The following is a 139,137-nucleotide window of genomic DNA, read 5'->3' on the forward strand; positions in this document are numbered from 1 at the left end:
GAGCGCGCTCGTGCGCGCGGCGGCGGGGGACGACTGGAGGCGGCGGAGGATTTCGTGCAGCAGCTCGTCGGGGAGGCCACTGACGCGGTCCTCTTCCAGGCGCTCACTCCGGCCGCGGTCGCGGGGCTCCATGCGTTTTTGTGACTTCGGTTGTTGATTTGTTAAGATGGATTTCTTTTGGGAGGGGACGATGGATTTTATTCAGGTTAATTTTTTTTAGAGGGGTTAAATTTGTTTTTTTAGGGGAAAAGGCCAACTTTATTCAACTCTCGCGTGCCAAGTAATACAGGCAATATTCAGGATATCTAAAAGCCAAATGCGACGGCCAAACGAGAGCGGAAAAGCCGCTGTAGCTAAATTATGAGCATCAAAATTAAAGGATCTAATTTCACGAACAAACGCCACCTCCTGAAAACGTTCCTTTCTTGTCCCAATGTCCTTGATAATCGCAGCGTAGTAGCACAGGTCCTCTGTCCGAAGGCTCTTGATAACCCGACGCGACACACACCTTAGTTAGGTTCAGGTCCGCAGCCAAAGATACAGCCTCATCATACGCCATTGCTTCGAGCACCGTTGGGTCCGTCAAGCCTGGAACAGTAACCGCCGAAGCCCCAAGAAAAAGCCCCGCTTCATCTCGGCAGACTGCCACGATGGCACCTCCTGCACCCGATCGAGAGATACCAGCATCTACATTAATCTTGATGAGTCCTGGAGGAGGAGGAATCCAGCGATGGATCCCACGCGCTCGCCCTGCTAACCTCTTCTGTTCCAGCTGCTTAGGATCAACATCGAGAACATCATGAGTCAAGGACAAGTCCTCCAGGAAACGCTGAATAAAAGCAAAAGTAGACAAGGGGCTTTGGAATTTTCTCTTCATGGATGGCCTTTCTTCGGGCCCACCAAACTGCCCAGAGAGTGGTCAAGATAATTGCAAATTCTGCCGCGGGCATCGACTCCATAAGCAGGAACAGCCATGGCTTCGCATCAGTGAAGGAGTTTTGAATAACATGCTCTGTCAGCTCCTCATCCAACAATGCCCAAACACATTTTGCCATCGTGCAATCTATCAAAGCATGCCGCCAATTGTCCTCCGCTGCATGACAGATCGGGCACAGAGCAGAGTCTGCCATATTTCTTCGATGTCGAACTACTTCAGTAGGAATCGAATTCTTAGCAAGGCGCCATGCAAATACCTTCGACTTTGCCGGAACAGGCATCTTCCAGAGAGAGGAAATTTGTTTTAGATGCTTGGTTTGGATGCTGGACATTAATGATGTTTGTCACGTAAGAGCCCAGTAAGCTATATAGATTGGGCTACTAGTTTTGCGCCGAAGACTTTTAACTCCTCTTTTTCTTTAACCTTCTGAAATTCTATTTTTCCTTTTTTTGTTCTTTGAGAAAAAAAACCAAAAGTATCTCTTATTTCATAATTATCAAGGAGGACAGAACGACCAATAACAAATAAAAATCACTCCCTCCATCCAACAAAAGATGTCTCAAGTTTGTTAAAATTTGGATGTATCAAGACATGGCTTATTGTATAGATGCATTCAAATTTGGTCAAACTTGAGACATCATTTGTTGGACGGAGAGAATACATGAAAATACATACGGGCCCTTTTCTTCCTTTCCTTGCTCTCTGTCTTCAGGAGATTAAAAAAGTGCACAAAACATGCAGCAAGGGATAGGGACATTTACAAACACTCTCGCCATACAAGTGTTTAAACGCCGCAATAGCTCCATCAGTCACTGAACGAACATTGGTAAGGGCATCACCCCACGCAGCACAGGCTTCCTCAATCTCACAACATCTGTCAGCTCACTCTCTCGGAGGTGCTCATAGAGGTAGGATGTGCGTGTGTGCGTTCACATTTCATACGTGTGAGTGTGCACGTGTATTTGTGAACTTCTATGTTCATACTATGTTTCTAAAGAAAAAGTATCAAGCACATACTTATTAGAGAGATTCTTCGTTACTAAAAACATAATTTGTGTGTCTTGCCCGCTCACATGAATTTCTAGCTTTTTTATCTTAGTAACAACTCTTAGCAATGGTCAACTGCTTTTAGTTTTCAAATTTTGGACTTCTAAATTTTAGCTCTCTAAAAGATACTCCTATAAGAGTAAGTTCAGGCTACCGAAAGTGGTGAAAACCATAAATCCTTTATATGGGATCCCCTATCCCATTTGCCTCTCCCAAATATAAAATCTCTTCGACAGGTTCCCCAAATCCCATCCCCTATAATTCACTTGTTTATATTATATTCATATCTTCCAGCCGATTTTCTAAACTTGCATATTTTAAAATTCTGCCTTTTTTGGAGGTGTCCGATTTTTTTTGTTTATATGTGATTGTTAAACTGTTCTGAAATGAAAACGCTACTTCAATTTCATGTTAAATTTGCTAGGTTACTGTTAGCGTCAAAGTCCCAACTTCACACACTCGTGTCGTGTTCAGCCATTTGATGCATCCGGCCAGCCCATAAGCGGATAATCCTCTCCGTTCAAAAAACCCGGACCGACGTGAAGATGGTTACTCTTCCATGGACTGATGTGAAAATGGCCATTTTCCCTTACAAGCTGTCCATAGCCTCCTTTCAAGTCGAACTAAAGTCGCTGCCTTTTACACCCCCATCTCATCTGAAAGATCAAGTATGAGCACCATCTTTTTTCATGACTAAAAACACCTCCTCAAACAACTTCTTTCTTGCCACAATATCCGAAAGTGACAAAACATTTGGAGAGGTTGAGGTCCAGCGCGAGAGAAAGAGGCTCATTGTACCCATTTCCTACTGGACCTGTTGTACCGTGGGCAGGATGGGTCCATGTTTTAGTAATACAAAGACCTCCTTGTGTGTAAGTGTTATAGTTAATTCATCTCAGCGTCCTTTGCAACATAATCGTGTGGAAATTCAAAGCAACTGCTTGTCTTTAAAAAAAAAAGATACTAATAGTTAAAAAAACAGCTACTGAGCACTTTTTCGGGCAAGTCAACTCCTTTCGTTTGAATAGGACCCCTGTCTCAACATAGTTTTCAGTGAGTCACCGGTAGTTTCAGGCTTTCAGCATGTTCCTTCACCAACGTAAGCTAATGAACTAAGATCATACTAATCTTCAATGTGTCTCTCAGTTCAACGGTCTTATGACTTTGGTTACTTGAAGGTGGGCCATCCAGCTGTGGGCCTTACATGCCAGTGGCTCAAAGTCACAAGGCACCAAGTCAGAGGGTCTGCATCGTAAGATTCTAGGCCCTCGGACCGTACATTTGAGGATCCAGAACCGCGCAGCGACAGTTCACAGATAGAATCGAGCTGGAATGTTTCATGTAACAATGCCACTCTGAACATTTCCTGCAATCCTGTTATTAGTTGAAGGGGTCAACTAAAATTGAATCCACAGTATTGTCGTGGAATTCCAACAATTTCTTCAGCTAAAATTGAATCCACAGTATTGTCGTGGAATTCCAACAATTTCTTCAGCTAAAATTGAATCCACAGTATTGTCGTGGAATTCCAACAATTTCTTCAGCTACTTTCCCTGAATGTACAGACACATGCAACATACTTGCCTAAGATTGAGATGTGGATACACGATCTACTGTGGGATACTTGGACGAGAAAAATAGATCCACGTGCAGTGCACGAAACGTGTAAGCTGAAAATGTGTGCTAGCCAACAAGAGAAGAATCTTTGCACGTGAATACTGCAAAATGATTAGATAAACGAATCCTTTTCGCTGCTCAGATGCTAGTACTCTTTGCATGTGAATGGAAAGTCGGAAACTACCAAACAAAAAAAAATCCATAGATTAATCTTATCGCATCCTCAGAAAGGATATATATTAAAAAAAACAGAAAAATCTTCTTCAACAAGAAAGGATGAAGAAAAATGTAGAAAAGGACTATAGTTGTTACTTGTTAGATAAAGAAAAATGTAAAGAATCATCTCAAGCTAATAATATTCGCCGTTTGTCATTGCAAGAATAATCTTTGATAAATTTTGGTTCAAATGAACCGTAAAGGAAAGGAACCACCCATCTTCAGCTAAAAGAGAACCCCCATTAGACCATTACCACAGAAGAGATAAACTTGGCAAATAAGAACGAATATAGAACCAATAAAGCCTCCAGGCTTAGCATTCGACAATGCTCTGTTCCAAGGCTGAGCGCCCTCTCCTGTATTTCCTAAATTATACTCAATAAATAGGTTCCCGAGTAAACAAAAAATCACATCCAAATGACAAAATTAATATGAGAAACTCCAGTTATATTATTCTCAAGTATCTGCTCCAAAGCAGAGTACCTTCTGTTCTGCATTTCCCCAAATCACATCCAAATGTCTAGCTCTATGAACAAGTGAACAAGAACTACTAAAAACAGGTTGTAAATTCAACCATGTATCAGCATAGTCAAAACAAACTTGGAAATGAGGACGAAATGGAAACGAAAACCTCAATGTCCCCAAATCATTCTCCAAGTGCTCTCAATCAGAGTACCCTCTACTGCATTTCCCCAATTGTATCTGAATTTCTAGCTACTATGAACAGGTTGCAAATTGAAGAAAAACAAACCAGCAATGGCTACATCCATCCATGGCGAAAAGCACTAGCAGTATCAATTCTGAAGAACTTTGGCCAAACTAATGGAAGAGCAAGTCAGTTGGGACACTTTGGCAGCTTGATCTTGCGAATCTCGTCGTCTGAATCCTTCCGGTCGTCGAGGAACGAACAAGGTGTGCAGCAGCATCGAATTCGAAGAAACTCCAATAAGGTTAAAGAAAGGGCAGGGCGAGTTGATCGGGGTTACTCGAGCAACTTGTCCTTGCCATCGTCTTCTTCCTGGCGGCAGTCGTCGCCGTTGCAGCCGTCATCTTCCTCGGGCGGCGTATCGTCCCAGTTGTCGAAGAAGGTGGCGATAAAGGAGCCGCACTCCTCGGCCCAGCTGCGGCGGTTGGCGGCGGCGCGCCACTGCTGGTCGGTGATCATCTCCGGCGAGAGGCCCCATCGCTCGAGCTCCTCCTTGGTGTGGTGCATGAGGAGGCTGTACTCGCCGCCGGGGCCGAGCTGCATGACCCTGAACTCGCAGTTCTCGAAGTTGTTGAGGCGCTCGAACTGCTCCACCGTCCACTTGAACCACTTCATCATGAAGACCCGCGAGGTGAGCCCGTGCGAGACGATCACCAGGTTGATCTCGCACCCCGTGCTCTGGTCCAGCCTCCCGTTGTCGATGTCCCTCCACAGCGACTCCATGAAACCTGCATTCCCCACCCAATTCGCCGATTCATCAGTCAGAGACACCACCATGGATTGGATGCGCGGCGAAGAAGACGATCCAATCGAATCGAAATCGAAGGGGAATGTGGAGGGCGGATTAAATTAATTACTTACTGGCGACGCGGTCGAAGACGTCGGCGGCGGACTCGCCCTCGGGGAAGCGGAAGAAGAAGCGGCCGAAGCGCTCGCGGGTCTCCTTGACGGCTCGCATCCGCTCCTCGACCTGGAAGTTGCCGAAATCCTGCTCCCGGACGCGGCACTCCTCGCGGGCGCCGATGACGCGGTCCTTGGGGAAGGCGGCGCCGATCTCGCGCAGCGTGGCGCGGGTGCGCTCGTAGGGGGAGACGTAGAAGTAGACCTTCCAGTTGGGGTCCGGGCTCGCCTCGGCGGCGGAAGTCGAGACCACGTCGAGGATGCCCTTCCCGGCGGCGCGCGCCTGCTCGACGCCGCGCGGGGTGAGCGGGATGCGGTAGTCGGGCGTGGTGGAGTAGGCCGACATGTCGAGGTTCCCCTGGCTCTCGCCGTGCCGCACCAGGATGATCCGCTTCGGCAGCCGCCGCGCGCACCCCGCCGCGTGCTGCTTCGTCATCTCGCAGAACCCGCAGTAGCTCTCCTTCGCTTCGCCTCCGCCGCCGCCGGCGGCTCCTTGGCTCCCCTCCGCTCGTGGGGACGATGGTGATGACATCGCTGGCGCCAGGGCGTGTGTTGGGTTTTATAGAGAAACAGAGGGAGACAGGGGAAGTGGGGGCTAGTGGAAGGGAGAGAGACAGAGGTGGTTGGGTGGTGGAGACTGGACAGGAGCAACAAAACAAACTCTGTAAATTCTTGGCGCCGCGCGGCTTACGCTGCAAGGAATTGTTAACGAGACGATCCAAATCTGGATGCTTCCTTTGTCAATCTCACTACAACACTGCTCCTTGATCTCCTACAAGATTTAATATTGTACCATTTCAGTATGGTTAGCCGAATTTCCAAGTCGAAATCAACAATGTAGATATACTAGTACTCTGTTACTACTGCGAGTTTACAAGGTGAATTAATAATCAACGAAGGTTAAATACATATTTCTCCGCTTAGCACCGAAGCTGACGCTGACGCTGCTTTTCGTCTCCGTGAAGCATGTGCGCGCCACGAGAACCCACACATGGCATGGGGGAATCGAGAAGACATAAGAAGCAGCCAAGTAATTTGGAACCGGGGGGCGGTGCCTTAAAAATGTGGAGGAGGATCGATGCGTGTAGGGATGCCCCCGACACGGCATTGACACAAGAAATTAGTCTAACTCGGCTCAGACGACGCTGCAATCATGCAGATGCCCTGTGTTTTGTACTTTTATGTGTATGTCGACGAACCGTACTACGGACAACCGTGTCTACCTCAGGTGATCAGGCCCCATGTATGTACGTGTAGCTTTGTTGTGGAGTACGTCATATGGAAGCTGCTTGGATTGATCATGCTCATGCACGTGTAAACTGCACACACGGCGGACAACAATGATGCGCCTGATGAAAAAGACCCTTGTTTCCTTCTCTCTTTTCTCCATTTAGGACGCAAATAGATACCCAAGTACTCATATAATTTATTTATTTTGCGGTTAATACATGGTACAATTCTACTCAAATCCGTGCCAACCTTTATGGCACGGAGTGAGTAGCATTAACAATTAAAACTTTTTTTTATAGACTTATGTATGTTTTGGTTACTTCAAATCAACCCGATAAGCACGCATCCAAGGGCACAAAATCCACTCTCATTCTTTTATTTTGGCAGCAATCTAGCAGTCTTCTTATACAGGAGTATAATCTTGTGTTCCAATTGAGCGGGCAACTTTTCTTTTTCGGTTGGTGTGAGGCTATGAGCATTTGGTTGGAATGCATGAGCAATTGGTTGGTTGTAAGACTTTAACCATTTTGTGCTAATTAAACACAACACAGTAAAGTTTTCTTTGCAGAAAGATTGTACAGTAATACTCATGAAGTAAAGCAACATACGGGATGACGTATATAGGGTAAAGTACCACATAAATAGGATGCAAACAAAACGCTGACGGATATCGTGGCGAAGTCCAGCTCAAAACAGGTAGGAGTTGCTTTCAAGCTTTGTTCTCAGGAGACCGGCTTGGTATCAGTCAGTAAGCAACCTAAAGCGTGCCAAATGCGAGCCTTAAGCTCTTAATCCGAGCAAGCATGTACGGCACTACAAAGATCACGTAAAGCAAGCCTTGAAATCCCCGCCAGAATCACCACTAGCAGCAAAAACCTTAAACCGATTTAGACCAACACTAACATTATCCAAGTCCAAATGTACGGTGGGTTTACTTTCGTCCCATGAACCTGAACCGGCGTTCTTGATCTACCCATTTTTAATCAACCAAGAAAGGAAAACCCAACGATGCCTTCTAATCTCAGCGGCACATGCCACCGAAAAAAGGGGCTGACGCGTTAGCTTGTGGGAGCAAGTCCTCTCCCCTAAGGAATAACAACATCGCATCTCATCTCGTCTCATGTTCTCCTCCAATGCACGGAACCGGGTACGATATATCATGGATCCAGCTCGGATTTTCAGAGCGGTTCCACTTCACCTTTCCTTTGGTCACATGCTTCAGGCTCCACCGGATAAGAGGAGGCTGGGTTGTGTGTGCAGTTTCGACCGGCAACAAAAATGTATCAAGCTTTTCTCTTTCCGTGTGTGTGTAGCATAGTCTGAAGTCTGAACCGACTTTGACAGGAGAGGGGGAAGAAAGGATCTGAAGTCTGAACAGACTGGACCGGAGTACAGGGAGAAGGGACCGCGAATCTGGAACCGGCTTGCCCCTCTGCTGTGTCAGCACACCGAGAATGTGATACCGTTGGTTCAGATAACGAACTGATCTTGGAACGAGACTGTCAAAAAGGAGAAAAGAACAGACAAGAAGCAGCCCACGATGTGTATCCTGACAACGAACAGCTTACCTAACCATCCAGAGATTCACCGGTTTTTCTGAGGCACGGCTGACTGATGCACTGGATGAGTTCTGTATCCAGCAGAAGTACTGAAAATGTGTGGATAGCTTAAAAGATCGAAGAGGAATGTGTCGAACTGCCAAGTGCTCGCTCAGGAACATCAGTTTTTCCAGCTGCCGTGTTGGCGTGTTGCCTAACATTCCCTGGAACGATGATACTTTCCCGTTCAACAAACAGAGCATATGAATGAACTTAACAAGGAACTTTCATAGCTCATGCTTCAGGAACGCAGCATGTTGATCCTCTTTTGCCAGTGGGACAATCTTAAGGTTTGATGGTACAGGTTAAGCAGTACTGTATCCTTCTTTAGTCCAACTCTACTAGTAACGGATGATGTGGATAATGCAGTTCAGCATAACCGTTTTAATGGACTGCTAATAGATGACTGTGAGTGCATGGACAAGTGGATGTCACAGGTTGTCCCTTGGCCCCGTCCCATAAACAGATAGAATCATAAAACCCAAAATTTGAGATCAAGTGAGTGCTTTGTCTGACTGGTAAGCACTAAAAAAATGAACTGCCTGCGAACTGAGCCTAACTCAGGTGGTTGGTTCCTTGGGTGGAACCAGCCCACCCAGGTTCAAGTCTCCGACTTGACGTGGGTGCTCGCATTTCCTTAGATTTATTTCAGAAACTAACCGGCGTTGTGCTTTCAGTGGGACTGACGTAGCTGTCAACTACGAGACGCGTGTGGTGACTTAATCAATCTCAAGATGATGTGCCGGACCAGTCTCTCGGAGGTGCTCGTCTGCGTCTGTACTGTGTTTCCTCAAAAAAAGAATGAACTGCCTAACGGCAAGAAAGAAAAGGCATAGTGATTGGGAAAAGGATCAAAAGAAAAGGGCAACACTTCTTCCTCTTGGCGATGAGTAATATCAAGTCAACTACAGAAATGAAGGTACCACATGGCACAGTTCAGAATCAGAACCAAATGAGATCTCAGGGTGAGACATAAGCTCAAAGGGTTATCGCCGCCTAGGCTCGGTTGGCCTGATATTGCACTTTTCTCATATTGCAGTTGCACTATCAATATCTAACTCATTTGCATTTGGTGTCTCCTTTAACATAATGATCTAGTTGTTAACAAGTGTAACTACTAGGAATGTATCTATAAATTTAAAGATAGCTATACTCCACCATTAAGAAAACAAATGATAAATGCTCATTTAACAGCACAAGAAAATGCAGCTATTAGGCCAACCAAAACCAAAATCGACTTCAATTACCATGTCTCCAAGTGTTCCCTTCAATATTACTATTTAACAACAACAAAAATCTTAAGAGCAACTTTAAAATGCCACTCAATTCAGAACTACGCAGTACTCAATTTACATGTCCGACTATCTTTAAAATATCACTCGAGCTACAATTTCTCAAAGCCCAACCTACAAAAGATAAAGGAAAAATAGAAATAGGAACTATCCTTATTCTGGTGGCATGGATTTTCAGACATTCCCCACTTGGAGAAAATCGCATACGATGATGCTAAGAAGGTAAGCAACCATGCAAACATTCAAATGTACTGTTCATGTTTCAAAGGGCTACTTCATTCATATTGCCTGCAATGTTTTAAGTCTATTTTGGGACTGCAGATTGTTTGAAGTTGCCAAGTGGCAAACATCACAAATATGGGTCCTGACAACAGCCAGCACCTCTAGACAACAAAATGCACGAAACAACTGGAGAGGCAGTCGGTCATACTTGAACAAAAAGTGACAGTACAAAAACCAAGATTTAGCACTTACCAAGAGGTCGCCTTTCTTTATTTCCAACTCAATTAGTTATATCCGAATCTGAGAGACGGTTGAAACAAGAACAGGCTGCACACCTCTATAAATCCTTAGCCCAAATGATGAGAATATCTACATCAAGAAAAGAAGTAATGAATCCTCACAGTACCATGAGTAAATGCAAATAGTAGTACAAGTGTACAACACCAATCTTCTCATTTCCACCAGCATCATAACACTAAATGACGACTTATTTTCATTGTTTGAAACTGAAAATATAGAATTAGAATGGCAATAATTTATCCATAAATTTCTGTGGAGTATATACTACGGAGTATATGATACGGGAGGGCTGCTGAGAAATAAGGAAATGTGTTGTGCCTTTCTTGTAGAACTTTTCGAATTTGTTTTTGTTAGGTAAACTTTTCATATTTGTTATGTATACAACCTGTACAGTATGTTCCATTATGCGGACTCATATGAATACAACCAACAGAAGTATTAAAAAACCCGGAAAGTTAAAAAGATGACTTATAAGTACATCTCCCTCCGTTCCATAATTCTTGTCTCAAATTTGCCCAAAATGGATGTATCTATTCTTAAAAAGCGTCTAGATACATGTAATATTTCGACAAGAATTATGGGACGGAGGGAGTACTATTTTTTTCTTTTTTCTCGAACCCGCACCTAAGTGCGTGTCATTTTCATTAGAAGAAGCGCCGAGACGGCGAAAGTTTCAAAGGCCACTAAGTACTATCTAGAAGTTGTATTCGAGATATTTCTTTTTCTTTCTGCGATTAACAGGAGTCAATTAAACATGTTTACCATGAAAGTTTGTGGGGCGTATGTACTATCAGTGGGATTTAGCAAAGAAAAGTTTATTTCTAGAGGGACATATACATGGTGGGTATAACTACTGGGAGATGTCATCATTCATGGCGACAGAGACAAATTTTTCTGCGAGATAAAAATAAATATAAAATCTCAGTGTATTTTCTTTTGCGTGATAAGGACAATGTTTTTAACATGTCCTTTTCAAACATGCACATCATGTCGATCCCAACTACCCTAGCGACACAAAGAGAACTGTTAGGTGACACGGGGGAAACCAACCTGACATCAATAATTCCCCTTAAAAAGGCAATACAGCCTTTCATGCTCCCATCTCCACTGTACCTTCCCCAATTCAGCAACAAGTAATATCATATTGCAATCTCACTAACCTTTTGCTTTTGAAAACAAATAAACGTAGTTACACGGATGGTGCCCCCGTCAATCAATTAATGTCAATGCATTACCACACTTCAATTAAGTGATCAACACCTCCAACAATCTGACTACCTGACCCTGAAGCGCAACTTAGCCAATCAGCAACGAACATCATGTAACAAGCAACGCAGCGCAGGCATTCCAAATCCCAATTCGGCACCCTCGACCAATTACACCGCCAGATCCACTCAGGGAGCACACCAACCATCGGCGGCTTCGCAATTCGGCATAATCCGATCCCCACAACGAGCCCCATTTCCCACCTCCCGTCCCGGCCAAATCAAATTCCGCCCCAGCACCCCCAGCTCGCGGCGAATAACAACTAAGAAAACCGAATTCCGCCGCAAATCGGCCATCGCGACCTCGAACGAACCAATTGGAGCCCACGGATCAAGCAAGAGCAAGCAAATTGAAGAACATGTATAGGAACGGACAGTTCCAGCTCGGAATTGCGAAGTCGCGCACGTAAATCGAAACAGGTAACTCCGTAACTAGAAACTCGATGTGGGTTTGGGATCGTACCTCGTCGGCGTGGAGCGGTTCTTCCGTGGCGAGGAGGACGAGGAAGGAGGAGGAAAGGCGCCTCTGCTCTGCTTGGGCTCGTGAGGAGGTCCACAAAGGCAGGAAGAGAGAGAGATAGAGATTTGAACTGAATTGGTTTCTCTCTCTCTTTCTCTCTCTGTGCGTTTCCGATTTATCTGGCTGTCGCGTGGGGTCGCGGATCTGACAGGTGTCCGCTGGCCGCGCGGGTAGGAGAAGACTTTTTCTACGGTGATGTGAGAAACGGGGCGCCGCGATACGAAGTCACGCTCTCGCTGTCGTGTGGGCCCAGCCCCATGTCGACAACGGACGGTGGCGTCCTCACGGTCTGGATCGCACTGGCGGGACGGCGTGGGCCGTGGGCCGTGGGGGCTTTCAAGGATATAAGCATGGGTGAGCTGGGCTGGCAGATATTGCCAAGAATGCTGATTATCTAGCCCAAGTAAGAGCCCTAAAAAAATGTAGCCCAAGTAAGCGTCATGGCCTCCAATACGAAGCGGCTCATTCTCTCTCTCAAAAAAAACGAAGCGGCTAATTGATAGAGATTCCCCTAAAAAAGGGCTAATTTATAGAGAACCATAGACAATTAAAAATCACTTAGAAATAACTTAAGCACTTGACTCCAAGTTTAGCATCAATGTTAGCTTTTGGGTTGGAGGAAATAAATCTTGTACAACCCGAACGACTGGGATTTTCACCCTAGCGTCTAATTTTTATTCGTCTCACTTGAAATGCAATGCTATTCCAAAGGAATGGAGAGAGTACTGCGTATTCCTTAAAGGACTGTAAAGATATGGATAGTATTAGTTGGACTCATTCATTCAATAATATATCTTCAAAGATATTTCTCCTTAAAGGATTGTAAATATATGGATGGTATTGATTGCATTCGTTCATTTTATTCTTTATATATGCATGCCAAAAATGACCTTAGAGATGGTGACCCGTATTGTACACCGAAGGGGCTACAATGGCAGTTCAACCCATGTCAGCTAACGTGACTGACCGATCCGTGAATACTAAAATTGACAGGGTTATTTTGGGTAATGATATATTGGTTAATGACGCATCATGTTAACTTGGCATTGCAAATCAAACCTGGTCGGGTGGTGTGATGCGGTGGCTAGTGTGTACCCATAGAGTTAAATTATAGCGATCTTTGTAGTACAAAATAGGTACATGACATGTTCCATCCATGAGCAATATGAAACACGACATGGTTTTTTTTTTGTTCACGACATGTTCCATCATGAGCAATATGAAACATGACATGCCTTTTCTTTTTGTTCAGTTAGTGCCTAAAAGAAACCATCCTTTTATATCTAGTAAAACGTGAGTTCTATTTTCCTGCCAAGCCATGCATCGGTTGCTCATAAACACCTGAAGAACTTACCTATATGGGACGTCGTCTAGTGTTGCCACTACTCATAGCACCTGAGAAACCTACCTACTGTAGATCAACAAATCCCACCCCTTGTTGAACCATGCAATATTAATTGTTAACCCTAGACGCCTCAACAAATCCATAAAAGAAACCTTCCCATATCAAACTCCATTCTCTAGACAATCGAACCACCTATGAGTGGCACACTAGTTTGCGCTTCGACCATGGAACATCTTGAGGCCATCGAGTCTCACTCTCCCCGCAAACCATGCAACCACCATAGCTAACCCTAGACGGCATTGCCAACGACTCACCATGCTCACACCAACCAACCCTAACTTCCTCCCAAAGACTCGGACCGCCATCGACCGATTCGCCTCATCAGCCATCGCCATCGTTGATCCCCCCCAGTCGACCTAGGCGTTCGGGCCGAGCTTTTGAGCTCAAGCTCGGCTCGGTCGGGTTCGGGCTTGGCCCTCCATATTGCACAGCCTGGGCCGAGCTGCTTAAATGGGCTCGTTTTTTTTTTCCGAGTCGAGCCTAGCTCAGCTCGGATTGCCAAAGAAAGCTCGAAAAATTTACAGCCTGAGAAACCCCACAAAATTTCGGCCCAGTGTAATGACGGCCCGATTCGATTAGGTAAACCCTAAACGCGACACGATCCCCTCTCTATCTCTTATATATTCCTCCTCTCGCCTCGGTCCTCCTCTGCCCTAGCTGCCGCCGCCGCTTGTCAAGCTCCACGCACATCCAGATCCAGCGGACCAGCACCATCACGCGCCCACGCTCCCGTTCTCGTGATGGAGAACGACGAGGATTCGGGTGACGGCCGTGAGGCAGCAATGGAGAGGGAGAGGTCCTTGTCCTCGATTTTCAAGCAGAAGGGGAAGGCCACGAAGCCGCCGGCACGGTTGAAGGCGAACCCCTCCATTGTCCTTTTCGACACGCGACCTAGGGAGCTGCTGTCGGGGCAGCGCCGTCGCCGGTGCGTCTGCATCAATAGGGCTGCATCTCGAAGACACGGTGGTCCCAAATTTCCTCACATACGTAAGCAAACAGCTATAGTTGGAAGCTTGGCATCTAGTCTAGTAGTAAGAAAATTGAAGAGGAAAAATTCGTTCGACGTCTGGTTGGAAATCTGGCATGTAGCAAATGAAAAGTAGAAACGGAAAGAGGAAAAAATTGCTGGTACCCAGGAAGGAAGAAGGTGAAGAGGAGGCGTTCTACGGTTCTACCCGGGCCACAGGTTGAGCAGACGCCTTCCTCGCCCTGTTCTCTAATCTCCTTCTCCTTCCCCTCTTCTCTTCTCCCCTCTTCCTCTATATACACCATACATACGCCCGCCGTAGTCTCCCTTCTCCACTCCTCTGATCACCAGCCGCCCCCGCCGCTTCGATCCCGGTCGATCCAACCTGGTACGTGCCTCGATCCGTCCGCCCAGTCCCGCCTCCGCCCGCGCCCGATCAGATCAAGGAAGCTCGCCCCGCCCCATCTGATCCTGGAACTAGGCGCTTGTGTGGGAGTATTTTTTTCCGGTTCATGATTCGTTGCGAGCTTTCCTGATTCACTCAGTGTTTTTCTCCCATTAACCCAGGGTTCTTCCGTCGATTCGGCGCCCAGGAACAAGGTCAGTCCCACCCCGTTCCCTCTCTGGAGGATTTCTGTTTGTTTTTTTAGGCTGTTGAGATTTTCTGGTGTGGTTTCTGTTGGTGAATTAGTCGATTTTTGAACAGAAGGAGCGGCTTTCCTCATGTCTAGTGTCGCGACCCAGGAGGCGGCGTCAGGGTCAGCTTCGGCATCGCAGGAGAAGGCGGCCAGCCGGAACAAGCGCAAGTATCGAGCCGAGCCGCCGTCCGGTGAGTTGGGGCCCTTCGGACTGGAGTACCCACTGACGACGGACTGCGTGGGGTTCGAGTTCATGTCGCCTGAGAAGGCCGCCATGGCGGCTTACGCCACAGCCTCTGAGGGTGCCAATCTAGACTTCACCCCGAGCGCTTGTGACGGCTGCAAAGCCGTCCATGCTACGGCAGAGGAGCTGTTGGAGTGCCAGCGGCATGTGAATTGGAGTGACCCGAATGAGGCCCAGCTGGAGGAGATCCTTCTGAAGTGCCTGGACACCACCTTCGACAATGCCGTCAGTGTGATCATCTCAATGGGCTACTCAGAGGCTGGAGCTCGGGCTGCTGTTGTGCGTGCAGCCGCTCAGTACACCTGGAGGGAGAGCCTTGCGGGGTTCAGTGAGGCCGCGGTTGAGGTGCTCAAGAGCGAGGGGGATATGCTACCGATGGATGGGTCCTCCCTCGAGGACATGAGGAAGATTGAGAAGGCTGTGCTTGGTAGCTTGGTTGCTGTGGTCAATGAGGCCCAGCCGTTTTACACCACAGGCGACGCTATGTTCTGCCTGCTCATGTCAGATATGAATGTAGCCCATGCCTGTGCCATGGACTATAGCTCTGCTTCTCTGCCTCCGGTGGGTGCTCAAGTTGTTGCACAACCAGTTGTGGGGAACCATGAACCTGGCCCAAGTTCTGATGTATCGGTTAAAATTACCAACCCACAGACAGGTGTTACATTCCGTGGGAAACTTACACCAGTTCCACCGGCAAGCCTGAATATGCCAAGTGGCAAGCCATCTATCTCCGGCAAGATGCATCCTTTGTCACCAAATCTTAAGCATAAAGAACACCCGGTTGCTATGCCTGATCATTCAGAGGATCAACCATTTGTTGCTGCTGCGACACAATCTGTGAAGGATGATAAGCCATTCTCTAGCAAGAGGGGGAGCTCTAAGAGGGATTCCTTGCACCGGCAGAAATTGATGAGCTTTGATAAGAATTCCCGAGCATTGGGCTCTAAAGGGTCTCTTAGGTCCGGCAAGCATAGCTCTTCTGGGATTGCAGCACTAGAGAGGAAGTGCAGGCCATTTGCAGATGCTACTACTAGTAGCTTGAAGGGCCCAGTAAAAGTTGGCAAAGGGTTTGCTACTGGCATGACAGGGTCAGAATATTCGGGTGACCTTTCTTTTACTGCCACCGGTACCATTGCTCCCCTTCCATCATTTGATACCAAGACAACCAGTAGCACTGACTCAGCATCAACTGCTAGCACAGAATTGTCATTGTCGCTGCCGTTGCCTTTACCATCCTCAAGCGATGTTTCTGCTCCATCTTTGAATCAGGATTCTAAGACTGAAGCTGTAGACCCTAGCAGCAAAATTAACTTCACATATGATGAGAATCAGAAGGTCTGGATTCCACAAGAAAAGAAGGATGAAATGGTTTTGGTTCTTGTCCAGAGGCAGAAAGAGTTGCAAGCACATATGCGGGACTGGACAGAATGGGCTATGGAGAAGGTGATGCTGGTCACACGACGACTTGCCAAGGAGAAGGAGGAGCTCCAGTCACTTCGGAAAGAGAAGGAAGAGGCTGACCGCCTCCAAGAAGAAAGGCACTGTCTGGAAGAGAGCACTAGGAAGAAGCTTCTAGAGATGGAGTCTGCAATCTCTAGAGCAAACACACAGCTGGATAAAGCAGATGCTGCTGGTCGTAGGCGCATCACTGAGAATACACAACTTAGGATGCAGATGGAAGCTGCAAAGCGGCATGCGGCTGAGTCTGCAGCAAATTTTGTTGAGCTTTCAAAGAAGGATGAGAGCAGTCTTAAAAGGTCCCAGCATTGGGAATCTGAGAGAACCCTGTTGCAAGAGGAGCTTGCAGCTGGAAAGAGCAAACTATCTCGGGTTCAGCAACAACTTCAGTCTTCTAAAGAGAAGAAAGAGCAACTGAAGGTACTTACTGCTTTACCTCTTCATAATCTTCTAAATGAAAGTGAATAATATCTTATGAAACATATGCAAGCCACTGCATGTGACTTGAGACCAGTCTTTCATGTGGTTCCTGTTAGAAGTGGCATATAATCCACAATTTTCATTCAGAAATTTCTATCTATGCCTAGAGTTGTTGACTGCGAATAAATTGTTAGGTTGATTCTTAAAAAGGAAAAGTAATCTATAGTGTCATTGGGACTTTTGGATATTATTATAGGAGGGACGATTTACTATTTTCAGTGTAGTGTCTTTCCATTTTATATTCAACTCTCCATTGATTATTTTGGCAAGCTTGACAACTAAAGGTCATGGTTGTAGTAGTCAATTATGTTTTGCCTCATGGTCTTTTATTTACTTTATGTTCTCTTTTCGCGGACACCATTGGGGATGTTCAGATATTTGACATGATATATGGTAGCCAAATTGGTTGCCATACTATGAATGCTCTAAGCATATCTAGTATTTCATACTGTATATAGCATGCAAGTTCTTTTACATGCATGATTTTCAGGAAAGAAGCTACTTGAGCTTTACACGGTATCTCATCTGTATTTGTCACTTAAATTCTAGCCATCAATCACTCGTTAATTGACTTAAATGAAGTTCTGAAATTTTTATTGATTTTTTTGACTGATCATGTTATTAAAGTTTTCCTCCTATCATCCCATGTTTATTGTCTTCCATATGCTGGGAAGTAGAAATGGGATACCACTTGCGAATGAAAACAGGAAATGGCTTCTATTTTTCTAAAACAGAGTAGTCAGTTAAGCCCACGATGGGTACCATGGTTTTCAAAGCGTCGCCTAGTCGACGCTTAGGCGTCGAAGCGCCCGGCGACGTCAAGGCGTCGTTCTCGCCTTAGATTTCTGACTAAGGCGTCCTGAGGCGTCGCGTAGGCGTCCTGGGGCGTCGCCTAGGCGCTGAAATCGCCGCTTCGATCCATTCTGGATGCTCTCGAGCGGGAAACAGAGATCGGGCGGGAGAAACCAAAATTGGCAGGCATAGGCGGGAGAGGAAGTGAAATTGGAGTAGGGGGAGAGAGGGGAACACCAGGAGCTCCTGCCCATCCACCTCCGCCGCCAGAAAGCTGCCCGCAGCCCGCCAGATCCCCCGCCGGCCTCTCCGTCAGCGGGAAACAGAGCCAGAAGGCCCAGAACTCAGAAATCGGTGGGAGAAACTGAAATCGGTGGGAGAGGAAGAGAAATTGGAGGGAAAACGAGTTGGGAGAGAGAGAGAGGGGAACACACCAGTGGTATAATTCGTGGGAAAAGAGAGAGAAGAGCTCCCGCCGACCAGATCCCATCCTCCTCCGCCAGTCCGTCGCCAGGCTGCTGCCTGCCAGATCCCCTCCTCCCCCGCCAGTGGTATAAATCGTGGGAATTCAAGATATGAATCAGGTTTTTTGTCTACTCATGTCTGCCATATTAGTTCCCCTAGCGCTTTGCAAAAATTGACTAAGGCGTCGCCGCGCTTTGAGCGCCTAGGCGTTGAGGCCCCTCCCCCCAACGCCTTAAAGCGCCTGGACGCTTTGTAAACCATGATGGGTACTAGGAAAGGTGCCTTTGGTTAGAATGCAACTGAATCAGCTTGACTTGCACTCTCATTGTTTCTTTATAAGGTCCATTGACTTGTTGGCCAGTATGACTATATGGCCAGTTTATTCTGGATGATTAAAAAATGGAACATACATGCTGGCAACTAATTTCTGTTAGCTTCCCTTGGTTTTCATGATCATCAGATTTGTGTTAAGTTGATTGTGCATACCATGTTTTCCAGTGTAGTCGTTAAGTGATCATCAGGATATATGCTGTTTGTACTTCAAAGCTGTTGACGTATTTTAAGGTTGCTTTGTATCATCGATGCATCACATTCCTGTCTCTCTGTTTCATTTTTTTTGTTCGCTTGCCCCCACCTCACCCCTTACTGTTTTATTCTGCGCAGTCATTCATCCCTCTACTTTACCGCCTTATCTGAACCAATGTTTATCTTTAATCTGTCTCTGATTTGAATGCTTGCAGGTAAGGTGGAGGCAAGAAGAGGCTGCGAAGGCTGAGGCAATTGCCCGTGTGACCTCAGAGAGGAAAGAGAGGGATCAGATTGAAACATCACTGAGGTCGGAAGAGAATTTCCTGCACCTTAAAGCTGAGAACGACATGCAAAGATTCAAGAGTGAGATCCGTGCACTGGAGCATCAGATAACACAGCTGGAGCTATCTATGGACGCTTTAGACGAGGCTGGTGTTCCCAGCGACAAGATCCGCTCTTTGAGTCTCTCTGAGGGTAGAAAGATCGGCAACACCCAAATTTTGGCCAAGGTGGCAGCGGCGGCATCCCAAGACCTCGATCTCGACGACATACAGCGCGACCGGGAGTGCGTCATGTGCCTGAGCGAGGAGATGTCGGTTGTCTTCCTCCCCTGCGCCCACCAGGTGGTCTGCGCAAAGTGCAACGACCTCCATGAGAAGCAAGGGATGAAGGAGTGCCCGTCGTGCCGGACCCACATCCAGCGCAGGGTGTGCGCCCGACCTGCCGGCTGCTGAGGATACTTTTTTTGCCTGCACCTTATACCTTTTTTGATTGCCCAGCTTGAATTTTATGGAGATTGATAGAATAATTGAGTGAGCGGTTGAACAATAATACCTGGGTGAACATCATACCCCCCCAGGCCTCAGATGGTGGATGGATAATGGATGGTTAATTGGTTGTTTGGACATGTTTGCCTTGCCCTCTGCCGTGTTGGATGGGTACTCCTTAGCTCCCTTTTCTTTCTGCAGGTATACTGTTCTTGTGAGGCGAGAAAATAGCCTAGATCCTTTTAGGGATGTTTGTCTAGTAGTACTAGTAGATTGGACTGGGCAACATGACATTTTTTATTCCTGGCTGAGGTCGGTAGGGAATGGGAATCAGAGCTGTGGCCTTGTCAGCTGTCTGACAACAAGTGCTGCTGGCCCAGAACCTGAATCTTTAAAGCTTGTCTCTGAATATTTGCAGGCTACTCTATTCTTGGTTGGAGCAGCATCAGCGGGAGCAAGGAATGGTCGCAAAGTTTGTATGCTACACACGGAGACCATGGGTCCCGCGTGGCCTTATTCGACGAGGCCCTGGTGACCAGTGTGCGCCTGGCTGCGGCGGAGCAGAGCAGGCTGGAATGTGGGGGTAGTCTGAAGGGCGACGGGGATGGAGCGCGGCTCGGCCGGATGGATGGCAGATCAGCCCTGGCAGTCGGTGCCGGAGCAGAGAGCGGCGATCGCTATGGCGTTGAGTGGAGTGTGGGAGACTGGCTGGCTGGGAAGGCGTGGAGCGGGCCTGCACTGGTAGGCGTCGAGGTTGAGTTAGCAGCAGCTCCCGACTGCGAGGTCAGGTGGCGGTGGTGGCGAGTTTGGAGCGACACGGCGGCGAGGGTGCGATCAGATGCGTGCAACGGGAAAGAGGCACTTGAGCGTCAGGATGGCAACGGGTACAAAACCCGCCGGGTAGTGCCCGCCCAAACCCATCCCCGTGACCCTGATCGCAGCCCCGTTCCCAAACCCGTCCCCGCTAATGGGTTTCATTTTTTTCCGTTTCCGTCCCCATCAGGTTTTTCAGCCCCGTCGGGGAACCCAAACCCGTGAGAATACACAACAAATCCAGGAAAAACAGCAGCATAATGACACAAAACATCCCGTTTTAACAGTACAAAATAGTATAATGACAACGCGGCACAGAGAGTGTGGGCGTGGCGCACCATGGAGGAAGCGACTGAGCGAGAGCGAGTAAGCGCGGAGGGAGTGGGCGACTCGGAATGTTGGTAGAATGGTGGTTAGGGATTTGGAGAGCGAATTAGTGTTAGAAACATGTTATATACCTAAGGTTTTCTTTACGATAAGATGAATTGGGCCATGTATATGAGCTATATCATATTTTTCGTGAAACTCATCCGTTATCGGGTTCAGAGAGTGCGGGACCGGGTTTGAACCCATGAAACCTGCCGGGTTTCACTTTTGACCCATGAACAAACCCACGGGTATTAGATTTGTTCCAAACCCGTCCCCTAATGGGGTAAAAACCCATGGGAATATGGGTTTCGGGGCCCCGTTGCCATCTGACTTGAGCGTGGTTTGGTGACATGAAGGGGGCATACCTAACCTGACGCGGTCAATTCCGACTAGTGTGAACACAACGGGTTTCCTGTCGGTCGACACTTGTCTAACCGCCGCGCTACAACGCCCCAGCCGCCACCACCATCGGTTCGCCGCCCGGGCCAATAGTCTAAGCATGGGAACCGGTCATCTCCTTCGATGGCGGACGGCAGTTAACCCTCCAACCCTAAATTTGGGTGTTAGAATTTATCTTGCCTCCATCATCACCTCCTCACCTTCGTTGTTGTCGTCGTTGAGGCTCGATCTTCGCCTTGCCCTCTAACGTCATCCGTCGAGTCAACGTGGGTTGCTACTATGTCGAGAGAGAAAGAGACGGTAGAGCACGCACGAGACAGCGAGAGAGATCGGTGAAGAGATAAGGCAAGGAGGAGAGAAAGAGATATGGAAGGTGGGGACTACACGTGCGGCGATAGAGGGGATTTCGGAAATAAAGTGCACCAAGCTTAGTTTTGAAGTTGACGACTAGTTTAAAAACAAGAGACATATTTAGATTTTGCTGAATTCAATTTGGCCAAACTACATTGATGCCTATTCATATAGACCTATTAGATACTTTTGATCCAGGTATTCACTTCTGTTTTATGCCTTGCACAGTTAACTCGGTTGTTCATGAAATTGCTAGGTTTGTTGTTAATATGTTGAGTGGTGGTATCTTATTTGGCTCGCCTTCCTGCGTAACGAGCCAAGTCGACTCCGCTTGTGATCTGTATGCTCGTAATTTACACCCCCGTTCAGAAAAGAAAAATAGACCTCTTGGAAGCCAGTTTTGTCCAGAAAGAAAAAGAGAAAACAACGACATTCTCTACGGGAGCAGACTGCGATTTGGAGTGTAAGTTCTGTGAGCGCGGACCCACGGAACAGTGACTGTGTCATCTACGGTCGGTCCTACGGAAGCACTGGTATTACCATCGCTGAGTCGCTGACTCGTCCGAATCGTGGGGCCCTCATGTCGGCGAAACGTTGCCCGTCGCCTTTTGCGTCGCTCGCGACACCCTAGCTCCATTCCTCCCGTCTCCTCTCCTCTCTCTTTGTAGCGACAATTAGCACGAGGTGACGGCGGCCATGGCGGCGGCGACGGCGGCGGTGGAGAGCGTGGTGGTGGTGCACAACGTGGCGAAGCGGCACAACGTGGGCACGCTGGCGCGGAGCGCGACGGCGTTCGGCGTCGCGGAGGTGGTGGTGGTCGGCCGCCGCGACGTCAGCGCCTTCGGCAGCCACGGGTCCACATCCCACCTCCGCTTCCGCCACTTCGTGTCCCTCGCCACCGCCCGTGCATACCTCAAGGCACCGCCCCCTCTCTCTTTTCGCTCCGAATCCCCAACCCCCACCTTAAACCCTAAACCCTAGCGGCCCCCTCTTTCTCCGTCTCCCCCTCTCTCTTCCCTTCCCGTCGGTTGACATGTATGTGTCCTCTTGCTTGCAGGACGAGAGGGGGTGTGACATTTGCGGCGTCGAGATCACCGACGACGCGCTGCCAGTGACGGCCCGCCCCTTCCGCAGGAGCACCGCGTTCCTCTTTGGCAATGAGGTTGGTCACAAGTCACATTCTCACGAGTTAAGCAGCGGTTACCAAGTGCTGATGTGAAATTAACTTCGCTGGTAATGCAATTTTTAAGAGAGAGAGAGAGGTGGGGGGGGGGGGGGGGGGGGGGCAGCATGGGAGGGAGTTATTCAACTCATATAGGCAGCATATGCAATTCTGGATGTGGGAGGACTTACTTATTGTTATGGCTGTGCATTCGAACGCTTTGTGTTTTGTAAACTCTGCAAGCACCACGCCTGTTATCTGTTGATGACATCATGGTGCTGTAATAATTATTTTCACCCAAGTGCAATTTTGAAGAAAAACTCCCTTACAATAGGATAATTCATTGGACATTACTTCAATAAAATAGTACACTGGACAGCATGAAGATGTTAATCACTGATGCTATTTGAATTATTTATGTGCAACGCAACAGAAATGCTACTATGGGCTATTACATACTCCCTCAGTCCCATATTAAGTGTCTAAAATTTGCCCAAATAGGAATGTATCTATAACTACAAAACATCTAGATACATGTAATATTTCGACACTTAATATGGGACGGAGGGATTATTTATATGATGTCTTCATTAACCCCTCACCAAATTTTGGATTTTCATATCTGTTTGCTGTTGCGGCCTGAATGGATATTATACAGACCAAGTCTATGTCTGATGTAATCATAGTGTTCCCCAGTTATTTCTTTAACTGCGGAGCCACCTATGACATGAAGAAAGGATATTAAGCCCATGCCTCAGGACAGAAACTAATGGCATGATTTGCAAGGACCTTGGAGCTTAAGATCTTTGGATCTGATTAGTTGCCATGAGAATATTATGTCAAGACCTTATGTAATGTTAAACATACATGATCTCACTATGCTCCCATGGTTCTAAATTAGCATGTTTTACTGTCCAATTGGATTTCCCCCTGTTATTTGAAACTTTCTTGTTACATTTAATCTTTTCTAAGTTATTTTGGACATGCTAAAAAAAACTTAATTGCATGCTTTTGTTAAGAAACACAAAATCTGCTTGTCCATTATTCTAATTAAATCCTGCTAATGTATTTTTGTTGCATCTAGTAGGGTACAGGACTCTCACAAAAAGAGTGTGAGATCTGCGACTATTTTGTCTATATCGCTCAGTATGGTGGTGGAACTGCATCACTCAATGTTACGGTTGCAGCATCAATTGTTCTCCACCACTTTGGGGGTAAGTTCCTTTCCTTCTCTGCTTTCAAACAACATAAGATTTTAACAATGTAGGTCATGTTATTAGAACAAGAGCTAGGAGTACGCAAAGCTGAAAATAGTCACATTGAAATTCCTTTGCTGCATGTTTAACTTCATTGTTTTCTAAAGCTGCAAAGTACCAGACTTTCATATCTGTGCTACGCAAGCCAGTTTGTTGTTATTGGGCTCTCATGTGTAATGATGTGGAATGTAATTTAATTCCTTGCCAATTCCAGTAAAGATCTTGTTGTTGCATCTGACGAATATGCTTTCAAATAACTGCTGCATCCAAAAGTGGAAACAAAGAAATGATATTGAAAAGCCATAATGTTAAAGAGAGACTAAATAATAGTAGTATGTTCTCTTGGGCTAGATTACTCTAGGTATAAGTTGAGGCATGGAACAAAGAAGTTTAGTAACATCCTTAAAAAAGGCATGTTAACTGTTTAATTCAACTTATTTAGGAGTTTGTCGCGTTGACTTGATGCCAAAACTAAAATGATTTACATGTTTGCGACCTATTTGTGCCCATATTCCCTTGCTTTATTCACCAGAGCTTTCTATTGATACTTCAATCATGGGATTCACAGGAATAGTCGAATAATGTCACAAAAATGCAGAACTTGAACACTTTTAGGATATTTATTTGTATGTTGGTTCCTTGGACCAAAATATTCTGAGTAATACTTTAACTCTACATCAATAATCTGGACTGTTGTGTTATTACTCCAAATTATCCAATGTGTAGTTTTGCCTGTATCATGCGTGAATCTTGATGCAATTGTTTTGACTTTATAATAGATAATTCAAATCTAGAGGTGAGTTCTATGCATTTGGCAGGCTTGGCTGCTCAATATTTGTACAGCTTCATAATGATGATACTATAAAGGCTCTATTTGGAATTTTTTGTGCTAGTTTGTTTTGATTAATGTGCTGAATGTCAAGGAACCACTGAATTTTTACCTGGGTTTTTGTATTCAGATAGGCGTAGGGAGAGGGCAAGAGGGATACTTTTTCTAACGTTTTATCTTTTAAGATGATTCTATGATAGCTACTAAATGTGGTAATTTAAAATCGTAGTATATGTAGACCTTGTTAGTTTATACTGTCTGGATATTGTATAGGCGATCTTAGTATTTTAAATCATACTGGGACCATTTTTTGGGAGATGCTATTATTGATTTTCAGCTATTCATAGTAATTATTTGGCAGTTGAGGCTTTTGTCCTAATCACCTAGTTGGTCACTATTTGTGGAAAAGGTAGAAAACAGATGGGTTAGTGTTAAAGTTGGACACGGCACCAAGTTATGTGTTTGTACCTTCTTTTAGTTCTGAAGGTAAGACAATGGAATGGTTTGTTTTTATGAAAGATGAGAGATCAACTGTTTTAGAATAACTTAATCAACTGTAAACCCAAGCATGCAATCTAACTTGTTCAAATCAACAGAAACTCAGCTTTTGTATCTGTATATGAGACCTCACCAAAAACTTCGGTATCGATAATTGTTGGTAGGTTCCCAGCAGCATTTCCCTTTATTTGCTCTGTACAGAAGCCTTAATTGTTGTTAGAGATGCTTCTTACCTTTGAGCACAAACACATATTTGCATCCTAAGGAAGCTTCAGAATTGATCTTTAAAAGATATGTACAGCATTCTGAACATAAAATTGGCAATGCTATGTGATTTATATTTGAGAAGCAATATGGTATTATAGTTTGATGGCTCAGTTTGTGGTTGCTGGGCTGAACTGCATTGAACTGTGGAATTTAGTTAATTAGGGTAAGTTTTCTAGGTTCCAGTAAGGGTTCTTAATACGAAGTTACGGTAATGATTCCTAAGAAAGGTGCATCCAGCTAACTGCCATGTCTGTAAATATAAAAGAATAAATGATTTTAAAAAGCCACTTTCTGAATTCTGCGAGCGAAAGCGAAGAGGAAGAATGAGACTGATCGGTATTTGGTGCTTGGGACCCATCGGGATGTGCTGCGGCTAGGGCAGGAAGCCCTTTGGTGCAAGAGAGAAGTGGTGGTGGAAGAGAAGTACAAGTTTTAAACCACAAACTGGATACTACTGATTCCAAAATCAATTGGAGCACTACCGAAGCTAGCAATCTTACCATACTAGTAATTCCACCATAAATAAGAGCACTACTCAAACCAAGACTCAGAATCTGGAGAACTCTTTTAGAATGTTGCAACCAGCTTCTGGACTTGGCTGCGGTGGTGGCAGCGACGGCCCCATATAACATAGAGGCCATACACCTTTTATCATGGCTTTGTGTAGTGTTTGGTCCTATTTGCCTCTTGGAAGCCACCAAACCCCTCAAAGCGTAAAACAAGTTAAAGTGTAGTGCTCAGATTATGACAACAACAGATGACATTATTGACTCTTTCTTCTACTTGAGAATTTTACCGCTTCAAACTTTGACTGAACACTTTATTAGTGTTTTGTGTGCTGAAGTTCTTGTGTCCAGTTGTTCTGCACTAATGTTGTAATCACCTGACTATATTTCTGCATGGCTTTCTGCAGTCTGGGCTGGCTTTCCTGAACGAGGCCGAGAAGGCAACAAATTTGTTGTAGCTGAGAAACCGCAGGGGCAGTCGAGGGGGCTCTACTGCTCGGACTCAATTGAAGACGTGATTGAAGAGCGCAAGGCACGGAAAGAAAATGCCTGCGATATATTCGAAGAAAATGGAAGCAGCCATCCCCAGGAATCCAATGGCCTAGACACGATGTTTACAGACTAGAGTATTACTACATCTCATCTGTGTCTAGACAAGCCCCTGGATGACAAGGGGTTGATAAGATAAATTCGCAACACCACAAGACATGATCTGGCGCTGGTTTTCTCCTTCACCAGGGAAAAGTGCTTCGTATCCCTTCGAATTGGCTCTTCTGAATGTTGGGGATGGTGGTTAAAGGAATGAGTGCCTTCAAACTAGGCTTAAAGGCTATAGCTCCATGTCTTGCTATATGAATTTTTGTATGATATGGCAATCCGTTTTTTGGTTGAGGACAACCTGTGTAATGTGTTACTCCCTCCGTCCTAAATTAATTGACGTGGATTTGCATGGACTTATACAATGTCACGTCGGTTAATTCGGTACTTGCTATCTGAAATTCCTTATTCCTTGTACCCGTAACTTCATTGGATGCCGATTCTCCCAGCATCGGACTCTCTGTAATCAGATAGGAGGTTCTTTTGACTTTTGAGAGCATGTCCTGCAATATCTCGACCCAACCAAGATGACATGCACATCGTCCAATTACTGCGTACCTCATGAACGATCATTGTCAAACCGAGCATTCTAAGGACCGTTTTTTTTGACTTCTGCTTCAGTTTTTGATGTTTTTAGCAATTTCAAAAGCATTTCTCCCGTTTAAACATGAAGCTGAGAAACATCTCCGGACGTGCTTTTGATGTTCTCGCTTCATGTGTAAACGGAAGAAGTGTTTTTCAGATTGTTAGAAGCACCAAAAACTGACGCAGAAGTCCAAAAAAAAAGACCTAAGACGTCCTGGACCCTGTCAGCTACACTACAAATTGCAAATATGTCCAGATGTTGAAGTTTCCTCTGATCAGCAACGCTACAAGCACGGAATGTGTATCAGACACGGTCAATATTGGAGTACGTGCTAATCCTGTGCTTCCGATGTAAATCTGACAAACGCAGCATAATTCACGAGCCAGGAATTTCCCAGCCAAGCATCTTTTCATCTCGTACGCAACTGACATTTCCGGCTCGTCCCAAACGCCAAATGTTTACATATGTCGCGGATTCTTTCGAGGCTGAACCGGCGGTACCTTTCACGTGGAGTAGACTACGTATAAATAAACCCCCGTAGCCGTAGTACTTCTACTTCTGCCACGCCAGTAGTAGACGATCGACGCCACTCCAGTTAAACTTCTAGCTATGGGGTCGTTGGATGTGGCCAAGGAGAGCTTGCACAGTACGGCACCGAAGCAGCAGCTAACCTTCGCGGTGCGCCGGCGCGTGGCGGAGCTGGTGTGCCCGGCGGTGGCGACGCCCCGGGAGACGAAGCGGCTGTCGGACATCGACGACCAGGACACGCTCCGCGGCCACGTGCGCTTCGCCCTCTTCTACCGCGGCGGCAGCCAGAAGCAGGATGATGACCCGGTGGGTGTGATCCGGCGTGCTCTGGCGGAGGCGCTGGTGCCCTACTACCCGCTGGCCGGGCGGCTCCGGGAGGTGGTGGCCCGGAAGTTGGTGGTCGACTGCGCCGGCCAGGGGGTCCTGTTCGTCGAGGCCGACGCCGACGTCCGGCTCGCCGAGATCCAGGCCGCCGGGCCGCTCACGCCGCCGTTCCCCTGCATGGACCAGCTGCTCTTCGACGCCCAAGGGTCCGACGGCATCCTCAACGCCCCCTTGCTCCTCATCCAGGTGACGCGGCTGCTTTGCGGCGGGTTCGTCTTCGCGCTGCGGCTCAACCACACCGTCTGCGACGCCATCGGCATCGTCCAGTTCATGGGCGCCGTGGCGGAGCTCGCCCGGGGCCTCCCGTCCCCGACCGTGAACCCCGCGTGGTCACGCGAGCTCCTCGAGGCGCGCTCCCCGCCGTCGCCGTCGTTCCCGCACCGCGAGTACGACCTCCTCCCTCCGCCGCCGCCGCCTCCTCCATCCGACATGGTCCTTCGCACCTTCTCCTTCAGCTCCGGCAACATCGCCACAATCAAGAAGCGACTCGGCGACGACAAATCCACGACCTTCGAGGCGCTCGCGGCGGCGCTGTGGCTTGCCCGGACAGCGGCGCTGGAGATCCCGGCGGGAGAACTCGCGCGGCTGGTGGTGATCGCCAACTTCCGGCCCATCGCGGCTGGGCCAGATCCGGGCCTGGGCCTCCCCGCGGGGTACTACGGCAACGCGTGCGTGCCCCCCACGGCGCTTGCCGACGCCGGGGAACTGACGACGAGCTCCTCCGCGATGTCGCTGCGCGAGGCGGCGGCGCTGGTGCGGGGCGCGAAGGCGGCCGTGACGGCGGACTACGTGCGGTCGACGGCGGACGTGCTGGCGGAGCGCGGGCGGCCGTGCCTAGCGCTCGACAACCTGCTCGTCGTCTCCGACCTCCGCCACGCCGGGTTCCGCGGAGTGGACTTCGGGTGGGCCGGGCCGGTCTATGGCGGGCCGGCGGACACCGTGTTCGGGGTCTGCTTCTTCGTGGCGGTGAAGGGGGAGGACGGGGAAGAGGCCGTGGCCGTGCCCGTCGTGCTGCCCAGGATCGCCATGGACCGGCTTGCCAAGGAGGTGGAGAGGCTGTGCCAAGCTTGATTCGCGTACGTACTGTGCTTTTCCCGTACGTACGTATAGGGTACCGATACTGTAGCCGTATACTACATGCAGCGTGGCGTGCGATCTTTTGGCCCGAAATTGTGCAAGTTTCTTTTTTTTGAGCGAACCGAAATTGTGCAAGTTTTTTTTTTGAGAGCCGAAATTGTGCAAGTAGCATCTCATGTTTGTTATGGGCCGTGGAGCTGTTATACAACAGAAATGCAAATTGGGCAATTGTTTGGGAGGTCTGCCGGCCGAAGGATTTACAATGGGCTTACACTGTTGTGGCCCAATTAGCACATACTCCATGAGTAGGCCCATCAGCGCACGCAATAGCAAGGAGAGTTTGTGAGTGAGCCCGATCTATAAGCAAGCGGCGGCGAACGCGGAGCACACCGGAAGGGGTGGGGGGGGGGGGGGGGCGCAGATCGGGCGACGGCGGCTGCTGGCCAGCAGAGGTTCAAGTGCGGCGGCGGCCGTCAGCGCTCAGGGAGGCCACGGAGGGGTGGCAAAAGTGGTCGGGGTGTGGTGGGCGGTGGCGGGTTGAGTCGGCCGGCGGCTAGAGGGAAGGCGGCGGCATCGTCAGGTCGTCGGATTTTGTGTCAGCGGTGGCACATCGGAGAAGAAAAGGTGGGGTGAAACTTCAGGTCTGTGGCAGTTGGGGCTCCCGCCGGCGTTTGGGTCTTTCTACCCATATTTTAGATCTCAACCAGCAGAATGTCCGTGCGCTGCCACGGCCCAGGCAACCCACTTTTAGGTTTTTTTTTCTCTTCTTTTCTTTTTTTTCCTCTTGAGCCACACCCGTTCTCTCTCTTGGGTCAGCTTTCCCAAGAGCGATCAGCCCATGCCCGGACGAGGGCCCGTGCCCTTCTTCCTCCTCGTGCCAAAAGCAGCACACACACGCGCCGGCCGCCGCAATCTCCGCCCTCGACGATGCCTCCTCGGCCCGTGACCCGTCCAGGTGCTCTGAACCGTCTCCCACGGCCCTTCCCTTCCTTTTTTCCTCCTCAATCATCCCACATAATCACGGCTGAACCGCCTTACCACGTATTGTCGTAGCGACTCCCTAGTGATCGCCGACGTGGCGAAGACACGAAGTGTGACACTGAGGAGTTTACCCAGGTTCGGGCCACCCGGAGGTGTAATACCCTACGTCCTGCTTTTGTGCTTGGATTCCATTGATTTAAGAGTGTTTACAGGTTACTGGGGGTGGCTCCCCGGCTAACTACTTGAACTCCTAAGAGCCTCTCAGCTCTGCCTATCTTAGTGTTACTATGTGAGAGGGTCTAACCTAGTTAGAGAAGAGCTCAGTCCGAAAGGAACCAGTGGGATGCGAACTGAGTCAGAGTGGCTCAGATCAACATGGCGGGGATGAGGGCTGAGAGAACGAGATTGTTCCCCTGTTTTCTCTGGAATTAAACGGTGTATGACAAGATGGAGCCTGCATGCCAGAGCCACCGGCTCTCGGATGGAAGGAGGCACCGCATGCTGGACCATATGCTGCATCACAGGGTCAATCTGCCGTTGCACCTACTGCATCGCATGATCAATCTGCCGTTGCACCTACAGATAACGAGCATCACCAAAGCAGGAGAGTAAGGTCGAATGTATGAAGAGATATCTTTGGACTTTTAATTGTGCTTTCTCTGTTGCGTCAGGGAAAGTATTTTTGTTGGATTAGGAAGGATCTCCTATTGGGCTGTGCCAGGAGAGGGGAGCTCGACCGTCTGGAGCGGACGAAGGAGTGGTTTGCGTGCGGACGGACGAGGTGGGTCTCGGGGGCTTGACGAAAAAAAGGGAGGAAAAAAGGTGGAACGTCCGTATTTTTTACATTGTTATAGATATAGATAGATTCGGTGCAGGTAATGGTCCAGCCGGCTTAGTACGCCTAATATACGTGCAATTCTGGGGTCCACAAATTTTATGGGATAAATTTGGTGCAGGTAATGAGCCAGCTGGCGAAATAGGCCTAATATACATGCAATTCTGAGGGCCCATAAATTTTATGGGAAGTTTGATAGACGACGGTGGAGGAAACGGTCCGTATTTTTTAGATTGGTAAGTATAGATGCCCATATTTGGAGGCTAAAATACCCATATTCGCAGTTTTTGGTATTCTGAGCAACTATGTGTATGCTGTTGGAGATGTTCTAATACAGCACGGCCGACATCGACTCGAAGCATCATATGCAGGTTCGTTGACGATGGATTCACGACTGGATGGCGGTGGCGCACCCACGGCATGTAGGGAGAGAGAAAAGAGACAGCGTGTGCACACAAAGAGACGGCGGCACAGCCACTGGCACAGCCCAACCAACTTCCGCAAGGACGGTTAGATCAGGATACATGAACGGCTACGATACGGCGTGTAACCGCGCCCTGTTGTAGAAAATCCCCTCTCAAAAGGTAAAGGAAAGGAAGAAGAAACACCTTCGTGTCCAACGCCGGCATGAAATTACCGTCGACTTCTAATCTCTCCTTCGGCTGGTGGTGGAAGACAAATCCTTGGATACTTCATCCGCCGAACACGGTGTCACAAATCGTGGGCCTGTTGAGCCCATGAGTAGGCCCATGACTGTGAGCGGTGAGCCCGATCTAAGCGGCGGCGGTAGGGCTGTAGGAGCCTAGAAAGAGAGTGTTCGTGAGCCAGATCCAAGCGGCGGCCAGGAGATCTCACTCCTCCTCTCGTCTCCTCCATGGAGCACCGCGATGGAGGGGACATCGCCGCAAGCCGATCCAAGCTTCCCAACGGCGGCAGCGAGGACCGCCTCAGCGCGCTGCACGACGACCTCCTGATCTACATACTACTCAAGCTCACCACCCCCGCCGCCGTCCAGACCAGCGTGCTCTGCCGCCGCTGGAGCCGCCTCTGGAACCTCCTCCCGGAGCTCCGGTTCCCCCCCGCCCCCGCCATTGAGCCCCACACCATACGCGCCGCCCTCGCAGCTCGTGAGGAAGCGTCCACCCTCCGAGAATTCGTCGTCGGCCTGCGGGACGCCTCTCCCGAGTCCATCGCAGCCTGGATTCCCGTCGCCGCGCGTCGCCTCTCCGGCCGTCTAGTCCTGTCCAACATACTGTCGCAGCACGAATCGGAGGAAGGAGGAGCCTGTGAGTTCCCTGCTTCGAGAGCTCCACCTCAATCAGCCTCGACCTAGGGCATCTTCGCCTCGCCGTGCCGCCTGACGGTGTATTCGCTCGACTCACCGATCTCTGTCTTACTTGCGTCCACCTACATGGTCCGTGCATGCTCGGTGAAGTTGTGTCCTCTCCGCGGTGCCCGGCTCTGCGCAAACTCACTGTCCGTGATGCCTATGGTCTTGCTAACTTGACAATCCAATCCGATTCTCTCATAGAAATGGAACTGGAAAATCTGTGGAGATACGGTGACATTGGTCTGGGCAACTTCAGGATTCATTCCGAGTCTCTTTCGCGATTGAGCTTGATTAATTTGCAGGGCTTGCAGGAGCTGTCTGTCATGGCGCCGGCACTCGAAAGGTTAAAAGTGTGCTCCTGCTTTCGTGAAGGTTTCAGTCACAATTCACCGGTTGCAAACATATATCTCTGCCCCGCAACTGTTGTTCCTCATCTGGACGGATGCTTATGATCCGAGCTCTATCCAGTTTGGCAACATGAAAAATCTAGTGGCGCTGTGCACCAACTATTTTTCTTGTGTACGGAGTAGATCAGCGTGGAGACAAGTTATTCAATAACTATTGCTTGGAACTTATGCAGCACTTTGGGCTCATCCGGAATCTTAAATTAACGCTTGCCTACCTACAGGTGAGTTCATTCTTATGTGATTTACTGAGATAGTTCAAATTAAGGAATTTGCCATAGGCATACCACCCAATTGTTTGTCCTTCCTAGTAGCTTCATGTCATCTGAGATTACAATTTTGTGCTTTTAAGTATATCATTGAAGTTATAGGCTAGCAGTACTGCACTAGTTAGTTAGGGGGGCATCCCCCTTCTCTGCCCTATAGAAACGATAGAAGACCCCACAGTAGTTGTCTTTGTTGGCATAAATGAACCATTTTGTGTGTTGACTTTGTACACGAGATGTGTGTTTCCTTTTTCGACTGTTGTAAATTAATCTTTTTTGTCACTTTATATGAATGTACAACAGAATATTACTCACTATCAGTACTTGATGGAAGACATTACGAGGCTCCCGAAGATTGCATCCTTGGCCCTAACTATAATTACAAATGGACATTCCTTTGGAGCCAGTTTGTTCCATGTTCTCAGGATGTGTACTGGTGTGAGAAAGCTGCAACTTACATTTGTGGCCAGAACTAGCCGCCCGGAGGTAACACCATCCTTTCTTTATTTATCTAATCTCCCTCTCTTCCGGTTTATTAGGCCTATCTCCGAAAAAACGTTTTCCCCAATTGTTAGGCCCATCCAAAATACCCATTGAATATCGTATGGCTACTCCCTCCAAATTATTGTTGGTGTTGTCCTATGCTAGTTGTTGGTTTCATGCTGAATGCTTTGCTCCAAATTATTTGGCACATATATAATTTGTAGCAAAGGATCCGGTATCAAACCAACAACTAGTGTTGGCAGACTAGCTCAAGGCTAGGGTCGCCAAGATGTATAGTGCATGCTCATGTACTCCTCTCTTCCGGTTTATTGGCCCATCTAAAAAATCCCTACAAAGTATAAGCAAGGCAAAAGTGGCATGTGATTACGAAAAAATGGTTTGAAATCTGACCATTTGTTTCGCTGTTGTTCCCCCTAAAATTTCGTTGATATCCGTGATGATATCTAGCCAGGTGTGCCAGCCATTCTCTTTAATCGTGTCTTTAAAGCGATAAACGCTCCAGTTTCAACATTGCAATAAATGCCCACCAAAATTAAAGCCATGTTAGCCCTCTCGCTCCCCGTTTCGCCGTGCACGAGGCATGCAACCCAATAAATACGTGACGAAGGAGGCATGCAAACCGCCATCGCATTCAGCCATTCTGCCATTGTATTAATCGCATGTGGAAATGGCCTTGTCCCCTTTTAAGTGCACTTCACTTTCTGGGATTAAACTTGGATCACGGGAAAGAAGAGACAATTAGGACTTAATATTTCAAGTCCGGAAAATGAACGAGGAATATATTTCCAGTTCGGAAAAGGAAGAAGGCCAACGATAGAGTTGGTGATCTCCGGGAGTGCCCGGTATATTGTTGGGCTGCCAGCTAGTAGTGGATAAGCTTTTGGAGCCGGAGCCGTGGTAGCGACTTGACACGATTGTGGGGCATATGGCCCGATCGCACTTTGGATTTGAATCGCGGGCAGGGGGTCGTTCACGATAGATTGTACGTTTGATGTGTTTAGCCGTCTTTTAAGCACCGCATTTATTTTTAATCTGTGTGTATGTGTGTCGTGCACACACGCATCGGGTGTGCGGGCTATAACCGCACGCATACGTACATGCATACCCGAACAATTCCACGATTGGGCAATTGTTTGGGAGGTCTGCAGAAACAGTCGTAGATATCTATCTATACGAGCTCCTGTGTACGGGTGCGCCAAGGACGGAGTAGCAATGCTGTGTTAATGGGTATTTTGAGATGGGCCTAATAATGGGGCAAACAAGTTATTGGAGATGGGCCTGATAAACTGGAAGGGAGGGAGTGTATGGCTTTTGTGTCGCGCAAAATGGCTGTGGTCTAGTAGCAGTTGCTTGGGTTGGTAACTTGGCAATACATTTCTTCTTTGAAAGATTGTTAGTATGTAAGAAATGAGAAACCTATTGGGCAAAGATTCAGGAATCTGTTTCCTACAAAGAAAGATGACGATGTTGCAAGGTGGCAAGGTCGGAGACAGCTAACAAATGAGGGAGGCGGGGGCAGTGGTCCAGGAGGGGTGAAGAGAAAGAGGCTGCTAGAGAGGAGCTGCCAGAGTTGAATCCTGGGGGTCAGTCGGTCAGTGGAGGACCCCAACAGGTTCCTGCTGTGTGGCAGTTCTCTTCGGAATATATGGCAATGATGTGAATTTGACTGAGTCATTGAATAGGAGGCTCGATATTGATGACATAGATAGGATTTTGGAGAAAATATTTGTATGTAGCATGCCTGTGGCATGTCTTTCTTAACGGTTGAATCAATAACAATGGCCTAAAGTCAATTTAAGATCTTCTATTTGCAATATTAGGACAACGTTTTTTGTTTGACTTTCTATTTGCATAGAACAATAATTTCTCCGCCGTAGGTTGGCTTCAAACTAATTCCAGGTGTTAATTTTGTTAAGCTGATATGCCCCTTGTTTCACAAACCGGATGCCGATCAGGTTGCATTTGTGAGCAGCAGCCAGCAAACTGGAAAACTGAGGAACTCGCACTGAATTGCCTCCAACAAGTACACCTCCGTGATCTGAGCGGAACGGAAAATGAAGCTGCTTTTGCGAAACGTTTATTCGATTGGGCAATGGTGCTAGAAACGATGAGGGTGACTTTTGATTCCTCAGTCGCTGAAACCAAGGCCAGCGAGTTCTACAAGACGCTGCAAAGCTTCTCTAGGCCAGAAATATGCATGACGCTTGGGCAGACTTCCCACGGGCCAGTCTAAGCAAAGTAGCCCACAAGGCTAACTCACCAACCTATATGCTGCCTTGGGTCGTCAGTTTGTTGTTTTTGTCTCTGTATCAGTTGCATCCAATGTAGACATCAAGGTCCTGAAGACCCCTGGGTGATGTTAGGCCATTTCCAACAATCCAGTTAGGCCGTTACTAAAACATGCCACGTAAGCATCTAGCTGACGTGGACGAGGGAAGAACTGAAAAAGAGATGAAACTGTATCTTGCAGATGTAACGGGTACAACACGGGTACCTAGGACAAAGTATCGACTGTGATTACCGTTGGACAGCATAATGTTACTTAATTCCGTTTTGGTCGGCCCCACCATGATTAATGGCTCTATTCTGTGCTCAGGCATTCCGTCCCATCTTCCTCGAGGCCACCGCTCCATGCATATTTAAATAACTTGATGAATCAAAGTAACGAGATGAAGAGACGGTCTATTGGAGAGCTGGGTACTTGGAGAAGATTTCCTATTCTCTCTCTTCATAGTACCGATCTAAGTATTAGCTTATTGAGGATGCGTTTACAATGTCACCATCCTCCGTTGTAGGCTGCAGCCTGTGAAAAACATGCTTCGTGGTTTATTTCCCGTACTTATTTTACATATTGAGATTTGGATTTAATTGCGCAAACTATTGTCATGAAACCGACCGAAACAGAGCTACAGCTCTTTGAGGAGACTGTGATTCCTCTTTGGTCTCTTGCAAATGCCGTATCTTCGTCTCTGTTGCTATGTAGAATTTTAAAATGGTTTTAATCTTTTACTTCTGAAGAGATTGTGCATTTTTGTAGGGTATGCTGCATGCATCACATCCAAATTATATTGTTTGACTGTTTGTGCAGATGATCAGGTCCCCTTCCCTTTAATGATCCATGTGCTTGCACGTACGGCACCAACGGACTGACTAATTTCGGTGGCATCAAAGCATCAATCAACAGCAGTAACAGGTCGCCCGAATGGCCAGTAGCGCAGGCCGCAGACCCTTACACGTCTTTGCCTAAGGCGCCATTGCAAGAACACCGTCCGATCGAGCTCGCTCGTCGATGGAGCCACCACCAGCGCCCCGTTGGAAATGCAATAATAAATTTGTTATTATTCATATTTTCTTGTTCTTGATAAATGTTTATTATCAATGTTATAATTGTATTAACAGGAAACTAAATACATGTGTGGATAAATAAACAAATACCGTGTCCCTAATACGCCTTTACTAGATTAGCTCGTTGATTAAAAGATGGTTAATGTTTCCTAACCATACACATGTGTTGTCATTTAATAACGAGGTCATATCATTAGGAGAATGATGTGATTGACAGACCCAAACCTAAGCATAATTTTTGATCGTGTCACTTAAGTTTAAATTGCTAATGCTTTCATTATGTCAAGTATCATTTCCTTAGACCATGAGATCATGCCACTCCCTAATACCGGAAGAATACTTTGCAGACATCAACCGTCATCTCGTAACCGGGTGATCATAAAGGTGTTCTTCAGGTATATTGGAAGGTGCTTGTTGGGTTGTATGGATCAAGACTGGGATTTGTCACTCCATGTGACGGAGAGATATCTCTGGGCCCTTTCGATAATATAAAATCATAATAAGCTTGCAAGCATGTGACTAATGTGTTTAGTCACGGGGATATTATATTGCGGTACGAGTAAAGAGAACTTGCCGGTAACGAGATTGAACTAGGTATTGTGATACCGACGATCAAATCTCGGGCAAGTAATATATCGCGAGACAAAGGGAATTGGATACCGGATTAATTGAATCCTTGACATCGTGGTTCAACCGACGAGATTTTCGTGGAATATGTGGAAACCATTATGGACATCCAGGTCCCGTTGTTGGTTATTGATATGATCATGTCCACATGTTTTCGAATCCGTAGGGTCACACACTTAACGCTTAATGTCGCTAGGGTTTGATGAGATAATAGATGATGATATCGAATATTGATTCGAAGTCTCGGATGGGATCCAGGACATCACGAGGAGCTTCGGAATGGTCCGGAGATAAATATTTATATATGGAAAAGCTGTTTCAGGGTTCCGAAAAAGTTCGGGGTATTTTCGATATTGACCGGGAATATTCTAGAAGGTTTCGGAAGTTCTCAGAAGGTTCTGAAATGTTCCGAAATATTCCTGAGAATTTAATTAGGCCTCTATATGAATTAATTGGAGCAATCTAATTAATTATCCCCTAATGGACCTAGGCCCATTAGGGGAGAGGAAACGTGGGGACTCCGGCCATCTCGTCCCGCCGGGAGAGCTGGCGTGCTAGGTAGTGTATGTGTCCTTCGGGAGAGGCGGAGCGCTGTCTTTGGATGGCGGAGCCGGCATATAGTTATTGGTGTCAAATGACACTGATGATATTTTGCTAAGGACGCGCGTTATACCGTGCACGTGATGGTACGGCCGCGCGTACGAGTCATACGTAGTATGGTATGAAGACTGTGTGCATGCATGCGAGCAAGTTGATACTTGCAAAATTTTAAACTTTGAAAAGCCGAAACTTTCAAACTGTTTACTCGATTTAAAATCCGTCTTGACGGTTAGCTTTGTCTCGACAGATCTTCAAAACTAGGTCTCATGTTGTTATCTTTCGACAAAAATAAATCAATCCTAAAAGTTAACATCTAATAATATATGAAGTTACCACTCCGTTAATAATAAGTTCCCATGTGGCAGCTTCATACAAAATAGGGGCGGTATCTCACGAATTAAATTTACCACCCAGTAATATACAAAATACCACTTTGTTAAATAGTAAGTTGGCATGTGGCAGCTTCTTGCAAAATAGGGGTGGTATCTCGCGAATGAAAGTTACCACTCAATAATATACAAAAATACCACTTCGTTAATAATAAGTTGCCATGTGAGAGCTTCATACAAAATAGGGGTGGTATCTCGCGAATGAAAATTACCACCTAATAATATATGAAAATACCACTATGTTAATAATAAGTTGCCATGTGGCAGCTTCTTACAAAATAAGGGTGGTATCTCACGATTGAAAGTTTACACCCAATAATATACGAGTGGTAATAACAAGTTACCACGTGGTAATTCATATTAAATAGGGATGGTAACTCATGAATGAAAAATTACCATCCAATAATATATGAAGTTGTCACTCTTTTATTAACAAGTTACCACTTCTTACAACATGGCAACTTCTTCCAAAATAGGATGTTAACTTGTGCATTTCTGCTTGGTAACTAAAGAGTTCAACTTTTTTTTTTATCAAAACACATTAGAATGAGATTTAGATTTAAAGCATTCGTCGATACGAAACCAACGGTGAAAACGGATTATGAATCGGACAAACGGTTTGTGCTACAGAACATTTTAAAGTTCTAAAAATGAAGTAGTACACGTCTCAAAGACTTAACCAGCTCACTGCGGTCCATGCCAAAGAAACCAGCGCATGCATACACAAAATTTCATGGGACGGTGCATGCAACAGCGTGCGCGCGCGGAAACGAACGCGCGTTACATTTTAGGTTTTGCTAATCTCCTTTGAAAATAGGAAAAAAAAGACAAACAATTATTATCTACCAACCGATTGTGTGGCACGCATCGGCCTCCTCCCGCGATTGACACGTGGCAAGAAGAAAACGGTCCCCTTCTGTCTTATCTCTCCCCCCTCTCTCTCTCTCCTTGTAGGTCTCCCTCTTCCTTTATTCTATTCCACGAGACGCATCTTCTATCATTGCGCAGGACAGCACGGTGGAGCTCCGAGGCCAAAGAGTTCGTTCGTACGTGTTAAGTTAAGCTTATTCAGTTTGAGTTGTGTCGGATTTGTCAAGATATGAGACAAATCCCCAAGAGTTCGAATCCTCTGAGACTGATAGTGTGGCGTCGTGTTGGAAGCATGTCCACTGTGCTTTCCCTAAGGTCCTAGGAATGGAATGGCAATGGGTGCAGAGAAGTATCACTTCGAGCCAAAAGGTCACTAGCTTTCTCCCCCATCAAATTGCTACTAGGCGCTTCAACAGAAACCTAATGTTTGGGAGACTATGATATGATCCGGGGATAGAATACTCTGAAGCAAGTGGTGGTGGAAGTTCTCAGTTCTGCTCATGGCTGGGGCTTGCCGCGACTGCCTTGAGAAATATCTGCATCCATTGGAAATTTCTTCCCAGAAGCAGCTGATTTTGGAACTGGGTGAAAACTCAGACTGCTTGCTCTCTTGATTTAGTAGCAGTAGTAGTTTTGTCGATGTACTTTTTCCTTGTCCTTGTCGAGAACCTCTAAGCATCACCTGTGACTTGCTAGTTTCTACTAACTCTTTTCCTCTAAAAAAAACTTTATGCAATGATTAGTAAATATGTAGTGTGCGGAAAAGTCCAATTTTATGATATCTAATACTCCGTTCTGTCCGTCGATGTAGATATTGTTCGGAAATGTATATAAACCCTGTAACATCCCAAAATTTCAAAACCCTTCATATGCATTGCATATCATAAGCATCATGCCACTCTTGCATTTGATCACATTTGAAAACCCTAAAAAAAAATCAATCCGGAAAACCCTTAACAAAAGTTCTTTTATTTGATTTTGGTCTTTGTTCTTGTTTTTGATTAATTTGTGTTTTAGCCCATGAGGTTATTGGCATAAAAAGGGATTTAATGCTTATATAAAGCTATCCCATAGATTTGCTTTTGAAAATATTTTGAAAATATTTTTTTTCGATACTCTATAAGGCCCTAAAGGCTATTCTATAGTCAAAAGTATTTTTAAATATTTTATTTTGAGGCAATTCTTCTCCCAAAGTTACATCATATGAAGATATGATTTTACAAATTTTGTTGCATTTTATTTGGAGTGATTTGGAGCTCTAAATCAAAAGTTGTGTTCAAAATCAGAAAATAGAAAAAAAAAAGAAAAAAAAAAGAAAAACTGGACCGAACCGGCCGAATAGGACTGAACCGGGCCAAACCGACCAGCCCGCGCCCGAGCCGCCCGCGGTCACTGCCAGGTGGGCCCCACGCCATCTTCAACCTCCGTCCGGATTCCACGCGCAACCCGAGTCCACGACGCCCACGACTCCTCTCGCGATTTCTTCTCCAAATCCAAGCGCGTCAGTTTGAAGCTCCCGCTTTTCTCCTCCACTTCCCCAAAACCGTCCACTCGATTGCGCCCCGGTTTCACGTGAATTTCTCACCGAAATTCGTCTTGGCCGCCGCCGTTTTTGCGCCGCCGCCGCCGCTCTGGTGAGCCCCCGACGCCGCCGAACCCCTATCCCTCCTCCTCTCCCTCTTGCACAGATTTTGACGCGGACGCTTTTTGTTTTGGAGCACTGCAGCGTCAAACCCTCGCCGTCCGCCGCCGTCCGCCGGTCGCCGCCGGCCGAGGACCGCCGCCCCGACCTCCTGCTTTCCCTGAGCCCCGAGCCGCCACGACCGCGCCGACCGCCGTTCGCCCCAACCGCGCCGCTTCCCTAGCCAGACGCTGCCGCCCGCCGCCCGTGCCCGACCGCCGCCGTCGCCCGTCACCCGCCTCCGTCCGTCTCTGCCCGAGCTGAACTGCCTGCGCCGTCCGCCGTCTCCGCTGCCGCCCACGCCGTCCGCCGAGCTGCCCTGAGCCGTCTCCACCCCGAACCGACCGCACCGCCAACCGCCACCGCGCCACCACCCCCTTCAACTCCGGCCACCCGCGCAACCGCCCGGTAAACCCTCACCCTAAACCGTTCGGGCCAATCCCATCACGCCACGTGGCAAAGCAAATTTTAATTTAATTTTGGCCGAAATTAAAATTGCACTTTTGCAAAAAAAGCCCCTGTAACTTCAAAGCATCATAGCTTTTAAACCGCTTGTCCAAAAATTATGATCCGCACCTTTCTGGAATCGTCACAACTTGTAGAATATTTTGGCACAGACCAATTTCAATTTTGAGCAACTTTGCCAGAAGCAAATTACATAATGGTTGAATATGATTTAAATTTCAAAAAGGTTTTGAACATGTTGACTTGCTGGAAAATTATTTGAGCATGTTCTCTGTCCATTAGGACCAGAAGAGAAATTATTTTGTCATGATAATGGCGTACAAGTGTAAATCTTGCTCTATGTTTGCAAAAACCATATAATCTTTTAATTAAAACCTATCCTTGTTCATGCATATTAATTACGTCTTTTATTATTGTATACCCTGTCCAAATCTTTTGAGAAGCTTTCCAAAACAGAAACAAAACCTGTTGCATTTGTAAGTAACCTATGTGAGCATCGTCATGGCATATGCATCATAGCATGTTTTGTATTAAATGTTGTGTTTATTGTGTGTATGTTTCTTTTATTTTAGATTGTGTGGAGTGTAATCCCTGTTGTTGCGAAGAGTGTGATAACCACGACAACTCTGGACAAGGCAAGTTCACTTTGATCATTCTCCTAAATATTTTACTATGCACTAGTTGTTTTATTAGTTGCATTAAGATTATTACTCGTACCTCTATGCTAGTTATATATCCCAGGTAGTATAGTTTACCCTCGCCACTACCTTGCCACCAATTTGACATCGATTGTAGTTGAATGCTAGGCTATGGTAGTATCGTGGGGAAAATTACTACATTATGATATTGTTATGCCTTTGGCGATATGAAATGTTTTGATAGTTTAAGGCAAAACAATTAATTCAATGAACCGTCCTGGGTGGGCTGCTTTTATGATTTTGAGGATTAGCGGCGTCAGGTCCATTTCTATGGGTCCATTTCTATGAGTCGTCTCTCCATGTCTATGGGAGCGCCTACGTTGCAAATGTGGAATGCCACCTGGGGTAACCGAAACTGGACTAATTTCCTATTTAGCAGCTTCCAGTACAACCACAATGATATATGGGCTCTGGCGAGACAAGAGTAGGTTGTATGAACCTAGACCCGAGGAATTGTACTGAGGTAGCTGTGTAGGGGGAGCGTGATTCTCTCGTGGTTTACGGAATTACCTCTGAACATCTCGTAATCGATGCCGTTGCTACTCTACCCTGAGGACAGTAAGAGATTAACCCGTCAGTTTCTTGTGGGAATGTGTACAAACTCTCGAGAGCGTCAAAACTAAGTACTTAGCCGTGTCCCCGGCAATGGACAATTTGAGCAGCTAGATGTGGAGCTGTAAGGAAGGTCTCACTCATTTTAATCTATACCATTATATTAAATTCGAAACGGTGGTGATGGTACGGGCGTCGCTGCGGTACGTCACTTTGCCAAAATTACGATACCATTATATTAAATTCGAAATGGTGGTGATGGTACGGGCGTCGCTGCGGTACGTCACTTTGCCAAAATTACGATACCATTATATTAAATTCGAAATGGTGGTGATGGTACGGGCGTCGCTGCGGTACGTCACTTTGCCAAAATTACGAATATGCCACCACTGTCCGGGGGGTGGGCGCGGTACGTCACATTTGTTCTTCCGTAGCAACGCACGGGGCTTTTTGCTAGTTTCTTAATAAAATGAATGGTTTGAACTTGGGTCTAGGAGCATTGATGTGTCTACTCAATGTCCTTAGTTTAATAGGAGCAGGGGTGTGTCTACCCCATGTCCAATAGTGATAAAACCTATTTGTTTAAAAGTTAGGATTAAATTACTAAGCTTGTATGCAAATAGCCTTGAACCCCACTTTGCCACATTATGCATATACTTGGTAGGTTCCGATATAATTCCTGGTGAATCTTGCGAATACATTCAATGTATTGACCCTAGTGGCTGCATCGTTTAATGATGCAGGAAGCTCCGACGAAGAGTAAGAGTACGTTCTGCTTGTTTGGGTTACGGGCCTATATTCTAACACGCTCTCACCGTGGTGTTGATGTAGCCCTTGTATCTTCCGTTTTCCGCTATTGAACAATTGTTTTATTTCCAGCTAACCCATGGGGTTATGCGAGTTTGTAAGTACTTTTAAATTATGGATGATAAGTTGTAATATTGAGACCTTTGTTCTATGATATTACATCTTGAAACTGTGTGTGTGCTAGTGAGTCGATCCAGGGACTAGCACTAAAGCACAGAGATCGAACCCGTGTATGAGGGCGGTCGCTTCAAAGCCGCATCATTTAAAGCATATAAAGAATACAAATGTATCTCACTTCACGACATTGATTACAAAGTGTCAAAATTTCATAGAAGCATATAAAGAATACAAATGTATCTCATTTCAAGTTCGAATCTATTGTTGTGGGTGAACCCTAATCACCACTTGTTCCACGTGTTCGTAGAAGTCCCCACTAGGCTTGATGACCTCATTGTTGATGACATAGGCAAACTCTCTTGAATGTTATACACGACCCATTTAGGTCGGTGTGCCATTGTCATTCGGGGCCGCCAGTACTCTTCCACAGCCGCGATTGACCCCTTCCACTCAGGCTTGAACATGCTAGCATTCTCCATAAGGATGTGACAGCAATAGTAGCCACAGTACACACTATCGGCCGGCTGTTACTGGCAAGGGAACCTGTGGTTGTGGTGAGGCTCGTCTTTATAGCCTTTACCAGCTAGTTTTCCCTTAGTCGTCACTTTCCAGGCCGTGTTAATGAGTTATTTGATGGGTTTTCAGTATCGACCTCGAACACCCTTCTTCGGAAGTAGTGAATCGAAGTAGTACACCGCGGACCAAAGCAAACAAATGAGTAGTGTCACCCAATGGTCTCTGTTTCAAAAGAAACAAACTTTAGTATGTAAGGGTGTATAAGAAAGACTGAATTAGAAAAAACAAACGGTTCCATATATAAAATTCAACTTACTCCAAATTAAGGAAGAAGAGGATAAAGTCGTGGTCCGCGTATTTCTCCAGACGTGCCACCAAGTATTTAGATGCCAGGGTTCTTGAGGGATCCTTTTCTGGCTCAAGACTGATGTCACCGTAGTTGAACACCGCGGGGTCTAGAATGACTACTTTTTTGACCTCCACTCGCCGCATTTCCCTTATTTGGTAGGCAGACCATAGCCTTAAGAGGTTGATATCAAGCTTTTGGCGGTTGAAGAGGTGGAACAGTTCGTTGAACTCTACACCAAAGGTGATAGGACGTTCCTCAATGTTCCCAGTTTCTTGGTCAAAGAAGCCATAGTCTCATGGGATTCAAACATTGATTTGTTGGGCATGCTATTGAGAACCAGCTGATGCTTGCATGTAGAACTGATGAAGCTCTTGCATCTCTCTGGACACGACATGCAGGGAATCTTCGGTGACCATCGGTCTTTCAGGATAGTAAATAAACACCCGGTCAAACTCACTAGCCACGAAATAAGATCCGTCTTTGAATCTCTGGCCTTGATGGGGGTTCTTCATGAGAATGTCAGGCCTATTGTCTTCCCAGACTCTAGTTATGTTAGGCACATAGTGCATCTCATCTTGATTGACATTGGAGGACTCCTTGATGGTCTTGCCGCCGTGCCTCCTATTTTTATGCCTCCTCTTATTGTCCCATGCCTTTTGCTTCTCTGCCTTGTACTTGTCATCGATATTGCGGCCACCCATGGACTCAGCAGCACCCAAGAGAGAGAAGGTAGGAGGGACGCTTCTAGCCTGTGCTGACCCTGTGGTCTGGCTATCTTTGAGCTGTGGAGGCATTGACATTGCCCGCTCTTCATCTCCACCGGCATCGACAGGAGGAAGTATCCTAGGGAAAAGCCGAGCGACGATTGAGAAGTACCTTTGTGGGTGGACGGAGATGGAGTCATAGAGGGCCGGCGCTGGTTGTAGAGAGATACAAAGCTCCTAGGCCACATAATGCGGTAGTTTGGACAACCGCCTAGGATATCCACGCCTTCCTCCGGAGGTAGCGGGATAGCATAATCACGATGGTCGTGGACGATGGAGTCCACCATCACACTCACTTGTGTGTCGTTCATAAGAATGTCATGCACCAGTGGCAGTGATTGTCTAGGCATCAGGGGGCCAATGGCGCCTACAGGCTTCCCAGACTTGTCAACGTGGATACGACACTTCACCGGTGCCTGCGCGTAACAAGAAGAAGGCATATGTGTGTAAGATCTTTATTCATGAAGGTAAGGAGTGAAAAAGATTTTGAAAAGTATGCTTACAAGGATGTTGTCGCTCGGACCCGGATCGTTATCCCGGATGCCCTCGCTTGGGTCCGGTTGGCTAGCGGGGGGGGGGGGGGGGTTGTCCATGCTAGGAGCCGGGCTGTAACCTCGGGTGTAGGTGTCTTCGTCGTCCATACGTGTCGTAGCACGGGGCTCAGACACCGGGGATGCGCGAGCACCCCCTTTTAGGTTCGGCAGTGGGCAGCGGGGATCTCTCCGGCGGTCGCCGGCTTGGCCAATGTCAAGTGTGAAGATGCACACTATCGTTTTACCTAGGTTCGGGCCACCCTAAGGTGTAAAACCCTACGTCCTGCTTCTGAGTTTTCTATTAACCGATGAGCAAAGGTGTACAAGTTGCCGGGGGAGTCCCTGGGCGCTCTCTCTTGTTCTGCTAAGGGCTACTTGCTATTACTAGCTAAAACTAGTAGGAAAACCGAACCCTTTGACCGTTGGCAGGGGTCCTCCTTTCATACCGAAGGGGATGCCACAGGTGCCACGGTGCATGGGTGACAGATGGCAAACAGGGAGCCAGGGCAGCTCGGCCCTGCTGCGCTGTCTCGCATGCAGGATGGGTAGCCCTGCAACTAGGGTCCTACGTGCCTAGGATTTATACCGGGCCAGTCACTGTAGGCTGACTGGACGGGGAATCTCCTTTCTGTTGCTTGAGTGTGCTTCACTCCTTGTCCTGATGAACCCTGCGCACGGGGAGCCCGCCGAGCGACCACGTGGCGTCGCTATCCTGCCCACTCGGTCCCGCTCCTGTTACGGGCGCCAGCGCCCGGGAGCGCCTGTCCCGGCAAGTAACCTTCCTGGGAAGCGCCCAGGCAAGATTTCTCTTGCTGCCCTCCAAGGCAACCCCCGCAGCCCGGCTAGCCCTGCCGTGCTAGTGGCTTGCCGGGCAGCTTGTGCGGCGCTTCCCGGGGTGCGATCCTTCCGGGGAGCAAGCGAGGTGGCCGCGTCATGCAGCGGTGGTACCTCGGGTGCCACTGGTGCGACAATACGTGTGTCGAAGGCGGCGCTGCTCTTCAGGGGGGGTGCTCTTTCGCGGGGGAAGCGGAGGAAGGAGGTTCCTCAAACCTTCCACTCGTTCCCCGAGTATGGCGTCAAGGGCGGGGTGGTCTTTGGCCAATGCCGACACCAAATGATGGACGGCTTGCACTGCATATTCTCTTGACACACCATAGATGCCTGCTCTCGCGCCTCCGCCTTAGCTTGTTTTATTATTTCAGCAGAAGCGAGGAGCTTTTTCTGGACCCTGCTTCGCTTCGGAGCAGGCGGAAAATAATCATCCCAATAGGCCCTTTTGCCTTCCCCTAGAACATAGCCCGTGTGCTCCGCCTTTTGCAAGCCGGCGGTCACAGCCGACTCCCACCTCTTGCTTTGCACGGAGTTGTCGGATGTTTCTGACCTCTTACTCTCCTCCCATTTGTGGGCATTTTCCTGTTATCATATAAGACATGACATGAGTCTATATGGATCAGGAGTGTCATAATTAACGCCAAAAACAAATTAATGCACGTGAACCCTTACCGTAAATTGTTTAACAGGCGGCTGCATTGGCTCAACGCCCACCCACTCCTCTGGTGTCCTGTGCTCACGTGCATATTCTCTAGCACGTTGGTCCTCCAGCATGTTATGCACTGGAGGCACCCTACCTGCCGCCTCGAGAACTCGGTCCTGCTTGCGCCAGACCTTCTTCTTCCTCTCTTTCCCTGCACTCCCTAGCCTGTGGTTCAAGGGCTTCCTCGTGCGCAACGCCCTCATACGTTCACTCTTCGCAATGAAGGCAGGGTCAGACGATTCCTTCTTGAATTTTTCCCATTCGGCCTCATCAGTTATCGATGGCCATTTCTTCTTGATGATCTCGTAGGGTTTGTCCATCCACTTTCTAGCGGTGGTTTTCCAATTAGCAAGACCATTCCGCACTGCTATGTTGACGGACGCTAGGAATCGCTCGCGCCACTCATCAGTGACTTGGAACCTCCTTGCAACGTCCGCGATGCACGTGTTTCTAATGACTTCTGAGATGTCACTCCACTCGTCGGTGATCTTGCAATATTTACGTGCAACGGCTCCACAGGTCGTTGCGAAGGCCTTCTGTGCCATCTCAGGTGACTCCGGGCGGCCTCTCTCAGAGTGCCGGGTGACCACGTAACAGAACATCTTCAGGCTTCATCATGCATGTGTTTCCACATTTGTGACATGGACAACGCATCATCACAAGTCCTTTTCGTTCCATATCACCTTTCACGACTCCAAAAAAGACCGTCCATTCGGTTATCCATCGAGCATTGATTCTTTCCTTGGCGTACATCCAAGAACGGTCCTTCGATATACAACACAATACACAAGAAAACAAACAAAGCAAAATAGTTAGCCTAATCATTGACAAGGGGATTAAGGTGTTAATTAACCGGGGCTAACTAAAAATTTGAAATTAGAGACGTTGGGAGAGAAATTGGAGGCCGGCAAGAAAGATCGGGAGGGAGAGAGAGCTCGCAAGGGAGAGGGAAGCTCCGGCCGATGACGAGGAGGCCGCATTTTGGCTGGCGACCGGAGCTCAAAAATTTAAAATTGGGGAAATTCGGAGAGAAATTGGAGGCCGGCGAGACAGATCGGGAGGAAGAGAGAGCTCGCAAGGGAGAGGGAAGCTTCGGGCTCGAAAATCGGAGCTCGCCGGCCATGGCCGCCCGCAAGCCATGGAGATGGTGGCTGCCGGCGCGGGGGGGAGAGAGGAGGAAGGGAGAGGGAGGAGGCGCTACCTGGGGGGCTCGTCGGCAGCCATGGCGCCTTCGGGCAGCGTTTCGCCGTTGCTGGGGAAGAAGGGCCGCGGCTGGTCCGTTACGACACGTAGCGCGACCAGCTGCGGCTCTGCCCTGCGTACTTAAAACGCGACAATCATCAGTAGCGGTCGGGACTTGGGCGACCGTTACTGTTAATAGGGGGTACATCAGTAACGGTCGCCACGCAACCGTTACTGATGCATGGTTCATCAGTGGCGATCGTCTCTTAACCGACCGCCACTGATGTCTCTCGTGAGGTATGATGGTTCATCAGTGGAGGTCTCCTCGCGCGACCACCACTGATGTATGGCTGAGCGGGGACGGGCAGATCCTGCTCTGTTCATTAGTAACGGTCGCGGCCGCGAGCGACACTGATGTTGTTCATCAGTAACGGTCGCGCCGGACCCGTTACTGATGTGCCGTTACATATAGACCGTTTTGTAGTAGTGCACGAGTTCAAAGAGCGACGAGGGCAGCCGTGGTTCAGACCACGGCCGACGGCGGGGACGGTGGAGGGCGGGACGGCGGTGGAGCCCGAGACGGCAGCCGGCGGGAGCGGGGGCGGGGCCGGCGATGGAGGGCGAGACGGCGGCAAGGGCTGCCGCCGGCGGAAGACGGGGGAAGCTGGGACGGCGGCGGAGGACGGGGGAGGCCGGGACGGATCCAGATCCAGGGGTGGTGGGCACGAGGTGGGTGAGAGAGAGAGAGAGAGAGGCGGGGACGCGCAGAGAGATGAGAGGAGAGAAGCCATCTGCTAATCACAGAAAAAAAAAGACACACGTGGTTGGTAGGCATGGGGGGTGTAGATCGTGGGGAGAGTACGGGGAGGTTTGGCATGGACAGCGCTGGCCTCCAACCAGTCCGCGGCGTCTGCTACAAAGACACCGGCGGGGACCAACAATATAATTTGGGTGTGATGCATACGTACACAAATACACAATCACTTTAAAAGTAAAAAAAGTAACCTTTTAAAGTGCAACATTGGAACAGAGACGGAGATTATCCATAGAAATATTCGGACAATATTTGCAACCAAAGAGGAATAGCAGTCTCCTCACTTCACAGCTCTTTGAGCTGTAGCTCTGTTTCAGCCGGTTTCATGACATAGTTTGTGCAATTAATTCGAAATCTCAATATGTTTTCACAGGCTGCAGCCTGCAACGGAGGACTGTGACATTGTAACATCACCCAAAGGTCTTCAGGATCTCGATGTCTACACTGGATGCAGTTGATACCGAGAGAAAAGACTGCAAACTGACAACCTGAGGCAGCAGACAGGTTGGCGAGTTAGTCTTCTGGGTGCCCTTCATGCGTTTTCCCAGCCTGGAGAAGCTTAGTAGCGTCTGGCAGAACTCTTTGGCCTTGCTCTCAGCAACTGAGGAATCAAAAATTACTCTCACCTTTTCCAGCACAGTTGCCCAATCGAATCTCCGTTTCACAAAAGCAGCTTCATGTTCTGTTCCTGTCACGTTACGGAGTTCTACGTGTTGGAGGTTATTCATCGCGAGATCCTCCGTTTTCCAGTTTGGTGGCTGCTGGTCACAAATGCAACCTGGTGGGCATCCGGTTTGTGCCTGAAACAAGGGGGCATATCAGCTTCACAAAATTAACGCCGGGAATTAGTTTAAAGCCAACCTACTGCAGAGAATATGGTTGTTCTATGCAAACAGAAAATCAAACAAAAAAAACTTCTCTAATATTCACAATCAGGTATTGTGCTATCTATAAGCCATATTCAAGAAGATCTCAAATTGACTTTAGGTTATTGTTATTGATTCAACAGTTACGAAACACATGTCCCAGGCATACTACATACTAATATTATAATCAAAATCCTAACAATATCATCAATATTGACCCTTCTACTCAAAGACTCAGCCAAATTCACATCACGCAGCAGGATCCTGTTGGGTTCCTCCCCTCCAAGGATCCAACTCCGGCAGCTCCTCTCTAGCAGATTCTTTCTCTTCACCCCTCCTGGACGCTGCCCCACCTCCCTCACGGTTGGCTGCCTGCAACATCGCCATCTTTCTTTGTTGGAAACAGATTCCTAAATCTTGCCCAATAGGTTTTCTCATTTCTGGAAGACTAATAATCTTTCAAAGAGGAAACCTATTACAAAGTTACCAAACCAAGCAACTTGCTAGTAGAGCAAACCACCGCCATTGTTCGACTCATAAGCCATACACTCCATCACACATAAGCCATGCACTCCATCCTTCTGGGCCCATCTCCAAAAAGCCGTTTTCACTTATTATTAGGCCCATCTCCAAATACTCATTAACACAATATGGGTACTTCCTCCTAGGCACACCTGTACAGGTGCTCATATAGATAGATCTACAACAGGTATGCACGTACGTATGCGTGTATTAGTCCCCACACACACTCACGTCGGAGGAAGTGCATGCTGTTACACCACCCCAACCCCCCCCCCCCCCCCCCCCCAATCGGGTCAAGTCGCTACCTCGGCTCTGAGCACTTATCCGCTACTAGCTGGCAGACCAATAATATACCTGAAATATCTAGAAAAAACAAGACTTGACTGTCTCTTCTTTCGCGTTATCCTAGCTTAACCCTGAAAAGTGAAGTGCACTGAAAAGGGGGCTAAGACCGTTTCCACTGGCAGTTTGCATGCATCCTACGTCACGTATTTATTGGGTTGCATGCCTCATGCATGGCGAAATGGGCAGTGAGAGGTCCAACGTGGCTGAAATTTTGGTGGGCATTTATTGCAATGTTCAAACTGGAGCGGTTATCACTTTAAAGACAAGATTAAAGAGAATGGCTTGCGCACCTGGCATGGAGAGGGGGTGGGGGTGGAGAGGGGGAAGCAACGAAAAAATGGCCAGATTTCAAACCTATTTTTTCATAAGCCCAATAAACCAGAAGAGAGAGAGAGTACATGAGTATGCATTAGGGCATCCTCAACAAGGGGTACTACACGGGTACCAAGAAATTAGTGGCCAATGTGGAAGAGAGAGGAATGCCACAACTAAGTAATGGTTACTTGAAGAAGTACGGTACTACACGGATACCAAGACAGCAAAGAATATGACATGTGGGTCCATAAAAAAACAAATGAATAAGAAAAAATGTAGCACATTAAAAAAGGGTGAGAGAAAAGTTAGTATCGCTACTAGCTGGTACCTTATTGGAGATGCCCTTATATATCTTGGCATGCCTAGGCTCGAGCTAGTTGGCCAGTGCTAGTTGTTGGTTATATGTGCCAAGTAATTTGGAGCAAAGCATTCAGTATCAAACCAACAACTAGCAATAATACACACTCATGTACTCCCTCTTCCTGTTTATTAGGCCCATCTAAAAAATCCCTAACCAAGGCAGAAGCAGTGTGTGATTATGAATAATTTGGTTTGAAATCTAGTCATTTGTTTTGCTGACTTCCCCTCTAAAATTTCCTAGTTATCCGTGACAATATCTAGCTAGGTGCGCCAGCAATGATCATGTGTCTAAAGCGATATAACCCAACTGAGACATTACAGAATAGGCTAAGCTTCTTTTAAAATATCCTTGACCAAGAGCTAAAGTAGTAGCTCCGAAGAAGAGTGCTATTGTACCTACTAAAGAAATGAAACTCATTATCGAAGGTAGAGATTCGAAAAGAGGTAGAAGCCGAGCTAGAAGAAAAATCCCCGACAAACTTGCTGCGTGTATATAGCCAAAATGGAAGTGGGTCCCTCCATTGCGTGGTTAACAAAACGTGAAAAAGGGAATTGTGCGGATTTCACAACTGCGCCAAGGAATAATTAAAAAGCACATAAAGTAATAAGTAACGAGCTCGCCCATTATTAGCAATCCACTTATTAGCTAGTTGAAACAAACCCTAAATTCTAAAATACCTATTATCCAAAAAAAACTAAAATTAATTCCTAATAAAGACCAAAATCCCCTACAAGGTTAGCTAGAAAAGCTTTTAGACAAGCACTCGCTGCGATTGGTCGCGTAAACAAAAGCTTTCTCACACCAGTATACATCCTTAGACCAAAGAGAGAGAGATTAGATAAATAAAGTAAGGATAATGTTACCTCCGGGTCCATGGTTGCGGTCACAAATGTAAGACACAGATATCTCACACCAGTACACATCCTGAGAATATGGAATGAACTGGCTCCAAAGGAATGTCCCTTTGACAATATATTTAAGGCCATGGTTGCAATCTTCGGGAGCCTTGGAATGTCTTCCATCAAGTACCGATAGTAAGCAGTTCTCTGTTATACATTCATAGAAAGTGAGAAAAAAATATTTCTAAAAGTTGGAAAAGGAAACAAACATCTCTTTACAAAGTCAACCATTGTGGGATCTTTTTTAATTTCTATGGGGCAGAGAGGGGGAGCGCCCCGCTAACTAAACAATGCAGTACTGCTAGTCTGTAACTTCAATGATAACTTGGAACAAAAATGTAATCTCAGATGATATCAAGCTACTAGGAAGGATAAACGATTGGGTGGAGTATGCCTATGGCACATTCCTTAATTTCAACTCCAGGTTTCCATGATGGTGGCTTCACTCAGTAACTCGCATAAGAATGAACTCACCTGTGGGTATTCAAGCGTGAAACTAAGATTCTGGATGAACTCAAAGCGCTGCAAAAGCCTCGTGCAATAGCTATTGAATAACTTGTGTCCATACTGATCTTGTCCGTACACAAGAAAATAGTTGGTGAACAGCCATTGTAGATTTTCCATCTTGCCAAGTTGGACCGAGCTTGGATCATAAGCATCCCTCCAACCGAGGGACACCAGTTGAGGGGCAGATATGTTTGCAACCGGTGGGTTGTGACTTAAACCTTCGCGAAAGCAGCAGCTCACATCCAACTTTTCGAGTGCCGACGCCATGATAGTGAGCTCCTGCAAGCCCTGCACATTATTCAGGGCCAATCGCAAGAGAGACTCCGAGTGAATCTTGAAGTGGCCTAGACCAATGTCATCGTCTCGCCACAGATCCTCCAGCTCCATTTCTACGAGAGAATCGGAGTGGATTGTGAAGTTACCAAGACCAAAGGCATCACGGACGGCGAGTTTCCGCAATGACGGGCACCGCGGCGAGGATACAGCTTCACCGAGCTTGCAAGGACCATCTAGGGCGGCGCAGGTAAGACAAAGATCGGTGAGCCTCGCGAATACACCATTAGGCGGCACGATGAGGCGAAGATGCCCTAGGTCGAGGCAGATTGAGGTGGATCTCTCGAAGCAGGGCAGCTCGCAGGCGCCTTCTTCCTCGTCCCCGTCCCCGTCCCCGTCCCCATCCTCGTCCTCGTATTCTTCCTGGAACAGTATCTCGAACAGGAGCAGACGGCCGGAGAGGCTCCGCGCGGCGACGGGGATCCAGGCGTTGAAGGACTCGGGAGAAGCGCCCCGCAGGCCGATGACGAGGTCGCAGAGGGCCACCGACGCTTCTTCACGGGCGGCGAGGGCGGCACGGATGGAGTCGGGGTCAATGCCGGGGGCGAACCGGAGCTCCGGGAGGAGGGTCCAGAGGCGGCTCCAGCGGCGAGGACTGCCTCAGCGCGCTCCACGACGACCTCCTGAAGCCGGAGGACCGTCACGACAATGTTTTCTATGCAACCATTTTGGCCACAGGGACACTTATTGTCCAACTTTCGGTACTGGTGGAGCTACTGCCCGTGGAAGAGGGAGACGTGGACGACGAGGGAGAGGAAGAAACTAGGCTTATCATGCATATGTGAAACTATGTGTTAATTTGTACTCTATGTTTTAATTTATACTATATGTGAAACTATGTGTTAATTTGTACTCCGTGAAACTAAGTTTTAATTTGTACTCTATGTGGAAGTAAATTTTATTTTGTACTCTGTGAAACTAAGTGTTAATTTGTTACGTTTTAATTTGTACTCTGTGAAACTGTGTGTTAATTTTTACGCTTTGTTCAACTATGTTTTAATATGTACTCTCGGTTTTACTATGCTTAACTTTAATTTGTATGTCTAACTATGTCTATAAATGTTGCAGGTACAAAATGGAAAGAGTATCATTGCTATCTCCAGAGATTGAGAGTAAGCATCGGGCTGCTCGATTGGTGGCGCATCTTGGGAGTGTCGAGCCCCTTGTCACGCGCACTTCTAAGGAAAATTGGAGACTGCGACGACACGGGTTTGGCCATTGGCGGCCTTTGATCTCGATCTATTCAACGGATATTTGCAGAGGTACATGACAGCTACCCGATTGAGCCTCATTCAGCACTCTCGCCCCCAGGAGATAGCCGAGCCGAGTTTGCGAGATATGTACCCTAGCCAGTCTACTTCAGGCTCTAGACAGCATGCGGTAAGTATCTTCTCTTAACATACTGCATGTGTTTGTTACGTACTTTGCCATATATATGTAATACTCTTCGTGCCAATTGCAGGCTCAGTTGACACAGGATTTACAGGCCGAGTTCGCTGCGTATGGACGTTCGCTTTCGACCGGTCCAGTTCTACTACCACGGGAGCCGCACCAGTCCTGGCTTAGACAAATGGAGGAGAAGCTACGCTCTGTTTACGCGGCTATCACGTGCACCCGCACTTCGGACGTCGTTCACCACCAGGCGTCCGTACGGCCCCCTTGTCACTCCACGCACCAGCAGCGGCCACGTCAGCAGGAAGCACCGCAGCCCCGACACCACCCGCGTCCACGTCTACCAGAGCGTCGACGCCCAGGCCACCTCCTCCTGAGCAGGCCGGAGGTTCGTCGTGGCACCAGCCGCAGTCTTCTTTCGACTATTGGCACCAGCAGCACCCCTCTTTTGAGGCTGGAGGTTCGCCGTGGCAGCACCAGCAGAGTCCCAGGATGAACTTCGAGTTTCGTCCACAGACCCAGCCACAGGGTATGTATATTTCTATCTATTGTGTTCATTACCATGACTGCTATGCAATTGTAATGCTAAGTACTTTTCCACATGCAGGAGCCTACGGGCATCAGTCATCGTTGTCCGAACCCTCGTGGGGTAGTGAGCAGGATCACGCTCAAGGAGAGGACTATTCTGTCCAACACAGCTGGATGTTCAGTACTCCGCCACCAGACCCCACACAGGAGGATACACAGTATCGTGAGGATGGGTCCATGATTCCTCCGCACAACATAGTGCCACCTCATAGGTATGGCTGGACCATGCCACAGGCACCCCCGAAACGCCGTCCCAGACGCCGTGCCTGATATTTGGATGTAGGTCCTATGTATGAGACATATTTCTACATATGTATGAGAGAGACATGTTACTAATTTTCGCATTCTTATTCAAGTTACATTTGCATATAAATAATGGCAGGACTGAAATACATATGCAATAGAAAGACTTAAATTAAAACTGACAACTTAAAATAGATGGGAAATGGTGGCGGAAAAAGGAGGCGGGAAAAGGAGGCGGGAAACGGTGGCGGGAAACGGTGGCGTGAAAAGGAGGCGGGAAAACCAGGCGGGAAAAAGAGGCGGGAAACGGTGGCGGGAGAATGAGTTTGAGAGCCTATAAATACCTCATCTCCGGTAATCATCCAAGCATCCTTCCCACTACTATTTTTTCCAATATTCCAGTGTCCCCAAATGAGTTTGCCTTGCTCGGACCAGGGCGAGAGGCCGAGGAGGATGAAAGATGCGATGTTGCCTCGGGGGGTGGAACATCTCAGGTGTTGGTGCGGCAATCTATGCAAGGTGAAGGAGGTGACAGATTTTTTAGATAAGTTGGGCATGAGGTTTTTCATGTGCGCGAACTATGAGTATGAACCACCTGTCCCGGTTTCGCCGTACGACAAGCCTCCAATAAGCACATTTAGGTGTTTTAAAACATGTTTTCTGTGTCATATCAGATTTGTAATAGTAGGCTTTTTTGTAGTCTCCTCCGCCCCTATGCATGTGGTATCGTTGGATTGACATGGAGATGCCGGATTGGGCGGTGGAAGAGATCAAAGCAAGGTCCCGAAATGCATGGCAGCATTTTCACGCGGAGCAGCGTGCGGAAAAAGCTGCAGCCCAGGAGAAAGAGGAGCAAGAGAGAGAGATGAAAGAGCATAGGGAGGAACAACGTCGTTGGATTGACGAAGCACTAAGGAAAAACAGGGAGAAATCGCTTGAGATGCAAGAGGAGGAACGAAGGCGCAAGGATGCTCGTGAGGCAGAAAGGGAGAGGCAAAGAGAAAGGGCCGCCGTGGCAAAGGCTGCAGAAGAACGTGGCGATACGAGCGGACAATGGCCTAAGTGGACTCAGTAGTGCTTGTGTTTCTAATGTATTTGCTATCTTTAATTATGTCCAATTGCGGTATTACCAATGTATGTTAATTTAGTCGTGACTTGGTTCCGTAACCAGCACATTATCGATGTATGTTAATTTATCCAAATGTCAAGTCTTTCAGTTCAAACAAACCGCAAAGAATCGACACAGAAATTGTCCAGCAAATTATCGATATATGTTACTCTTCATCCAAGTTGTCAAGTCTTTTAGTTCAAAAAACCGCAAGGATTCGAGACAAAAAATGAGCCTCTGTCATGTATGCGTTGATCATGCAACGAACTAGCGGCGAAGACTAATTACTTCCAATCGGATTCGGCGTGTTACTTTTATCCGTGTTGTCGAGTATTTTAGTTCAAAAGACCGGAAGGATCCGAAGAAAAAAATAAAATTACTTCGAATCACTGAATCCAGTCGGCCTGGGCCAAACCAACTGGGCCAGTCGGCCTGGGTGAAGCCAAGTGGGCTTCAGTCGGCCTGACCGAGGCCGACTGGGCCTAATTGGCTTGGGCCAGGCCAACTGGCCCCATTCAGCCTCGCCCAGGCCGAGGCCGTATTATTTTTGTAAATTTTGAAAAACACGTATTATTTTCAAAAATGATTAAAAAATTCGTATTATTTAAAAAAAAATACAACAGGGTGCGGTTACACGCCGTATCGTAGCCGCGTTCTTGTATCCTGATCTAACCGTCCTCGCGGAATGAGTTGGTGGTGCTGTGCCGGTGGATGCGCCATCTTTCTGTGTGCACACGCCGTCTCTTTTTTCTCTCTGTACATGCCGGTGGGTGTGCCACCGCCATCCAATCGTGAATCCATCGTCGTTGAACCTGCTTAAAATGCTTCGATCCGATGTCGGACGCTCCGCCCCTGGATGTTTGGGGTGGCGGGACATCTCCTTGGGTTCCATCTATTTTCTCAGCACATGACGGCGACGCTCCTCCTATCTCACTCTCTCGTCTTGCACATTTTTTGCACATCTCTGGCATTCTCTCTTTCTTGCCCACATCTCTTATCTGTGCATTCCTCCCTCTGGGATTCTATCTCTTTGTCGTCCAACACATGCGGAACATGTATTATTCATCCAGATCTGTACATATCCCAAGGCATGCAAGGTGGGGATAGGAGGAAAAGTACACTCGGATGCAATTGTAACTTTTGTTTTTCTCGTGGTCTTTTGTTTTGCTTGGATGTTGTGTATTACATGCTTCTTGCAAGCCACTGTGTGGAATCCAATCTCGGCCGTGCCTGCCAAAGCGGAGGGGACATCCGGCCGCCCATCTTTGCGGCCTCGCTAATCGCCCTACAGAAGAGGTATTTTTCTAGGGAGAGGATGAGATTTCGAAAGACTTTCATGGACTGCTCAATTTGAAGGACGATGAGGATAAGGTAGCTAGGGACGCAAGAGGAGAGAGATCCGCCCGTGGAACTGAAAGCCCGTGTGGTCGGGGTGCAAGATAAAAGAGAAGCTATGAAGGGTTCGTCCATTTTAGGCTTTGTAGGTTATTACATGTTTCCTTATGTTTCCGTGATGGCTCAACCCTAGCTTTGCTTTCTTTCCCTTTTCTGAAACTAGCTAAAACATCCCAATGCAACACTTCATCGGTATCAAAATATAAGATGTTCTAATTTGTCCTAAGTCAATCCTTTTGGAGTTTTATCAAGTTCATAGAAAAATATACTAATATCTATTACGTCAAGTAGTTAGCATAATATGAAGATAAATATTTCATGACAGATTTAATAAAACTAACTTATAGTTGTAGGTGTCGATAGATTGTTCTATAAATTTGGTAAAAATTTAAGAGGTTTCACTTAAAACAAAGCTAAAACATCTTATATTGGAGCACGCCAATATGTATTTGTTCCCCTGCTGCACATATTTTTAAGTCGACAAAAACATCAAAGTAAGACCGACCTTTAATACACCAAGCTTATATTTCAATTTTTTTATTCTCTTCCATGCGTGGTGATCTTTTGTTCTATGTATTTTGTAATCCCAATTTTGTTTCATATTTACATATCTGCCTTCTTGCACCAACCATCTGCTAAAACTGAAATAGTTGAAGTTGTGTGCTTCTTACTTGTAGCTCCGTTGGTCACAACTAAGCCTGTTTGAGAGGACTTCGCTTCACTTAAACTGAACTCCACTCCACCTGTTGCCTTTTTCCTTTTCGCTGATTTATTATTGTTTGTTTCCTCGATGGATTGATCAGTACTAACGCAGGTGTTTGCTAACTGTTCGATGTGGCCGATTAATGCAGATGTGGCATGTACCTTTTTGGTTCAGGTGTCGAGTACGTGCATCAAACATGTACAGCTCGAAGAATCTCCTTTTTGTGTTCCAGGTGCAGTCGACGGAGAAACCGAGGCAGGACCGTTCTGCTTCAGAGGCAGCAAGGTCCTGCAGGGAACGTCGGCGACGAAGTCAGCGCGCACCAGACGCATGACCAGCGGCGACCGGTGGTGGCTGTGCAGTCCGGAGGAGCGGCGGCTGCAGGCCTGCAGCGGATCCCGGTGGTGGCAGCGTCTTGGAGAAGCAGCAGCTTCGACGGATCCTGGAGGTGGCGACAGCGGCGAATCCTCGAGAAGCGACTGCAGCTTGCTGGAGGTGGGGGGCGGGCTTGCTGGAGGACCAGCGCGGGCTCGCCGGAGAAGGACAATGGCAGGGGATTGGGCTGCCATGGAGAAAAATGAATTACAACAAAAGCCAAGAGGGAGGAAGAAGAGGAGTCGGGACTTTATATTCGCTTGCTAACGGTCCGGGTCACTTGATTGCAGCGGTGGGTAAATAACCTCAACTTTATCTAGGTGAAGTGGAGCAGGTGAAGCGTCTTTTTTTATTTCACTGACTTCACCTGACATATGGAGTTTGCTCCACTTCACATAACATATAGAGTTTGATGTATTTGGGACAACTCCACTTGCTTCAGTGATGAAGATATGAAGTGCAGCCGTCCCAAACAGGCTTGAAATGCAACCGTTAGGAAGGTCACAACTAAAATTGAAATGTAACAGTTAGGAAGCACATGCCCTTGGTCGCTGGGTTCACGACCTCTTCCTTAGCCCTAGGGCATCCTGACTTCTTCTTTTTTGCTTGTTTGCGTTCTTTTTGTGTTTCTCTCTTTTAATTTCTCACTATAAGACTCGTCAACACTTCACCTCTAATAAAAAAACTCCCCAAGCCGCCGCGTCACCCTCCTCTGGCGACACAGAGGAAACCCTAGCCGCCGCCAGCACTAGGCGCCCCTTCCCTCCCTTCCCGGCATCGCCGCCACCGGAGGACGTATCGGCAAACCCGGCCACGCGCAAGGATGGTGGTGATGGAGCGGTTTTCTCTCGTTCTCGCTTGGCGCTGGGGCCGGCGCGAGGCGACGGCGGTCCTGCAGGCGTGGTGGCGCATTGCACCGGCCGACGCGTGGAGGACGTCGGGGCATAACGTGGCAGAGGAGGCCGCTAAGGCACGGCGGTGCTGGGCTGCGAGGTGGGGTCGTCCTGCAGGCGTAGTGCCGCGTGGTGGCGCTGTGGCGCGCGGCTGCCTGTGAGGCACGCCCGATATGGGACTGGCGGACCGCCGGTGTGGCGGGTCTGGTCCGGGCCTGGCATGGAGACCTGTTGTTCGTGTGGTTAATCTGGGGTTTGTGTGGCAACATCCAGTGCGTGGGGTTGTTGCGGTGGCCTGGCTGGTGGTGGTTGGCGTGTGGTGTTCGGCAAGCTTCGTCGGCGCTCGCAGTGGTGCGATGGCCTCTGGTTAGGATCTTGGTCGTTGGGCTCGCTGTAGAGATCTCCGCTCCCGTCTGCAGTGGGTGTTGTGGGTGCAGGTGAAAACCCGGCACCGACAATCGGTGTCGACGACAACGGCGTCCTCGAACGTCATTCCTTCCTGAAGGGCTCGTTGTGTAGCTCCGCCACATCCCACCCTTCGCAAACGAGGTGCCTCCGAGCGAAAGCTTAGATTCGGTGTCCGGATCGGGTAACGGCTATGTCCTCGGACGTCGTGTCCTCCTTGCAGGTGTTGCCTTTGGAGCCCTCGTTTGGCGGCGGAGTATGCTTGCTGCGGTGAGCCTAGCAGGGTCCTGGCCAGGGATGGCGGTTTCGTGCAGCGCAGGCTTGCTGAGACACGAACTGTTGCTGTCGGGGCAGCCTCTTCTTTGCTCCGGTCGTCGAAAAAGTCTAATTCTGCCTACTTTCTTCTAGCGCATAGAACTGTTCCTGTTCGGTGTCATTATAGCGGGAGGGGTTTTGCTTTGGCGTTTGTAGCTTGCTTCGGTGTTTGTAGCTTGCTTCTTCGGTTTTGCCTCGTGTTTGCTCATAGACAGGGGTTTCGCGCGGCTTTCCTAGAATAAGTTGTGCATTGTATTGGTTTTCAGGCCTGATTTTCCTTATAAACAGTGCCAACTCTATTCTTTTAATCGTTTGATGGATATCGACTGTCTTGAGTAAAAAAAACTCTTCACCTTAGGCAATAAATTACGCGCTTTGTCATTTCATAAAAAAAAATGAAATAGGTGAACTGGAGTCTCCGGGGGTCACAGCTCCAATTCATGCATGCAGGCTGCCAGTTTCATGAGTGGAATTTGAGGAAGTAAATTTCACATCTGCATTGGTAATAAGCAGGAAAATTGATGTCGACGGAATGCTTGCTTCCAGAACGGGTCTCACAACAAAAGGAGTACACGCCCACGGAAAAGTACGACAAATAAACCATGCAGCATGATTTAACAGGCTGCACCTGCACCTTGCAACATAGGATGGTGACATTGTAACACCTCCCAAGGATCTTCATGATTTTGATTTCCACACTGGATGCAGTTGATACCGAGATAAAAACTACAAACAGCCAACCCGCCACAGAAACAGTTTGGTGATATGGTCCTCTGGCTAACTTTGCTATAACTAGGTTAGGAAAAATGTGGCCCCTCAATGCATATTTCTGGCCTAGAGAAGATTAGTAACATTTGGTAAAATTCCTTGGCCTTGCTTTCAGAAACTGAGGGATGGAAAGTTACTGTCATCTTCTCCAGCACTGTTGCCTAATCGAATAAACGTTTCACAGGAGCAGCTTCATGTTCAGTTCCTTGACAGGAATCGAGTTCTACTTCTTGGAGGGAATTCAGTGAGAGTTCCTCGTTTTTCCAGTTTGGCGGCTGGCCACAGATGCAACCTGATGGGCATCCAGTTTGTTCCTGAAGCAAGGGACACACCAGCTTAACAAGATTAACCGATATTATCCGATCACATAACATCAGAGGGAAATTCTAAAACTGTCTGTATATTTAAGATATGTCATCAACAAAATAAGTACTCCCTCTGATCCAATTTAACCACAATTAAATCGGATCGGAGGGAGTACAAGAATAACAACTGGAAATTAGTCTGAAGCCTACCTATTGCAGAAAACATGATTGTTCTATGCAAATAGAAAGTTGAATAGCAAACAGTATTCTACAAATTTATAGTCAGGTACTGTGCTAGCAATAAGCCATATGCACCAAGGAAAACAGTATTCTACAAATAGAAAAGATGAACTTATGCTTGTGTTATTGACACAACCCTAGGAAAACAAATGCCCCGAACCATTCTATTGCCGTACTATTGTCTCCTAAAATCCTAAATATGTTATCAAGATTGAGCCTGCTATACAATAACTCAGTCAAATCCCATAAATGCCATATATTTCCTACACAGCAGGATCCCGTTGGGTGCCTTCCAACACGATTCTCTCCAAGTCAGGCAGCTACGTAGCTCCACTCTAGCGGCCGCCATCTCATCCTGGTGAGACCACTCCAACCAACCTAACAATCATAGCACGCGGTCCTCCAGGGGTCAATTGAGGAACTGTCTTGAAAAAAGGGGGACAGAGAAGATGAAAAAAGTGCCCGGTTTCTAGCATTCTTTTCTAGAATGGAATTCTGAAACACATACGTTAGTTTTCCTAACTCCCAACAGACTAACAAACTTGCAAAAAATAAAATTTATTACAAAGGTACAAACCCAAGTAATATGCCACTTTCTTAAATCTAAAGAGCATAGTATTGTCATTGCAAGAACTACCATGCAACATATATTTAAAACATATATATATTTTAGCAACGCATCCAGTTTCAAACCAGTACCAAGAGCAGCGAAACTAGCAACTCGAACCTAGGTACCTCAGGAAATGCAAGTGTACTTCAGTATAACTATTTATGTGGTTTCCCTTTAAACTTAGGTATTGGATAAACAAATTAGAGATGTGTTACCTATGGGCGTCTAGGTGTGTCGAAAACTGTAAGAGACAGCTTTCTTACTCCAATACATAGTCTGAGAACATGGAATACGCTGGCTCCAAAGGAATGCCCATGTGACAATATACCCAGGCCCATAAATGTAATGTCAGGGAGCCTTGTGATGTCTTCCATCAAGTATTGATGGTCACCGATGTCCTGTAGTTTCATAGAAAGTCAGAAAAATATGTAAGAGTTGGAGGACACAAATATCATTTTTACAAAGCCATTGACAGTTTAGGGCACATGAAATGGTTGTTTCTACTTCTGAGTGCTCATATCATATGCACGTTCTCTTTACTCTTGAGAGCTCATTTCCCCCTGGATAATTAATATAGTAGTTCTGGTGTGTAACTTTAGTGCTAACTACTTAAAGGCAGAGAAAAACAATGCCATCTGAGAGGATAGCAAGGTACTCAGAAGAAATGAGGATTGAGTGTGCTAGCTAGGCAGCTAAACAAGGGAGTAATTCCTTAATTTGAACTTCATGTTTCTGCAACGATGACATAACTCACGTACGAATGAACTCACCGGCATATAGGCAAGCATCAAGTACAGACTTCGGATGTGCTGAAAGTGCCGCAAAAGCCTGTTGCAACCGCTATTATGTTCATGCATGAAGTTATCTTGTCCATATACAAGAAAAAGTTGGTGCCCAGCTGTTGTAGATGAGTCATCTCGCCTACATGGACGGAGCTTGGATCGTAAGCATCCCTCCAGTCAAGGGATACAAGCTGAGGGGCAGAGATGTTTGCGACCGGTCGACTAGGACCCAAAATTACACCATTGCTAGCGAAGCAGGCGGCAACGGTTAACTGTTTGAGCGACGGCGCCATGACAGTGAGCTGCTGCAAGCCATGCAGTTTCACCAGTTTAATTTTCAAGAGAGACTCCGAGTGAATTGTGAGGTTGCCGAAACCAGTGGCAGAGTCTTGCCACAGATTCTTCATCTCCATTTCTAAGAGAGAATCAGAGTGGATTGCACGGTTGCCCAGGCCCCAGGCATCACTAACGAAGAGTTTCCGCAAGGACGGGCACCGCGGCGAGGAGACAACCTCACCGAGCATGCAGGGACCGTGGAGGTGGACGCGAGCCAGGCAGAGATCGGTGAGCCTGGCGAATACGCCGTCATTCAGCGCAGAGAGGCCAAGATGCCCCAGATCGAGGCAGAACGAGGTGGCGTCCTCGAAGCATGGCAGCACCAAGGTTCCTCCTCTCTCACCTTGGTTCCGCTGCGCCATGTTGTAGAGGATTAGATCACCGGAGAGGCGACGCGTGGCGATGGGAAGCCAAGGCACCAGGGACTCGGCAGTGGCGTCCCGGAAGCCGGCAACGAGGAACCGGAGGGTCGACACTTCATGGGCGGTGAGGGCGGCGCGTATGCGGTGGGGGTCGGAGCTGACGGGAAAGCGGAGCTCCGGGAGGAAGGGCCAGAGGCGGCGCCAGCGGCTGGAGAGGACGCTGGTCTGACCGGCGAAGTGGGCGTCGAGCTTGCTAATGGTAAGGATGTGGATGAGGACGTCGTCGGGCAGCGCGCTGAGGCGGTCCTCGCTGCCGCCGTCGCCTCCGGTGGAAAGGCAGGGTTGCTTAGCAGCGATCTCCCCACCGCGGTGCTCCATTGAGAAGTGTCGGGGGATGACCCCGGATAGGGTCATGGCGACACAACTCTAGCCGAGATGACGGAGGCAAAGCCGGCATAGTTACGTATGCCTGCATTGTAAAGTTAAACTAACAGTAAACTGGCATCGTAAAGTATGCCGGCATGGCTATCTTGTTTTATGAGTTTGCAGGATAAGGACGAGCACTTTGATCTCGGCGATAGCCGAGATCTCTCAACGGTCTCCACGCGGTGCGAAGTAAAGTAAAGCCATCACCATCTCAGAAAAGCGGTCAACGCCTGCGTACCGGTGTCAGGTGACCACGCTAGAGAAGCACTGAAAGAGAATCTCTGACGGAAGCCAGCAGAGGATAGCTGTACCCGTTGCAGACTGGCAGGGAAAAGTAAAGTTGTCTTGTCCCCTACGATACTGCCTGGAGGGAACCAAGCCTCGTGCCCGATGAGGCCCAAGGAAGATGACGTTAGACTCGGTTCACATGTCAGTGTGACATGGACGGCCTATAAATAAAACATTACCCCTATGTAGATAGGGGAGAGAGAGCATTTTGGAGAGAGAGCACTTTGGGAAGAGAGCACTTAGTCATCCAGAGTTTTCCCTTCTTCTTCTTCCTCAAGAACGGCTAATACAACAAAACAGAAGTAGGAGTCTTACCTCAACAAGAGGGTTCCGAACCTGGGTAAATCTGTGTGTGCTTGTGTGTTTTGTGCGTGTTTCCTTCACGTCCTCCCTCGTCCAGATCCTCATACGTCCATCAACCCCAAGTTAAGCCATCCTATGGCATCTGCCTTGACACCACCACAACAAGAAGGATACTGGCGCGTTTCACATCGGACTGACAATGGCTAGTTTGGAGGTCGGGATGGGGAGCCAGCAGAGTGGCCGACGCAGCCGCCATTGCCGGAGGGGATGGAGAATGGTTGGAAGTTTTTTTTTTTTTTGGAAGTAGGCGAGTAGCCATCGAGCGACAAGCAGATCCCCTTCTTATCGGGCCTACGGGCCAAGCGCTAACCCTATCGGGCCTGGCAGCAGACAAGTCACCTGGGCCGGCCCGCTTACCACCCTAACAACGGCGACAACAACTCAGCGCCTTCCTCTAAAAAAAACAACAACTCAGCGCCTCTGCCTCCTTTATTTATTTTTCGAAAAGAGCTTTACGCCCAGAAACATGTGGCAGCTTCGGCCCTTCCAAAGCGGCAATGCGGTGCAGCACAGCTCAGGACAAACAGCCGGCTCCGCCGCGTGGCGTCGACAGGTGCGAGGCGCCTGCCACGTCCGCCGCCACGCGCCATGCTCGCCCAGCCTGAGCTCCGCCTTTAAATCCGGCCTCTCGCCACCTCGTGCCTTCTCGTACCATCGTGCCATGCGCGCACTCCTCGCCAGAGCCCAGCCATCCCTCCTTCTCCGCCTCCGGCCAACCTCGTCCCACCCCGCGCGTACTGCTCTCCCGGCCACCAGGTCGCTAGCTTGCTTGTCGACACCACCACCAGCAGCAGCGGCGAGTCGCCGGAGCGGTACGAGAGCCATGGCGTCGTCGCAGCAGTTCCCGCCGCAGAAGCAGGACTCGCAGCCGGGGAAGGAGCACGCCATGGACCCGCGCCCCGAGTCCCTCATCAAGCACTACAAGCCGGCCAACAAGCTCCAGGTAATTAAACCAAACACCTCCCGTGCATGCCTGCCTTCTCAAGTTCTTCGTCGACCGATAACTAACTGAGCTGTGGCGAATCACCATGGATGATGCAGGGGAAGGTGGCGCTGGTGACCGGCGGCGACTCGGGGATCGGGCGGGCGGTGTGCCTTTGCTACGCGCTGGAGGGCGCCTCGGTGGCCTTCACCTACGTCAAGGGCCACGAGGACAAGGACGCCGAGGAGACCCTCAACGCGCTCCGCGACATCAAGAAATCCCACGGCCACAACAACAACGCCGGCGACCCGATCGCCATCCCCGCCGACCTCGGCTACGAGGAGAACTGCCGCAAGGTGGTGGAGCAGGTGGCCAAGGCGCACGGCGGCCGGATCGACATCCTCGTCAACAACGCCGCCGAGCAGTACGTGCGCCCTTCGCTCGCCGACATCGGCGAGCAGGACCTGGATCGCGTCTTCCGGACCAACATCTTCTCCTACTTCCTGACCACCAAGCACGCCCTGAACCAGATGCCGCGCGGCGGGAGCATCATCAACACGTCCTCCATCAACGCCTACAAGGGCAACGCCACGCTGCTGGACTACACGGCCACCAAGGGCGCCATCGTCGCCTTCACCAGGGCGCTGGCGCTGCAGCTCGCCGAGAAGGGGATCCGGGTGAACGGCGTGGCGCCCGGACCGATCTGGACGCCGCTCATCCCGTCGTCGTTCCCAGAGGAGAAGGTGAAGCAGTTCGGGAGCGAGGTGCCCATGAAGCGCGCCGGGCAGCCAGGCGAGGTCGCGCCCAGCTACGTCTTCCTCGCCAGCGAGCAGGACTCCTCCTACATGTCCGGCCAGTTCCTCCATGTCAACGGTGAGCCAAATTGATTCTTCCTTTTTCTTTGCCGCGAAATTGGGGGTCTTTAATCTTGTTAAATTTGATTGTGCGAACTGTTCTTGGACTTGCAGGCGGTGCCATCGTCAATGGCTAAGAGCCCGGAGGTCAGAGAAGCTCGCGAAGAACAGGGGAAGAAGACGATGTAGTCAGTGGTGTTTAGCTCTGTATGAGCAAGTGTCAGTAGTCTTGAGTCTGAGTCAGTCGATAGCCTCCTTCTGTTGGTGTGCTGTTCAGTAGGGGCTCTTGAGCCATGGATGAATAAAATGTGTTCATGCAACACTAGCGAATCTTGACTTCCTTCGCCTGCCTGCCTTCTCATTGAAATGTTGAACATGGATCTTGCTGTTTATCCTTTCTTTTATCATGAGAAAACAATGTCTGAAGTGAACAGATAAAACTTTTTTTTTTGAAACTGTGAACAGATAAAGCTTTTGTCTACTTGTTTTTTTTTTTTAGAAAAAAACTTTTGTCTTGTAAAAACCGAAAACTCGAAACTTGCTTATTTTCCGATTGCCTAGCCGCATGGCCGGATGGCTCCGTTGTCTGTCTGTTACCGTCTACTCTGGCACAGGCCCAGCGTGTTTTTTGGAGGCCCAGCTCGCCGCTGAGAAGAGCGCGAGGTGGGTTTTCTGCCGGGCCGGACAGAGCCTAGACAGTTTGGATCGTCGTGGGTTGGGCTGGGCCGTTTTTTCATTCGCGATGAAATGGTAAAAGGGCCCATATTCTCCCACGGGTTCTCGGTTCTCGCCTATATATTCAGTTCCCCGACGGCTCGATACCCCACGAGCGCCCAGCGCCGTCCTAGAAATCGAGGTCTTGCTTTTTCTTCCGAAATGGCAGGCGCCGCAAAAACCTCCGCTTTTCAATTGTTCTCCAACGATCTCTGAAACCTGTGAAGAAGAAAAAAAGGGTTACCTCCGTCGGCGGTTGCTAGACAAGGAGGGCTGGATCCCTGCTGCCGCCACCGTAGAAGAAGGGAAGGTCCAGGCTAGCCGCTGCCGTGGTCTTCACGGGAGCGCGTGAGGACGGCGGCGGTTTAGGCTCTGCAGGTGCGCCCCCTCCCCTCCTCCTCTTTCCTTTTTTTGCTTTTTGTTTGTTTTTTATTATCTTTTTGTTCCTCTTTTGTTTTTGTTCGTTTTTGAGTGAAGTCTTGTGGATTCAGATTTTGGAAAAAAACACAAATCTGAAGTATTGGCTGATATTGTTTTCTTGGTGGATCTAGGTTTCTTGATTGGTTTTCATCTAAAATGATTTCAAATCTGAAATTGTTTTCTTGGTAGATCTAGGTTTTTGGATTGGTTTTCATCTAAAATGATTTCTTATGTTTAAGATTGATGGCGTTGTTATCTCATGTAATTTTGATTTTAAGCGAGGAAATTTATGTGAAAAACGTGTTTAAGTGGGTGTTAAGATGTATAACTCATATTTAGATTTGATGGTACATATGAACAATTTGCAAATTTGTAATAATGTTAAGATTTTTACTTTTAGTTCGTATCACATGTGTGAATCATGTGTCATGATTCACATCTTTAGGTGGATCATCTTTATGGAATATTTGCATGTTTGCAATGAATAAGATTTGCATTAGATATGTAACTTTTGGTTAGAGTTTTCTTTAGATCTGATATGTTATGATTTACATTTTAGATCTCATATGTATAAATACGATGTGTTATGATTTTCATTTTAGATCTGATATGTATAGATACGATGTGTTATGATTTTCATTTTAGATCTGATGTTCTGTGAAGATTTGCAATGGATACGGTCAACTTCAGTGTGTCGTAAGACTTCTATTGAAAGTAATTTGTGATGTCAAATTTTTTGAGAAAATATTGAAATTGGAATTCCATGTGCTATGAGAAAAAAAAATAAGTCAGCAGTTTGATCATTGTCGCATAATATGATTTGTTATGATTTCGTTGACTAACACATTAAGCTCTTCATGGTATCAGAGTCAAGAGGTCTCGAACTGCCCACTTTCAGTCCACGTTTAGGTGCCTAGCCCTTTTAATCAGATTGGTTTTTGATTGCGGTAGTTGATGCATGAAGCTCTTCATGATACCAAAGTCAAGAGGTCTCTAGTTTGAGACATGGTTGGCGCAATTAAATTGCAGCCCACTTTCAGTCCACGTTTATGTGCCTAGCCCTTTCCATCAGATCGGTTTTTGATTGCGTTAGCTGATGCATGAAGCTCTTCATGGTATTAGAGTTAAGAAGTCTCTAGTTCAAGACCCGGCTAGCGCCATTAAATTGCAGCCCACTTTCGTTCCACGTTTAGGGGCTTGCATCAGATCGATCTTCTGATTGTGTTGGCTGATGCATAAGCTCTTGATGGTATCAAAGTCGAGAGGTTTGTAGTTCGAGACCCGATTGGCGCAATTAAATTACAGCCCACTTTTGGTCCACGTTTAGGCCTGCGGGATTCATACGTGAGGGGGAGTGTTAAAATATAAGTGGATTGCCTAGCCCTTTCATGAGATTGGTCTCTTGGTTGCGTTGACTAGCGCACGAAACTTTTCAGTTTTTTAAATTAAATTAATCTGTACTTTTCTTATATTTACTATAGATATAGTGATATCAAGTAAATTTTGCTCTTTCCTTTTCACAAAGAATGACTTACACAATCAAATTTTGATCAACAATTAGACCACTAATATGCACATTATATGTTGTGAAATCAAGTAAATTTTGCTCTTTCCTTTTCACAAAGAATGACTTACACAATCAAATTTTGACCAACAATTACACAATCAAATTTTATACCGTTGTGAAACGTTTTACAATACAAATTAAATGATATAACTTTCTAGCACCTAATCATCATATCATTAGTCTAATTGTTGGTCAAAGTAGAACCTCGAAATGAGCGTGTCCTATTCTTTTTGAAAAGGAGCGAGTATGAATTTTTTGAAAAAGTTTTTCAGTCTTAAATTCTATTTAATTTTGATAATTGTTATGTGTGCCAAAAGTGTTAAGGTGAGAGTTATTGGAGTTTCTACTTTGGCATGGCAGGTTGACCGCCATACCGCCATATAGGCAACATTTTTCAATTCATCTTTTAAAATTTCTCATTTTGTTTCCTTCTACTCATTACTAGTGTGCACATCAGCGGGAAAGTCCACGCCAGGCTGAGTTGTGACGTGTGCTAGAAACCCCGTTGACGATGAACTAAAGCTTCAATGACAAAAAGGGGAGGGAGCCCAGGAGGCAGTGCATTTAGACGGAAGAGGGTGGCACACTCGATGAAGCACGACAGCGTGGCTGCACACTCCGCGCTGCGTTAAACCTGTGATGATGTCGTTGTCGTTGCGGTGAGGTGGAGGCGGCGACCAACGGATGGGTAGAGTAGGCTATAGGTGGGCGTATGGGTGTGGTGTGCCTTGAAGAAGGTGAACTAATTTGGTAGATAGTCATGTTACCGTATGAATATGTTGTATATGTCGTATAAACAGGCTGTGCAGGCCTACGAGTATACTTACAACCTTTCTAGGGTCCACATGGGGTTCCATCAACCTAGGTGGACCCAAGGTCCCCGAGGAAGCCTTGCAGAAGACTTGGAAAGGAGTGGCATGAGTTATTCCTGGATACAACCTGAAGTCCAACCCGTATGCGTTATTAAGTCCCATTCGGAAATGAAATAACTGCCAAATACTAAACCTTTATAACTGGCCAAGACCTCCCCACCCTGCCCCCAAGAAGACCAGATTCCACACAATAAATCAATTGGAGTACCACAAAAGCTTATTTTAGTAAGAAATCAAACCTGTTGAGTTCCTAACTCTTGGGATACCCCTCTATACACACAGTTGTACTCTATGCCTGATTATTCCTAACTCTTGGGATACCTCATTGTGGCTTGTGAACAAATATGACGAAGCAGAAGGAGTACTATGCATTCAGTGTTGTGCTAACCACCCTTTGTTTCTTTTGGTGGTAATGCCTCTAGATTGGCTGGATATGGATCTGATTATTCCATTTAAAATTGGAGATTTCGCAGAAGCAAGGTCCTTTGTTGCAGGTTTCACTGGTGCATGGTTTCGCTGCAAGGTGGGGCAGCTAATTTATTTTGATCTGTCTTTGATTTGAATTTAGAAAGGAAACAACTACTCTCACCATGTCACTTTTTGTGTCAACACAGTTCTCAAAACAGAACTCCGATCACTGATCCTTATTGCAATATGGTACCAAATTAGACTATTGTAGTAAAAAGATTGCAAGTACTTTCCTTCACAAATATACACAAAAAAATTATATATCCAGTATGAGTATTTACAGTATTGTGTTCTCCACCCCGGTGGTAGCATAATGCACACTACTATATCCACAACAGGCACATGCATTGAGATCCACACACTGTATGTTAATATCTCATCAGACCATTTCCGTCTCATCTCATCTGTCCTTGAGTCGTGAAACAACCATATTTAGGAGTAGCTAAACGCACCACAGTAAAATTATACTTATTTGTTATAAAAATAGATGATGTAGATATTTCTTACCTCATGTTAGTATGTTAATGCTTTTAGCAAATACTTCGATTACAAACCGAAAACTTTCGCTTTCTATCTATTCCAGAGTAGGGCGTGCTTAACAAAAACACATTGCATACTTCTTTTTCAGATAAATGATATCCGTGTCGTTGAATCAGGGCGACTTGAGTATTACTTGGAATATATTGACTATACAGAAGAAGGTAAGCATATTGTTAACCTGGCTCTATTTTTTTATGCATTTTCTTTCTTTTGCATATTGATTTACTTTTTATGGTTTGAAGAGAGATTGTGGAGGAACCGCACACACTAAATCATTTTATAACTCCTCTCAGAAAGAAACTCTCGCAAGCACCCCTTTTTTCATTGTGGTACACAGAACTTGTATGTCGAACCTTGGATGTATAGTCCATGTATACACCAGGCCCTGAAGCCAGCTGGTATATTTTTCTGAAAGTGGAAATGCTAATTAGACATGTTTTCCATATCTAAGTGGGAATCCCCAAAACTTCAACAAAACATGTACTGTGTTGTATGATTCTCTTTAATTTGAGTGTTTGTCAATCCAGAAACATGCCCATGGGTTAAACTTTTCAATGTAGCTCTTCCAACCCAGCAGGAAATCATACAACATAAAATCTGCATCATGTGTGTCTTACAAATCATATGGAACTGCTTCCAACAGTTGATGGATCATCTATGGCTGTCTATTCATATCCCACCTCATACTATTGTCGCACCAAAATTTAATCCAGTGTCCTACGAAGCATGTGGTTTCTTGCTCAAATCTTGTCTTGTCTGGAAGAAGTGGCAGTGCAGTCGGTGATTGTAACCTCGTAGGATAAATTCTGTAGAGAGGCTTAGGGCTTTTTGCCGTGATTTATTTTACCCTCATACAGTCATACTGTTGACAATATAGCAGCATATCTTGCTCATCACAACTATGAACGTTGATTTTATGTACGCCTGATGTTGTTACTCCCCAAATCATTCCTTTGCAGCCAAGGAATGGACTGAAGTCTTTCAAAACAACCCACGCGACCCAGCATGCCATCGAAGGAAATCAAGAGCAAGTAGTCATATGATGTTACGTCCTCCCTTTCCTCAGTGGTGCCAGGGGGAACAAAATCCTGAGCACTTATTAAACAGCAAGCTGATAGCAAGTGCTAGGGATACCTGGAAAGTAGGTGATTGTGTTGATTGGTTCTGTGAAGGGTGTTACTGGACTGCGAAAATTATTAGGTTGCTGAGTGAAGATGAGGTTGAGGTAAACATTTCGTAACTTCCTGTGTAAGTCGACAGTAGCTGCTGTGTCTCATTAATTTGCTTGTTCTTCACTGCTATCTTGGACCATTATGTTTTATGGAACTGGTCTGTAGATACTTCCAGTAAGTTTCCTTGCCTGTTATCCGGTGGTTCAATTCTGACGGGATAGGAATGCCCAATGACTTTGTGTTGATGAAGGTGGAACAACCTTGAAACATCTTGTGACACACACTGATAAGATTGCATCATATGAGTTTCTAAGTTCTGAACGGCAATTAAAATATGGAGTGGGGCAAATTGTGAATTTGTCATTTAGTCTGCATATTCTCATGCTTGTATTGCTTGGCATTATCTACAGGTACAGCTATTGAAACCTCCACTTGGTGAAGGTGGGGTCCATCGTGTTAACCCTAAGGACCTTAGGCCTGCACTTGATTGGTCCATGGTTGATGGTTGGACTGTACCTCTTTCAAAGGTAAGTTTCATGGCCGGATTCGCTTCTAAATACATTTTATTAATTAATATTGTAGTAGGGCGTTGGGTGATTCTTGACCAGTTTTGGGTTAGTTTATTGAATCTAATGGATTCTTATAACTAAATACAGTTTGAACCAAGTTTATTGTTTATATTCATAGACATCTTATAGTGTTTTATTTTATGGTATCAGGCAAGGGGGAGAAGCTGGTATGCAGTTTGTCTGATTCATCCTAAATCTGGTACGGGATGATCTTTGGTGGATATTGTATGGCTGCCATGCACCTTAAAAAACTGTGATCGTATGAAATTTCATGTTGTCCTGGTGGCTTGCAGTACTTCACATAATTCTAGAGAGACAAGGATATAAACAAGAAAGTGCATAAAAATAAGCCACACTAAAACATTTGAGTTTTCTCTAAGATGACAACTATAGTACGGAGTATCATTGTCCTAAGAAAAGGAAGTATAGTATCATGATTAAATCTATGTTGTTGAAACTTGGAAACATCAACATTACTTTTAAGGCAGGCTGAGTAACAGATTCTAGAAAACATGTGATTAAGAGTTACTATGCCTGTTAGACATTTGTATCATGATAGGTGAACATGTTGTATGGCTTTTTCCCTCATTAACCGATGGGTCATGATCTTTTTTTAACTTAACGATAATCAACCATGTTGTTTGCCAAATAATCGGCAATACTGGAATCATGGTCCTAGGTGCCTTGTCGCCTAGGCTGGGATATTCAGTTAACACAATTCAGCCAACTGTATTATTTTTCCTTGTAGCTTTTCGTGTACCATCAGTTCAGACTTGAAAGATTTCAGGGGGATGTTAGTCCTTGTAACGTACCATCCTTGCTATTCCCTGAATGCAGATATAGAAGAGAACACAGATGGAGAGATGACATCTGATGACGATGAAGAGGAAGGACAAAATTCCTTGAGAAGAGCGTCGAATGCCACTAACTGTGTATCTAGGACAAGCAATCCGAGGGATACCATCATGACTTCCACAGAAATATTGAAACCAACCTCGGCATCGAAATCAGTTGGTAATCAGCAAGGTACCTGCAGGTCCAGCAAACGACAGGCATCGTCGATGGAGCATGTTCCTGGCACTGTCAAGGGTGCCATGTCAGAACCCAACGGGCTATCAAACGGAGCAGGAGCCCAACAGTATGCCTTGCGAACCCGGAAGCACATGAACAACAGGTCGATATATCAGAAATAAGCTTGCCACATCGCACACCACACAATATCCTATTGGATCTTGGCCATCACAGGATACTGTGGTGCCTGCCACATTGGCGGATTGCGGCGCATTATCATGGTGGCATCTCCGATGAGAGTGCCTGATGTTCTGCAAAGAAGTTACAAGAATGGTACTTTAGAGTTCCCTGAGCAGAACTTAATACTACGCTACAGTGGTTATTCCTGAGATCCTTGGCACTTATGGTCAGGCTGACTTGTCATGTTATCATACTCGTGTGTCTGGCTGAGATCAGATATTTATGTTGCAACACAAACTGAGGTGTCCTGGGACAAAGTTGGAAAGAGATCAGTAGACGCCTGGATTTCCTGCAATGATTATGGAGATATTGCGATTGAAGCTCATCTTCTGGTACGATTTGGTGAGGTAATTGGTGCAATCCATGCAGTTATTGATAGACAGAAAAATTATGGCATGCGCTTGTGTATATTGGTTAAAGCATTGTGACAGTATATAAGCCTCCCATGTCCCTTCCCGCAAAAATGGCCCACGCAATTTATTCTCTCCCTCGTACTAAATCATCTGAGGGAGTACATAATAATTTAAAAAATGGCCCATTGGTTTACTAAATTTTTTAATAACTTCATAAGGAACACAGGCACAAACACATTGTGTGCAAACAAACGTCAAATCCCAACACATCATGGATCCAAGATCAGCGGTTACAATTGACTAAACACAATACACCAAAGGAGTTGAAGATGGGAAACAACTGCTACAGTTATGGACCGAAACCGCAACGAAGGCAGGGCCGTTGTTGGACTACAAATAAGAGGACAAAGCAAACAACTGGATCCCCACGGTTCTCGCATTTCGTTGCTCCTAAACATCATGCAACATGGTGGGGAAACAATCAATATCTTCTCCTCGGTGGGCTCCTTGAGCGATTAGCCCTCGGTGATCTGCAATGAACACAGTGCAAAATCAAGTAAGTAGTTCGGACGAGAAAATAAGTTTTTGTAGAATTATTCCATAGAGAATGCATTTTGGTTAGTGATGCCAAATCCAGACTTAGAAGGGTGAAATAGTGCCAGGAAAAGCTGATTAACAGTGAAGCCCTTCAAGGTAAAATTTAAAAATTATTAACAGATAGAGGCGAATGTATCAATTGTGTCCACATATAATCATATTTTTACAACAAACAGAAACAGTTTGCCACAAAAATATACAAGGATAACGTGCAGAGGATTTCTATTGATCTGGCACCCTTCTAAGATGTCAACAGATTTCTCTTGAAGGAGGTGAACCACTCTACATTAAAGCATTCCAAGAACAGGAAAACCAACTGTAGAATGGTTTTCGCTGAGTGGCCAGGACAAATTCCCTCAGGATTCTATTAATCAACCTAGCTGTCAAGTATGGACTAGGTTTAGCCCATACTTTCCCTGTACATGCACTTCCCTAGTCGTGTGCAACTCAAAATTCTTGAACTGTGGTGTGACCAATTCAAAACTGATGCTTCACCACTAGTCAAAACATGTACTTAGATATTGTGAACTACAACAGTGGCCATGGTGAACCACCATGGTCAAAACATCCATATGAGGCTTTACACAACCAGTACTAAAAACAGGAGTCAGCTGTTAACTGTACTGCAGATATGCGAAGGGAGGGAAAAAGCAAATGATACTAAAATAAAGAAATATAATAATAACAATTGCACTACTCATTCCCTGCAATTTCCTTCGACATAACCCAAAAGAGGAATGAATGTGAAAGCTCAAAATAAAACATACCTCTTCCGAGTATTTCTACGTTTGGCAGGGCCATTACTAAAGGCCCAATCAACACTTATTATTTGTGTAAGAAGCTCAGTTCCATCCGATGCTTTTATTGCAGCCTGGGCTTCTTCAAAGTTCTCATATTCAATCAGAGCATATCCCTGCATAGCAGAAGCAAAACCAAACAGAGATTAAAACCTAGCTAAAAAAGGATGCAGACAATACTGCTCTTTTAATCTATAAAAGACAAATTTTGATGGTTGAATCACGAGGCATTTTACATATGAAACCTGTTTATGCGGCCTGTTTATCTCACAATTAAGGAATGCTTCGAGAAATTTCATGAGAATAGTTACTAAAATACTAAATTAAAATCAATGATATAAATTGGCACTAAACACGATAGACAGCATACCTTCACAAATCCAGTCCGACGATCCAAATTCAAATGCAAGTTCTTGACTTCCCCAAAGCCCCGGAAAATATTGTGAAGGTCATCTTCCTGAGCTTCTTCATGAACTCCAGTAACCAGTACAATCCACCCTTCAATGGCTGTACAGATTACCAACGCATGCATGAAGTCAAGTAATGATAACAGTTATAATAATAAGAGTTCTGCAAGGAAATGGCAGTGCGAAAGACAATGTGCTACTGAAATTGCAGTTTTCTGTTTATAATAGTATCATCAATTCAATGTTCTATAGAAACAAAGCTTTAAATGAATCAACAATAACAAGAAACATGAATGTGTCATATGCAACATTCTAAAACTCCATGGAAGCTGAAAATAACAAGTTAAGATTAATTAGATGTATGAAAATCAAGGCACTAGCAGCTAATTAGACAAATTGGACAGTTGGCTGCTTAGAACCCTGGTAATTTAACTAGAGAATAATATCACAGAAGGTACAGCATGACTACCTGAGGCACGGCCTAGTGCCTGCTCATGTCATAAAATTTAAGGCATTACTGTTCAACCGGAAAAACAATCTCAGCATTCAAGCGTGCAATATCTAATCTAATATCCTTTCTCCAGCCCAAAACTAAAGATCATCCCAACAATGTAGTAGCAGCTCCAGTAAAAGTAACCCGATGTTTCAAGAACAAAAGCAGGCCCTAAAGTAATCTGAGATCCTAACCATGTTGATCAGAGCTCTCGTGTCGAAGTTTCAACACCTAGGACGAGGCCAACAAAGGTTCAGAGATCTACACTAAAATCAAAAGCGAACAATATGGGAAAACTAGGAACATCATGACGACCAAATTTCCCACCTGCATATCCACATTGCTCAAGAAAAGCCAACCTCTCGCATTAACGACCCCAAAGATACTCCTTAGGTAGATACCGACCCATCAGCATTCGAAGAATCTGATCAAGACTGCATCTTTACTACCCCTCTGATGTCCAAATCCGCTCCGCAGAAAAATCGACACATCGAGGAAGAAACGTTACTAAGTTACCAGCGCTCCTACACGGCTACGCGAGCATTCAGATCACACCGCCCTGTACCTTACTAGACGACCATTGAAATCCTCTTAGCAGCAAATACAGGAGGGAAGGGGGAGGGGGGGAGAGACATACACCGTACAGGGCCAGGGCCGCCATCGGAGGCGAGGGCGTCGAAGCCAGAGCGGCCGACGCCCGCTAAGCGCGAGTCGCGGGGCGCGGCGGAGGAGTTGGGGTCCTCACGGAAGCCGCGGCCCTTGGTCCTACGGGGCCCGTCGCCGCCGCCGCCGCCGCCAGCGATGGTGGATCGGAGGCGGGGAGCGGGCGCCGGCGAGGGCTCGATGGCGCCTTCCTCGTCCATGAGGTCATCGTCGTCGGAGTCGAAGTCCACCGCCTCCACGTCCGTGTTCATCGCCGCCGCCGCCATCGCTGCAGCAGCCGCCGCCGGGTTTTTGGGTTGGGGAGTTCGGATCGGGAGGGAGGGAAAACCTACCGGGGTTTGCGGGGTTTGCGGGTTCGGGTTATGTTCTCTCCTCTCCTTTTTCTGAAACACCCTTGACATATATGAGTACTGCAAACACGTCGATTCCAATAAGAACACGTATTTGCTGAAGTCTATCACTTTTTACTTTCATTTTTCTCCTCCGATACCAAATATGTATCCATGCTAGCCATGCCCAATATTTGGTTAGCAAATTTTGGTGAAAGTTTTGGTTGTCAATGAATTGACCAATTCTGACAAAAAAAACTTTTAGTAGAATTGCCTAAATCAGCCCGTACCGAGAACAAGTGCAATGCAAAGGGAAACTAAGGTCGAGGCAAACTTGGATGTATGTAGAGCTTAGCACCGAGGATGGAATCACCGATGGAGCAAGAAACGTTCAATTCAGCCCTATTATTTAATCCGATGGAGTATGAATTTAAATCAATCATTTTGAAAATTCAGCCTTAGCATTCAGAAGACGTAGATAACCAAAAATAATAAAACTATAAGATAATCAAAAATATAAAAACCATTAAACATCACCTTTTTTTGCGAAACAAGTCTAAATTGTATACAAATGTCATACAACTGAATTGCACAGAGAGTCATTCAATTAAAAAACATAAATAGATATAAAAATATGAAATTATACAATTCTAACCGCCCAATCTGTGCGGGCCACCACGCTAGTTTATATTTCCTATACGAGTTGTTGCGGCTTAATTTGCATGGTTGGTCTGATCATCGATGAACGTTTATCTCATCATACGATTCTATTATCGTCGCCGCTCTAGCTTGAGGAGTGCCCCGTACTCATAGTGCAACATGCATTGGATGGCCGAAAATACTCTTGTATATTGCTTCCAAATTTGCAGTTTTTGTGTCCAACCGTCTCACTCCATCCAAAACACCGGTTTAAGCGCCGTTGACGGTATTTCTTACATGTGGGTCCCGCATGTCAGGCGCGACGTCTTTTTCATATGGAGGAGAAAAAAAGAAAAAAACGAGGGGTCAAATGAAAAAGACGTCATAGCAGACAAAGGGCTAAAAAGGAAAGTACTGCTCTTGGGCTGTTACAGCCCTCTAACTCTATTCAAGCGCGTCGCCGCCTCCTCTCTTCCACAGCACAAGGTAAACTCGAACTAGGGTTTCCTCCCCTCTTTCTCGGCGCCGCTTCCTCCTTCTTCCTCGGCCCCGAGTGCAACTCTGACTTGGAGCGCGAGGAATTCGGCGGAGAACGACTACAAGGACGCCTACTTCCTCTTCTTCCTCTCCGGCTGCCGGCGAGCTCTTCTCCAAATTCTGGCGACATCGACCACCTCTTCGTCCCATCTTCCTCAGGATGAGCTTCGCCTTGACCTAGCGCGTCTGATGCTCCTCCTCGTTTCCTCTCTCTTGCTCCCGTAGCGTCCTAACGCTCCTCCTCGTTCCCTCTCTCTTGCTCCGTAGCCTCCTAGCGCCAATGATCGTGCCCTAGACACTGTCGGCGAACTTCTGTTCTGTACCGTGCCGATGCTCCGGAAGGGCTTGTGTGGTGGCCATCGAGCCACCTTGCCTCTGTTGGGTCTTGCGAACGAAGAAAGCCACAACTTTTGCCTTCCGCCGCCTGCTTTGGGTCGCTGGCGACATGCCTCACCGTGGCCGTCGCATGCATCCCGAAAGCACCGACCGTTTGTTGGTTTAACAGCAGCTGCGCCCTAGATCTAGTCATATATGATCAACAAGTTTAGTAATAAGCATAATGGCCCTATTGTTCCATGGAGAGAAGAACTCATAATTAGATTTTCAGGAAATTTCGAAACGAAAAATTTCAATGAAATCTGATCAGTCCCTTCACATGATGAAGTCTTGGAGACAATGTTATTTAGTGCAGACCAAACTATTCATTTTCTGCATCTTCACATTTCTTGTATTAACTTTGTGCATACATGTAAAATTTGTAAAACTGATTTTCAATGTATCTCCAATGAGGCTGCTTCAATGGTAAATATCATCGCAGCTCACAACTCTCACATGGTGGTAATATACATCTTGGTGTGGTTGTTGTACACCCATGGCAGGAGAGAGTACCCTATTTATATGATTACAGTACCGTTGGATTAGTACCAAGTGGCGACCATCCAAATCTTACACCTACAAATATTTATTCTCTAGAATACTCTACAGATATCTTCGTAGATAATTCTCACTGCACTTACTAACGAAGCTTCCATGGTAAATATCATTCCTCTTCATGCAACCTCTCAAGGTTACTAGAATATTGCAATTTTGTCAAACATTCACTAGAAGGATCTTTGTAAATATATTATTTCTCAAAATATTCTAAAAAAAATAAGAATGCATTGATCATTTTCAACACTCACCGGTAATTCAAAGTATTGTAGAATGTTGTACTATGCAATGCTAGTTCTCAACGGTGTAGTACTCTCAATTAATTGAGATAGATGTACAAAAAATAGGTAGTGCTACGAGTGCCACGGTTTTGGAAGAATCCATGCATGCGCGAAGACACGTAATTTTTAAGCAAACTCGACACGGTAATTTCAGTTCGTACAGCTTAATTTTCCCTTTGCAATACTCAATTACATTCGGTACACACTTACAAGCTTAATCCATGTCTCTCAAACATTCAACCCCTAAATTAGCCCCAATTATTAGGAGAATTAAAGAAGTCTATATAGCTGGCTGGCTGTAGTAACCGGTGAAGCAAGCGCAACCCAAGCTTCACTGGCTGCTGATGCATCATGCCAAGCACGCAGCATGCAGGAACGAGTGGAATTAGCATCAAGATCCGAGATGATGTGTGGTGGATGCGAGCGCCACCGCCTGCGCCCACACCTTGAGCCTCGCCTTCACCTCCACCGGATCTTCCCCTGAATGCCCATCGTTGATCAAGATCAGATCAACTTGTTTTATTAGTATTACAAAAAGAAGACAAATTGAGTTCACGAATCGCGCACAAAGTCCCTATCGAGAATGCACCTCGTGTGTGCCTACAAAATTCAAGGATAAATAGATTGCTGACCATGCATGTAAAAAGTTCAAGGAGGAATATAATAGTATACTACTAGTAGTTTTTAATACATTGAATCTGAGGGGATCACTTGCTCATGATGATGACGGATGGAACGTGGCGAAGGGCGAGTATAACCAGAGCAAGCTCTCTCACTGCTACAGATACAAAACACAACATAAGCGACGAGTCATCAGTTGTGGGCCGACCCTCATCAGTGACCGGCCTATCCCGCCCGGGCACCAAATCCGTCACTGATGACCCCTCATCAGCGGCGGGCGCGGTATGCCCATCACTGACGAGGGTTCATCAGTGACGGGTCTTTTCCGTCCGTCACCGTCCGTCACCGATGAACCCTCGGGCGCGGAAAACCCGCCACTAACGGCCAAATATTAAAAATTGCAAAAAACACACATCAGTGAGGGGCTTTACATCTAGGCCTGTCACTGATGACCCCTGGAGTACTTTGGGCTTTGGAGATTTGAAAAATCATAACTAATTTATAAAAAGTCAGAAAAATGTGATTCCTTTTGCCGAAGTCTTATTTATTTTTTCTTACTTAACATAGTGGAATAATAATATCATATGATACCGTTTGAAAAAATGACATGTGTAGTACTACAGTCTTGTTATTTTCCATAGTTGAACTTTAGGTTTTAAGCCAAATTGTCAAAGTTTTGTCCATTTTTATGCCACATTTCATGATAATGTATCCATTTTTTGCACAAAGGTGCATCTTGTGATGAAAAACAATATTGCCAAAAAGGTTTACCATGTTTTGGTTATAAAAAGTTATTTTCCAATTTCCAAATGCAAAAAATGAGATGTTTTTTGTGAAGCAACTACAAATGATATGGTTCAAAATGAAACCTATCCATTTTTCACAAAAATTAAACCCTATTGAAAATTTATAGGCCAATTTAATTATATGAAATACTTCATATTACAAGAAGTATGAAAAATACAAAAAAAAGTGCCTGGACTCATCACTAACGGATTTTAAAGTTAGGCCTGCCACTGATGCTACTGGGCCAAGCCATTTTAGGCCCGACCCACTTCTTCCTATATAAAGGGACAACTAACCCTAACTCCTTCCTCCAATCCTCCACGCCGCCAGCCCCCTCCCTTTATCTATCCGATCTCCCTCTGTCCCCCTGCTCGATCTCCTCTTCCTAGTTCCTCCCTGATTTCTCTCTGTCTCCCTCCCCGATTCTCTCCCCTGCCATCTCCTCCCCTCCCCTCAATCTTTCTCTGTCCCTCTCTCACGCTCTCTCTTTGTCTCTTTCCTGCTGCAGGTAGCAACGCCGCCGCCATGGAGGCCCTCACCCTTCTCTTGTTGCCACGGGCGCCCGAGCCCCACTCCCATCCTCCGCCACCCCGAGCTCGAGCTCCTGCCGCGTCGCCGTCGATCCCGTCCGCCGCTGCTGCAGGAGCTCGACCCCTTTCGCTGGCCGTGTGCAGGCGGTCCGACGCCCTCGACACCCCCAGCGACGGATCCGGCTTCCTCGACCCCAACACCCCCGGATCAGCTGCCCACAACCCCCGCGCGCCGTCGGATCCGGACCGAGAGCCGAGGTATGGTCTCTCTCTCCATCTCCATCTCTCGTTCTCTCTCACCCTCTCTCTCTCTCTCACACACACACAGATCATCGAGGATCCGGCCTCCCTCTCTTGTCTCGCCGCCGCCGCGGGATCCAGCGCCAACCGTGCTGCCGACGAAGCAGAGGAGCATCGGCGATTTTTTCCTATTGTAGTACTGGGATTTGTGATCCGTGATTTGTGTACTGTGATTTGTGAACTATGATTTGTGATTTTGGATGCGTTGATCCATGACGATGAATATGTGCAGGCCACAGGCCCGCTTTTTTTTAAAATCGTGAAAAGCGTATCAGTGGCGGGCGAGCAACGTGCCCGTTACTGATGGGTTACGCCATCACTAGCGGGCGAACCGCCCGTCACTGATGTGTACATGATCACTGGCAACCACTTAGTAACGGACGCCCTGATCGCCACTAATAGCCTTTTTGGCCCGTTACCGATGAGCTTTTCTGTAATAGTGTCGTTACTGATGAGCTTTTCTGTAGTAGTGTCTGGAACGGGGCGGCGACGGCCAGTTGTATATACATGTACTTATGACTTATCTGAATATGTGGTAGCGGTACGGTACATAATCAATGGCGCGATAGCAACAGTAATCAATTCCAAGCGTTGAAATCTAGTTAGTTAGGCTGCCCTCGGTGCCCTGCCCTGCTTGACCCACCGGAGGACGACGGAGAGAATGAGCAGAGGGGGAGCTCGACGTCGTGGTGGCATGCCATGCCCGGCAAGGCATGCGTACGTGCAGGGTTACACTACACAGATATTATCTGCAGCTAAACTAATTAACGATGCATGGAATTAATGCTCGTACTTGTACTTGCTATCTGAGTGACGGCGACAGGTTTATACGTACCGGTGCCGGGGCTGGAGATGGAGCAGCTGCCGCTGGTGTTCGAAGGGGAGTCACTTCCACCACCGCCGCCGCTGCTGTTGCTGTGTGTGGGGCTGCCGGAGATGCCGTAGCACTGGATCTCGACGGTGCAGTCTGCGGGCAGCTCGAGGCCGAGGTCCCTGCACGCGCGCACCTCCTCCATGTCCATCGCCACGCCCACCCCGGCAGCCGCGTGCGGGGACGACGAGGACGAGGACGAGCACGGCGACGATGGCTGCTGCTTGCCGCCGAGGAGGACGACGACGGGGGTGTCGGCGTCGGGCGCGCCGCCGCTTCGCTCGTGCCAGCTCCGCTTCATCTCCCACGCCCGGTCCAGCCACGCCTCCCGAGCCGCCCGCTCCCGCCGCACCGCGCTGAAGCTGCTCCGCCGCGGCTGCTCCTGCTGCTTCACCCCTTCTGAGCCTGACGCCAGCAGGCGCGCCCACTGCTCTTCGTTGCTGCCGTTCCCGTTCGCGTTCCCGTCGCTGCCGCTCTTCTTCTTCGCCATCGTCTCCTCCACCGCCAGCCACGCGTGCGGCGGCGGCAGGGTGATCTTCCGGCCTCCTCCTCCCAGCTCGCAGCCGCTGTCGCGGCGGCGTCGGTCGTGCTGCGGTCCGGGGAAGACGCCCTCGGCAGCGAAGCGGGACACGCGCCTGCTGTTCCTCGCATCCCCCGCGGCCGCGACGTCGTCGTCTCCGGCGCCGACGGCGAAGCGGGACACGCGGCGCCTCACCTCCAACACCTCGTCGCCACTGTCATCGCCGACAAGGTCGTCATCCTCCTCCTCGTTGTCGGCGAAGCGGCGATCAATCGGCTCCTCCCTGGACGCCATGACTACTAAATCGCCTCTAGCTGCAGCTGGCTGGACTCTGGAGCAGTTGATCGAGTAGTGACAATGCTGCGAGCCGGTGTGGAGATCGGTGGTTGGGTGGGAAGCAAGAGTTGTTGGGTGGTCAGGGGTATATATAGAGAGGACTCAGGTGCTGCAATGGCGACGGGTGGCATTCGATCAGGGGGGAGATAACGGGTGAGCACCCGGCCGACACGAGAGACATGCAGTAGCTGTTGTATGTACGACGACGCTGTCGATCTGCGTCGTTATGGCATGGGATGTCGCGGTATGGTTGCATGGGATGAATGGCAAGTACATCAGCAGTAACCTGTTCAATCAGGCAAGTGTCGATCGATGTACAGCCAGATATGTACCCACCCAATGAATACAGTGTTGCTTATCTGAAGAAGAAAAAAACGAATATGGATATATGCATATACTGTTAGAAATATATGCTTCCGATAAGCATATATCCATATTTTATAGCAGTGCTTGCAAGTTCGACGGCGACCAATTTAGCAACATTAACGGGTGCTCACCAGGTAGCACACCCCCCTAGGCTTATAGGAGAAAGCCTCATCGATCGATCGAGTTAGAGCAACTTCGATGGACGAGTGAATCTATAGAACAATTCGTGACAGGCAAATTGCGCAGAGAGCAACCAGACATGCCCCAGCTTTACCTTAATTCTTTCTGCGTGCATCATTTTGGGAAAAAAAAAGCTCATGAATGATTCGATTGACCATTCGGACGAACTACTATACGGAGTAGTATTAAACCGTTTGGTATGCAAAGCAATAAACTCCCTGAAAGGGAATGCCACAACCGGATAAGATCGACCAAAGGGAACAAATCGATCGAGCCAATCGCTCGATCACCACGTCGTAATACAGAGCAAAAAAGTACGTACCGGGCCCATCCCAAGTCTTCAAGCGAACCAGGATCACAAGTGCCACGAGGGATTTCGCCATTTCGGGGCGAACGGCCGCCGAAGCCGGCCCCCGGAGGAACACGTGGCGTGATGAGGGAGAGGCCCGGGAGACCAGGGCTCGCGTGGGGCCCGGGGTTACGACGTGTGGCACCACAGGATACGCGCCAGGTGGGGCTCGGGCCAAGCGTCGGTGTCCAACGCGGTTATCCGTCATCAAAGCTGCCGCGGCGAGAGGGGAGGGGAGGATTTATTAACGGGCTTAATTTAATTAACCTAACCGAACCTTAATTCTTTCTGTGTGCACCGGATCAGTTTGGTTAGGCGTGGAGTAGTTAAGCGCCTAACGCGGAGACACCGATAGATATTTGAACAGTGTTTTGGTGTATCTCGGCACACCTGCTCATGTCTTGGCTAGCGCTGCATGGACAAGCTGCAAACTTCCAAAGAATGCCGTGTGTTCGTGGTAGATCGCGCCCATTCCCCAAGCCCAGCTGATCCATCGCTTAATTATACTAGTACATCGTGTTGGAAATTGACAGTTGCGTGTGCTAAGATAATTAAACCAGCGACGACGCTTTCTGCCGGATAGATCGCGTCTCCGCAAATATTAAAAACTTGTTAGCTTTGGGTGCGTGATGCAAGCGTACGGCGGGAGTGACACCTGGAACTGGGAATCGACGGCTGAGATAAGCAGAAGGGGTATAAAAGAGAGCGTCTACAGCGTCATGCTCGTCGGCAACGGCCCAATGGGCGTTTTTTCTTCTGAAAAGGTCCACGGGCCAACCTAGCCTCCCTCCATCAGCCTAACGGGCCTTAAGGCCCAGTGAGCAGTGCATCGGATCCTCTCGGTCCGCGAGGACCGCGACGCGCACCGGAGCGAAAGCGACGGCCGCCCTCTCTGCTCCGCCCTGAGGAGACAGGAACGCGCACCGCCGCAGCGGCGGAAGCATCCGCGTCGGTGTCGACCTCGCCGTCTCGCTTCCTTCGATGCTTCCGCCGGAGTCGACGCCGGCAAGTGATAGCGGTACGGTTTCCCCTCCTTCCCCGGTGTTCCGTTTGAATTGATTAGCCTCGTTTCCACACTCGTCCATGGCGCCGGCGAGCTCTAGGCGCGTGTAGGAATTTGGCTCGTCGCTAGACTGCTAGTTAGCCCCGCATTGCGACACCAGTGGTTGATTGGGTTGATTGCGATACGCGTGGTCGGTTCCCCTTCTCCGAGCCCAACCGAAGGAAGGAGACGGGCCCGTGTTGGCCATTTGGTTGGTGGATTGATCTCTGTTTTCTCCGTTGCTGCTGCGACGGTTACCACCAAAAGCAGCATCGAATCGATTGCGGGGATGGGTTTTTTTTCCTGTCCATCCTCACATTTGTATTCTGCAAAGTAACACTCATCATAGTTTCTGTTGTTGCTACTGTGATGTACTTAGTTACCATAATGCATGTCTTACTTCATAGGCAGTCCGTACATGTTTTAATACATAAAAAAGCTTTGCTACCTGAGTCCTAACTGTTTGTTCCATACTGAAATTAAAAATTAGATTAAAGCATAAAGAAAAAAAAACGATTGAAAACAGCAAAGTTGGAGTTTCTGATTTGTCCAGAAAGGAGAAAATAGAAGACAGGTACATTGTCAAGCTAGTTAAAAAAATTCACAATCAAAGAATCAAAAAATTATAAAGTGGCAGACTAGCAATCTAGCATTTTAGTATTTGTGGATGGGCTCAGTCAGGTTTCTCAAAGTGCAAAACTCTTACACAAAGAAGTTAATTTGGAAATGCCCCAGCCTCTGCATTTACTGGTGTTGTATTGTGGTATGCGGTATGCCTGCATTGTTTCTTCCTTTTTTTATCAACTACAGTGCAATTTTTACTTGTACTTCCATTCGTATGACAGTCTAACATGAGTTGGGAACTTTGGGAATAGATCCATATGTGCTGGTGTAATGCTGAGCCCACTGGACGCAATTGGAGATATTCTGGAATCTGGATCTTCGCTAAGTTGAGAAAAGGCCCCAGGTAGATGACCTCCATGTCCTGGGTGCACCCTTGTGGTTTACATAGCAGGCCCATAAGAATAATCCTTAAACTGCTGGTACGCTATGAGAAAATGTCCTTGACTCTCATGCTCCTGAATATAGCAGCCAGCCCATGTAGGAGGAAACTTATGGCCAGAAATCCTCATAAGGCTTATAGACCCAACCCTACTAACAAAATGTGTGTCAAATGGGGGAAATGGAAGCCCTGAAGGAAAAAAAGGAACAATGCCTTCACATTGGATAGCACAACTTACATTGTTGAGTACATGAATGTGTGTATACCAGGCTCAAGATTTCATACAATCATCGCCACAAGCCCCTCCTTTAATACCCAGGTCTGCGCCGTATCTAATTGCTAACTTACTATTTTGGTTGATGCTTCTATCCACTTGTGCACCTTCATTAGTAGGGAGTTAACAAGGATTGTTCCAGCTAATTTGGCTGCTCATAATTTTGCACCTTATGACATTGACCATTCATTTTAATTCACCGGACCATTGCTAGTGGCTGGGTGTATACCGTTGAGATTTAGCTCCGTAAATATTATTATTCATCTCCACCTGATCCTGATGTGATTCGTAGAACCATATCTCCTCTTAGTGCTTGGAGCTGATACTGTACTTATGGACTAAGGATAGATTGCTAAGTTAAGTACAAAGATGTGCCAGCTTTGACATTTGTGGTCACATTTCTGTGCATTTGCAGGTTAATAACTGATGGAAGTATGGAACTATTTGTAGTCAGTAGTCACGTTCCGAGTCTCGTGTATATAGCTTGTCTGCTAAATGACACACGTTGACTGCAGAAACAGAAACTGCTGAAGTCAGGAAATTGACTTGACAGGTGCAGCCTCAAGATTGGAGTTGCTTTCTTAATTACAGAAACCCAAACTTGAAGCTGCACCAATATGCTTTCCTATTTCCATCGTCATGCTGATGTAAGAGAGGCTGAGAGGGAACTGTTCACAAAAAAAGTTATCATGCTTTCCTATTTATCTGCTTTACCAAAAGTTTATGTTTATGTTAAGCCAAAGCTATACTATGAGATGGGCATCATATTTTTTGAAATTCATATCTGAGCATGATCAATTGTACTACCTCCGTTTCATAATTCTTGTCGAAATATTACATGTATCTAGACGCTTTTTAGAAATAGATGCATCCATTTTTGGACAAATTTAAGACAAGAATTATGGAACGGAGGGAGTATTATGGACTGTGTCAAATGGAATTGGTGAACTGGCTGTTGGATATTCTTCTCTCCATTTGGACCTCCCAATAGCGCACAAATTATAACATGTTAAATTTAACATAGCTAAGTTACTGTTGCTTGAGTAATTTTTTATATTATTCCCCTTCTGTTATCTTCCATTCGTTAATGATGATGTTAGGTGGTCATTATTGTAGTCCAGCACTGTTGGCAATCTTGAGACTAAATATCAAATTATTTAATTAAATGTCTTTTTCATCTGGAAGAGCACTAGCATCCTCCTTTCGAACAGTTGCTATTTTTCTGTCCTGTTACTTCTACTTCCTTTTCAACTTTTTGTGATTTTCTTTCAACTGATGTGTCAATTTTCAAAACATGCAGATACATCCAATAATACAGCTCGTACGTCCAAGCAGACACAGGATATAAACAAAGAAAATTAAAGTGCATATGCCACATAAGTTGAACCAGCAGGGTATGTAACAAAGCTGTCATAAAATGCAATTCGTTGTGAGTTCTTTACCAGAATCTAGAGGAAGATAGATATGTAATTTTCTTTATCACCGCGTTTCAGAATTATTGGGCTTCTCTAATTGTCTTTTTGGCACTAATGGTCCTTATCAGCATTATTGGTCTCACCGTGTTTGTGAAAAAATGAAGGGACCTATCACTTTATGCCAGCCTTTTTTGCACATGGCCAAGCCCTATTAGTTGTGCAATGTAAAATAAGTTCTGTAACTTATAAAAGTAATCTATATTTAGGAACCTGATTGGTTAGCTTTATTACTTAGCACAAACAATGCATAGAAAAAAAACTATATTTGAGGGTTTGAATCTGGAGTTTTAAAGAAAAAGGAGCCCACGAAGGCAAGCCAAATTAGTTAAAAATCTAGCTCAGCCCATGACATGGCCCCTCAATTGTATGATTAGTAGGTAGTATTGCCGTCCATAATACGACGATGTTGAAACCAAGTTCTGGTACTGTATTTGGTCTTCTTACCAAGAAGCATCCAAGGGGCTTCTGTTTCATGGCTGCTGAGCATTGAGCTCCTGATCTTTAAGGTACGTTTTGTAAGGCTATAATGTACATGGATAAATCATAATGCATAGCATAGTTGAGCATATCTGCATATGTTGAGGGGAGTACTCACCACAAAATGAGGCTACAGATGCTACCCATCTGCACGGTAGGTGGATATTCATTAATACTTGCCTCCTTTTCTCTCAGTTGTGCTTACTCTCTACTGAGGATGATTACCTCTTCGGAACACTCAAACCAACCAATCCTTTTCCATACTGGCATTGAAGTAGAAAGCAAGCAAGTGGCTCCGGATTCTCGACAGGAAAAAGTTTAAGACAGTAGCAGGAAAAGGGAAGTGGAAAGAAAAATGGCTCTTGGGTCAATATTCCAATTTTCTGTCTTTACAAATATACACCGCAGTTTGTCGGCAACTTCTCAAAAGAAATAAAATACAACATGGAATAATTAATTCCCATGTACGTGCATGGCAGCAGTTGAAAAGTTTGGGACTACTTGTATGGTTTGTGATAGCTACCGACACATGCAGTTTTGCCCATGCCTGTCTATTTATTTGATAAACAGAGAGTGAACCAAAACTCAAGTATCCAAAAGTTGAGTTGTCGTGTACAGAAGAAAACAACAATTTTCAAGAGAAAGAAAGGGAGACTCCAGAATGTACTTTTCCATGCATTTTGATGCCATTCCTGAGGATAGAGCTGTCTTTTCCATGACACTGCAGGATCTTTTAACCGACGGAAGTTGTGGAGGTTGATTTCTGTTTCAACCCGCAAATGTATCTGTGCAAGCACTTCAGCATAACCTGCTCACGAATCCGTGAGACTTGCAAATCTCTGCTTCTGCTGATCTGCTCTGCTCTGTTCCATGCATGAAGGAACATAGTACCTACATATGCTCAAAAGACAAGGGCATTCTTTGCAAGTCTTTGTCATACATGTCTGATGGCGCTTGCAGCTGTTGCTGTGGCGGCTGATTCTGGAACCAAGAAGCACATATCCCTTCCATGTTGAATTGGCTCTCTGCCTTGATCACATCATCATATAATGATTGGCTTTGGTTCTGCAATGCTGTGGTTGCCTCTGCAAAGGTTCCATGGAGCAAGTCAGGCCACTTGAGTTCCTCCACTAATTGAACTCTGGTATCTTTTTCTTGTCCGATATCAGTCCATGGGAATACACTGTTCTCCAGAATTGAGTTTGTGCTCTGCGGCTCGAATCCCATACTGTTGCTTCCACTGCTCCCAGTACTGCCGCTGCTGCTAGGATTAACACCATCCCAGTAGAAAGGGGCGCTGCTGATGCCAGTGCCCCCGTGGCGGTGATTGTCTGGTGGGAGATTCAGGCCCATTGATGTTGAGAGGGCTGATGGTGAAACTGTTGGCATCATGGTGGAAATTGTGCTGCAGTTGAAATCATTCTGGTTGAACCAGAGTGAATTCATATTTGCACCGTCACCATTGCCACACTCATTGCTGTAGCCTAATGGCTGCTGGAAAGGGAAATACAGCGTTGGACCTGATGAACGGCAGCTTGATGGGCTCTCATGACCAGCAGTAAGCTGGTCCAGAAACAATTCCTTTGCTGGCACCTTAGGGCGTGCCAAGCTTGCAGTTTCAGGGCGTTTCTTATCATACACTGGCAGCAGCATTGATGATTGGGCTGTCTCGCTGAGGAGGTGGCTGAAGTTCCCTAGAGCACCAGCACTTGACGGGTTGACGTCACTGGAACCAGAGGTCCTCTCGGTACTGATGGTGGGAGCTGCTCCACTGCGATCAACCTCAGTGAGGGGTTTGTGGGTGTTGGGATCAATGCCTTTTTGTCGCAGCTTCTTCTTGAGGGACGAGTTCCAGAGGTTCTTGATCTCATTGTCAGTCCTTCCAGGCATCTGTGCTGCAATTTGTGACCATCTTCTCATGGAAAAGAAAGGTGCTGTATTAGTTGAATTCTCAAGGTTTGTCTGCAGTTACTAATGCTGAATTGTGAATTCTGCTACTGCAACGTTAGGCTTACAATTTACCTGTTCCCAAGTACAGCGTGGAGCTCAATGATGAGGTCTTCCTCGTCCTGAGCGAACGCACCTCTCTTGAGGTCTGGCCTCAGGTAGTTTATCCATCTCAGCCTGCAGCTCTTGCCACACCTTTGGAGCCCTGCAGCAATTTATCAGGTATATTTTAGATAATTGGACTGTCTAAGGGGAGAAAGTCCAGGGAGAAGAGGAAAAGAGGGAATTGGAAGGTAATTGACTAGAGTGAAATGCAGAACATATTTTTTTACTCACCTGCGAGTTTAGGGACTGAGCTCCAGCAGCCATGGCCATGCTTGGTTATGTGATTCATGAGCTTCTCATCCTCCTCAGGGGACCATAGCCCCTTTCTCAATTTTTGCTTGTAGCAACAAGAATGCCTCCCCATTTCAGTGCAATGCAGAACCTGAGAGCTTGAAATTCGCACAGCTGACAGGTTTGTGGAACTTACACAGCTTGCAATTGTGCACAGCTAAAGCCTCCTCCGGTAGCGCAAAGCTTCTTCAGGAATCCATGGCTGAAGGGAGTGGGAAATGCAGAGGGTATAGTGACTTATATATCAGCAAATGATTGAGCTGCAGCTGAGACCAGAATTGAGCAAGAGCAACTGTATGGTTGCAGATAGGAGATTTCAGTGGAAAGCAGGGAAAGGTTAGGGGGCACTCCTCTCCTTTTCTTTGCAGGACACCCCCTTTAGCACCTTCTTTTAAAGGTGGTGGTGGTGGTGGTTGTGAGAGGGGAGGGGAGGTTTAACCCTTCTTCTTCCCTTGGTTGCTTCCGGCCATGCGTCAGGGTACGTCTCATCATCTCCCAAGAATCTATGTCTGGTGCCAAAACTGGTGGGGTAGCCACCTCCACCGATATTTCAATTGTCGCGGTCTTGTGTAAGAAACCGCTCATTCTTCTCCTCTTGCTCCTTCCTTTTCCTTCTAAACCAATTCCCATGTCCAGTGTGTTTCTTTGAGCTCAAGCCAGTGAAAGTAAAACGGGTCCATATGGGTTTTTCATTATCAGGAAAGGGACTGATGCTCTCTTGCTCCCATGGTGAATGAATGTGACCCGGGGCAGCAGCCGATGCTTCTACTAGAAACCTTGTCCTCTTAATTTATTTTCCCCCTTCTTTTGTGCAGCTACTTCTACGTCACGAGTGTTCCATGCAGGGGAAAGCACACAGTTGGGACTCGGGAGGCCCTGTCCATCTTGCTTCTGTTGCTAATTAAAACTCATCTTGTTAGCTGTGCTGTGCTGTGCGTGCGTGCATGTGCACCTCGTTTTCTCTCCCACCTGCAAGATTTTATGTGTCAGACCTAAGTATCGTCCTTTATTTCCCTTGCTTTTCAGGTAAGTCACTGGATCACTTCTCTCTGCGGAAAAGCTATCGTCAATCATCACAGTTGGGGTCCTGGGGAGAAAGAGGTGGCATGAGATGTTCGTATTCCAGGACAGAGGGCATCTCCCTTTTGTTTACCCCGGCAGCTAGCTTGCAAATCCAATCAGAAATCTTTGCTTCTCCAATCCAAGAAGATGCACGTTGGCGCCGCTGAATATGTCTGCCATCGGTGAAGAACCGGGGGTCTCCTATAATTGCAAAGATAATTGCACAGGTATCAGAATAATGATTTGCCTGCTGACTGTCGCTAGCGTCAATGGAAACGCCGATCATTGTAGAGAGGAACTGTATGTTTCTCTGAAATTCCAATACAAAATAAGTCCATAGGAGGAGACAAATATTCCGAGTACAGTAGCACGTATTCCCCCAATGAGCTAGTCAATGCAAGTATTATTGTTCCCATCCTTGCCTGTCTGATACATACAAAGGAAAGTTTAATCCATGATTAGGATTGTAATGGCATCCTTCTGTGCCCATGTGACGGTCGATACTCATCTCCATTAAACAAACGTGAGGCGGGGGCAAATCAAAATGCATTGATGGTTGTACAATTTTTATAGTCTGGTTTCCAGCTGATCATTTTGTCCTTTGATTCCCCATGCAACGGATCCCATCCGTTCTGGAGGCTTGCATTGTCTGTTCTGATAGACTCTTGTATACATGTCTTGAAGATTTTTTGGAGCAATTAGCACATCTCCCTTGTTTTTATGCAACGATTATAACTGGTGCCCATGGGATTAATGTCACCATCCGTTCTTTTATCTCCATGCAGGACTTGCAGTTGAGCCAGGAAATAAAAGGACTTTTAGGTAACAACAACCTGCCTTTTGCTTGGCACTGCTCTGTTTCAGTTACTAATCTGTTTGCTCCACTTTTTTTGCTTCCTCTCCCCAGAATTACGAGCCAGTAAAATGAGCTCGCTCACTGACTCACTCGCTCCAGATGACACCTCCAGATAACCCTGCCCAGGTAAGAATTCAACTTTACGAGTTAAATTATCGCGTAACCCCGATTGTTTACAGAGACATTATCTTATCTAGAAGAGGTGAGCTCCCTCCGGGCATGGGCGGCAGCAGGACGGCAATTAGCAAGGCTGGCATTAGAAGATCACGGGGGAAGGGAAGGCAAGTTTGACGGATGAAGCGAGAGGCATCTTTTCTTTTCTTACGGGGTCCCCTCCAAGAACATAGGTCCACCCCCTCTCCCTCCCTACCCTACAGTACGCCCCCAACAATCCATGGTGAGTGACTTGCTTGCACACTAACACTAGCTATACTATCCAATTCCAGTCCACCCATGCAATTTCCAACTTGGTTTAATTCATAATGTTGTTAATTACGCCCCATCATTATGCATGAGAGAGAAATTGTGATGTTGCATGGGTCCCTGCCGTCCTGCGTGGGCTGGCGATGACGAAGGAATGATCGGTACAGCCGCGATTCAAGAGGGATAAAAAAGGACAGGACGGCAGGGAAGGCATCCCCCATAGTACGCCGGGTGGGGGCCGTGGAAGCCAACAACAGTGCGCTGCGGTACCTTTCGTTTGTTTTTGGAGAGAGGGGCGTAGGAGTTAGGACAATGGGCCGTCCGTCCGTCCGTCGTCGGTAGGGGTACCGTCCAATCCAATACCCAATCCAATCCACCCATCCATTACTGGTCTCTCAGTGGCTGCCCATCGATGGATGGAGCGAGAGGGCTAGTACTACTACGGCCAAAGGAAAAGAAGGGGGAAAAGGGACCACCCCTCCCCTCGTGTGTATGTGTGTGCCAACCAACTCGACGCGCACTCGCCCTATAGGCTGCTAGCTTAGCTTGGATAGCTACAAACTTCCTGTGAATAAGTATGTTCATGTCACAAATAGTTGGCAGCTGCCGCAGGGTACGTGCGTGCCCTACGTACCCCACGTAGTACCCCGCTTCTTCCCCTTGGCCGTCCCGCGCAAGGATGAAACATTTCTTACCGGTCTGGACTTGGTGAAATTTTATGTGCTCGTGTAGATATAGTACTCTCTTTGTCCCAATTTGTCCCAACTGACGTGAATTTGTATAAATATCTATGCAGATCCATCTCGATTAATTTGGGACAGAGGGACTGGAGTATATATACTTGCCTATGAACACGTGTGCTTTAATTTTTACGTGGTCACAGACACAGCAAGTGAATGTTGCTGGGGACTGGGAATATCGATCCCTTTTTAGGCGTGTGATCTCGTCCTTGTCCACGGCTAGCTGTCAGCCGAGTGTGCATGTGTGGTATGCATGCGTCCATATATAGCCAGTTTTTTTTTTTGTGATTTTCCTGTATCAAATAAACAAAATCGATCCTAACGCTTGGTTGGCTATGTGGAAAGCATGCACGGACGCATGTGCGCTCAATAGCAATAGAATGGCGTAATCGGCAAGAATCTAAGGTAACATGGCCTGCTTGCATTGCCTGCCGCATAGGTTTGCGGCAATATCGATTTTCCCGTTTTTAAGTAGTACATGAGAGCGCACGTACATGTATCACGCCCCGCGCAATAACCAAAAGCACTAGAACACTACACATGCTGGAAATATTTACAGGCGCACATGTGAAAAAACCTCGTATATATAGCGCCGGCCGGCACGTGCAAATACACACGCCTGTGGTTAAATACATCACGTGTAGTTGCCCTGGAGGGTGAAGTACTGAAGTACTCTCTCCGTTTTATAATTCTTGTCGAAGTATTACATGTATCTAAACGCTTTTTAGAAATAGATACATCCATTTTTGAGCAAATTTGAGACAAAAATTATGGAACGGAGGGAGTAATAAATATCTCTACTGTAGCCACATGATCCTCCTTGAAACGAGGATTCCGTGGGAAAGTAAAAAAAAAGAATTCTGGTTAACCTTTTGTTTTTGCCGCTGGTTTATCCTGATCTGGCAACAATTTGAGTAGTTCCAATTATTTCAATTCTGATTTTTGTGAAGTTTTTATGTCAGTTAGTTATGTGAAAACTGTAGAGTTCTCGTGCTCGGTTTATCAATGCACTGGCGCTCTAGCCCTTTCCATCCCTCTCACTTGAGAGGAAACCCCATACATCATATGTTGTACTAGAACAGTGCCTGTGCTTTACAATGAAATTGCCTGAGAGAAAAAAGTACAGATAACGACGACATAATCGTTAGACTATGGGCCAATGAAATAAGCACCTGATAAGCTTTGCTGAAACGTAAACACACAGAGATTGGAGAGCAGAGGCAACAGTAGGAGGCTCGCCAGGGAAGAGAGGATTATGGCTTGCTGCTCCAACTCGTTGGTTTGCATAATTTGACTTGTTTTGGGATATGATACACGAACAATGTCTGCATGCACGCCTACTTTTCCACTGATAAGTGGCCAGATAGATCGAATCACCTTTTGAATCAAACTAAATTTGCACGTCAAGATTATCCATCCATATTTAAGCTGCCCCTATACCTTCCTAATATGTAGTTCAGCTGACATAAATAAAGAGAATCAGACCTCTCCGATAAAAAAACCAATCAAGGAACGAGATCCATGCATATATACTCCTTTGTCGTCGACCTTTTCTTGGCAAAGAAATGGACTATGAATTTGCTTTCATGCAATCGACATCACTTTCTCCAGCCTAGTATATCCATGTACCTTGAAAGCTGCTTGCGTGCGTCCGATCTTAATTTCATTTTTAGTCTCTTTCTTTGCCCCCTCGCTCTCAGCACCTATACACCCAAAAAAGGCAGTAACATATGCATGTTGCGTTGTAGGTCTATGTCAGTATATCATGCGAATCTGATCTAATTGCAAATAAACCACCAAAGGATTGTATAGGAATCTGATATATTACTGACAAGTTTCATATGATCCATTATAAAAGAGTGGTATAGGAGATTCTATTATACTAAGAGATGAAGTTGAAAGAGTAATTTCCATGCATATTTGCTTTGACAATTCGAAATGTTAATACATAATTTTACAAAAAAGGAACAAGTTCAATGGGCACAAATAATAAAGATGGAGACTAGTTAGATTTATATTGCGACTCATATGTCGGTATAATTTTTTTGAAAAGGAGGTTTGACCCCATACCTCGTCGTTGACAACTTTATTTTTTATTTAGACATGTATTTCGTGTGTATAGAATTTAGCTAGTTAATTAAGAAAAATAACGATCAGATAAATGTAAGCTAGTTAAGCTATGCATCAATGCATGCTAGTAGTTAAATAGTGGATAATACAGATAACTGTTTTTTGTGTAATATGTACCTACCAACCGACAGATTCTCTCCCTATATAAAACCCGTTCATCAGTTAGGGTCGACATGTAAGTTAACGTAACAAAATAACACATATTTGGAGTAGCAAAAGGCTGCAAATGCATGATTAGTTAGTTATCTATGTTGGGTGTTCAGGTTACCCTGCTACTTTAAGCTAGCAGGAACATGACAGGCTGCAGCATCGCTGGGCTCCATTTCCACGATAACATCACTTTCCATGACCCCTCCTTTTTAATTTGTAAACAAAACCTAATTAATGCTGTGCCGGAAGCATGACTGCAACTTGCACTACTAGCTACTCCCTACAATCTTATCTCCCTACAATGAAGCTTAAGTGCGTGCAAAAGAAAGCCACATCGCCATGTTTCCACCTTCCAGTTCAAATCCAACGAGCAGGGCAACACCTAAGAGTCTAAGAAGTCTATTTATGGTGCTTTCCTTAATTACTTTTAAGCATTCATATGGCTTGCATGCATATAGTATAAGCATTTCATTGCACCATTGATAATACAATCTCCAGTACCAGTACACACATGTAGAGCTAGTCGTCCACACAAAATGGAGTCTCTTTTATCCATCTGGATTATGCTAAAATGCAGGATTAATTATGGCTGTGGTTAACCCAGCTGATCTGGCCACTCTAGTTGACAAGCCATCAATTAATTAAGGGGTCCGGTCCATAACAACAATAATTAGTCCCCCTGTCCCTACGAGATGTGAAACCGCACCTTCCACAAAGGTCCCCCCCCCCCCCCCCCCTCGCCCCCCATGGCTGAGTGTCACTGGTAGTGTAGCACTTTAGCAGCTAGCTGCCGCTAGCGTGTACCAGGCCACTGTTTTCTTCCCGGTTTCTTTCCAGCGTCGCTATATGTTCCCTATCTATGCATGTGTCCGTCGTTGTAATCTCGTCAAGCATGTACACATCACGTATACACGACGTCGTACGTACACGTTGTAGTATATATATGCTCGAAGGCACGCTTGTCCTACCTACTAAAATTCGCATGTACGTATATATGCGCGTATTGTATATATGTACATACATGCCTGTGTAAATACCTTAAATTAAGGACGTCTTTGCAGATATTTATATAGCTGGCTCCCCGGATAATTTAAGTACCTTAATGTCTTTACAGCTTTATATGCGTGTGAATTGTTGTATACTTGTGGTGCCCTACGTTGCATATTATAAAGATGACATGCATGATATCTACTTGCACGGTCCATATATTCGTTTTCGTATATGCTTGTATCATCTCATGCCTTAGCTAGGCTCAGTGGCTCATAACTGTCGAATTGGTGCAGTACGTAGACGTGTGTCCTCTAATAATATTTAGTACAGTTCTTAGCGTGGCATATACTGCAGCCATGCTTTGTTCATATGCCGTTTTCTTAGTAGATTCCCCACTCCCCTAAGATGGCACAAATGACAGTGAATATCTCATTTAAGAAACTTGTCAGGAATGTACCAGATATAAAATCTAAACACCAAAATGTACCATGTTTAATCATTTTTCCCTGTTCTGACTACGTCATTGGCCCGCCTGTTAGGCATTCATGGTAGAGAGTTCTGAGGATAATGCATTGCATATGGGTTATACTAGTTATTCCTAAAAAATTGGCAGATGAAAACGCATATTATTTCTGAGGATGATGCGTAGGGAGATGAGTCCAAACTTACTAAAAAGTTTCCGACTTTCTATGTTTTCGAATTTCTAGATTGAACTTAAAATGCATTTAAGGTACTTTAAAGATCCTTAATACTTAAACTTAATGCAAATTCAACTCTAATCCTTTTCTCCTTATTTTAATCCTGATTATTTCTACACTGTACTGCATATATATGTGTCGGATATTTTATTCTTAGGAATAAATTCATTTAATATAATCAACAGCTCTTTGAGCATATAATTTAACTCCAATTACAGTATTTTTCCTCCATAACTTTTACTATGTATTCTCCAATATGCTAAATGTTTTTGAACAACAAAATTGTTTGGATTCTGAATTTTAATTATACATTACACTTTTGACGTGTTGATCGGCCTGCAACTAGCTTATATGTTAATTTATTAGCTGCTTTAAACCCATGATGGTCGATGCTGAATGACTGATGGTTATGTGTACTCACGAAACCAAAATAAATAAATCACATGATGCAGTTAGCTTGGTGTTATTGAGAGCCAAATAATTAGCTTTTCTCCTCTCTTTTTCCTTGGGCTGGTACCTATGCCTATTAATTATTTAATTTATTCGCAATTATGCCGCTCTTAATTTTAGACAAGGCATTGTGTGGTATGAAGGTAGGCCGGTAGAGTTTTCCTGTGAGAAAAAATATATCGAGGACCACGCATTGCTCAGAAATATTAGATGGTTATATGCTTGATCGATGAATTATTACATGCTGATAAACACAAGAGAGCACCAGCATGCGCCGAGTGGCACGTACAATGTTCAGTAGAGTTCATAAGTTAGAACTGTATGGTGCAACAGAGAATCAGAGAATATGGCACATGTATTCGCCAGAAGGTAGGGAACACAATTATTTGTACAATCCACTTTAGCTGCTAGAAACCAAGAGAACCTGGTCTTAATTCGGTAGAGCAAATTCTGTTACCATGAAGCAGTGCTCATGTATCGTCAACTATCTGGTATAGTTCGTCTCTTGTCATGCATGCTTGTTCATATGCACAACACATGGCTAGTCTACAGTACTTTGTGATTATTAGCATGCTTTAATGTGGGCCTAATCGGCTAATCACTTGAGTGGATTGAAGTACGTACAGGGATACTTACCATGGGTGCCACTAATAATATCTTAAGCTTGCATATGTAATACCATGTCTCCAATTTAGAAACTTTTTTTTTTCAATTTTGGTCCATCGATCAGGTCAGTTCTATGTCTGCAATGTTAGAACCAATTCTTGAATTTTTCTCCATGGATCATGTCAATACTATGTCTACAATCACTACTACATAAAAGCACATCAGTAACGGGCACAAAACGCCATCGGTGACGGGCAGGCCGTCCATCACAAACTACCTGCCAGTGATGTGGGCTACATCAGTGAGGGGCGGGGCGCCCGTTACTAATGCTATATGACATCGGTGGCGGGCATACAATACGACCGACAGTGATGTGTTTTTTGGGGAATAAAAAAAAATCACGGCCTCAGGCCAGCACTGCAGCCCAACCCTCGAACCAAACAATAATCAATCCAGTGCATCCATTCACAGACAAAGCAAATTTATTTCTCGACTTCATGCACATCAAATTGATCAAATTGATTCACAGACAACAAATCACAGATGACAAATAAAGCAAAAAAAAAAAACAATCGAGTAAAACCATCGATGAAGGCCATCGGCGGGGAGTTGTTGTCCACGGCGTCTCCACGGCAGCGTCGAGGTCCTAGACAGCAAATGAGAAAGATAGGAGGGAGAGTTAGAACCTTAGAGGAAGAGAGAATCGAGAGGGAGAGAGTACGAGAGACATACGGCGGGGAGGAGGGAGCCGGGGAGAGGCTGGATCCGCGTCCGGCTCGGGCGGATCCGCGTCGGCCTTGCCGGATCCGGGTTGGGGCTCCATGGCGCGTCAAGGGAGGCTGCCGCCGGCGGCTACCGGAACTGGGGGCGTCACGCGCTGTTGTTGTTGTCGCCCGCGCCCTCCTGTGCGGCGGCCAGGACCAGAGGTGGCGCCCGCGCCTTCCTGCGCGGCGGCGGTCGAGACCTGGGGCTGCGCCTGCGCCCTCCTACGCGGCAACGGCGGTCGGGACCAGGGGCTGGAGAGGAGGAAGGAGAGATTGGGACGTCGCTGGACTGGAGAGGGAGAGAAGGAGAGCAGAGAGAAGGGCGGAGGGAGAGAGGAGGTGGCGGCGGCAGGGAGGGAGGGGGTGCGGGTTAGGGTTAGCCATGGGGTTTTTATAGGCCATGGATTCTGTTGGGCCTCAAATGGGTTGGCCGGCCCCAAAAGATACATCAGTGGCGGGTCTAACTATGAGGCCCGACACTGATGAGGCCAGGCAATTTTTTTTTGTATTTTTCATAATTCATATAATGTAAAGTATTTTATATAACTAAAATGGTTTATAGATTATAAATATGGTCTACTTTGTGTGAAAAATGGATGTTTTGTTGTAGTAAAATAAAATACCTAAATGGGCCGGGCCGTAAATCCTACGTGGCGACGGCCAGGTCAACACTTCCCAAGCATGAGTCAAAACGCTCACGTGGCGCGGTCAATCCTACATGGCTAAGGAAGACAAGTCAACAATTCAAAGCCTCTCATGCCACGGTCAAAGGGTCAAATGAGCTAGAGTGGGGGGCAAGAAAGGTGTGAGGAGGGGGCCCTTAGCCCATGGTGGATCATGGACCAAGCCCCTCTTTTCCCTCATGGTGCACACAAAAGTTATGGACCAAAGGAGCTATTTTTACCGTTTCGTCCCTACTTTTCTCTCCCTCAAGGGTAGCAATGGTCTTTTGTCATGGACCCCTAGGCTATAAATACACCCCATGGGGGCATGTATCACTCACTCTCACTTGAATAAACTCAAGGGGAGAGGGCTAGAGTGCTCCCTCTAAGGTTCGCTCTCGCGCGCCGCTCTCGACTCGAAGTCGATCGGCCTCGAGGAAGCCTTCTAGGGGACTCTAGTTTCGAGGCTCCGAGCTAGCCTTGGTTGGCTCGGGCTCGAAGAAGAAGGGGTTGGGTTAAAGTCCCAAGGGTAGCCTAACCTCGATACTTGTAAAGACGCATTCGGTCCAAGTACGAGGCGGCCCCGACGAACCTCTCGCCGAAAGGTGTCTTGGGAAGATCCGCTCGGCCCAAGCCCTAGGCTAACAACCCCCTCGAAGCCTTTCCTAACATAAGATTAAGTCGCATCCGCAGGGTCGACCGAACCTATTAAAAAAATATCGACGTGTCAACTTGTGCAAGTGTACGGCGACCTTCGCTATAAGCCCGGCGTACACGCCCTACCTTTATTCCCGTGCTTGAGCCATCGAGCATTGGCATCCCTTACATTAATTGTTGTCGAGAACAACAACAGTGGCGCCGACCGTGGGGGACCCTCGTCGCAATTGAAGATTTAATGGCCCCGATGAAGCCTATTTCATCGGGTACCCAACTTGCCGCGAAGTCTACACGGTTACAAACAAAGAAAGCAAGTGCCTCGGGGGCTCCCGAGGAAGAAGGAAACATCACCAAACCGGACGCTGCTGCAAGCATGGTTGCCACGACAGAAGTCGCGGTCGCCCCTCCGCTACCGGCCGTCCTGGAAGGAACCGAGGTGCTCGAAACCGTCGTAGGCGGTTCCTCGACACTCACCAACGTAGTGGCAAGGATCGGCGAGCTGCCTACGGTTGCCGCCCTCGCAGGGGATACGGAACTCGGCATGCCTCGCTCGATGGGCTTCGCGCCACCTTCCCTACAACCAGTGGTAACCCTTCCCTCGGAACCTACAAGAGGAAACCATGTGGTGTCGGGAGGATCCGCGCTAGAAAACCAAGGAGTCCCGGCCTACGACCCCTCCAACCCGGGATTACCTCCACTGGCGCTCGCCGAGATCGCCCAAGGAGCTCCTTGGTATCATCCTTATTGGGGGCTTCCACCGCAAAGCGCTCTCCAAGTCGCACACCCTCAACATCAACCTCGCTTTGCGGGTGCCGCGCAAGCACCTCTTGCTCCCCCCGCCGGGGTCGAACAAGGCGGCCACCAGGTACCACCTCAAGCTACGCCTCGCGGGGAACGAGACCCTAGCGTGCATGGAAACGAGCAAGTGGCGGAATCCGAAGCCCGTGCCGACGGCGAAAGGAATTCCCGTCGACGCCCCGACCCTCCAAGAAAACGCCGAGATCATTCTCCAAGCGACCCCTCTAGCGACGAAAGCGACCAAAAGAATCGGCCGACTTGCAACCCGCTCACGCGGGAGATCCAAGACGTGCCTTTTCTGCCCAGGTTCAAGCCACCCACGATACAGCCGTATGACGGGGAGTCAAATCCTCTTCAATTCTTGGATGTCTACTCCAGCGCCATACGGGCCGCCGGGGGAGGTCCCGTCGAGATGTGCAACCTTTTTCCGCTCGTGCTCACCGGAATGGCGCAAACTTGGTTTTATAACCTGCGGAAGAACTCCGTGCACTCGTGGGAACGCCTCTAAGAGGTCTTCATCGCCAACTTTCAAGGGAACTTCAAAGAACCCGTGCAGGCTCACGAGCTATACGCCGTGAAACAAAAGCCAGGGGAATCCCTCCGAAGCTTCTTCCATCGCTTTGCGAAGGTACGAAGCCAACCCGTCGTCGACCACCGTGATCGACGCATGCATGCAAGGTCTTCTCCAAGGAGAAGTGAATCGGGCCTTAAGTCGTAACCCACCGAAGACGACCGAAAAGCTCTATCGAATCTTGCAAGAATACGTCTGGGGTGAAGACGGGGACATCGCCAAGAAGGATGCGCCCCGCGCCGCTCCCGAAGGAACTCCCTCGTCCGACAAACCCCTCGCACCGGCTTCGTCTTCCAAGAAGCAGAGGAGGTGGGGGAAAAAGGTTGCCGGTGACCAAGCCCGGAAAATCTTCGCCGTCGAAGGACAAGCACCACCCTAAAAGACTTGGCAACCCAAGAAGCCACTTTGTCCGACCGAGGGAGGAACTGGAAGGTGCCTCATCCACAACTCGGCAAGCCATAGCACCGAAGAGTGCAACACACTCATCGCGGCCCGTGAAGAGTTCCAGGCACGAATGCAGGCCCGGCGCAAGGATGATAAGACAGCCGAGGCTCCGCGCCCCGCCAACGTCGTTGTCGCTGACCCAAAACCCAAGGAAGACAACCTCCCGTTCCAGGGACCCGCACATCATGTCGGATTGATACTCGGGGGCTCCGCAATGGGACGGGGATCAAAGCGACAACGCAAGTAGTACGCTCGCGAAGTCAATGTCGTGGGAACCTTCACCCCGACACCACCACCTAAGTGGGCGAGCGTGCCAATTGCCTTCACCGAAGAAGACGCTAAGGGGATACGCTTCCCACATGACGACGCCCTCTTCGTGACAGAGATCGTCGCCAATTGCGAGCTCAAGAAGATTCTTGTGGATGGCGGAAGTTCCGCCGACATCCGATATCTAAGTACATTGAAGAAGCTGATGGAGCCATAGGGGGGATACAAGAACGGCTCGCTTCGGCCGTCCCTTTATCCCCTCACCGGTTTCGTGCCGGGGAAGTCCATTCAGCCGCTTGGACAAATTGAACTCCTCATGACCTTCGGAGACGCCACAAATCATCGAATCGAGCTCGTATGCTTCGACGTAGTAGATATGGAGGCCTCCTTCAACGCCATCCTCAGGAGGACGACGCTAAACCGTCTTTGTGCCGCCATCCACCACAATTTCTTGTGCATGAAGATCCCAGGCCCGAAAGGCGTGATAACGGTCCGCGGCGAGCAATCTTCCGACAGGAAGACACTTTACCGCCACGAGACCAAGTGCGCCGAAAAGGGAGAATCATCCAAGAGTATTAACTTGCTTTCGAGCACGGGAGCATCCGAAGCCAATCCTCAAGAGCGCTACATCCCCAAGCCTCTCTCCGAGGGAGAGCTCAAGGAAGTACGCATCTCCCAAGATGACGCCACGCGCACGGTGAAGATTGGAGCCGACCTCCCGAGTAAACTCGAGGAAGAACTTGTCGGCCTGCTTCGGAAGAACTCCAATCTCTTCGCTTGGTCACCTTCCGACATGGGAGGAGTCCCGCGTGATGTCATGGAACACCTGGACGCCCACACTTTTCTCTCTCCCTCAAGGGTAGCCATGGTCTTTTGTCATGGACCCCTAGGCTATAAATACCCCCCCATGGGGGCATGTATCACTCACTCTCACTTAAATAAACTCAAGGGAAGAGGGCTAGAGTGCTCCCTCTAAGGTAAGCTCTCGTGCGCCGCTCTCGACTCGAAGTCGATCGGCCTCGAGGAAGCCTTATAGGGGACTCTAGTTTCGAGGCTCCGAACGAGCCTTGGTTGGCTCGGGCTCGAAGGAAAAGGGGTTGGGTTAGAGTTCCAAGGGTAGCCTAACCTCGATACTTAGACATTAGCTATGAAACAAGTTATACTTTGTGTGGAAATTTGATAGGTGCCGTTTAGAACCATATTAAGTGCAAAAAAAAGATACATTATCATGAACTATGGCATAGAAATGGACAAAACTCCTGTCATTTGGCATAAAACCATAAACTTCAAGTTTGGAAAATAACAAGTTTGTACTAGATAGTTCATTTTTCAAATGCTAACACACAATATTATTGTTCCATCATGTTAAGAAAGAAAAAATAAGACTTTAGCAAAAATAATCACATTTTATTTATTTTTTATGAATTAGTTATGATTATTTCAATCTTCAAACATCTCCATGAGTCATCAGTGGCGGACATACATCAATGGACCGCCACTATTGTGTGTTTTTGTAAATTTCGCTATTTTTCACATTGAACCATTAGTGACGGGCCTCCCGCGCCTGTTACTGATGTGTGGTCATCAGTGAGGGGTCATGTGCGCCCGTTAGTGATGAGGCGTCATCAGTGACAGGACTCATCAGTGACGGTCGTGGTACGCCTGTCACTGATGAGGGGTCATCAGTGACGGGCGAGCATCCGACCGTCATTAATGACCATCATCAGTGACGGGCATGAACGGCCCGTCACTAATGACTCGTCATATATGCATTGTTTTGTAGAAGATAATTTTGAAACCAATTTTTGAATTTTTCTCTAGGCCCTCCAATTCCCGGAGACGGCCTGATGCACGAGCTAGTCCAGGTAGAACCGTACCTGGATGCCTCCAAACCAAAAGCATGGCGTTGCTTTCTCTCCTTTTCCGACGATGCTTTCCTTTTGCAATGTGCTCCTCGTACAACATATTATGATGTTAAATACGACCCAATTCTTTTGTCGTTCTTACGTGTACGTGTAGCTTAATTTCCCGTTTCATGGCGTCTAATCAGCCCCACACCACTGGATCGACCGCTAGCTATGCTGTAATAACGACCCCTGAGATTTGTCGCCAAGGGAAGGCAATGGATCGATGCATGGACCGGGACGGCCCCGGCGATTAACGTCTGCGTGATGTACCATCAAGTGCAGACAAAACGAGCAAGCACACCTGTAAAACTTTGTTAATCTGTTGCTTTTAGCTAGTACGGCATCGAATATTTGTGTGGATTGTTGTGTTTTGTCTCCGGCTATGCGGTACGTGGCGGATCTTGAGACAAAATCATGATGAAAATTTTGATGGTTGTATGTGGATCCTGTGTATAGAAATGTGTCAGCTGATTCATCGAGCTAGGGGAGAGTCTGGGTTGTCACGGTTTTCTTTAATATTAAACCGTATATGAAGTGAATTGAAAGAAAAATCATGACGGTTCCATCTAATACAACTGCTAGCGATTTATATTTCACAGGGATTTCACTCCTGTTTTACAAAAAAAAAACATATTTATTTGGGCTTTTCACTTAGATTACGCTCTTGTTTCAGTGAAACCTATATGAAATTTTTATGGAACCGTACTGAAACCGGAATGAAAATTTAATGAAACCAGAGATTGAAACTGTAATGAAATGTCTCTTTGGTGAACGCTTAATGAAACCAAAATAAAAATCCTGATGAAGCAATAATGGAATCTCAATGAAAAAGACATGACACATAATTAAATCTAAATAAAACCATTACGAAATCTTAGTTCGGAGACACTCGATATTAATTTAAAAAGATGGTTCTTTAGATTTGTGAGATAGATCAGTGCATTTTTCGTCCTCAACTATTATGGAAGTGTGAACATTGTCCATCAACTATTTTATTTTGTCTTCATGCCGATTTAAGTTGGTATTTAACATGATGTGGCAGATTCATGTTTTTTTTGCCATGTTGGCACTTGATTTGGCGATTTCGTGGATCTATCCCACCATCCAATTTGCATGTGCCATTACACTGATTCACAGGCCCATGCATATATAAATGTATAAATATGTCATTACACTCATTTATCTGTGGCTTTCTTCTTCTGTTTCCAAAAAAAATGTGATTGTTTATTGTAAGATTTCAATATTTTAATCGAAAGAGGATCTCATGATTGGCTTTAATAATATATGGATGTGTGTATCAGTCGATGCAGAGGCCATGGGTTATCCTCCTTTTTGAAAAAAAAACCCGAAAGGGGATCTGTTGAATGAAAGGAGCAATCCCAAAATGGATTGATAGGAGAAACATCCATGATGGAGTCAATCACCGGCACCGAATTGATCTGGTCAGTTGGCGTTATAAAACCATATCACATCTCATGCTCAATTTGATCAATGCGCCGGCGGCCGGCCCATGCACATATAAAATGAATGATTCGATTTGGGCATGGAACCACATCATATTATATCTTCTTCGTCAATTGTTTCCGGCCTGACGACGGCGCCGGCCAGTACGGTGTGACAAAGTTGCTCAAAAGGGCTAAAAATAATTGGTCAATTATTTTCTCCATGCAACTATTTTAGTCCCTTCTTCAGTGCTCAATGTACAGTACTGGATCTGTTGGTTTTAGTACTGGTTTAGTAGTAGTAAAGTTGGCCGAAGTATGAATTTTGTACCTGTTTTTTTGTGACAAGCTGGCTGGCTTAATTAAGAGAAAAGATTAATGATGCGACTAATGATAGGAGAGGGAGACCAATTAACAAAGCTAGAGAGTACCTGTAAATGTACCGTTCGTGTGCGTGCATGTGTAATGGTGCACCGACAGGAAGAACCGGTAAAGCTAATAAAGGCCCCCACCCCCAAGAAACAATCGCCAAAAAGGAAAACTTGAAAAGGCATCCCCATTTACATATGCCTCTCCAATCAACGTGAAAAGTCTTCTCCAGGCATTCTCTTGATTCATCATCATTCTGAGACCCAAATCTTTATCAGTGCATGATCATTTAATAACAGGCAATGTCTCTAACTTAGGTAGCTACTTTTCCGATTTAATCTGCATGCGTGTATGGGCTAGGCACCTATAAAGGGAGTCGATCCCAATCAATTGACCCTTTGATCGTTCTATATTATCTAGTTAGAGTCGGAATTACAAATATACTCCATCTTCCAAGGCTTGTGTTTTTTATGTCCCTCGAAGTTAGGCACCATTTGGGGAGGGGGGGGGGGGTTCCTTTTCATTTGTTCCTGATTTGCCCCTACAATTGGTTGGTCTGACGTTATGATCCGCCATACGAGAGAAGCGAATTAGTGAGGGTATTTTGGTCCGCCGAGCGAGACAATTAGCACACGTCAATTTGCATGCGAGAGGATATCGCACCTTGCAAACAGAAATGGGGGAAGTATCATTCAATAAATTGTATCTAAGAGTATCACTCAAGAGGATGCCTAGCATCTTCCAATTGACTGTTGTTTTTCGCGCATAGTAAGGGGGGCCGAGGGGGTACCTTCATGGAGCATGGTATTGTGCTTTAACCTTCCCGCGTGGGTGGCTAAGGGCGCAACATCTCTCTTCCTCCTCGCTTTGGCGATTCTCGATTTCATCTGTGCAATTGTGCGCTCTAGCAATGCAAGGCCAATGATTTTCTTCTTCAAGTCTGTTTGCGACCATGGCTCCACCACTGATAGATGCGATGATCAAGACCTAGCGACCTCAAGTTGGAAAGATGAATTCCATAATTTTTCCCATGTGCTTAATGCTCCATCTACAAGTATCAAAAGCCTTGTTGCAAAGACGGGCTTGCAACGCCACCAGTTGGTGTTGATACTAGAAACACCCAAACTTCTTTGACCGCCATTTCTTCTCTCTCTCTCTCTCTCTCTCTCTCTCTGGAATTTTCTGAAGTCCCGGAGGTTCAAAACCGCCATATATAAAGTGGATGTAAAGAATGCTATCAAGCATGAACCGGCAAAATTTCATGAAACAATATAAACCTTTGTGTTCTAGAAAAAAAAAGTGATAAATGAATTTGTCATAATGTCATTTTTTTCACATTGTACGGAGTCATATCTTTTTTATGAAGCTACCAAGTTATTTTCATTTGTGCTCTTTCTCTACACCCACGCATGATGTTTCCTGTAGTTTCTGAAAATCTCCAAAATGTAAAACTAGTGTCCATGGGTTTAGCCATTTAGGGGGTTAAGCGGCTTTAGAATGTCCAGTGTTCAATATAAACGGTTTGGCTCAAATTGCGCCAGTTTTAGGGTTCAGAATTAACATTTCTCGTATGTAAGCATGGTGCCTCAGCCTTCTGCTTAGACAGATGATATATATTTTCAGCGGGTCCCTGAGGATCAAGCAGCTGGCTAATTAATTTGATTCATGACACATGTGGCCTACTGTAGCTAATCTGCACGGCTGTAGCTAATCAATGGGTTTATTACATGCCCGTACTTCAACCAATAATCCCAGCGTTGATAATGGCCGGCTGCACTATTAATTAATTTGTGGTCGATCGATGATTAATTTTTGGTCCGATCGATTAATTTGGCCGGTTGGGTCTTTCCAAGAACTATGGTATCAGCTGGTTCTTGTCTGCTGTCGAGCGATCGAGCTGTGTGATTGACATCTCCCAATTTGATTAATTTATCAATTAGTTAGTGATAATAAGTACAGTAATTATCATGATATACGGAGTACTAAATTGTTTAGTAGATTATCTGTTCTGCTCGGGTTGATTTCTTTTCATGCCATGTGCACTGCCGGCAGAATATACGTTTATTAACTGTTGTTAGCTTAGCACTAGCATCTCCTTTGTTTTGATACGCTTCTTAGCTTCCCGTCCCATTAAGATCAGTTCAAATAAAAAAAAAGAGATCCAAGATCAGCATATCACTCACAAGCCTAAGCTAGAGCGCTGTTTCCACTTTCAATTAAGAGGAAATGGGTTCTTAATTACTACTACAAATTGGCTCACGCATAAGCTTAAGCCTGGAGTAAATCTCATGAGAACATTTTTTTCTAGAGAATTAGCATGGCATTATGGAGTTTATATATGCACAAGCTCGAGCACCTAGCACGACTGCACGAGTGAAAGCACGCATGCTAGGCTAGCTAGCTGTAGTTGGTACTTGGAGGCGATACTGGTACAGTGAACATTATCACAAATCACACCGGCCGTGAAAAGACAGCCAGCTTTTAAACGGTTCCTATGGATCCAAGCATCAAAAGGACGTACTTATATATGTCGACCGTCTCTGGCTTAGCATCACGGCACGTACGTACGTATACTAGTAGAGCATCCTTTTTCCTAAGTATCAAAGGACAGTACTACTGGTGCCCATCTGTCATGTCTAATGTCAAATCCTGTTCCCTCTCTCTTTATTTAATTTCTCCTTTCTTTTCTTTTACATACCACACCCCTAATCTCCATAGACACTTAACATGGACACTTTAGGGTCTCTTTGATTTGTTCGAAGAGTGAAGGAAAAGTATAGGAATATGAAATTTTCCTTCTACGACACTATTCATCCATTTTGATTTAAAGGAATGAAGGAAAGGAAAAATACAGAAAAAATTCAATGATATCTGTTTCAGAGGAAAAACTCGGGACTTTTACTATGCATGACCATTTTTCTTTCCTTTGCAGAAAAATAAGACACGAGTATTTATTGACATAATAACATGAGGAGTTTATTTTGCATGTGGTTTGACTTCATTTGATATTTGACAATGTTTACCAAGATTCCTGTGTTTTTTCCATTCTTGCGAATCAAACAATCGATCAATTCTGCAAAATTCCTACATATGTTTTTCTAATCCTCTGTTCTGCACCTGTGCATAATTTTGTCTATTCCCACGTCTCGAGAATCCTACGGATCGAAACAAATTAAGAGGCTTTGTGCTTAAACCAGGCTTTCTTCTCCGTGCTGCTACTTCCTTCTTTTCATATATAATTCTCGTCTTAAATTTGTCAAAAAATGATGTATTTATTTCTAAAAAGCAATTACATACTGTAATATTTCGACAAAAATTATGAAATGGGGTATAGGAACGAACGTAATCGATTGGTTGTACTTCTTCCGATTTTAAATTGTTGTCGAAATATTACATGTATCTAGACACTTTTAAAAAATAGATACATACATATTTGACAGATTTGAGTCAAGAATTCAGCGAGGACATGCATGCATGTGGCACCGGCCTAGACGTACACGTACGAGACATGACACGATCGTACTACGTGTGATCGTAATGGCACTTAATTAGCACACGGCTGCAGGAGTAGCTCGCAACAACTACCCACTAACTACGATTAATTAGACCACTAACCAATGGATCGAGTTGGCGATCAGACACCTCAATAAATATATAGTTAGCTGTACTTAAGTAGTCTATATATTTCATTTCGGAATGCCTGTACATTTGGATTTGTCATAAGTCAAAAAAAATTCAACTTTAACTGCACTTGTAGGGGGTGGGGGGATAAAATAAAATATGCAACGCCAGATTGTTAGAGCTACACTATCAAATATAATTATATACTACTCATTCTGATTCTAAATTCTTACTCAAATTTGCACAAATATAGATGTATCTGTTCTTAAAAAGCGTCTAGATACATGCATATTTCGACAACAATTTAGAATTGGAAGGAGTACTACAAACTCGGTCAAAGTGGACAATGTTTGACTTAACACAACCCTACATGGCGCACCCTAAATAACCAATGTATAAATATAAAGTAAATAGAATAATTAAGCAGTAAGGTGTACCGTATACGTACCTATAAGTATATGTAGCAGCATCTAGCTATAGCTAGCTAGCGTACGTAGTCGTACGATCGAGAGCGGCAGTACCATATAGTAGTACTTATTGGTTGCTGTAGCACCAGAAACGCAAATAGTATATCTACGACTTGACATGTATGTAGATCTCTACGTACGTATGTTGATGTTGTACGCGTGTACAGGTACTTGCTGGCCTAATAAATGCATTTTAGCGGCAATACCAGAAAAACCGGTAAGTGCGTATAGTACCTACCTACACGGTACATGTTGATGCATGTCGTGTCCTTGCATGTCTACGATTTTACCAGGCCATATATACGGTATACAATATAGCTAGCTGTACCAAGAGGATCCAGCTAATAAGCCGTATGCGAGCGGGTACACATGTACTTAAGTCACTTATTTGAGACGGAGAGAGTAAGAGCCTCTTTGGATTGAAGGACTTTCATAGGATTTTGGTAGGATTTTAGTCTTTAGGAATTTTCCCTAAATGAGCCCTTTGGATCATAGGAATGAACTTAGCAAAATCTTATGGAATCCATCCCTTTGTCCTCAATTTCATAGGAATTCACACATGAGCTCAAACGCATTCTTTTTTTTCCTTTAAAAGTTTCAATGCGTCTACTATCTCTCTCTCCTGTCTTACTCTATCTAATCTCAAAATTTCTATATTTTTTCTATGTTAGCATCTAAACACATTTCTCAATCGAACACATTTCTCGAACAATTCTTATGATTTTGGTTCCTGTAGGATTTAAAATGTCATGACATCTCAATCCTATGATTTTTCTATTCCTGTGTTTTTCTAATCCTGCGATCGAAAGAAAGGCCTTGAGCCGCTGCATAGCTTAAACGGTGATCGATACTCCTACACTACATAGGTCTAGCTTTAGGAGCTAGCTAGGTTAAAGCTTATATAAAAGGCTATAAGCTCTAGCTAGCAAGCTTCCATAGGTCACGACCGATCCATGCACGCATGTCGACATGTCGCTCGATCGTACGTACTTGTCGTAACGACGACGCCAGCATGTCGTCATGCATGCATGCAAAGCACGGGAGGGACTGCTGGCGCTTCAGTGTATCACGACCGTTTATTTTATTTTTCCAGGGATGTGGTTCCTTTACCGTGTGATTTGATTCGACCGTGTGCATGCATGCCTTGTCCGCGCGCCGGCCAGCTCGGCCTGTCGCGTCGGGCAACGGCTAAAGGTTCTTTTTTCATCTTCTTTTATTTTTTCACGGAAAATGACGACCGAGGCCGGTCGTCTCGTGCATGCATGCATGGGGGTACGTACGAGCATGCATGCAGCTTGGCTTTTGCTCCTTTCGCCTTTTTAATCGGTACCACGTACGCCAACACTGTTGCTGTGTGTGGCCGGTATCGTGCCCTCCTTTGCACGGCATTTCCCCTGCCCGGCCGTGGATAACAACAAACTACGACATCTCTTTTATAGTTGTACGAATCTCATGTAAATTTAAGTCGGATGATTCTTATCGATGCCACTTTAAGGCCCATTTAGAACACAGGATATGAAAAACACGGTAATAGAAAAAATATCGAAATTGACATGACATGCATGTGAAATTCTATAGGGATTGAAAACATAGGTTTGAGATAGAAAAGTTGTTTGGAACGCAGAAACGACCAAAGAATATATTTCTATACAATTCCTTTCCTAAGAGAAACTTATAAAAATCATTGGTTGCAAACAGGGCCTGAAATGGTAAAAGCGACGGCAATACCAATTTCGCAGCCTGTAAAGCGAGGAATAGAAAAGGGGAAACATAATTAATTAAAGATGACGAGTCCGATCAACCTTGTCAGTGATATCTTCCAATCTTCCATTCATCACACCAGTACAGTACGTACTACGACTACCTAGCTAGCTAGCTATACTGAGCGTCTACTTCAGTGTACCTGCAGCCATATCTATTTTGTTGTAGAACATAGATGAAATGACATCTCACATCACATCATGTATTTAGTTTCAAATTGTGCTAGGCTGCTAGTTACATATATTGTGCTCCAAATTAATCCGAATCACTGTGGCAACAGGGCAAGCTAGCCCAACCAAGTGGATAATCAAAATTAATGGAAGGGACATGCATATATAAGTCTGGTTTTGTATCAATCACAGGGACCATAGATAACTAACCAGCTAGTATAGACATGGTACACCAGAAAGGAGAGGAATGTGTGTGTGTGCAAAGCACCCAGTGCGTGCATGCATGCATGCAGGGGCAGTACTCATCCCTAGCTTTTTGCTGATCAGTCTCAGTGGAGCTTTGATACGTTCTCCCGTTCCATCATATCACTGCCTTACCTAGCTAGCTAGCCTCCAGGTTGAAGAAAGGCGATCCCTGAGGATTATGCCATGCATGATTAGTTGCTATCTAGGTAGATTGAAGAAAAAGACCAGCCGGGCCTGACCGACGGTTTGGATTCAGGATTCAGGTGTGTAGCGCAACCGTTTGCATGATGCCATGATGCATGTAAGAACAAGGCAAAAGAGAACAAATTTGTTTTCACAACAAGCCTGCATTTCAAGGGTTATATGCTTAGTTCTGCTCTGAAATTGTGATGCCGTGAAATGTTCTTTTTTTTTGCTTTCTGTTGGCACCAACAAACTGCTTCAGTTCAGAAGACAATTAGATCAAGAAGGAATTAAAGATCTCAGAGGCAAGGTAATTAAGCAATGCGGTGAGCAGTAGTGTTAGGTGTGGAGCATCGAACTGCAGAAGCGCGCGCACTGAAGGGACAGCACTTGTTAGCTGCAAATACAGACAATAGAGAGCTGCTTGAGAATTCCGAGATTGAACAAATATAACATCAGTAACTTGCATGCTTGATCTTTTTGGCCATATATAATAATCATATCCTCATCTACACTTGTCCACTTCAATGGCTCGCACTGCCCGAACTGCACACCTTGAACTTATACTAAGTTGCTACAGACGATAATTGAGACAAGCATTTTAATTTAGTCCCCAATGCATGGTCCTTGCAAAATCTGATGGCCAACAGTATCATCTCATCAAGCCAAAGAGAATTCCTCTTTTGCAAGCCGGCCATAAAGAAAGATTTAAAAGGCATGCATGCATGCAAATGCAATGCTGCACAACAATGCCAATGGTCCTGCCAATAGTGCTGTCCATGCCTGCATTGCCCTTGTGAATGGATGGAAGGCAAGGCGAGGTCAGGTAGCCTCCAAAGAAGAATTCCATCCTTTGTTGGCCCTACTGCCCCTCTATCACATTAACAAACATGCACAACTAGCTATCTACATTTGGGCCCATGGTGTATAGTGGCTGGCCGGCCCGTTTGTTCAAATCATACACAACGTGTCATATTTAACCATATGCACATGCCTGTTAAAATGGGGCCATGTCGTCGATCATCCATTATCCTTTTTTACCATAATGCACGCATGGACATGCACCTCAGTATAGTCTACAATGATGTGAGTGTTTTTGTAAAAAATGTCTTTTCTGAACTTCTTTTTAGATGCTCTTTTCTGACCTTTGTAGAGATGATGTCTTGTAAAATGGCGGCTCCATAGAGAAGAGTCTTCGTCTCCCTGTTGTTGGTCCTGCTCACCACTGCACTAGTACCTTGAGCTCCCTTTCCAGCTCATCTAGCTACTCGATCATTTGCTTTTGTTGAAAATCTCATCCACACATCCATGAGAATCTTCAACAGTGGCATCATCGACCCTTGCTAATGGCCAATTAAGACACCATCATCTCCATCAAGCAAAAATCTAATTAGCATCAGACGAGAGAGGTACCAGCGCTGATGAGACAGGATTAATTAATTCACCACATAAAACTGATTAAACCGAAAAACGAAATGAACCGGTAGATGGTGATCGGTAACTGAATTTGAGCAGAATTAATTTGGTTAATGGTATTAGTCACACTTGACCAGGTGAGTACAGTTGTCTTAGAAAAATGGTGATGTGATCAACCAGAGCATTTGCATTAGCATGCGGTGCACCTAGAGCTAGAAAGGCCCACGGCATCACTCGCACGGTGCCAAGATTATAATCAATCGATTGCATCTGTCCCCGAATCAAGGCCTACATTCCTAGTGGATCAAATCGATTTGATTGCACGATTGCATTTCTAAGCTGATTGCATAACAAACGGACCCTATATCGATATCACAAAAGAAAGACCAAGAAAAAAAGAACTGTCATAGAAAAATTCAAACTAATCTTGGTTAGAACTAATAAGTACAGAATTCTTCCACCCCGGTCTGCACCCGAAAAGATCACTACACATCCAAAAATCAATAGAGAACAGATCGAATACCCGATGACAATGATGATTATTTCAAATTAGGTCAAGCTATAGATTGATGCTTTTTTTTTTCTCTTCTGGGAAATCACTAGCAGGGATTGATGTCGAGAGGAACAGTTTCAAAGGTCAAGTTAACTAGAGATTGATGTTAGATTTTTTTTTTGTTCTTTTCTTTTTGAGAATTGCTAGGGATTGATGTCGAGAGGATGAGCAGTGAGTACACATGGTGAATTACAAACTATAGTTAAGAGTGGTACATGTACACCGGTGATGAATGGTACATGGACGATGGAGCTATAGCATGTATGCATCATGTCATATGGACCTGCCTTGCTTGCCCCCTAATAGCTGTCGACGACGGATGGACAAACATAAGAGTGGTGTGAGGTGTCGGCAGGGGACGAAATGGACAGGTCAAGTCGCTCCAATTATTATCATCACTTAACTAATCAACCCCGTATCGTCCCCCCACTAATTAATCATCGCACAAATCTAGCTAGCCAGCTAGGGAGATGCACCTTGTCATCGATCCTTGGAGAAAAAAAAAACTCGGATGCTTTGCATCAGATCACTTGAGATTCGGCAATTACTGGACCATGCATGAGCTAGATGACAAGATGGAACATATAAACTCTATTTATAGTTTCGTAGGTTTTTTTGCACGGTTTACTTTAATAGACCATGTCACTCAATTTATGTTTAGGGACATGCAGAGCCCTTGCTGCCTCTCGGTTTTCTAAAGAAAATGTAATTCTGGTGTGCATGTGGAACAGAAAAGGTTGAGGAGAAGTTGAAGAAAAAGTTCTGGTCGTGGACTTGCGGTAATTAATCTTGTAAGCAGCGTCAAAATCCGCTGTCGTTTGTACAAGTTACATGCCGCTAAGTTCTGTATGGGAAGAACGATGCAAGATTATGTGTTTTTTTTTTTTTGAGACTGAGCAATCAGTATGGCCTCAAGAAACACAGCAGGCTGGCCCTGAAAGTCGAACTGAATACCAAATGGGCTAGCCGTAATTTGTTAAGCCAATTTTATTTTTTTTGCATAAGGGACCAGCAGGAGTCCAGGACTAGGGATTATACAACCCATGAGCCCATGATATCTCTCTTGCTGATGCGGCCTGTGGGCCTGCAACGATGGCAGCGAGGCCTGTTGGATGGACCATTTTACTACCGCTGTTGGCCCATTCGTTGGGCCTACGTTTTAATTTTTCGTGGAGTTAGGCCTACGTTGTTAATCTGGTCCAAAGCTCAAATACGCTACAGGTCTACGGTAGACCGAATAATCTTCGTAAACTTCCGCTATAAAAAAGCAGTTCGTAAAACGTGTGTTGCAGAGCGAAGTCTAGCTCGTATATGTATGCCTATAAAATCATTGCTGAACCCACATAGGAAAAAGATAAAAACAGACGATGTCACAAAATTCAAATATGATTCAAAAATTTAAAATGTACCGCACTATCCTAACTAGCCGAGTGTCCGTACGTTTTTATGGAATAATTTGTATTGGAGTGTCCGTTTCGTGTGGGGACTGAGAAGGACGGAAGCTTGCACTCATGTCGTGCGGGAGATCGAGAGGAGGGGGCTTGCACTGAGGATGGACGAAGACGGACGGCTTCAGGACCTGGGGTATTAGGTGGCATATGGGACGTAATTTCGGTGACGTGACGTACCGTGACGTCCGTAATATCACCACCAACTCCAATTTAACATATTGGTATAGATTCAAACTTCAAACTGCCTGGTCTTTTTCGCAACACGTGGCGTTTCATGCTCAAGTAATTAAATAACATCCGAATGCACCGTATACAAAAAGAAGAACAGACTGGATATACGTACGTGCTCCTATCTTTTCCTTGTTCTCTGTTATTGGTCAGAGCGAGTTTTCAGACATCATCCCGCTGCTGTCTGTCTTGTGAAAACGGATGATCGGTCGATCGCTAGCGTAGTAGTATTACTATGCTATTGCAGTTTGCAATGCATTCCAGTTTTCTTAAACTAGCTGGCACGCAACAGCAAGTGATCCTTCGTCACTGCACGTACACGTATACCGTCGCGATCAAGCACGGGCGGCGAACTAGCTAGGCGATGGATGCCACCAACATATATGCACCGGCGACGGCTAGATATCGATCTCGACTTCTCGAGTGCATGGCTAGCCCGAGATGCGTTAGTCCCTGTCAATCAATGGCGCGCCTTGGTCCGTCTGTCTCCATCTCCCTCTGTAATGTACGAGTGTACGTCTCCGTCGGTTGCGAGCTGCGGGACATCGCATGTCGTCACGTGGAGTGGCACGCGCCGCGCGTGCCAGCTCAAGACCTGGAGGCGCACGCACATATAGTTGGATCGAGGCGCCGGCCATTTCTCGTGTTCTAACTGATCAGCGCGAGGAGTAGCTGCTGCTGGCTAGCCAGTAGCCACATGACCATGATCGATCTCTCGTGTCGCGTCTATGGTGGACATCTGTTTTAGGACGAGTACCAGCTTTTATACGGAGTATCATTTTTGATTTACAAGAGGATATAAATCAACTAATAAGGTTGTCTAGATATGCAACTAGGTAGACAACCTAAAATGTTACACGCACAATCATCATGTAGAGTCTACGTCTCGATGTGCCAACTGCCAAACAAAACTTTGCGTGGTGGGCTCCTCGTCAGTGTGACGTATATATGCTAAGGCATAAAGATATTACTTTTTTTAGATCGACGGGAGGCGCAACGGCGCCCCGTTTCCAGTGACTGAAACCAGACCGTTGTTCGATAGTTACAGCAACAAAGTCTTAACAGGAAAATAAAATGGTCACCAAGGACCCAGCAATCCTAAACGGAGACAAACAACGAAATGGAAACAACTCAGCCTGAGAACGACTCCACAACTTTTTGGACTTTGGAACGCAGGCGCGGAGCGGCCAGTGTCTTCAGATTCACCGGAACTGGTGAGATCGACAACCTGGAACAGCAGCCTGCCGGTGTGGAGACGCCAAAAGAGCCGAAGCTTGAGAGCAAAAGCGATCCACCTGATCGAGCATTTGTTTCTTGAACAGCAGCTTCCATTTCCTGACTGATTTCAAGATCACCACCAGACCTGCTTAATATCAGACCAAACATGATGATTAAAGATCATGTTATTACGAATTTTCCGTAAACTCCACATGACAGCAGCGCAAATGGAGGTTATAGTGGCCAGTTTTTTCCCAGCCACCCAACAGCTTGGGATGGATTGTAAATAGTAAATCACTGCCAAGTTGTCTACCTTGAAAACTGGAGACAATTCCCCAGATTTTCCTAGCAACAACACAATCAAAAAAGACATAAAGATCGATCTCGTCTCTAGAATTAATAAGAGCAATAACAGTGTATATGGTCAAAATGTCCATAAGATGGGACCTACATTCAGAGCTTATAGCAAACCAAAAACTTCACAATGTATATCTCCAAACCAGCCCTTAAGATGGGGCCCAAAATGTCATAAAAAAACTTTAGTTTACATGTCCAAACCAACACTAAAATTGTTATTATAATACTTTTGTGCTGGAGTTGTGTGAAGCACGATTTTTTAATGTCTTGTGTGCACCCCACAAGTTTGTGGACTTACTTTAAGGTTTTGGCATTGCGGTCATGTACCACAGGCGGTCATGTGCCACAATGTATAAAGCTAATCTTAAAAACAACTTTTTTTGACGGGCACCTTAAAAACAACTTTATTGCTTACGACATCATCAGCGTCTTCCAAGCGCCGGATGCTGCTTCAGTAACGTACGTGTGAGACCCAGTTCCACTTGGCAATGAACGGCGTTGCCGTAGCAGCATCCCCAAGCGCCGAGCCCATTGATGGACCTCCCTCCATTACGAAACAGATCTCGCATAGATCCGACAAAAGCGGACCATACCATGCCCTGACAGCTGCGTGCTATCTCCAAGAGGAAAGCAACCGAATATCGTTACCCTATTCATACAGGAGTAACGGAAATCAATGAGCGCACATGACACAACGATTAGCAAAGACAGTGATGTTCCAAGGATTGGAAACAACGTGGATGCATGTAAATACAATAAATATCTCAGTTGATATAGAGAATGGTGAGGGATGGACTCATGGACCGATGGATGGTTGAATTCTTGGAGCAATGTGCTGTTAACTGTTTTCCAATGTGCCAACATTCCAAATTTTCTTGCGAACAACTGTTCTTTATTTGCCTTCTTCTTACGGTACTTTCTTAGGTTCATCTTTCTTACTTGTTGAACCAGCTGAGCCGGCAGTGACTGCATGGAGATGGTGGCGGAAGAGGTTGGTCTAATAACTTTACTCATTTGCTGCAGCCTCTCCACCGTCCATCCATCGATTCTTATCTCATCAAGGGCAACACGATCGAGCACCTGAACCATGCGTTTCCAGTAAAAACGCAGGGACGCCGGGGTTAAATAGCTTAGCGTACGTGCGTAAAATCCAACGAACCTTTGTCGTTGGCTCGTTGCAATGTGCAGTTCGGAACGGGAACGAGCCAAGCCAGACAGACAGACAGCCAACCAGCCGAATACCCGATGGACCAAAGATGGGTCGAGGGATGGGCAGACAGAGCCGGAACAAACAGGTCACGCTCTCGCACCACGAGCTAAGCTTCCTTTCCCCTATCGGTCGTCCATATGCAATATCCGACGGCTCGGATCGTATTAATTTGGTGCCCATGCTCGGCCCTGTTATGAATAAAGAAAAACGAACAAAAAATCACGGCACAAGGACACACGGATTTAACGTGTAAAACCCTCTCAAACAACGAGAGGGAAAAAATCACTGACGACAGCCAGCGAAACTTCACTATATGAGAGTGTTTACGACGCCAGGAAGGTTCTACAGATGCAACTCGTGCGAACTCTACCCAAAACGGCGGCAAACAAAAGGTATATATAGCAGGAGCACTAGGGCAACTCAGATCCGTAACGGTCACACCGAAAGTTCCGGTTGGAGGCCGGAAATTCCGCATATTCTTGAATATCCGGAAGTTCAGCAGCAAATTCCGCAATTTTCCGAAAAATAACAGAGAGCATCCGGAGGTTCGGCCGGAAGTTGGGCCGGAACTTCCGGCCCCTGAGAATTTGGAACACAAACCAACAAACTCCACGTTGAGACAAATTCCTCCTTATAGAAAATTCCTCCTTGTAACATAAACAGCAACACTCCTGAAACAAACAAAGAAAACACTTTCGACGCCAACGACCACTAGGGGCTAAACAGTTATACCAACTAAGCTTGAGCATAACTCAATCTTAGCAATAGGAACAGGCTTTGTCATCATATCAGCAGGATTATCATGAGTGTTGATCTTGCATACCTTCAATTTATCTTGTGCAACAACGTCATGAACAAAATGGTACTTGACATCAATGTGTTTGGTTCTTTCATGAAGCATCTGATCCTTAGTAAGGTAAATGTCACTTTGACTGTCACAAAACAGGTTAATGCAAGAAACATTTTGACAAAGCTCAACATATAAACCCTTCAACCAAACAGATTCTTTGCAAGCTTCAGCAATAGCCATATATTCTGCTTTGGTTGTAAATTGAGCAACAACTGGTTGCAGTGTTGCCTTCCAACTCACAGCACATCCACCTACCGTGAACACATAACCTGTGAGGGATCTCTTCTTATCCAAGTCGGCAGCGAAATCTGAATCCACATAGCCAGCGAGTCTCTCGTCAGTCTTGCCAAACTTCAAGCAAGCATTGGATATGCCACGGAGGTACCTGAAAATCCAGTGAACAGCTTTCCAATGTTCTTTACCGGGATTAGCCATGTAACGACCGACCAAACTCATAGCATATGATAAATCAGGACGTGAACAAACCATGGTATACATTAAGGAACCAATAGCATTAGAATAGGGAACTCATGACATGTACTCGATATCTTCATCAAAAGTAGGACATTGCAACGCTGACAACTTGAAATGAGAAGCAATAGAGTAACACACTTTGCATCATGCATATTAAAATGGTGAAGTACTTTCTCAATGTAATTTTGCTGGCTAAGAAATAGCAACCTACATTTTTTGTTCTTTTAATTTCCATAAATGAATCAAACCTTTTATACCACTGTCTGAAGATTGTTTCAAACCATAAAGAGATTTCTTCAACTTGCAAACAAACTCCTCTTTACCGGGAACTATGAACCCTTCAGGTTGGTCCATGTATATTTCCTCCTCAAGCTCTCCATGCAAAAATGCAGTTTTCACATCTAACTGCTCAAACTCAAAATCATGCATAGCAACAATACCAAATAAAGTACGGATGGAACCACCTGTGAACACATAGCCAAGAAAGCTTTAACTCCGGAACCATAGCCAAGAAAAATGCACTTAACAGCTCTAGGCTCTATCTTTCCATTATCAACGTGAGCATAAGCGGTGCAACCGAAAACTTTCAACTGTGAATAATCAGCAGGTTTACCAGACCATACCTCAATGGGAGTTTTCTTGTCAAGTATAATAGAAAGTGACCTGTTTATGAAGTAGCATGCGGTGGAAGCTGCCTCAGCCCAAAAACGCCTGCCCAAACCTGCATTGGACAGCATGCAACAGGGCCTCGAGACGATGGTTCTATTCATGCGTTCAGCCACGCCATTTTGTTGTGGAGTACGGGCAACCGTGTAGTGCCTAACCACACCATCATTGCTGCAAAACTCCTCAAACTTGTCAGAAATAAATTCACCACCATTATCGGTACGCAAATTTTTTACCTTCCTTTCAGTTTGCTTTTCTACCATAACTTTCCACTTCTTGAATGCACCAAAAACAACATATTTATGTTTCAGAAAATAAGGCCAAACTTTTCTTAAGTAATTATCAATAATGGTAAGCATGTAATTAGCACCACCAGTAGAAGTCTTACGGGAGGGTCCACAAACATCAGCAAACACATAATCTAATATGCCTTTGATGGTATGAACGGAAGAAAGTGCTACCTCTAAAAACATATAATTTGGCAGAATTCATATCACCTATCATGTGAATAAGAGAACCTCTAGAAACTTTCAAAAGTCTACGCCCACCGGCGTACTTGTACCCGTCACAGTCCATGGTACTAAGTGAGATCAAATTTCTTGCCATGCTTGGTATGTGCTTCACCTCTTTCAACGTGCGTGTCATGCCATCATGGGTCTTGATCTGAACGGACCCAACGCCAACAATATGACAAGGATTGTCATTGTCCACACGCACAAAATCTCCAGTCTGCACAGACTCATAAGAACTGAACCAATCTTTGTTACAACAAATATGAAAGGAACATGCTGTATCAAGAATACATTCATCATCACAGGAAATACAAGCAGCAAGAACAGCGAGGCATTCACCCTCAGAGCTGTCAGTGGAAACGACAACGGCCTTACCAGTACCATCGGACTTATCTTTCGGTTTGTAGGTACCGTTCCTTTTCTCCTTGTTCTGCAGTTTATAACAATCTTCAATGACATGATTATTTTTCTTACAATACCTGCAGAACTTATCTTTTCCACGGGACTTTGAACGAGCTTTTTCGTCCTGGCTCTTATCTCGGTTGCCATAGTTGTTCTTTCTCTGCTCGGTCCTGCCACGAACCTGCTGAGCTTCTGCCTTTGATGACGACCCATCGGTCTGCACCATAGACTTCATCTTTTCTTTCTATCTAAGTGCTTCTAAAACCTCATTAAGGGTTAGAGAGTCATAACTATAAAGAATTGAATCGCGGAAATTTGTATAGGAACTAGGAAACGAGCATAAGAGTAAGATGGCTAAATCCTCATCATCATACTTAACCTCCAAAGTTTGCAAGTCAGAAACTATCTCTCGAAAAACAGTTATATGAGATATTACCGATCCACCTTCTTGCAGCTTATGGGTGAACAACTTCATCTTTACATGCACCTTACTGGTTAGATCTTTAAACATGCAGATCGATTCCAGTTTCAGCCACAGGGCTGCTGCAGATTTCTCCTCCAACACTTCCTGCAAAATATTATTGGATAGATGAAGTTGAATCAATGACAAAACCTTACGATCTTTGCGTTTCTCTTCGGCAGTCCACTCCTTTTCATCCTTCTTGCCGAAGGAATCAAGCGCTTCATCCAGATCTGAAGTTTGGGCGAGAATCGCCCGCATCTTCATTTGCCACAACGAGAATCGTGTGGTGTAGTCCAACTGTGGAGATCGAACTTCAAGATAGACATGTCGCAAACCCTAGGCGGAAACTGGGGCTCTGATACCACTTGTTATGAACGCGACAAGCAAGAACGAAGAAGAAGAAGAAATCACAGCATAAGGACATAGGGATTTAACGTGAAAAACCCTCTCAAACAACGAGAGGAAAAAACCACGGACGACATCCAGCGAAATTTCACTATATGGGAGTGTTTACAACGCCAGGGAGGTTCTACAGATGCAACTCGTGCGAACTCTGCCCAAAACGGCGGCATACAAGGATATATATAACAGGAGCATTAGGACAATTCAGATCCGTAACGGTCTCACCGGAAGTTCCGGTTGGAGGCCGAAAATTCCACATATTCTTAAATATCCAGAAGTTCCGCAGTAAGTTTCGCAATTTTTTAAAAAGTAACACAGAGCATCCGAAGCATCGGCATGAAATTGGGCCGAAAAAATTCCGACAGCTGTAACGGCTGAAAGTTGGGCCGGAAGTTCCTGTCCTCTGGGAACTTGAAACACAAACCAACACGCCCCACCCGTTGGCATCATCAATGGCGAGTACACCTCGGTAGGTGCCGCGTCGCACTTTTAACTATTCCCCTCTCCCGTAGCGTTGCAACTTCCTCCCTTCTACTTCCTCTGCTCGTGACTTCGTGGACCATAACAGAGGAAAAAACAACAGTAGTACTACTGATATTGTAGAACATCAACCGCTTCAGGGGTTTAGCTGAGCTGAGCTGCGCGTGCCGTGTGGTTGCGGGTAGCTTAGCTTGGTGCTCATGGCGATGGCGCGTGCGTGAGATGCTGAGCGGGCCGGGCAACGACGAGCTGGCGGAGCTGCTGTGGGCCGACGACGGGCCGGCATTCCGGCGCCCGCCGCCGCTGTTCCCGCCCTTCGCCACCACCAGGCCCAGGCCAGACCTCCTGGCCAAGCACCCCGCGCCGCTAGACGCCATGCGCGACCTCCTCGCCGTACAGGAGGACGAAGACGCCGTGCCCTGGTTGCATTACCCCATCGTCGGCGTGGACGACGACGGCGGCGGCCATTGCGCGGTCCCGCTGCCCGCGGAGTACTGCTCCCCCGGCTTGCTGCCCGGGTACTCCGGCGCCCTCCCCGCTGCGGTGGCGGGCAAAGAAGCCGGAGATGCGCACGCGCAGCCGTCGACCTCCCACGGCGGCGCGGTCGGCGTGCCCAAGCAGCAGCCGCGGCCGAGCGGCGGCGAGAGCGTCCTGAACTTCACCTTCTTCTCCAGGCCGCTGCACCGCCCGCCGGCGCCGGCGCCAGTGGAGTCCATGTCCACAGCTGCGGTGACGACGAACCGGCTAAGGAGCACCCCGCTGTTCTCGGAGCAGAGGATGGCATGGCTGCAGCCGCCGCCGCCCAAGGTCACGACGGCCGCCGCAGCTCCTGCCCCTCCCCCTCCGGCTCCGGCGCCGGTAACTCTCCGGCATCCCGAACCGGCCCCGCCGTTAACGAGACTGCAACCAGAAGCAAGGGCACCGGAGTCGGCGCCGGCGCCGCTGCCGCCGGCCGCGACGGCGACGACCTCGTCTGTCTGCTCCGACAACGGCGACCGGAGCCACCAGCTGAAGAGGAGCAGCCACCAGGCCGCCGCCGAGTGGTCGCTCAGCCAGGATGACGAGGTAGGCAAGCACGGCCGGAGTGAGATCCATCCTCGCATCTGCTGAGCCATTAATTAATCCGATTCCCGATGCGCAGGACCTGGACGACGAGGCCGGCGGGCTTCGGAGGTCGGCGGCGGGGGCGAGGAGCACGAAGCGGGGGCGCACCGCCGAAGTGCACAACATGTCAGAAAGGGTACTTCTTCTTCGTCCTCCCGTCTCCAATGCACACACGCACAGCATATACACCTGAGATTTGAGATCCATAGATTGAGAGGTTTGCGAATTGCAGAGGAGGAGGGATCGGATCAACGAGAAGATGCGCGCGCTGCAGGAACTCATCCCCAACTGCAACAAGGTCAATCAATCTCGCAGCACATTTGCTTTCATTCAATTGGAAAAAACGACACGATCTGGCTGACATATGCTGCTTGATTGAAGATCGACAAGGCGTCGATGCTGGAGGAAGCGATCGAGTACCTCAAGACGCTGCAGCTCCAGGTGCAGATGATGTCGTCCATGGGGCCGGCGGCGGCGGCGGCCGGGCTGTGCGTGCCGCCGATGCTGGCCATGCAGATGGCGCCCATGGGCATGGGCATGGGCATGGGCATGGCGCACTTCCACCACCACCACCTCGGCGCCATGGGCTTCGGCATGGGCGCCGCCTTCGACCCTCGCCTCGTCGCCGCCGCCGCCGCCGCGCAGTTCCCGTGTGGCCCGATGCCCACCTTCGCCTTCCCCGGCGCCCCCGCCATGCCGTCCATGCCGCCATTCCCCCAAACGGCCCCGGCGGCGGCGGCAGGCGCTCACTTCGTCATCAACAACGCCAGCGGCGGCGCGCAGCCCGAACAGGCGCCAGACAACCATCCCGCCGCCTCACCGTAGCTCGACCATGGCGGAAACTTCGATCTGACTCTCTGTAGGCGGTAGCAGCAGCGCGTGGTAACTCGGGACGAAAATTTCTACCCTGACGCGGTAACAATGTAAAAAGAGGTCTGATGAATCTCCACGTCTCTACTGTTCTTTTGCATCTTCTTCCTTGCGCATCATTGATCAGCATGTCAGATGATGATAGGATAGGACGGGCCGGGCACAGTGGCTGCCGCTGCTAGATCAGATTAGATGGTTGGTCGCTTTTGTAGCACACCGTTCAATCCATGCATACAGTAGTCGACATGACCTGACCCGACCTACCGTCTTTAAGAGCCGGCGATGACGATGATGATGCTCAGACTTGCGTCAATCGCAAGTCTGCTGCTAGCATCGGACGAAATTGCAACTTCCACCGCCTGTTCGCGCGAATCATCACTCCTACGAATTTTCGTCGCATATTTATCTAATGAGTTGCAAATAGGTCTTAATAGCGAGCTAACCACATTTTGACATGTGAGACCAGCGTGTCAGTGCCAACGTGGACCAGGCCCCTTACCACGGTGGACTGGGTCGGGTCTGAGTCAACCGATTAAAATAAAATCATGTCTGATTCGGTGGAGGCAAGCCGGACCTGACCCGATTTACTATATTTTGGAAGCTAATTGTACGTGATTTCCTTTTAACCAGTTGGCTCCAAACCCGACCCGGTCCATCGTGGCAAAAAGCTCGGTACATCACTACTACATAATGGGACATCAGTAACGGGCTAAAAACGACATCAGTGGCGGGCGGAGCGCCTGCCACTGACTTGATGTCAGTGAAGAGCACCCACATCAGTAGCAGGTTCAACAGCTGTTACTGATATCAGCAGCATCAGTGGCGGTCTCCATTCCCCGACCGACACTGACAGTGATTTCGAGAATTAAAAAAAAAGCAGGTCCCAGGCCCGCGAATTCATTGGATCACAAATCAAATGACACAATTATTCACACAAATTCTGTACATACACACAAAGAAATTGCTTGCCAAAATTCTGTACATACACACAAATTCACAGATCAACTTTCTTGCCAAAATTGCTTCCCGAGCTAGCTGAGAGAGAGAGGGGGGGATTTAGAATGAACCGAGAGAGGAAGAGAGAGGGAGAGAAGCAAGAGAGGGGAAGAATACAAACCGAAGTCGATGGAGGCGGATCCGGAGACAGGCGGGCTCGTGGGCGGCGGCTTCCTCGTCCCCAAGCGGCGGTGGCCTCCTCGACGGGGACGACGGCGCTCCATGGCTGCAAAAAGAGAGAAAACTCAAGAGAGAAATCAGAGACATGGAGAAAGAGAGAGATGGAGATACTCAAGATCCGGGTGCTCCATGGCTACTGCTTCTCCTGGCACCGTGCGAGACGGAGGAAGGAGAGGGGCGGCGCGTTGCTGTGGAGGAAGCGAGAGGGGCAGGGGCAGATCGAGGAGGAGGGAGGAGATCGGGGAGGAGGGAGGCAGATCGAGGAGGAGGAAGGGAGATAGGGGAGGAGGGAGGGAGATCGGGGGGGAGGCGGCAGGAAGGATCGGGAGGAGAGAGGAGGAGGGAGGGGAAAAGAATCTGGGGTGAGCAGGGAGGAGGGAGAGATGTGCGGCGGCTGGGGAGGGAGTTCGCTGGTGTAGTGATTGTTATAGGGTCCCTCCAAACCATGGGACTGGAACTGGATTGGGCTTTAAATTGGCTTTTTGGCCCAGCATTACTGGGAACATCAGTGGCGGGCCTATCGTTTGTGCCCGCCACTGATGTGTGTTTTGGTGATTTTTGCAAGTTTTCGCATTGGATCATGAGTAACGGGCATCCCGTGCCCGTCACGGATGAGGGGTCATCAGTGACGGGTTGTACGCCCGTCACTGATAAGGGGTCATCAGTGGCGGGCGGGAAAGGCTCGTCACTGATGACTCGTCACTTATGTTGTGTTTTGTAGTAGTGCATGTTGGCACTGACATGCGGGACCCACATGTCAGAAACGTGATTTATTAGTACCTAGCTGCAACTCATTATACCAATACGTGATGAAATCTGGAAAAAATTCGTAGAAGTGACGTTTTGCGTAGGAAGGTGCAATTTCATCGCTAGCATTGCTGGATGGTGCCGTCTGCTTCACTGCTTCATGTCTTGTCGACTCTGGCACTCTGTGTGGCATGAGCACGAGATCACTTGCAGTATTCACCCAGACGACAGATGCAGGCTCGATCACATCCCGTCTGCCGAGATGTTGGCATCCAGCTGGGGAGCAAAACTCCATCGCCTGACGCGTTGGGCACGAGTGGTCGAGTGACTCAGTGGTTAAGTCTGGTATTCATTTTCTTTTACCCTCACTAAAGATTTGTGGCACATTTTATACATTGAACATTTTTTTTACCTACTCCCTCCGTCCAAATTAAACGACGTGAATTTGTATAGATTCTTATACAAATTGACGTCAGTTGGTGGTTCGGGACGGAGGAAATATTTAGGCCTCCTTCGGTTTGCAGGAAATCTGTGAGATTCTTATGGGATTCTGAACCAGAGGATATTTTCTTGTATGTGACATTCGGTTCACAGGATCGGTGATACCGAGTTCCTTAGGAAAACCGATTCTTGAGCCTGTTTCCAGCGGAATCTCAACATGAAGTCCGACCGCATGTAAAAATACCTGGCGCGGAACGACTGCGCGAAGTGCCCCTCGCGCGCTACTCTCGCGCCAACTCTCGCGGCAAAAGTAATATATCTGGATCTTTCATGAGGGCAAATAAAAGGGGATAAAAGGGAGGCACTCTGCCTCGTCTAGAAGGGGAGCAGCGACCGACGATAGCCACCAAATCCCGTCTGCTGGTTTCTCCCCTCGCCCATCTCGTCTTCTCTGCCCGCGTCACTACGGCGAGGCTCGGCCATCTCGTCTTCTCCGGCTGCTCCAGGTCGTCCCTACAGCATGGCCATTTGTTCCTCTTTGCAGGTATGTCAGGTGTTCAGAGATCAATCGATCTGATTCATCAATTTTGTGGTTTCAGTCCCCTTAGGAGATTAATAGCAGAGTTTTTCTTTGTTAAATACAACCAGATGATTAGTTGGCTTTGGACAATAATTAGGAGATGTTAAATACAACCATATGACAATTCCGAAGGTAGAACCAGTACACCAAGTAATCTTTCTCAAGCCGGAACCAATCAATCTCCATCTACTGTGTGCCCTAGTCATTTCTGAATGACTGAATGAGATTACTCTGGCCAGTGTACTAACGTGCTCCTACGTAGCAGTAATTAATCTGCAGCACCAATGTGTGATGCTTAGGTGCAGATGAAGAATATTAGCAATCAGTTGTGGTGATTATTTTGGTTGCAATAATACTGTTGTCTTATTACAGAATGGTAATCACCGGAGCTATGAGCAACAAGGCCATAGTTCACAATCGCAGGGACTAAGCGATTTTGAAGCTGATCGTGTGACTTCTCAGCCTTCTCAACAAATAGGTATTACTCTTGAAGGGTTAAATTTCTTGCATTAGTAATTTGGTACTGCAGATGAAGCGCATAATATATAGGTATTGCTCCAGTTTTAAATAAATTGGATTAGTGTGTTCTCCTACTTCCTTAGAAGGACTAATATAGTTGAAATTGAGCAAATTTCTACCTGCTTTAGGTACCGTAAGGCCTTGTCCTAGAGCTAAATGGAGTCACCAAATGAAGCTATTTCTTATTCAACTCTTGAAAGATCATGATGTGCCTGGTTTTCGAAACCAAAATGCATGGAGTAAGGAAGCATGGACAAGTATTACTTCTCAATTGAATACCAAGTTTGTTGTGTCATTCACTGTTAACCAAGTCAAGCAAAAGGAGCAGGATTTAAAAAAAGATTATCGAAGTGTAAAAGACTTGTTAGCTGAAAGTGGTTTTGGATGGGATAGCGTGAGAATGATGGTAGATGCACCAACAGATATTTGGGCCACATTTGCTGCTCGCAAGAACAGCAAGGATGCCCTCCAATGGCGAGACAAGTCTTTCCCATACTATGATGAATTGGTTCCACTCTACGACGGTTAGCGAAATATCCTTATAGCTTTGTGTTTTTTCAGCATGCTTTAGTCATGTTTTTCTTGATGCCAATGTAATTTTTATTGAACATATATGTAGGCCGTCATGCTGAAGGAAGGACTCGTCGTGGTATGGACTATTATGCAAGCAGGGCAAATAATGTGGTGATTTCTGTTGATGAACAGCCTGATGCTTATCAGTCTCCATCACCTACTTTACAAGGTGCCGGAGAATATGGTATGCATTTTTCTATTGAGGAAGAAACTGAGGATTTCATTGTGGATGCAGCCCAGCGTTCATCAACACCTTTTCAACAAATGAAATCCACACCAAGCTCTGCACAAGCACGTACTGAGAAGCCTAGCAGCAGACGTGCAAAAAAACAAAAGAGAAGTACCGCTGAACCTCCCGAGGGATTTCATGAGAGATACCTAAAGCTGAAGTAGGAAGAAATAGACCGATTTGCAGCTATCGAGGAGAAGAAATCTTTTATTGAGGAGAAGAAAGCAGAGGATCCCTACAGCATTAACAAGTGTATTATAACTCTTGAAGGGTTAGATGGTCTACAAGCGAGTGACATTTTGTTGGCGTCAGATATCTTCCAAGCAAAAGATCACAAGGAAGTTTTCTTATCATTTTCTAGTGATGAACTACGGTTGGCTTGGATTAAAAGGGAGATTACACGTAGCAACACAAATTATCAGTGCTAGAACCTGCATCTCATGGTGTCATGTGGTGATTAGCATATAGTTTGGTCATTTTGTGGTTAGTATATTTTGGTATGCCGTGAGGTCAGTAGTAGAACCTGCATATCTCATGGTGTCATGTGGTGGTTAGCATATATTTTGGCCATTTGGTGGTTAGTATATTTTGGTAGGCCGAGAGGTCCAACTAACATCAATGGTAATATTTTGTATAAGCTTATCTCTGTTGCAGCCATGGTAAGGAACAAGGAAAAATATATTAAGACTACTATATTATGGATTAGAACTTTAATATTCCAAGTTACATCAGTGGTAATACAACTTGGGAGCCTTCTCACTATCTTTATCTTGAATTTCTATGTGATACATACTGCTCCCACATTTGTTGTGCTATGGTATCTCGCATTTGATGTCCCGCAAGCCTGGAGTTGTTGAATGCATGGATGTCAGCATGATAGCTATGGTCTCCATTTGGTACATCAACAATCTGGTCAGGATCAATATCCATGGTAGCATCACTAGGCCAAGTCATATCTCCATTGTGTATGCGTATGAAGTTATGTAGAACTGCACAAGCCACATATATGTCAATCTATTTTTCTTTTGGGAAATTCGAAGCAACTTTCAGTATAGAAAATCTCATTTTCCATATGCCAATAATTCTCTCAATATGATTCCGAAGTTGAGCATGTCGGAGATTGAATAGTTCCTTGTGATTCTGTGGCTTTTGACGTGCTCTTCCTTGTTCATTTAAGTGATACCTAGTACCATGATAGGGAGCAAGAAATTGAGGTGTATTTGCATAACCAGCATCTACTAGATAAAATTTGCCATCAGGAACTTCAAAACCATGGTTAAGTGCATCTTGTAGAACTCTTGCATCCGAAGCTGATCCCTCCCAACCAGGATTTATATGTACAAACTTCAAATCAAAATTACAAGCAACCATCGCATTCTGTGAGATTGTTTGCTTCCTATTTCTGTATGGCTCTTGTTGATCCAATGGAAGTTTCATAGGGATATGAGTACCATGTACAGCACCAATACAATTCTGCACACAAGACAAGTCAAAGTTAGATATTTAAAATTATTCTATTCCAATGTTAAACCAAAACAATTCAAAATGTAGTCGTACCTTGAAGAAGGGGTAAAATTTTGGTTTCCTCAGTATTGAATGCGGGTGCAGAGAAGGTGGACGTATGTAGATAGGTGTGAGATTTGTGATTCCTTCAAGAACTCTTTTGAAATGTCGATGTATTGTATCTGGGCTATGTTGAAACCAATCTTGAAGTGTTTCATTGGTTGCATTTTTTGCTACTGCATACAAAAATATAGTAACTTGTTCTTCTACTGAAACATATGTTGTATCAGCTAGATATTTTTTCTCACACAACTTATTGACTAGTGCAAGAAAAATGGGAACCTCCATGCGAAAGTTCCTTTTGCATAAGCTTTCATGTCCAGTCAGGATCTCATGAACACGACAAGCACCTGTAAGCTTTGCTGTGTGCATTGGTCTCCTACTAGAAGATGATGGTGATGACTCTTCTAAAGTAGGGAGAACAAAATTAATGAACTCATCATCAGTTGCTAATCTACGCTGGTAGCTTGACTACATGTTGTGAAATGATGTTGTGTAGATGATGCTGAAAAATCAATGGAAGAGAGTAAAGAAAATCATTACTTTTGCTTGGGAGAAAATAAGTTTTTTTTTGCAGACCTTATTTCTCCAGCCAGTTATGCCTTGTTGTGTTGGCTTGTCCAGGAACAAAGCTGAGATTGAAGAGAATAAAACAGAGCATAGTGTGCGAGAAATAGCTGGAAAAAAGAAGAACTGAAGAGAACCAGTGAGGCTATTTATACACGTACTAGTACTAGTTGAAAGCTAACGGCTAGTTGAGTCAATTAATTGTGTGCTAACGGCTATGTATTCCTGTACCTTTTCTATGTTACAAAATGGTGCAACCGAATGCTAGTTATTCAGAAATCCTGAGGTTTTGCTTTCCAAAGGATTTGGATGGTTTGGGCATCTTATTCCTATACTTTTCCTATTCCCATGTTTTGTAAATCCTCCAAACCGAATAGGGCCTTAGTTAGTTTTTTACGCCGCACTATTTCTCTTATTATGACTTTTGGCGTCGTCATGAAGTGGCCCACATATCAAGCCTGTGATGCCACCATTGGAGGTGTATCCCTCCCTGAATACTTTCCGATTGCGGTTTAAAATTTTAGAAGCCTGTAGTTTTGAAGGCCAAAAAAGTTTCGGAAATTCTTTTGGTGCTATGTTGATCGAAATGAATTGAATTTTGATCAACAATAAATTTCAATGGAATTTAACTCCAAACTATTGTCCCACATGTCAACCTACGTGGCCACACAGTGCGGTCGGCTGTGAATTCGAGCGTGGGTGTTCAAAATTTCGGTAGATACACAAATTTTACCTTGAAATTTCGAGCTAGATTGAAACAAAATTTAAATTCTAACATTTAGTTTTGGTCCAAATCTGTTTAAATTCAGTGACTTCCGGTCGACATAATGCCAAAATAGTTTTGGACAATTCGTAACTTTCGGTGACCTTTGAAATGCTAGGGCTTCTGAAAATTTGAAACATGTTCAGTAGAGTGGGTAAAAGATATCTAATGTGGTGTTTGAATTCTTTTGGAGGCGGTTCATGTTTGAAGAGGTTTTTTCTAGAGAAAGATATTTAGTGTTGTGTTACAATGTCCTTAACCATTAGCATCACACCACGTATATGATTTCTCAAAAGAAAAAATATTAATTGAAGAGACGAAATATATAAATCTCAAGCAAAATAAACTGGTTGATTCATGTACTCCCTCCGTTCAACAAAAGATGTCTCAAGTTTGTTAAAATTTGGATGTGTCTAGACATAACTTAGTGTATAAATGCATTCAAATTTAGTTAAAGTTGAGACATCCTTTGTTGGACGGAAAAATATATGGAAGAAGAATAGAAATTATATAAATTTGTCACGATTAAACATATGCGGATATACATATAACTGGTGCGTGTCATCACCACTCAACATCAGAAATCCATAATGAAAATCAATGAAAACAAACACCGCATTATTTGCACGCACGCAGGCATGCAAGGGTGCGACCGAGCTAAGGCGACGCTATAATCTGTGATAACATCTCCCTGCTCTCGATCTTTTTATCCGCGCTTAATCAGTAGAGGAAGTATGCGAGAAAGGAGACGGCGGCGAGCGCGACGGTGGGGGCGGCCGCCACGGCATTGCCGTCGCTGGCGGGCTTGGCGGCCTCAGTGGCCACGGCGGCGGTGGCCGAGGCGGCCAACATGAGGGCGGCGAAGGCGATCTTCTTCAACTCCATCGTAGCTATAAGGCTGCCCGGCCTGTGACTGGTTTTATTTTATTCTTTGCTGTGGGAGATGGAGTTTATTGATTGGCTCTTATTTCTCGCTTGAGATTAGAAATGCTTGGAGAGTGGTTTGATTTTATAGGCTGGGATGCTTAGGCACGAGCGGTTAGGAGATTTGCTTGGATGGATGGATGGTCACGCGTTTGATTAGTGCTTTGCCGGAAAGGGTCATAGTGCGACGAAAATAGCTCGCGTGTCTACATGTATGGCACCGTTCGTTTAGCCTATCTTCCCGACAAGCAATTAACAATATCATATCCATCGTTTCACTAAAGAGACGCTTTAGGCTAGTTATATTGCATAGTAAGAAAACATCAGGGTTCAGTGCGAAAGGGTCAAAGGGAAAAACCCGGCGTCGCTCTGTAGGGGCGACTCGGGCAGCGACCAAGCGAGCCCCCGAGAGACCACAACGCCCATCCCTCCCCCTCGCCGCCGCCGGTGGTCGCCGGCGGGCAAAGCCCGCGCGGTGCAGGCGGCGGCGGGGCCTTCTCCTCAACGGCTGCTGCAGGCGGCAGGTGACGCGCCGGGGGTCGCTGGCCCACCTGGCCATGCGGCGGCGGTGGCGTTCTCCGGCCAAATCCGGCGTCCTGCCGGCCGGATCCGGTGGCCTGTCCGACGGATCCGGCGTCTTCTTTGTCAGATCCACTCCGCACCGTTGTTGGCTGTTGCACAGTCCTCCTTCGGGCTCTCTCGTGGATGGTGGCTGTGGGCGGAACTCCCCTGTGCGGTGCGTCCTAGGCTGGGCCTTGCTGTCGGTCGGGCGCCCCCTACCCTGCTGTGCGTGGGCTTGGGTCATCGGTCGACCGGTGCTGGGATTGGGAGCGGGGTGCTTGGATCTGGTGCTTCGTATCGCGGGGACAACCTGATCCAGCGTTTCTTGGCGGCTTCGGCATGCGGCAGCACGGGTCCGGGTTCAGGCTTCTGCAACTTCCTCCACATTATGTGCTTTGGTTGCTGCTGCTGCGTGCTTTTGTCTGCTGCCTTCGTTTTTGCGCAAGATGTTGCTCCGGGTGAAAGCTTGTAGGGCCTCAGTCTTTGCCGATGATGACGGTGCCTTTCGGTGTCGTTCCCCTCGCTGGAGGCTTCATCGAGGAGTTGTTTCTTTGTGCATTGTTGTTCGGAGGTCTTCGGGTGAAAACCTAAGATCTGGCGATTGTTGGATCGGGCGATGATGACGTACGAATGTCATTTTCCTCCTTGGAGGCGTTGCCTTGGAGACCCCGACTCGTCATTGCTTCCGGTCGCGTGCTTAACATTGGGAGTTCTTCGCCTAAGGTTTGTTGGAGGTTGGGTGCTTTCTTATGTCACCTAGGTTCTTGGTTTATGTCCGGCGAGAGTGTGCGTTTATTTTCCTTCGGTGTTGTCTCGGCACGCGATGCCTTTCACACCGTCGGCACATAGGTGTCGTGTCGTATTCTCGGTGGTGTGTGTCCTTTCGGTCGGCCGGTGGCACTTGGAGGTAGTCATATGTTCTCAGTGATGAGTCATCCTTCGATTTCGTCGGCGGCATTCTCCGTCGCGGCAGGTCTCGGTGGTGCATGGCCCTTCAAATAGGCCGGCTATGCCGGTGTCGTGGCGCCTCGGCTGCGCCACCCTTCAACGTCATCGACGACACAGTGTTTGGGGGAGGTCGACAGCTTGACGCCTTTCGACTGCATTGTAGATGTTCTTTATTGTGCATGTCTATCGCCGTTGGCATGTTTCGAGATCCTAAGTTTTCTCTTTTTTGTGTTTCTATTGGCAAATGCTACCCTTTGTACTTGTTGTATCCCAATTCTTTTATTTAATGAAAATGTTGTGCAGGCTGGCTTTCGTCCGCCGTAGTTCGCTTCAAAAAAATATTGCATAGTAACATAAAGTAGTAACATGTACAATATATGTTACTAGTTTATGTTACTATGTCAATAGTGAGAGTAACACAATATGTTACTATGAGTAGTCTTACATCGTCTCAGAAACCAGCGATTTCCTATGATAAGGAGGACCGCATGCTGCACCGTATTGGTTGAACTTGCACCCGGCCATGTAATATATTTTTATACATGTCTAAAGAGATAATTGGGTACAAAATCTCATCGAACACGAGTTGTGGAATGTCTTGCATATGCATAGAATGTCACGTAGTTGTACCTCAGGTGGCGCTGTGGCGCTTGTCACCGGTGGGGTTGTTCGGCACGTATCGGTCACATGTGTCCAATTGTGTAGTAGTCGTAGCGCCAAAGGCCGAGGCTTTCTTAAGCACATGTTTCACCCTTGCTTTGTTATGAAGTAAAGGGTAGGAGAACTCTGGCCCCCAGCCATTTCCTGAGGTGGGCTGTGTCATGAAGTAAAGGGGAGGGGGAACATGGCCCCTGCCCTTACTCCCCGCTCCTTTGAGGTGACTTGTGTTATACTTGTGTTATGTATTTAAGCAAATTGACTATCTCTCGCTTTACTCTTCTACCGATTAACAAGTTCACACCGTTTTCTTGATTTCCACAACACAGCGGGCGACAAATATGTCGTCACTCTTTGTCTTCTACGGATGCGACGTTCGATTCGCCAACGAATTCCCAATTTTACAGGGAATGTTACATTTGAGGTACGATGGATTTCATATTAGATAATGAGGCGGCTATTTTCCAGGACTAATATATATGTGCTCGTCGGATGCATAATATCATCACTGCCCAGGGCTAGGAGGACCATAGGACAAGTTCGGTTCGTCTTACAAACCTGCACCGACGCTTTGTCTGCGCCCAAGAATAACCTCATCAACATGCAAACGTACCTGGGCCACCCAAGGACACACCATTCACCATGCTAGACACAAGTTCTTCGTGCAACTGTTGCATGTTGTCGAGCGTAGAGAGGAAAATGGACGGAACTAAGTGATATCATATATTTGCCGGACACATAAAAATTGACCAAAGGGGAGCAACAGTGCAAAGGAGAATGGGGGTGGAGGAATGTGGGATCTCAATGGGGGTCACGGGAGGAGTTCAGAATATGTGCAAAGTACTTATGTGGGGTTGATGGAAATTAGTTTGGGTTTAGTAAGACAAATGAAAATTCCAGCATACGGGGATACATAAAATTCCATTTTCACTAGTATTCCTCTTGAAAGAAGGACGTTGTGGTACCATTTACGTTCCACAATAATCAATTTTCATATTTCTCTCTATCTTCTTTTTTCCATATTAGAGTTTGACCGACTCTGTTGGAACTACATAGCAACATTTATGACACTAAATTAGTATCATTAGATCTGTTTTGAAATACAGTTTCATAATATACTGATTTGATGTCATATGTGTAGCTATTTTTTTCAACAAAATTGGTCAAATAGAAAAATATTCGACTTTAAAACAAAACCCAGAGACACACTTATCTGTGGACGGAGGGAGTATATGTTTAGTAGATAATTATGCAGCTTGGACTTCTAAACATACAATGTGCAAGTTCCTAGTTCGAGAACACACCTTCTTCTGCATACGGTCCTAATTAAGATCGGGTTCGACTGTCGAAGTATACCGGAACAAATTAAACGAAGAGTTTGCTCACACAATTTTTTTACATAATTCTAGAACACCTAATACTATACACATATAGGGGGGCCATGGGATTTGTTTTCTACTCCGTAGATGTTTTCTTTCAGTTTAACGTACTCCGTATACACGTGCGCGGAGGTTCGAAAAAGTGTTT

General features: G+C 46.4%; 13 protein-coding genes and 1 long non-coding RNA gene across 24 annotated transcripts in view; 8 read left to right on the top strand and 6 right to left on the bottom strand.

Annotated features, from left to right (window-relative positions):
- LOC104583236 (putative FBD-associated F-box protein At5g22720) overlaps window positions 1–174 on the bottom strand; it is a 2,124-nt gene extending 1,950 nt beyond the window's left edge. For both annotated transcript variants that reach the window (XM_014898437.2, XM_010235049.3), the window contains exon 1: window positions 1–174. This exon is cut by the window's left edge and continues 786 nt beyond it. In XM_014898437.2, coding sequence (XP_014753923.1) covers window positions 1–132 — 132 coding nt within the window. In that variant the 5' untranslated portion in view covers window positions 133–174.
- Window positions 175–4,243: 4,069 nt separating this feature from the next.
- LOC100821392 (phosphoglycerate mutase-like protein AT74H) lies at window positions 4,244–11,949 on the bottom strand. Its single transcript, XM_010233433.2, has 4 exons — window positions 11,794–11,949; window positions 10,018–10,134; window positions 5,385–6,195; window positions 4,244–5,251 (listed from the first exon to the last, which is right to left on the bottom strand). The coding sequence occupies exons 3-4, from the start codon at window positions 5,953–5,955 to the stop codon at window positions 4,800–4,802; spliced, it is 1,023 nt and encodes a 340-aa protein (XP_010231735.1). The 5' UTR covers window positions 5,956–6,195; window positions 10,018–10,134; window positions 11,794–11,949; the 3' UTR covers window positions 4,244–4,799.
- Window positions 11,950–14,417: 2,468 nt separating this feature from the next.
- On the top strand, window positions 14,418–19,734 carry LOC100835844 (putative E3 ubiquitin-protein ligase RF4). The gene is made up of 4 exons (XM_003568918.4): window positions 14,418–14,610; window positions 14,790–14,822; window positions 14,929–16,982; window positions 19,040–19,734. Exons 3-4 carry the CDS (start codon window positions 14,946–14,948, stop codon window positions 19,559–19,561), a joined length of 2,559 nt encoding a protein of 852 aa, XP_003568966.1. The 5' UTR covers window positions 14,418–14,610; window positions 14,790–14,822; window positions 14,929–14,945; the 3' UTR covers window positions 19,562–19,734.
- A 2,370-nt stretch (window positions 19,735–22,104) lies between these two features.
- LOC104582758 (putative TrmH family tRNA/rRNA methyltransferase) lies at window positions 22,105–27,089 on the top strand. The gene is made up of 4 exons (XM_010233436.3): window positions 22,105–22,444; window positions 22,584–22,688; window positions 23,776–23,902; window positions 26,452–27,089. Exons 1-4 carry the CDS (start codon window positions 22,223–22,225, stop codon window positions 26,667–26,669), a joined length of 672 nt encoding a protein of 223 aa, XP_010231738.1. The 5' UTR covers window positions 22,105–22,222; the 3' UTR covers window positions 26,670–27,089.
- Window positions 27,090–27,733: 644 nt separating this feature from the next.
- LOC100836148 (benzyl alcohol O-benzoyltransferase) lies at window positions 27,734–29,454 on the top strand. Its single transcript, XM_010233435.3, has one exon. It carries the CDS (start codon window positions 27,837–27,839, stop codon window positions 29,208–29,210), a length of 1,374 nt encoding a protein of 457 aa, XP_010231737.1. The 5' UTR covers window positions 27,734–27,836; the 3' UTR covers window positions 29,211–29,454.
- A 20,335-nt stretch (window positions 29,455–49,789) lies between these two features.
- On the bottom strand, window positions 49,790–58,121 carry LOC112270745. The gene is made up of 5 exons (XM_024458827.1): window positions 58,045–58,121; window positions 53,617–54,122; window positions 53,162–53,538; window positions 52,652–52,834; window positions 49,790–50,179 (listed from the first exon to the last, which is right to left on the bottom strand). The coding sequence occupies exons 1-5, from the start codon at window positions 58,119–58,121 to the stop codon at window positions 49,790–49,792; spliced, it is 1,533 nt and encodes a 510-aa protein (XP_024314595.1).
- Window positions 58,122–66,078: 7,957 nt separating this feature from the next.
- On the top strand, window positions 66,079–67,540 carry LOC100836454 (glucose and ribitol dehydrogenase homolog). Its single transcript, XM_003568920.3, has 3 exons — window positions 66,079–66,367; window positions 66,466–67,219; window positions 67,315–67,540. The coding sequence occupies exons 1-3, from the start codon at window positions 66,086–66,088 to the stop codon at window positions 67,335–67,337; spliced, it is 1,059 nt and encodes a 352-aa protein (XP_003568968.1). The 5' UTR covers window positions 66,079–66,085; the 3' UTR covers window positions 67,338–67,540.
- A 407-nt stretch (window positions 67,541–67,947) lies between these two features.
- LOC100822630 lies at window positions 67,948–75,151 on the top strand. The gene is made up of 8 exons (XM_010233437.3): window positions 67,948–67,983; window positions 68,214–68,292; window positions 71,196–71,296; window positions 71,870–71,942; window positions 72,741–73,006; window positions 73,364–73,480; window positions 73,673–73,721; window positions 74,360–75,151. Exons 1-8 carry the CDS (start codon window positions 67,948–67,950, stop codon window positions 74,713–74,715), a joined length of 1,077 nt encoding a protein of 358 aa, XP_010231739.2. The 3' UTR covers window positions 74,716–75,151.
- Window positions 75,152–75,315: 164 nt separating this feature from the next.
- LOC100837258 (RNA-binding protein Y14A) lies at window positions 75,316–78,455 on the bottom strand. Its single transcript, XM_003568923.4, has 4 exons — window positions 78,058–78,455; window positions 76,891–77,027; window positions 76,491–76,636; window positions 75,316–75,656 (listed from the first exon to the last, which is right to left on the bottom strand). Exons 1-4 carry the CDS (start codon window positions 78,347–78,349, stop codon window positions 75,608–75,610), a joined length of 624 nt encoding a protein of 207 aa, XP_003568971.1. The 5' UTR covers window positions 78,350–78,455; the 3' UTR covers window positions 75,316–75,607.
- A 2,431-nt stretch (window positions 78,456–80,886) lies between these two features.
- On the bottom strand, window positions 80,887–85,099 carry LOC100822944. Of its 5 annotated transcripts, XM_024459116.1 has the most exons (3): window positions 83,872–85,099; window positions 81,491–81,577; window positions 80,887–81,399 (listed from the first exon to the last, which is right to left on the bottom strand). In XM_024459116.1, exons 1-2 carry the CDS (start codon window positions 84,719–84,721, stop codon window positions 81,507–81,509), a joined length of 921 nt encoding a protein of 306 aa, XP_024314884.1. In that variant the 5' UTR covers window positions 84,722–85,099; the 3' UTR covers window positions 80,887–81,399; window positions 81,491–81,506. The 5 variants fall into 5 exon arrangements, with proteins under 5 accessions (XP_024314884.1, XP_010231741.1, XP_003566590.1 ...); XM_010233439.3 differs by lacking the exon at window positions 81,491–81,577 and having other exon boundaries at window positions 83,872–85,094; XM_003566542.3 differs by lacking the exon at window positions 81,491–81,577 and having other exon boundaries at window positions 80,887–81,279; window positions 83,872–85,062.
- Window positions 85,100–86,374: 1,275 nt separating this feature from the next.
- LOC104582759 lies at window positions 86,375–106,922 on the top strand. Of its 5 annotated transcripts, none has more exons than XR_002963228.1 (8): window positions 86,375–86,676; window positions 88,393–88,624; window positions 89,278–89,371; window positions 93,299–93,561; window positions 94,120–94,156; window positions 94,242–94,316; window positions 94,388–94,587; window positions 95,410–95,864. It is a non-coding gene; the product is annotated as an uncharacterized LOC104582759 (long non-coding RNA). The 5 variants fall into 5 exon arrangements; XR_002963230.1 differs by having other exon boundaries at window positions 88,393–88,530; XR_002963227.1 differs by lacking the exons at window positions 88,393–88,624; window positions 95,410–95,864 and adding an exon at window positions 106,362–106,922 and having other exon boundaries at window positions 86,376–86,676.
- Window positions 90,274–92,639, bottom strand: LOC100837565 (transcription factor MYB61). Of its 2 annotated transcripts, XM_014899671.2 has the most exons (4): window positions 92,409–92,639; window positions 92,213–92,318; window positions 91,952–92,081; window positions 90,274–91,841 (listed from the first exon to the last, which is right to left on the bottom strand). In XM_014899671.2, the coding sequence occupies exons 2-4, from the start codon at window positions 92,268–92,270 to the stop codon at window positions 90,821–90,823; spliced, it is 1,209 nt and encodes a 402-aa protein (XP_014755157.1). In that variant the 5' UTR covers window positions 92,271–92,318; window positions 92,409–92,639; the 3' UTR covers window positions 90,274–90,820. The 2 variants fall into 2 exon arrangements, with proteins under 2 accessions (XP_014755157.1, XP_003568972.1); XM_003568924.4 differs by having other exon boundaries at window positions 92,213–92,639.
- An 18,443-nt stretch (window positions 106,923–125,365) lies between the features above and the next one.
- LOC100823250 (transcription factor APG) lies at window positions 125,366–127,608 on the top strand. Its single transcript, XM_010233442.3, has 4 exons — window positions 125,366–126,453; window positions 126,530–126,628; window positions 126,725–126,790; window positions 126,874–127,608. The coding sequence occupies exons 1-4, from the start codon at window positions 125,611–125,613 to the stop codon at window positions 127,315–127,317; spliced, it is 1,452 nt and encodes a 483-aa protein (XP_010231744.2). The 5' UTR covers window positions 125,366–125,610; the 3' UTR covers window positions 127,318–127,608.
- A 2,638-nt stretch (window positions 127,609–130,246) lies between these two features.
- LOC100823560 (uncharacterized protein At2g29880-like) lies at window positions 130,247–131,791 on the top strand. Its single transcript, XM_024458828.1, has 3 exons — window positions 130,247–130,270; window positions 130,923–131,349; window positions 131,445–131,791. The coding sequence occupies exons 1-3, from the start codon at window positions 130,247–130,249 to the stop codon at window positions 131,789–131,791; spliced, it is 798 nt and encodes a 265-aa protein (XP_024314596.1).
- Window positions 131,792–139,137: the final 7,346 nt, after the last annotated feature.

The sequence above is a fragment of the Brachypodium distachyon genome, chromosome 2 (genome assembly GCF_000005505.3).
Source record: "Brachypodium distachyon strain Bd21 chromosome 2, Brachypodium_distachyon_v3.0, whole genome shotgun sequence".
In the NCBI taxonomy this organism is placed as follows: Eukaryota; Viridiplantae; Streptophyta; class Magnoliopsida; order Poales; family Poaceae; genus Brachypodium; species Brachypodium distachyon.

What these genes read in the sequence shown, in the direction of transcription:
- LOC100821392 (XM_010233433.2), bottom strand. Translation starts at nt 5,955, where the DNA reads ATGTCATCACCATCGTCCCCACGAGCGGAGGGGAGCCAAGGAGCCGCC. An exon ending in CGTCTTCGACCGCGTCGCCA is followed by an intron (nt 5,252 to 5,384) that starts GTAAGTAATTAA and finishes TGGGGAATGCAG; the next exon opens with GTTTCATGGAGTCGCTGTGG.
- LOC100835844 (XM_003568918.4), top strand. Translation starts at nt 14,946, where the DNA reads ATGTCTAGTGTCGCGACCCAGGAGGCGGCGTCAGGGTCAGCTTCGGCA. An exon ending in AGAAGAAAGAGCAACTGAAG is followed by an intron (nt 16,983 to 19,039) that starts GTACTTACTGCT and finishes GAATGCTTGCAG; the next exon opens with GTAAGGTGGAGGCAAGAAGA.
- LOC104582758 (XM_010233436.3), top strand. Translation starts at nt 22,223, where the DNA reads ATGGCGGCGGCGACGGCGGCGGTGGAGAGCGTGGTGGTGGTGCACAAC. An exon ending in CCGCCCGTGCATACCTCAAG is followed by an intron (nt 22,445 to 22,583) that starts GCACCGCCCCCT and finishes TCTTGCTTGCAG; the next exon opens with GACGAGAGGGGGTGTGACAT. An exon ending in CGTTCCTCTTTGGCAATGAG is followed by an intron (nt 22,689 to 23,775) that starts GTTGGTCACAAG and finishes TGCATCTAGTAG; the next exon opens with GGTACAGGACTCTCACAAAA.
- LOC100836148 (XM_010233435.3), top strand. Translation starts at nt 27,837, where the DNA reads ATGGGGTCGTTGGATGTGGCCAAGGAGAGCTTGCACAGTACGGCACCG.
- LOC112270745 (XM_024458827.1), bottom strand. Translation starts at nt 58,121, where the DNA reads ATGGGCGGCCGGATGTCCCCTCCGCTTTGGCAGGCACGGCCGAGATTG. An exon ending in CCGTGATGCCTTTGGTCTTG is followed by an intron (nt 53,539 to 53,616) that starts GTAACTTCACAA and finishes ACATTGGTCTAG; the next exon opens with GCCACTTCAAGATTCACTCG. An exon ending in TCACGCTTGAATACCCACAG is followed by an intron (nt 52,835 to 53,161) that starts GTGAGTTCATTC and finishes AATGTATAACAG; the next exon opens with AGAACTGCTTACTATCGGTA.
- LOC100836454 (XM_003568920.3), top strand. Translation starts at nt 66,086, where the DNA reads ATGCGCGCACTCCTCGCCAGAGCCCAGCCATCCCTCCTTCTCCGCCTC. An exon ending in AGCCGGCCAACAAGCTCCAG is followed by an intron (nt 66,368 to 66,465) that starts GTAATTAAACCA and finishes TGGATGATGCAG; the next exon opens with GGGAAGGTGGCGCTGGTGAC. An exon ending in CCAGTTCCTCCATGTCAACG is followed by an intron (nt 67,220 to 67,314) that starts GTGAGCCAAATT and finishes TTGGACTTGCAG; the next exon opens with GCGGTGCCATCGTCAATGGC.
- LOC100822630 (XM_010233437.3), top strand. Translation starts at nt 67,948, where the DNA reads ATGGTAAAAGGGCCCATATTCTCCCACGGGTTCTCG. An exon ending in GTGCATGGTTTCGCTGCAAG is followed by an intron (nt 71,297 to 71,869) that starts GTGGGGCAGCTA and finishes CTTCTTTTTCAG; the next exon opens with ATAAATGATATCCGTGTCGT. An exon ending in TATTGACTATACAGAAGAAG is followed by an intron (nt 71,943 to 72,740) that starts GTAAGCATATTG and finishes ATTCCTTTGCAG; the next exon opens with CCAAGGAATGGACTGAAGTC.
- LOC100837258 (XM_003568923.4), bottom strand. Translation starts at nt 78,349, where the DNA reads ATGGCGGCGGCGGCGATGAACACGGACGTGGAGGCGGTGGACTTCGAC. An exon ending in CGGCCCTGGCCCTGTACGGT is followed by an intron (nt 77,028 to 78,057) that starts GTATGTCTCTCC and finishes TAATCTGTACAG; the next exon opens with CCATTGAAGGGTGGATTGTA. An exon ending in GTCGGACTGGATTTGTGAAG is followed by an intron (nt 76,637 to 76,890) that starts GTATGCTGTCTA and finishes TCTGCTATGCAG; the next exon opens with GGATATGCTCTGATTGAATA.
- LOC100822944 (XM_003566542.3), bottom strand. Translation starts at nt 84,721, where the DNA reads ATGGCGTCCAGGGAGGAGCCGATTGATCGCCGCTTCGCCGACAACGAG. An exon ending in CATCTCCAGCCCCGGCACCG is followed by an intron (nt 81,280 to 83,871) that starts GTACGTATAAAC and finishes ATGGGCATTCAG; the next exon opens with GGGAAGATCCGGTGGAGGTG.
- LOC100837565 (XM_003568924.4), bottom strand. Translation starts at nt 92,345, where the DNA reads ATGGGGAGGCATTCTTGTTGCTACAAGCAAAAATTGAGAAAGGGGCTA. An exon ending in CTCAGTCCCTAAACTCGCAG is followed by an intron (nt 92,082 to 92,212) that starts GTGAGTAAAAAA and finishes AAATTGCTGCAG; the next exon opens with GGCTCCAAAGGTGTGGCAAG. An exon ending in CACGCTGTACTTGGGAACAG is followed by an intron (nt 91,842 to 91,951) that starts GTAAATTGTAAG and finishes TTCCATGAGAAG; the next exon opens with ATGGTCACAAATTGCAGCAC.
- LOC100823250 (XM_010233442.3), top strand. Translation starts at nt 125,611, where the DNA reads ATGCTGAGCGGGCCGGGCAACGACGAGCTGGCGGAGCTGCTGTGGGCC. An exon ending in TGCACAACATGTCAGAAAGG is followed by an intron (nt 126,629 to 126,724) that starts GTACTTCTTCTT and finishes TGCGAATTGCAG; the next exon opens with AGGAGGAGGGATCGGATCAA. An exon ending in TCATCCCCAACTGCAACAAG is followed by an intron (nt 126,791 to 126,873) that starts GTCAATCAATCT and finishes GCTTGATTGAAG; the next exon opens with ATCGACAAGGCGTCGATGCT.
- LOC100823560 (XM_024458828.1), top strand. Translation starts at nt 130,247, where the DNA reads ATGGCCATTTGTTCCTCTTTGCAG. An exon ending in CCATTTGTTCCTCTTTGCAG is followed by an intron (nt 130,271 to 130,922) that starts GTATGTCAGGTG and finishes GGACTAATATAG; the next exon opens with TTGAAATTGAGCAAATTTCT. An exon ending in ATTGGTTCCACTCTACGACG is followed by an intron (nt 131,350 to 131,444) that starts GTTAGCGAAATA and finishes ACATATATGTAG; the next exon opens with GCCGTCATGCTGAAGGAAGG.